Source organism: Mytilus californianus, unplaced genomic scaffold (genome assembly GCF_021869535.1).
Source record: "Mytilus californianus isolate M0D057914Y unplaced genomic scaffold, xbMytCali1.0.p SCAF_18, whole genome shotgun sequence".
NCBI classification, from domain to species: domain Eukaryota; kingdom Metazoa; phylum Mollusca; class Bivalvia; order Mytilida; family Mytilidae; genus Mytilus; species Mytilus californianus.
The window spans coordinates 5,412,491-5,556,669 of record NW_026262666.1 but is presented as its reverse complement, the minus strand read 5'-3'; the positions used below and the strand labels follow the sequence as shown (position 1 = coordinate 5,556,669).

Below are 144,179 nucleotides of genomic sequence, written 5' to 3'. Positions count from 1 at the left end.
AATAAGCTTTCGAATGAGGTAAAAGGTATATCTATAATTAGGGGCTAAAGGGTCGCAGCAGTCCATTCCATTATTCAAAATATCCATTTCATTATTCAAAATTGGCTATTTCTTAATTTTCACGCGTATTTTAGCATTTAGGTCCTCCGTAACCCCTCTAATGGTCATTGCTGAACAATTGACTTGTTATATCTATAATTAGTGGATGAAGAATAGCAAAGGTCCAGTGAAAATAAAAAAAGACCACGTAGAGTATTTTAATTTATAAATATATGTTTTGGTATTCAGGTCGTCCATACATTGAACCAAGGAATTCCTGTTAAAAATAGTTAGGAAAACCCACTAGTTTATCCTCCGAAACTAGGAACCAGATAAATAAATCAAATTAGAATTTAAAGAGTGTTTTTATTTATTTTTTCTGATATCAATTTGAATATTTGTTAGATAACACCAAAAAGACTAATTTAGAAATACGGGATATAGCTAAAATGTCACAGTCAATTTTTTTATTTTTATTTCACTATTCACCGTTTTAACTTGAATAATGAAACATAAACTATTTCATTATTCATTATTCATCACTTGATATTGAATAGTGAATAGTGAACTATTTCATTATTCATTATTGAATTTTGAATAATGAAAAATGAATAATGGACGTACTTCAGCGTGGTTAATAGGGTGGACAAAAGACGGAGCAATCATGGGGTGTTAAATGTTTTCGATTATGATCAATAAAGGAGAACGATTTTCATCCAATAAGAATTTAAAGAAATGTTCAGCTATCAATAAATCGGACAAAATATTTCTTACTTTGGCACTGACCGTTCATCTTATTATATCCCACAAATGATAACACTTTGACAATGATAATGAGTATTTACCTCCCAAATCTTTAAAGAAAACTAAGACGATATTGTATTGTTATATAAAATGCTTTTTTTCTTTTGATGTTTTAATGAAATAATTTGCTTTAAAAGTGTGTTGATGGAAAACTATGGTCTATTATCTTCAACTTGATGTTACCATACTTTGATAACTAAACACGAACCCAACTAGAATGTGTTAAAGGAAAGAGACGGAGCTTAGCTATGGTACAACATCTTCATTTTGATGTTATTCTATGGCTGAAGCTCCATCCCATTTTCTGAAATATATCCGCCTCTCAACTATTTAGGAAACTAAACAAAGATTAACTGAGAGAGACAAATTTTGTTTAATATCAGTGTTGTCTTAAGTGTTTGGTAAATCAGTATTATCGCTTCTCAAAATTTTTTATAAATATGATTTTAAATGAGAACCATTAACAAACCCTAAAAAAATCAAAGTACTGAAGTACTGAACATCGGATGACCGCAAGTTCTTGTGGATGGTCAAAAGCACTTGTCACAGAAAAAAATCACATCTCTATACCTGAAACTGAGGTTAATGTACAGAGATATATTTTTTCTGAGACAAGTTCGTGCGTGGATGATGAATAAATGACATGAAATTCAACCTCACCGTAATAACTATTATATTGTAGTGATAAAAATCAGTATACACTGGTTTGTTGTTATATATTATATTAATATAACAGTTACATGTATATATAATTTTCATCCATTTGTAGATCATCCTATTCTTCTATTCTAATAATAGTGCAGTGCAAGTGCATGGTGGACACTCTTCTGTAAAAATTTGATTTTTCTAAAAGATTGGATATGAATAGGCATTCATATTTTCCCGCAAAAACAATTACAGAGTTACCAGTCCTTGCTGGGATTGTCGCAAAACGTTCTTGAGATATTCTTCCGCATGCTTTAACACAATTTTTCGGTACATGTGCATAGATATTATCAACGATTTTTTACTTGTTTATATATATCTAACGACAAATTATTTTCATATTACTAGTATTAATATATATTCTTAACAAAAATATTTTTATCGGTATTCATTGAAGAGGTGTATTTATAACAAACGACAAGGAATGTTAGTTTGCACTCGTTAATATCCGCGAATTTATCATGTTTATAGATCGGTTACAAACCCAAAACGAAAGTTACGTAATGGAAATCTAGGCGATAGCAATACATCGGAATGCCCTCACGGTCATCTCGATGTAAAAAGGGAAAAAAAAACATATCGATTAACGTTTTTTTTTATATACTACATTAATATAGTTGTAATTTTCATGTTTTTTTTTATAATTTATGCTCACTGAATGGCCTGCTAAATAACGAAGCCGTTTGTACGAAAAGCTAAAAAGTAAAATGAAATGAACAACCTGTAAAATAAAAATATTTGTACAATATTTTGAAAATTATCAATAAAACAAAACTTACCGTCATTAGAATAATTAGATACATATTTGACCTCATATATGGTTAATGCAAAGACTTGTACCATTCCTAATGTGTTTGCCCCCCTCCCCTCCCTTTTTTTCAAAATCTTCGATCCGCATCTGATTGTTGCAAATCTGCATGTGTGTCAGACCACCATCGTTGAGAAGCAAGTCATTAAATGGAACAATAATAAACAAGATAAATTTGTCAAATTTGTTGAAGAAAAAAAGTCTGAAGAAATACGGGACATAGAAAATATTCTTGATAAAATAACCGATCGAAATGATACTGTACAACAAACCGATATTGACACGGCAATGAATAAAATCTGTGACATATTTAACAGCTCTTCAATCTCAGTGTTTGGAACAAAATGTAAAAACCAGAAATATACAAAACACAATGAAAAACCTTGGTATAAAAGAGGATGCAAAGGCAAAAGAAATTTATTTCATCAGGCTAGACAAAGATACGGGAACATAAAGAGTGAAGAAAACAAAAACGCTCTGAAAGAATCAAGTAAATCTTATCAAAAAGAACTACTAAGTAAATCGAAGTTATAATGACTTCCAAATGAATACCGCGAAAGATCTTAGAAAACTGGCTAAATCTGACCAAAAACGGCTTTGGAAAAAACTAAATAGTATAGATACCAACAAATCAAATAAAACTGATGCTGTTAAAATTGAAGATTTATATGAACATTTTAAACGTCTAAGCCAAGATGAAGTGATTGAAGACAACTCAGACATAGATTTAACAAAGGTACCACCAGAGAACATTAACAGAATTTTAAATTCTCCAATCACAGAAGAAGAAATTTTGAATGTCGTCAAAAAACTTAAAAACAATAAGGCTTCCGGATATGATGGTATTGTGAATGAACATATTAAACATACGGTTAAGGAAATGTTGCCTATCTATCACAAGTTATTCAACATTGTTTTAAATACTGGGAAGGTCCCAGATTCATGGACAATGGGAATTATTCAACCTATCTTCAAGAATAAAGGCAATATATATGATCCTAGCTCGTACAGACCAATAACTTTAGTGTCATGTCTTGGGAAAACTTTCACATCGATCTTAAATGAAAGACTTGGGGAACTTTCAATTGAGATCAATTTGATTTCCCAGGCTCAAACAGGATTCAGAAAAGGTTATAGTCCATTGGATAACATATTTGTATTACATTCATTAATATCAATTTATCAAGCTCTTGGAAAAAAACTCTTTTGCACCTTTGTTGATTTTTCTAGAGCCTTTGACACAATCTGTCATACATCTTTATGGATAAAATTACAAAAGGCGAATATTTCCGGGAAATTTTTAAGGTAATATATAATAGCATGTATAGTAATGTTAGGAATGGTAACGAAGTGTCAGCCGTTTTTAACTGTAACATTGGAGTGAGACAGGGAGAAAATTTATCCCCCTTTTTATTTGCTGTTTATCTAAACGATCTTGAGTCTTTCTTTGCTGAAAATGATGTTCAGAACTTGCAAGTTATGGAAAATATTTGCCGCAATTATTTGCATATCTATAAAAAACTTTTCGTTCTTTTGTACGCCGACGACACTATAATTATATCTGAAACGGCCGAATCAATGCAACAAGCCTTAAATGTTTTTGAAAGATACTGTGTCCGATGGAAGTTAAACGTTAATTTATCGAAGACAAAGGTTGTTGTGTTCTGCAAACGGAAATCACGAACATTACCAAAGTTTCAAATATTTAACCAGTCTATTGGAATTCAAGATTTTTATCCATATTTATAGGACTAACTTTTAACTACAATGGTTCATTTGAAACAGCGAAGAAACGTCTTAGCGAACAAGCACAGAAAGCACTTTTTAGTCTTTATACAAAGATACGTAACCTCTCAATACCTGTCGACTTACAATTACAACTGTTTGATGCACTTATACCTTCAATTCTGAGTTATGGGTGTGAAATATGGGGATTCGGAAACAATTACATGCTGGAAAAAATCCACCACAGTTTTGCCGGAATGTGTTGAAAATTAGATCCTCTACACCAAATTTTATGACATATGGAGAACTTGGTCGTACACCAATAGATACCGTAATAAAATGTAGAATGGTGTGTTTTTGGAACAAACTTCTCGTCAATGAAAATAAACTAAGCAGTATACTTTATCAAGTTATGTTCAACGTAAAAGACGATCACATGTTCAAATGGATTGACTATATTAAATCGATTTTAGACAATTCTGGACTTAGCTATGTTTGGACTCAGCAATTACCATTAGATGTAAATCAACTAAAAATCGTTCTGAAAGAAAACTTAAAGATGCATTCATTCAAAATTGGCATAGTAAAATTGACAACTCATCCAGAGGAGAATTTTATGGTCTTTTTAAAACAATGTTTGGCTTGGAAAACTATCTTGTACAATTATCACCAATCAAACGTGAATATATTTCAAAATTAAGATGCTGTAATGTAAAAATTCCAGTAGAGCTGGGTAGATGGTACAATATTCCAAAAGACGAGAGGACACGCAATTTATGTTTAAATGCTATTGGTAATGAATACCATTATTTATTTGAATGCAATTCTGTATTAGTAAAAAGTATCAGAAATCAGCACATTCCAGAATACTATGTTAAATATCCCAGTGCAGCAAAAATAAAAGGACTACTATCATTGGTTAATATTAATGTACTTAAGAGTGTATCTTTATTCGTTTCAAAGTTAACGAAAATATTATAATGTAAAGTAATTATTAATATATTTCATTTCTAAGTTGGTCTATTTATTTCTATGATTGTATGTGATTGTATTTTGTATATATTTACCTCTTGTTTCACATGTCAATGTGACGGAGTGTTTTTAAATAAAGCATATTGTATTGTATTGTAAGTCAAATACAATACTGACTTCCGCGAGCAATCATCTCATTGGATAAAAACGGTAACGTGGTCAGTGTATTGTATTAGTTCAAGCTGTCATTCTTTTTTATTTATATTACAAAATTACAAAATATATATACCACGTGTCTTACTCATTAACATATTTAAACAAACTCAGATTCGTTTTTTTAAATATATATTAACTCACTCGTAGGAACCATGGTATGTATAGTACTTATTGCCTATAAGACAACTATCCACTAGATATTAAAATGACGTAAATGTTAGCAATTATAGTGTGCCGTACGGCCTTCAACAATGAACGAAACCCATACCGCATAACAATCTATAAAAGGCCCCGACATGAAAAATGTGAAACAATTACAACGGAAAACCCAAATTTGATATACAGTTACCAACGACAACCACAGATTTACAAGCTACTGACTTGGGACAGAAACATACGGAATGTTTGCTGGCATCCAACTTTCTCCTTTTCTTGTCATACATAACGTTTGATATAATGTACCACCTTGTCCTTGTAAGCCATTGTTTATCTGTACAAGATATTTTCAGCCTCTTGTTGTAGGTTTAGCTGGCTGAGTGGATTGATCCTAAAATGTGACAGTAGTGTAACAGTCGTGTAACAGTAGTTTATCCTGCAATTGGGTGTCTTACTATACAGATACAGCCCTGCAGATATCGCTATGCTGTATCTGTATACTATACAGATATCGCTTTAAAGCTCCGCCCACTGCCGGACTACGTTTGTGTATTGCTGTTGACGAGTGTTGTATGAACCTGCGTGACCCCATAATGTGTATTGCAGTCGCATTCCAATGACGTATTGTTTGACCTTATGCGAACTAACGATCACTTTTATACGTTCTGTTTGTTTTCAAACATATCTTTAAAGCAATAAGAATTAAACGAATTTTTTGATAACAGACAAACATGAACATTCAACTTCAACAGCAGTATTTTCTACGACGACAATCATCGATTTCAAAACTTGAATGTGTACATGTGTAACAAAATCAACCATGTCAATTTCAGCATGCATGTTAAGGGAATGTCAAGTTCAGTTCAAAATTCTGAAGCGTAGGACAACTCGTACACTTCTGTTTCAAATTGTACAATGTTTTGTTATCTGTTTTTACTGTTGAAATTAGTTTTTATGTTAAAACAGATAATTATTCACTTTGAGCGATGTATTATTGTTGACCATTCGAGATTCTTTTTTTTGCGAACCCGTCTCCAGCTGAATGTGTGATTTTTATATTACTACGCGGGCCTCAAGGGATATTAATTCGAAAATAAATGAAAAAAATGTGAGTTTTTGTGTCTTTCAAAGCACAAACAATATACAGAATTAATTGCAGGATAAAGACAATAACTGTTTAGTGTCTTTAAATATCAGCTGTATTTGTACTCGGCTCGAAACAGGAGTAATAGCTCGCTAAAGCTCGCATTACACCTGTTTCTTAGCCTCGTACAAATACAGCTGATATTTAAAGACACTAAACAGTTATTGTCTATGTAATAGTAGGGTAACAATAGTGTAACAGTAGTGTAACAGTAGTGTTACAGTAGTGTAACAATAGTGTAACAGCAAATCTGTGTAACAACAAAAATATAAAAAAACAACAACAAAAAGACTGGTTGTCGTTGGTTCATGTCTGTCATATTTGTTTTTCGTTAATTGTTTTGTTATTTAAATTAGGCCGTTAGTTTTTTTCAATTGAATTGTTTCATATTTTTCATGTCGAGGCCTTTTATAGCCGACTATACAGTATGGGTTTTTCTCATTGTTGAAGGCCGTCTGGTTGCCTATAATTGCTAACATCCACTTTATTTGAACTTTGGTGAATAGTTGTCTCATTGGCAATCATACCACATCTCCTTATGTTTATATAAAGACACAAAATACTGAGTTGAGTGTACTGCTTGTTGCCTAGATTAATTGCTCATATGATAGATATTTTTCGGAGCAATTTCTGCATTATCTGTTCATTATGACTAATGTGATCCTGGTAATGATTAGAATATAATTTATTCACATTAATTTAACATGAATGGTCTCGAAAATCTGAATTTTTTATTTTAAGTTTTTGTTCAGTCTGAAAATAATAACAAATTTGCATACTTAAAGTCTTGAATTATATATAAGGGTGAAAAAAGGAAAGAAAAAGACATACCGTTTACGTGTATTAACAATGCTTTATAGAAGCTTTATCTATACTACTTAAAATTGGGTATTGCTAGTTCAATATATGTAACGATCTATTTGATTTATTAAACTTCCCTTGATAGTAGCTTTTACGACAGAAAACAAGTGGTACTTTTTGATAATTATATATTAATTAAACTTCAGTCTTTATAAATTCTTTCTTCGTAACCATTTCAAAGTTTTTCATCAATATTTTGAATGTGAATATTAATTTTATGTTTTGACGTCAGAAAAAAGAAAAGACGAACTTTACTGATCTAGTTGATGTCGGAAAACCTTGAGGAATGGCATATCAGATCCCCTTTTAAACCCTTTTTGTTTTTGTAAAATTGGTGTTTTTTTTATTTCCTGTTTAATGTTTTTGTCCATTGACTTTTTGCGGTTTTTTTTTCTTTGGCGATGCATGATGTTGTCCGTTTGTCATTCTCTTTTTTTCACCATTTATTCTGCACTTTTTGCCCATTATTCTCTTTTCTGTCAACCCCATCCAGACCCTTATTCTTAAATGTTTCTGTCATTTGTAGAATGGGTGTCAATGGCAGATCTTTAATTGTTTGCGTTAAATTTATTTACTACTTTTACAAACTTTGGGCTATTTACAACTTGACATATACTATAGACACCTCTTAATTGTTGAATGTAAAAAATATAAGATGTGGTATAATTGCCAATGAGACAACTATCCACCAGAGACCATGACGTAGAAGCTATCATCAATTGGTCAGTGTACGTTTGTTGACTGTATGTTGCCCTCTAGATGTTTTTTTTTAAATTAATTTGTTTTTCGTTTGGTTGCTGTCTCATTGACCTATATATCATATCTCTTTTTATTCACGCAGACCAGAAGTGACTGGGTATTTATACTTACTTCACAGCCAACCAAAAGCCCTTTCTGTGCAAGAATTATTCGAAAAATCTTAGACACGTACATATTAAAATATGATGTAAATTTCCACTAATAGATATTATGAATACTAAAAAAGTCACAGCTTTATTTGTGTTATTTTAGTTTCTGATAAATGATTGTCATGTTTCTGAACATTTAATTAATAATATAAACGGTACCTATTTTACTGCACCAGATACGTATTTCGACAATTAATGTCTCTTCAGTGTGAAAATCCAAAACCTAATACAAACGTTGAAGAGCTGATCAACCAAAAGAACATAAGTATAGCCAAAATCGGACAACGATTCAGAGCTTTGAAACTGACAATTGACACTTTCAAAAGATCAAATCTAAAATTGTTCTTGTTTCGGATATTTTCGCCATATTGCTAAAGCAAGTTTGGAACGGGATAACCTAATACGAACAACAAGCAAAAATGCAAGTAAAAAAGAAAACCATAACTGTATTGAAAGTGAAACTATGTATTGCCCTTTCAAATACAAATTAATTAACACAAACTTAATTCATAATAATTCTTGATATCCTTCAATGTAAAGTTTGTCATAAAAAAGTTATTTTACAGAGAGATTGTCGGGCTATTTGTGACAGCATTTGTAGATTTTTTTGCCACATATATAAATTGATAACTTGTTGATATTACCCTGAAGCTTTCTTCAAAGCACAGATGTAGGATGCATTGATTTCTAGCCAATGGTTTCCGTTAACACCGGTGCTATGGGCTGTCTTGAACTTGCAGTGAGTGAGAGTGTTTGTTGTAGTTGAAGGCCTCACCGTGTCTTTTAGGTGAAGAACAGCAGTAGAAGTTCAGTTTCTTTGCACTTGCTTTTTTCTCTCGTTGCGCGTAGTGATTTAGTGTCAAGAATTGATACAGCATGATATACATTTGTATTCCAATATATTTTCAATTTTAAATAACAAATTTCATTTAACGACAACGTTTGCCCTGTAACAATAATCTGATATTATGGACATTGAATAAGATTATGCTTATATAAATTAGAAGATGTGGTATGAGTGCCAATGAGACTACTATCCATCCAAGTCATAATGTGTAAAAAGTCAACAATTATAGGTCAAAGTACGGCCTTCAACACGGAGCCTTGGCTCACACCGAACAGCAAGCTATAAAGGGCACCAAAAAGACTAGTTTAAAACAATTCAAACAGGAAAACCAACGTTCTAATCTATATAAAAAACGAGAAACGTAATCGGTTTCATTTTAACCAGTACCTATAGTAGCTGCCTATTTTCATGAAATTTATTTTCGTTTTCTGAAAATTCTTATGTTTTCGTATCCGTTTACAACCTTCATGCTCCCTCAGTTATTTGAAACTCTTTAATGGTATTCGTATTTTTCTGGCTGTGACGCATGTTTTGCAACAATTTCATAGAATAAGAAAAACAAAATTGTTGACATTTTAACATTTGCACGTAAAACTTATTCCATCCTAATTGTTAATATCTAATTAACAATTGTAACCTTGCCGTAATTGGGAAATAGACGGTTATGCAATAATATTTACTTTTATTTTGCTTCCAATCAATTCACCAATCGCCGCTCGTTTTGTTTGCAGTGTGAAGGTTTATATGATCTCAATTTATATGTGACGTCAATTTATTTCTTTTAATCAAATAAAAGGTTTTCTTTAATTAAATAAAAGTTCATCTTCAAACATTTTCAAGAGTTTTTCTATCATATCAAAACAAAGTTACAAGCACCTCGTCCTAACTGTATATTTGAAAACTAACAACTCTTAACAGACTAATAATGTGTAAAAGAACCGGGCCATACAATGAAATAAAGGGGGATTGAAGAATTGTTTAATAATCGTAAAGGGGGAGCATTGTATTATTTTTCAAAAAAAGCTTTGAGGGGTTTGTTAAATATCCAGTTTTATTTAAGGATCTCTATTTATTCATTTATTTGATAAATCATATCAGACTGGTGCCTAGACATAATTGTCGACGTACTTGTAAATGTATAGTATTTATACTCATGATTTATGACAGTCGGAAGAGAGCGCTTTGATATTTCACAAGAGCAAAAGCGCGAAAATGTATACTCGTGAAGACGCGAAATTACAAGACGCTTTTCCAGTTTTCTTTACACCTTTTCCTTTTCCGTTAAATCAAATTTCAATGACTAATACGCGAAATAGCCGCACTTATAACCATTTATATCAGACATTGGTTTCGGGGTTTGCAAAGTTTTCTTGTGAATATTCAAGATTTCTAAGTGGAATGTGACTTTCGGCCATACAAGTTATGATCGCTTGCAAATTTTCCTTTTTGAAGAATGTGTGTTGTCTGTATAAGGAATTCAATCGGTTGAACGTTTTAATTTCAAAAAATTTTATGAATAGGCATCAATGTAAGTTATTGTAATTTTTATTATCGCTTCTTTTATGTTTTACCAGTGAGGTTGTGAAAATAAATTACAAGTTAATATCTGAGTTTTATATAATAGACGTTATTTCACACTTCTAGTTCATGCCTACGCAAAGGTCGAAAGCATAATTTGTACATAGAATATCAACTCGAACTTATTTAGAAAATCGTCAAACCTATACACGGATATGAAATTTGGATAATATAAAATGCAATTCTGTTATCGAAAGGGTTCACACAAAATTCTGTAAAATTTTGTAAAATGTAAAGAAAGCAACACATGATTTTATGATATATGGATAATCTTTAAAACATGTCGATTTTTCGGTGCACATATGCCAAAACTTTTATTTTTTTATGGAAAAGTGCCGTTGAAAGTGTTGACATGAAAGTTTGTAGGGTTTACGAGTCTTTAAATCAATAAAAAATAAGTTTTATATCCGTTTTTGAAATATGAAAATTTATGAAATGTAGATTTTTGCGTTATTTATACAGTATACAATATTAGGGTACACAATTTGATATGATTGTTTTACTAATTTCTGATTGCCTTGAAATTACAAAATGTACTACAGTTTCTTTATTTATCCATGTAACTTTTTTTTCTACAAACTTTATTTAATCGGCGTACATGAAATAAAAGTCTATCCTATAACCGACACTAGACCAACCTATAAATTATTTTTTCTTATGAATATGGAACTATTCTGTTACAGTAATAAATGTTTAAAAAGACAAATCATCCTTTAAATTGTACATGTACACGGCACGTTCCTGGCATAGCACGTGTCACGAGATGGGATAAAATTCAAGAAATTTAGTAAAGAAAACTTAGTGTGTATACGTCTATCATGTTTATGCTGTTACCAAAAATGCATGTATTAATGAAAAAAAATATTAAACTTGTAAAAAGTGAGATTACGTTTTGAAAACCAGGATTCAACGAAGGAAAACACTATCACTGCAAAACAGGGAGTAGTTATTTCACAACAAGATTCATAATGTAGAAATTTGTCCACCCTATTAGGGGACGACCATTTGATTTTTTTAAGGGGGGGGGGGGGGGGGGGAACAGGAGGAGTTTTTGTGGATTGGATATTTATTTTGATCAGTCGCTACGCATGCTTATTTATTTTCACACAATCATTTCCTGCATTTGGTATTGTAGAATATTCCTTTTCATCCAGTCTTGGGCAATTGAGATAATTTATTTTCAACCGTACCCAGACCAGGATATCCTTTTTCAAAATCCTTTTGCCCTGTCCCCTTTTTCTTAATGGCCGAAAAATGAAAGGGAGGGGATACGCACTCCGCGCATCTCGAATCCGCCTTAGACTGACGAGTGCTGTCATACCAACGGTCTATATCGATCAGATTCTAGACTCATTTATACGTCTAGCGCCTCCGATATGTTTTAATACGCCCGTTTACGTGACTTATTATGGTATACCGTTGTCCGTCTGTCGGTCTGTCCGTCTGTCCGTCCGTCGTCAACATGTCGGACAATAACTCAAAAACGCGTTAACCAATTTGCATGAAACTTTAGTGAATTATTTATATCTGTTGACGTGAGCTGCCTTTTGATTTTTATAAATTTTAGATTTTACGGTCCCAAGTTATAGGGTTTTATTCATTAAAAAAGGGTTTTTTCAAGTTTTCGGACAATAACTCAAAAATGCTTTGAGTAGTTTTCATGAAACCTTGGTGAATTGTTTACATCTATTGACGTGAGCTCCCTTTCGATTTTTATTCATTAAAAAGGGGGGGATTTTCCAGTTTTCGGACAATACATGTAACTCAAAAGTTCTTTGAGCAGTTTTCATGAAACTTTCGTGACTGGTTTATATCTATTAAAATAACCTCCCTTTATATTTTATAAATTTCTGATATGACATTGAGGAGTTATGGAACTTTATTCTTTGAAAAAGCGACGGGCGTATCATGCGCTCATGGCGCAGCTCTTTATTCGGATAGTACAGATAATTATTGAAGAGGTTACTAGGAGACTGGACTTTTAGATTATGATGGAAAGTAGATTTTATGTACTTTTTTGTAATTTTGAACAATCCTTTATATATACATGTCATTAGAAACTGCAAAAACCAAATTTATCAATTTTGAATTGAGTAGAATAATTGAACTCTGATTACTGCGTTCATTTTGAAATGTGTAAGTGAATCATGTCTTCAAAGAGTCTGAACATGACGTCACGTTAGGAATATACAACCACAATATTTTGTCATAATTTAAAAAAAATAAAAACAAAACTATTGAAGTGAAAACGTTTTTTATACGTAATTCATATTAACAAAGAATTGTCTAATTATTAAAACACTCAACGGTTCCACAAGACTGTTTGAACAGGAGGCAAACAAGGTACTTAAAGAAGTAAGATGAAACCACGAACCACAAAGAACCTTTTGTTCTATGACCATGTACCAATAATTTATCCAAGGTTAATATTGAAAGTATTCGCCTTTGTCAATATTATACCGGGTAATTCTTAAGTTAGTACGTAAATTTAAAGTTTACATCGAAATAACAGATAACTTATTTAAATACCCGGAGTTCATAACAATTTTCAGTATTAATTGACTTGGTATTGGAAATATTATTTATTATAAGAAAGTAACTTAAAGCATCACGCAAAATTAATTGTAGACGGATTTTTCATACATAAAGTTAAACTAGTTAATTGATCTTCAATCTATTCCGATTACAAAAATGCAAGATAACGATGTCGAACGATATTTGAAGGAGAGTTCTAAAAGTTATAAAGAAGCAAAAGTAAAGAATTATGCAAGGAGGAGCTCGCTACAGAAACGAACACTTGGTATTGAGACTGAGAAAAGGATTGCAGCAGCCAGTTTTAACAGGGAAGAAAAACAACTGAGAGAACAATTGAAACAGATGAAGATCGAGAAAAAGAAGTATTCAATCATAAACGACTTAAGAGGTATTTATCATCTTATTAACAAATTCTGTTCTTTCTTTCTATTTTTCTTTCTTTCTTTCTTTCTTTCTTTCTTTCTTTCTTTCTTTCTTATTGAATGTTTTAATATCAAAGGAAAGAGTTTGTCAATGTTTCTAAAAACAATAAGGGACAAGTTCACAACATCAAAAGTTTGACTGATGTAGGATAAAAACTTAATTCAAATAGTTAGGGGCTGGCTGGTTTAACTGGCTGCAAGTTTGATGTAGGATAAAATCTTAATTCAAATAGTTAGGGGCTGGCTGGTTTAACTGGCTGCAAGTTTGATGTAGGATAAAATCTTAATTCAAATAGTTAGGGGCTGGCTGGTTTAACTGGCTGCAAGTTTGATGTAGGATAAAATCTTAATTCAAATAGTTAGGGGCTGGCTGGTTTAACTGGCTGCAAGTTTGATGTAGGATAAAAACTTAATTCAAATAGTTAGGGGCTGGCTGGTTTAACTGGCTTCAATTTTATTATTAAGTATGAAAGTTCAGTCCTAAATGTGTTTGTACTTTTTATACAAGTTAAAGGTAAAAAAGTAGTACAGCATAGTAATTTGCAGGTGTGGGGGAGGAATTATAATTTGGTATGCCAAATGCGCGTTTTGAAAATCTTGAAAAGTGAAGTGCATCATGGTATCTACATCAATGGAACTGTTAAATAGCAATTCTAAATCTCAGTGAAATATACAGATCAACACACATTTGTCTAAAGAGGAAGGATTGCAATTAAAAAAACCCTAGTTTTTACGAGACTACGATGACTGTCATACATGTAACACAAGAACTTCACTAGCATTTGTTTATTTTTTTTGTCAAATATATATTAATGTTTTGTTGATATTTGAAATCTTGTTCTTAATGGCAGATCTTCGATAGTCTCTGCTTTCTTTGTTGTGACTTGTTAAGACTCAATTAGGAGCTTGACATATTACATATATATTGACACCTGTATGTATTGTAGATAGAATAATGACCTATAATGACCTAAAGATGTCTTTTGGTTATTTGTGTAGTTGATCAGGAGTTCAGCATCACAAAAGGTCACCTATATACTTCTCTTAAGAGCTGTTGTTATGGAAACCTAGTTTTTCCTTTGATATTTATTATGTATGGGTTGCTGTCTCATTGATTATACCACTTATGTCATTTAAAAAACAACAACATTTTGTTGAAGAAAGGTTCACCGAGTGGTGGAGTGAATGTTTTCTTTTCGGGACACATCTGTGTTTTGTCGAAGCGCTTATTAGTTCCTACAATATTTAATTGTTGCACCCTTTCGTGTTATTGGAGCTTTAATCCTGTGTTTTGCTATATTTTATTACAAGTCACAAAATAGGATAGCAAAACAGGATTGTTAATACTTTAACGACAATTTCTAAAATATGCGTTGCAATATGTGTAAATAGTCAAGTTCTAATTTGCATATTGCTTTGATCGTGAAGACATCAAGGATTTATTAGTTAATTTGTCATGTATTTAATATCGATTTGAATTCTGTTTTTCATTTATATCTAAATGGTACCTGTAAATTTTACCCAAATGTGTAAACAAAAGGCGATAACTACACCGACGTTTGCAAATAAAACATGGTATAAATCTCAAGATATAAACTTTCACAAATACTTATTAAGTAAATCTATTTTCAGTACAATCCTACAGGTGAATGACAATTGTACTTTATTTTCTTATTTTGTACAAACTCTCTGAAACTGTCATAAATCATTCAGCGCATATATTCATTGAGCAACTCTTCTTATATTTTTGTTAAGGAGTGTATTTTTGATTTTTAGTTGGGGACGGGGTCTGGCATTAGTATTTCTTAGTAAACAGATTAAGAAGAATTTAAATCTCAATGTTATAACTTCTATTTACTTGAAGATTGATATAAGTGGTCTATATACTGAACAATATCTTGTCTTATTGAAAAGAAGAAACAAATCATAGTTTTGGTGAAGATAATACATGCTGCTCAAATGTTCAGCTTCAATACAGTATGTTTTGGCTTTTCGTTAAGTTTCTTTTGAACTGTCATTTTTTTTATCCCTTGCGTTTTTTTTTATCCCCCTACCCCCAAAAAAAATTAAGGTTGCTTATTCCTAGGGTAAATATCTCCTTTATGATGTTTGGTATTCTTTTTGACTCCCTATAGGAGTTGATATAAAAATGAGAAGATGTGGTATGATTGACAATGAGACCATTATCCACAAGAGACCAAATGACACAGAAATTAACAACTATAGGTCACCTTCAACAATGGGTAAAACCCATACCACATAGTCAGCTATAAACTTTTTTGTTTATATATCTTTTGAATTTGGCTCTCAGTTTTTCTGGTATTTGAATGGTTAGTTACTGAAAAGCTCAAGAATACATATACTCCACTTTGTCGTTCGACAACAGTCATTACTGAAACATTTTGCACGTTACTCTGCTATTTGTATTTCATATTTTCGGTGTTGTGTAAAGAACTACTAATTACATGTCTTATAAGTTGTATATACACGTATAATTTATTTTGCAACTGACAGATTCGTGTTAACTACTTTACTACTTTTCCGTGTAGGCTACTTAAAATAATGTCAATGTTTAAGAACATTTTTATGTAATGATTTCAACTAGTGACATATATGCAACGGCGGCTAAGAAACGCTAGTCCATGTAAACTATTTGCTTCTGTCGTCACTCTTGACAGTTTTAAACCAAAGTTTTTCAATCCCCGTTTCATGTAAAAGTTCTAGTTTAGTACGTATATTGCCACTTCTGTTACCTATTCTGACATCGGACTCGGACTTCTTTTTAACTGAGTTTTACTGTGCGTATTGCTCTGTGTTTGTTTATTCTACATTGGCTGGAGGTATAGGGCAGGGTTGAGATCTTACAAAACATGTTTAACCCCGCCGCAAGTCAGGAACCTCTGGCCTTTGTTAGTCTTGTATGTTTTTTTTTAATTTTAGTTGATTTATAGGTTTCGGAGTTTAGTGTGACGTCCATTTTCACTGAACTAGTACACATTTTTGTTTAGGGCCAGCTGAAGCCCGCTTCCGGGTGCCGGATTTTCTCGCTATGTTGAAGACCCATTGGTGGCATTGGGCTGTTTTCGGCTCTATGGTCAGGTTGTTGTCTCTTTGACACATTCCCCATTTCCATTCTCAATTTCACTTTAAGTTTTTCTTCTTTCAAGCCTGGTATCTTTGATTATCTTAATAAACCCATCTAGTATAGGAGGTTGGTGTTTTAATACATCCCTTTATGCGGTAGGTATTGGATGTCCAAATCAGGCAAAAACTATCATGGTTTCTGTCAAATTTATCCAGTATGACTGTGGCGATCAAACTATTGTGTGAATGTTTTCGGTTGCATAACGTTCAATCGATGCAGGCAGTCAAGAAACTCGTGACCATCGTGCTAAAATATTTGAATCAGTTTATGAATTGAAAAGTCAATGTAAGCTTCCAATAAAGTTTGCTTACAAATATTTTACGTTTGATAACATTGAATAAAACTGTAAATTTTATTCACTTTTATTTTATTTTAACTAAGTTGTTTCCTTTTCCCACGTTTTAATGTGAACAATAAATAAATGGTAAATGAACAAAGCCTATGCGTGTTGGACTAGTGACCTGCTAATTGCATTTAAAAACCGGAGATCTACACAGAAACAATAATTTAAAATGTAATAAACGGTTATTTCCTTCCTTTCAGAAACTATTGGATACACAATTAATCATAAATCCGTTCGAATTTTTTGTTGTTACACAAACATTAGGCGCTACTGTTCTGTCATCCGCATCCACACTTATGGCTTATAAAAAAGACTTGTCATTTTCTGACAGTGTCCGGACTAACACACACACAAACAAAATGAATGCTTTAACATCTTTTTATTTCATTTGAATTATTTCAACATTAACATTTTGTATAGAATCAACAAATAAGCAGAAGTGCATAGTATACATGCATCGAATGTAAATATGAAAGTCTTTGAAAAATTTACATTTTTTTCCATACCTTGCACCTGTGTTTTGGACGATCAATAACATTTACTATCTAAAGTTGAAAAAATATGTCTTTTATATCTCCAAATATGGACAACCTCGGGGGAGAGGGGGTGATTTAGATTGGATTCTTTTAATTTCCCATGAGCAGGTACTTATTGAAGTCGAAGCTACAAAGAGATGTTTTTGCGCTTATAAGCTTGGCTTTCTTCTAATATTGGTGACTGTTTCTTTTTTTCTCTGTGTTTTATTATGTAGTTGGGTTAGTAATTTATTCATTTTCTTCATTCTTCTTTCCCTCTCCGTCACCTTTTCATTTGTTCTTGTTACATGTTATAGTTCTTTTTAGATTGAAATAAACAATTAATTTCCCCATAGGTGACAATGATAGCCTTTTTCGAGATACAGACTTCAGAAAGTTGATTTTTTTAACGAAACCTTGCTAGAATTAAAGAAAAGTTATTAGGACAGTATTTTTTGGTCCAAAAAATATAGGTTCGCGTTGCTTTTCTTAGCGTAATTTGTACTTATCTCCCATGCCTATCAATTTTGCACTTAAAAATACGTGTCTCATCTTAGCGTTTAAAAGACATCTCAGTTCCGTTAGGGCTAAGGAAAATAATTTATTTGGCCTTTGGTATAATGCAGAATGCACGAAGTCTCTAATAACAAAAAATAACGGGCGCACATATCAACCAATCAGGATTAGCTATACTCTTAATTCTGAATACCATGTTGCGCCCATAAAATCTAATGGTGTATTGTAACCTTTAATTGACTCTTAAATTTTTTTGTTTAAGTTGGCATTTTATCGCGGTCATGATTTCTGTGGCAATAATCTTTGATGTACACGTAATATTGGCCCTGCGTGCGTCATATTTTGTTGTTTAAGATTAAACAAATTCAGCTGACAAATTCACAACAAAGTTTCCTTGTCCATAGAATCCGTTAGAATTGTTTTTATCAATACAATTGCTTGCAAAGATTTTCACTTAGGTAGAAAGCTCGGGAGATTCTCACTTGACTGAAAAATGTTTCAATTATATCTTTAGATAAATTATCTTATACAACAAAGGACAATCGAATGCATCCAAAACTACACATTTCAGAAATGAAATCAAGTGTTTTATCTCTTGAATACTAATAAATTTTATCAAAATTTGTTGACTAATATGACATGTGTAAATAAAAATAATCTCATAAATTTCTCAATATCAATTTTAATTGGCACTTACACTTTTGAGGGTTGTTTTTCAGTTCCGAAATCAAAAGTATAAATATTACATGATAATTTTCGGTTATAAGTTGAAATCTAATTGGCGGAAGACAAATATTAATTAAAACTGTAAAGTGAAATTGAATAACGTATAGAATGTTGGTAAACTAGAATTGATTTAGTATAGTGTTGCATTATTAAATGAGTCTAGTAAATACAAATAATTATTTCCTTTTTAACTATTGACTATTTAATTGGAATGTCTGCTTTCAAAGAAAGAATTGGGGCAAGGTATTTGACTTGTTATAGTTTTGTAGAAAAGGAATACTCGTATACATTTTCATTGATCTTCGTCGTGAAGTTTTTATAACAAGGTATTTGTATAGAAGCAGACGACAGTAATAGATAAATTGTGCAAAACGAATTGATTCAGTATCCTTTCTGACCCCCTTTTGCCTTTTCAATTATGTTTTATCTTATATCTATCTTTTAATGTGATACGTACTTAAAAAATGACACGGTGTATATTTCTGAGGGTCTGGGTGGAGGTCACAGAATAGAGAATAATGGACCAAAACTACAGAAAAATGGGTAAAAAAATAAATAATAGAGAAAAATTGGCCCGAAAAATAAATATTACGGAATAATGAGGTGATAGAATATAAATAATAGAGAAAAATGGCTTGAAAAATTAAAGAATACAGAATCGAGGGACACACCCTTTCAGACCTTCATTCATGCAGAGTCGTATCATTTTCAAGACGTTTACACATCTTTTAAAGACACAAACGTTCATTTTATCCAAATCTTTTACACGTATAATTGAAACTTCGACCCTTAGTTTACAGAATTTGAGATACAAGTTTTAAACAAGAGATAAATTTCCTCTCAACGCAAACTTTGTCATAAGAGAGTCGTAAAAGGGGGGATATGTGCCCGGAGAATGTGAAATAAAAGAATATAAAAATTTTCACGCTGTTTGAAAATCAAAATAATAGACAAATTTACACGTTGTATTTTTACAAATTTGCACGAAAAACGGCGAATTGTGAGCTTAAAACACGAAAACACGTGAAATAGAAAATTGCAAAGAGTTTGCACGAAAATAAACCTTTATCATTACTGGTGCTTATCAAGAACTCTGGAAAAATGCTAAATGTGGCTTTGATGTTTCATTACATCAGCTGAAAATTATTAATTTCAAAGTGGGGCTAGTTAAATTAACTAAAAGAAGTATAAAGTATCTTTCTGAGGATTTCCGAAATACTTAATCAAAACACATGGACAAAAACGTTACTACAGGATATATATTTCTTAGGGACTTCAATATTTTATGACTAATTGATTGATTGATTGATTGTCGATGTCTAACGCCACTTCAACACTATTAGCTTTATTTTTCATTTAAGGCAACTTGGCCTTAAACTACTGACAAAAAGGTCATATGTTCCATTTTAGTTTTTCTCTTTTTACCCTTGATGATAAATCAAATTTAGATGTAATTAATGAAAACCCTTAATGAGGTTCCATACTTTTAGCAGGCGAATATTCGAACAACATGATAGAAACACATTTAAATGATTATGTAATGTGAATGTTAATTTTTTAAACGTCCTTTGGCAACTATTTTATACGTAAAAAGTACAGAAATTTTACAATATGTTATTAAATTAAATTCTGAAAACTCAAAGTTGAGGGAAGCCATGCAGTCGGAAATTATTTACCTTCACTGAAAACAATAATGACAAAGGGGGAGATTCATTTGGAGGGACAAGGTTGCCGGCCTCTCTTTACAGTGGACAATTTGTGTTATAATACAAATTTCTGATTGACGACTTAAAATAAAATTGGATTGACCCATCCGCCCCCTTTTTGAAAGTCCTGGATCCATCGCCCTGACATATTAAGAAGGATCAGAAATTTTCCATTCTGACAAAAAACAAATGTGTACACTTTAATTCAATTTACAATTGTTGCATTGTAATAACAGAATGTGAACTTCCCCAATCATTGAAACAGGACAATGACATTTTTATTTGTAAATTTTATAAACTATAGATTTTCCTAAATCGATTTAAACGTTCCCTAATAAAGTAACATAAAGATTAACAAGGTAATATTCATTGACCATGGATTTTAGAAAGCTGATAATGATTAGTATTTATCAACTAAAAGGGGTTCAATATCATCCATTCAGATTTTAAGTATTTCTTCCTTATTTGGGGGGGAAAATGAATGTTATTAGAGAATTGATAATTATAAATAGTGTGATTATTTACGTTTTGATTTGACTGTATATATAGATAACATCTCATAAACGGCACTAGAAATAACTTGGGTATCCCCTTGCTGTACATTCACCAGTATATTTATATAGTACTATCACAATTGAATGACTACTTCTTATTCCGCTGTTTTCTTTCATTTTTGGAAGTTTTAGTCACAAGTTGGTGTTTCGGTTTCACTGAAATCACATGTATTATTCCTAAAGCGCCTGATTTAGTTATTCCTATTCGTATGGTGTTTTAGTGTTCTATTTATTAGAGTTTTTCATAGAAAGTACAGTAATAATTTCTACATTTGATTTTTGTGAATGTCGTTATGATCAAAGACATCAAAAGAATATCTTGTCTGACCGCTCTGTTATCATTTCAAATGTTGACAACTCTACTTTCTTGGGGAAAAAGTAGAAGGATAACTAACTATTCCCGCAATACTGTCTCAATCGAATGCCAAATGACAAAACGAAAACAACAACAAAACAGTAAACCACACAACGAACCTTAAAAGACCCAGCACATAAAACAATTGATTTATAACATTTGAAATACCCCATACACTTGAAGATGATGCCAAACTGCGGAAACATTAGTCTTATCAATCTTAAAACGAGTTTAGTTAACTTTGGATTTTCGATGTTGACCTTTTTTTCTTGGTGTACCCGAAAATTCCGCTGTTATACGGTGGCAACTTTAACACAAGTAGCAGAGACACTGGTTGTTTTGAAGAAATTGATACATTTTGCCCAAAATTCTATAGGAACTTGGTTGGTTGATAAGGATTTGTTAAACACACATATCAAGAAAAGATAGTTGGCATTTGATAGTTGGGTCGAGGCCGTGAAATAGGTCGGAAAATATCCCCTTTTAAAATTGAAAGGCCAATGAAATGTATATTAATATACATAGTAAGTAAGTAAGTAAGTAAGTATTACTAAGTAAATTTTATTTAAAGTCGGCATATATGTACACAGTAACAGATAAAATATGAGTCTGCTGAGCTCTTTAACCGACTATCATATAAAAACCATGCAGTTTCATGCAAATACTAATAATTAAAAATAAGAAAAACATGCAAATATAATGAAAGCAAATTTAATTTTGATTTCCGAACCTCCAGGGTCAATGCTCATGCGACAAAAATCTCTATGTGCATTGAATGGGGGAACCAGCAATCACTGAAATATCATAAAATACTAACAAACTAAAAAGCATAAATAAATAAATAAATTAAGCACTGGCATTTATAAATTAATAGCAGCTATATCTACTAATGCATAAAAAATTACATATATCAATGATTGAAATATTACATTAATTATTGTTTACATATTTCGAAAAACTCCAGCTTTCGTTTAACTTCCATGTTTGTTCCCGAAACTCCAAAATTAAACATTTAAAAAAATGTAAACACCAATGATTACATATTTATCTTATGTAATATTTTATATTCACTTTTTAATTGTTTACAAAACTTTCATTTTTGAAATACTAAGGCTTTTCTACCTCAGGATTAGATTACCTTAGCTGTATTTGGCAAAACTTGTAGGAATTTTTGGTCCTCAATGCTCTTCAACTTCGTACTTTATTTTGCCTTTTTAACTTTTTTTGATTCGAGCGTCACTGATGAGTCTTTTGTAGACGAAACGCGCGTCTGGCGCAAATACAAAATTTCAATCCTGGTATCTATGATGAGTTTATCATACATACAGAAATCAACAAATTCAAAAGTTTATACAAGTTTTATTTTCAATGAAAAGAAATTAGATAAAAGAACAATAAAATAAAATAGAAAACATATAACAGTTAACCTATATTGTATATTTGTGTGTAATGTTTTTGAAGAGGACACTCAAAGTTAGTTTCTTCAAACAAAAACCTAACTTTAGGCTTCTCATATTAAAAACAAACAAAGAAGCTTGTGCAAATGCTAAAAAGTCAACAAGTCGAATGGTTTCTGGTTTTGGACGCAATTGAGCAAACTACGTCTGCTTCATTAAAACTTGTGTATGTAAACAGTAGTGTTGTAAGTTTAAATATTAAAAAGTGTTAAAAGCTTAAAAGTAACTTAAGTAAATTTACATGCTACTAAATACATAAAGGATTTACATGTAAGAATTTGATATGATAATATACATGTATGTTAGTTCATAATTCTACAAAGTGTCTTGTTTAGTCGTTAAGTAAAATATGAATGGCGATGCGGTGACATACTTGTATATGCAAGATAAAGAACATTGACAACTTCTGTAGATATTCCGTAGAATTATTGTTTGATGTACATTCACAAAATATCAACCATTTTCAAACCGATGAAAATACAATAAGTTTAAATATACCACTATTATAAAGAACGATCATAATTAATGATTTTTTGTAAAAAAAATCGATCGGCTGCTGCGTTTGATTTCTGCATTCAGATTAAAAATTGATTTGGGTATGGAACCGATAATAAGAATAGTTGAATGGTGCTCATTGATAACTGATTAAACGATTCCTTATATAAATCACACAACCATTCATAGGTTTCCACTTTACGTATATCAATATAATTGTTGTATTAAGGTGGTACATAACACTACAGGGAATTAACTTTGTAAAAATCAGCTGAACGTTTTAATCACGCTCTATTGTTAAGGAAATATTAAGCTTCTCAATGATCAAAATTAGTGTTTGTCAAACTGCTATATATCCAATGAAATTTTTCCGATGTTTGGTACCACCTTAACTATCACGCATTGATTTTTCTTAGACAGGGAACACAGTCACAGTGCTGTACCAGAGGAACCACGTGTCCATGAAATCAGGATACCAACAGAGCCTTATCCAATCACAATTAGACCTTTAGGTAGTCCAAAGGCTGCTAGGAAAAATGGTAGAAGCTTTGAAGAAGAAGGTAATCTTTTTAGAACAACATACATACTGGAGGCTGTTAATGAATTCAGCAAATTGTATGAGTTAACCATTCCTTCACTTTAATTTAAGAAGGATAAAAAAGACCTATACAAGACAGCAAAAACCTTGTAAGGAAGTAACAATTTTGTTTTAAAGAACAGTTACAAAATTTATTGACTTGCAATTTACGTTCAAAGGCACATTGTATTATTTAGAATGATCTTAGTATAGCTTCTTTCATAAAATCACGGATTGCTTCTTATACTTTTGTCAACACGATTTGTATCATATTTACCAAATAGAACGAAAATTGAAGATATGGTTTTTAAAGCTGCAAGTAATGTATAATAATTGAAAAAAAGGAGTGTCAAAAAGAGAGGCAAAAGATATCAAAGGAATATTCATGATAATTCGAAAACAAAATGACAATGCTATGGCAAAAAACGAAAAACGAGCAGTACACAAAACACAACATAGAAAACTAAGGGAGCTACCATTTGATTTTTATGGGGGGGCTAGGATGAAATTTGAAAAAAAGGCGGGACAGGAGTTTTGAGTAAAAAAAAAAGGCATGATGAGCAACTTGACAAGAAAAAAGGCAGGATGACAATTTATGTGAAAAAGTCAGGATAAACTAATAAAAAAAAGGCAGGAACGAATAGAGTGAAAAATAAAAATGCAGGACAGAGATTACAACTAAAAAAAAATGCAGGACAACATTTTTCATCCTACCCCCCCCCCCCCCCCCCCCCCCCCATAAAAGTAGCTCCCTAAAGACTGTCAAACAATGAACTTCAGCTATAGCACAAAAAACTTAATTAAACTGAAAGGAGAATAAAAAAAAAGACTTCGCTCCAAATCAACAAGAATATAAAATACCTTTAGGCTTAGTACATCCAGCTTTTGAACGTTAAATATATTGCTTTCGTTCTACAGGTATGAGATATGCCCGAAACAGAGGAAGAAGAGTTTCGAAAGAATTTGAAGACTTACATATAAATACAAAGACTGGTCAGTTAAATAACAAACCAATGAATATGGCTAAGAAGGTTATGAAAGATAAACTCTCTGGTGGCATGACTCGCAGTTTAACTACATTACCTCCTACCTCACCAAGTACTCCAAGAAAAAGAAGCTTATCCAGAAAACATAGCCAAAATAGTGACGGTTCTTCTCCATCGCATAGTGTGTCTTCCATTGACAATATTCATTGGGTAGGAGAACTAGAAGCAACAAAATCAATACGCCGGAACCGGAAGACAGTTGAAGAACAGGAACTCATTACAGAATACAATCGATTATCAAAGCATTCTCCATCTTGATTAAAAAAGCTGTTGACTATAACACAATAAAGAAAAAAGATAAAGATGGGTGCATATATAACTATAAAACGGATGGTAAAAGGCTTTAAACTGTGATGGTATTAAATGTTACAAATGATTATGAGAACTATTCGCATAAAAATAGTGACCACTTGCAGAAGAATTTAATGAAAGTTTCAGCCATATTTTTAAGTATATATGAATTTAAAAAGTAAAATTTGGGCAGCTTGGATTCATATTCAGCGTAAGTCAACTGAACTATAGTTCAAAAGCAGAGTTGAATGTAAAGGGGTATTTTCTCTAGTATGCAACTGAACGAAAAATCAAAAAGCTTATAGTTTGTATATCCAAAGTAGTAAAAAAAAGCATAGAACTCAAAGCATGGCACAATTGACTCAACTCGTTTGGTATCTAACCTAAAATCATGTATCCATCCCCTTATTTTTGGGATAATATACTGAATATATGAAAGATTGCTAAATATTCTAATGCTCGATCAAACATGAATATCGTATTTTCTGCGCTTTTCATTGCCCTTTTTATTTAAGTGTGATTCATTTTTGCCAAAACAGTTTAAATGCAAAGCTTTGAGAATTATACGATTGTGCTATTCAAAAAAGTCATATATTAAAAGAGTTGTACATGTATATCGGTGGTAGAGATAGTAGTGAAAGTATAATAGTTTAAATAATTTTAATGTTTCCCGGTGCTAAAACACTTGTACAATAATAATGTATGTATAGTTGACAATTTGATGACAAATTACAAAGTACATTAACCCTTACAGATTGAAATCTTTATTAAAGAAATTGTAATTCATAAAACTGTCAAAATATACATATGTATGCATTAACAACATACTCAACGTGGATTGCTTTGTTATTGAAGTACCATTGATAATATTACTTCAAGAGTTTACTTAAACTATGATTTATTTGTTTTGTACTTATTAAATAAATGACACATTCTTTGAACACAATACTTTCTCTATATCATCCTTTATCAACCCATTCTGTTTTGCAATCATTTTATAAAAATATTCGAAACCGTATATAAGGTACTTTCTCGGTCATTATAGTCTGAATCACTTTGCATTTTTATCCCTCATATCAGATGAAAGACTCTAATTGAAAGTCATGTTACCTATTTTGTCTAGCAATATAACAAAATGGAAATGGTGCGATTTTTTTAGGATGGCAACAGAAAAAAACTCATTTCAAAATTTGGGTGAAAATATCAAAGAGATAATATAAAAAAAGTGAAAGCAAAAACAAACAATACCATGGCAAAAACAGACAATACCATGACAAAAACAGACAATACCATGGCAAAGCAAAAACAGACAATACCATGGCAAAAACAGACAATACAATGGCAAAAACAAACAATACCATGGCAAAAACAGACAATACCATGGCAAAAACAAAAACGGCGAAAGGACAAACAACAGTAAAGGAGACTACACAGCGAGCTAAAGATAGAACAACACGAACTCCTGCTTAGCTTATGACACCCTTCGTGTTACTTCAGTTAAAAGAACTAAAACAAAATATAATAGATTAATATACATTTTTTACCAAAGTTCGTGCACCAATCTTATCACGTTTGTTGTAATATATAGAGTATTGTCGTCCAATGTCTATTTATGATGAACAAACAAGGTTATGATGAGCTTTAGATTTTGCTTTGGATTAATGTATACTAGTACCCTTTCATAAATGATACTTAAGTATATTCCAAAGAACCAGATATCAGAATTAACAACTGATTTCTATTTTGACAACAGTGAAGGTTGAACTCCATTAAATTTTACGACAACAATAATGATTTATGGTTTTCAACATTGTAATATCAGGTGATCCAAAATGTAAGTATATTTAAAAAACAATAAATCTTTCATGTCATGAGCTCTGCCCTTTTTGTTATGGGAAGGCTGACACTATACGTGTCAATACCTCAGTCATAGCGAGCGTTAACGAAGGACACACTATTGACAAATGTAATGTCTACACATGGTTAGAGAGCATAACAATGATATAATTGATGGATTGTTGGCGTTGACGCCACTTTCAGTACGCTTGGTCCTATCGAAGCGGCCAGCTTTATTGTAAGAGAAAGCCGTATTGCCTAGAGAGAACGACCGACCTTCGACAGAAAAACTGACAATCTTAGTCATCTTATGATATCGGAGTCGAACGCACATGCAATGTGCAGGGTTCAAACTTACAACATCAGTGTTGACACGCTAGTGATACTGTAGATCGACAGTTAGTACCCGGCCACTGAGGCCCCGAACATGACATGAATTAGTAAATTTGATTCTAATATGAAAATTGTACTCTTTTTTCTTTTCACGATTAAACAGTAAACAGACAAATTAAAAACTATTTTTTTTAAAAGATTTCATTGAATTCCCGAGTAGCATCCTCTGAAATATCTCCATTGTATTTGAAAACTGACGATGCAAGCTTAATTGTAATGTCGCGCACGTGCACCGCCTGTTTTCCTGATTTAGAACATGGCTTACAAGAAGAACGTCCTATTAAAATCCGTTACACGTGCGACTCAACTTAAAATGAGATGTGAAGTAAACACTATGAGTCAGGAACTCAATTTCACAAACAAAAACCCAAAAGACATCCAGATGTCATGCCAATTCATTAAAAAGAATATTTTTCGCGTAAAATTCCTCTTTGTTTTCATGATCTGGTTTTATTTTAAGGTATTTATGTTGGATATACATGCATGATCACGAGATGACTAGATTAGAAAAAAAACGTAGATAAAAAAAATCACGCGAGAACATAATTGTGAGAGAGTGCCGGGTTATACCAGCATGGACAATAAAGGTAGTATGTAACACACAAATAAAAATTGATGTTCTAAGAACACTGTTTTATTGTCGAGTACGAACTTATTAGTCTGGTTATCTCCCTTCCAACATACGGGTATCTGACTCATCTTAATTATGAGAACCAAACAGATAAACGACAGGAAACCTGTCTATAGATTAATTTGAAGTTGCAGGATTTTCTGATTTGGTCCAAGGAATTTTAATTTTAAAAACGATAAGCACCCAAACCTGCATTGTTTGAAAGTTCATTTAAAAAAAATCAATACTATGTATGTGGTAAGATCAAAAGTGTTTAAATATGCATCATGTTGGCAGAACTATAGTATATCAATTTTAGAAAGAACCCCAGATTTTCAAGGGAAAGCTAATCTGAATCCGAGTCGACAGGGAAGGAAATAAAACACATCCGTCTTTAATTTTCCAGTACAGTTTTAAACAATACTGTAGATTAGGTTTTTCAATGAAATATAAAAATGAGGAGATGTGGTATGATTGCCAATGAGACCCTCTATCCACCAAAGTTTAAATGAAGTGGATGTAAGCAATTATAGGCAACCGTACGGCCTTCAACAATGAGAAAAACTCATACCGTATGGTCAGCTATAAAAGGCCCCGACATGAAAAATATGAAACAATCCTATTGAAAAAACTAACAGCCCAATTTATAACAAAACAATTTACGAAAAACAAAAATGACAGACATGAACCAACGGCAACTACTGAACTACAGGCTCCTGACTTGGGACAGGCACATAAAGAATGTGGCGGCCCCGGGGTTAAATATGTTTGTGAGCGCTCAATCCTACCCCTAACAAGTCATGTCGGAAACGATTGATGTAGATGCGTTTATAACACTGGAAAGTTTATTTATCTAAAATCCAGAGTTGATTTATACCTGTACTAGTTATCTCTCTTTGAATTATAAATTAAAGTAAGTAAAACCTATATTACACGTTTCATTATGTATTATCTCAAATATTAGGACCTTTCAGTTTTCAGAGAGCAACCATTGGATTAGTATATGGGAGGGAAGAATGAATCTCTTATCCTGCATTTATTTCACTACACATTTGAGTCTTTTTCTTGTTTAAACTGGTCCTTGGTTTGTTTAACATGTTGTGACATCGCAGACAGGCAACCCAAATTGGCTGAGTTGATAAGTCTGTGTTGGACCATTGGTAAGCTGTTATACAAGATTTATTATAACAAGTTCCAATCTGTTTTATTTCAAATTAACAAGAACCACGAAATACGTATCCCCTAGTTAAGTGAAGGGAACAAATAAGGGAAGCTTATAAAGGGCAATACACATTCAATCAAATGTTCAGTAGTTGTTGTTGGTTCCTGTCTGTCGTACTTGTTTTTGTAAATTCTTTTGTTATAATTTAGACCGTTATTTTTCTCGTTTGAATTGTTCCACATTTTTCATGTCGGAGACTTTTATAGTCAACTATACATTATGGGTTTTTCTCATAGTTGAAGGCCATACAATTGCCTATAGTTGTCTCAATGGCAACACCTCCTTATTTTTACACTGAAAAATCTTTTTAGTCTGTTCCCTTTCCTTATTATCATATTTGATTTTATTTGATTCCCGATTTCATCCTCACTTGACATCGAGGTAACAATGATTTCATGGTTCAGCTAACTGTGTAGGTAATCGAGTCTAGTACTGATTGGTGCACGGTTTACGTATTTTGATTCAGCTGCAAAATATGAGGAATACACAATTTTTTTTTATCCGTTGATGTATTAATATCTACCTTTGACTATGATTTCTGGAAACTAATCTTACCCATATGTTTTACTATTAATACAACAACACTGCCAATAAATAAATTTCTACACTAAAGACGATATGGGCCGAAAAGAACTTTTTTTTTAATATTGTCAGATCAGACCTGGAAATGAGGTGCTCAACATGACACTGACAATAAATATGACAAGAAAAAATAAGAATGGGGGTAGATGGGGTTTTCCGAATAGAGAATTTTGGGCCTGAACTGTAGAAAAATGAACCAAAAATAAAATAGGCCACAAAAGTAAAGAACAGAGAATAATGGGTGCTAAAACATAAAGAATAGAGAATAATGGGCATAGTTTTTTCTTATGTTGTGCCGTTACACCACTGTCACAGTTTTGGGGAGGGTTTGGCGCCAACAAACTAGTTCAACTACGCCACATTCTGTATGTGCCTTTCCCAAGTCAGGAGCCTGTAATTCAGTGGTTGTCCTTTGTTGCAGTATATCATATTTACTTTTCGTTCGTTATGTTGTATATACATAAATCAGGCCGTTAGTTTTCTCGTTTTAATTGTTCTACATTTGTCATTTCGGGACCTTTTATAGCTGACTATGCGGTGTAGGTTTTACTCATTGTTGAAGGCCGTACGGTGACCTATAATTGTTAATTTTTGTGTCATTTGGTCTCTTGTGGAGAGTTGTCTCATTGGCAATCACACTACATCTTCTTATTTTTATAAACATAGAAACAACAGAAAAAAATGACCTAAAAAAAATACAGAATACAGATAAAGGACCCCATCCAAAACCTCATTAAAACTAAAATAAAAAAATCGTGAAGAAAAACGAGATCAATGAAAGCATGAGATGAACTAACATGGTCCAGCAGAGTAAGCAGTGACTGCCTCTAATTAGACACTTATTTAGGTTTAACTATAAATAAACATCAAGCTTGGGAAAAGTATATTCATCAGGAAGAGTAAAAAAACCTACTGATTACATTATTTTGGAGCTGAATTTCATGTTAGAATTGAAAAAGTCACGATGAAGACCATTGAACTTCTGAAGAAATGAACCCATAGGCAACCTTGGAACAAACTTATTTGTTCGGTGGCTGCAATTAATATAATAATTGCACTAGTTATTCCAAAAGCATGTGTCATGTGCACATAAATTATCATTAGTATATAAGACGTTGTTAAACCTGTATGCAGTTCTTGGGGGGAAATCATAGTTACATAGACAATACATTGTAACTGTTTAGTGTCTGTATTTGTACGAGGCCGAGAAACATGTGTAATGCGAGCTTCAGCAATTGTTAGAAATAAAACTCCACCATGACACTAACCGGCTTCCGTAGGAATCTCGTCAGTTCTTAATATGTTATACCTTAATAATTACATTACATGTATGTTTCATTATAATACGTTATTAGATTGGCTAACAGCAATCTCGCGTCATTCTGAAATTAACCTTCATTTCAAAATGAAATGTAACATTCATGATGACACGAGCTTCCACAATAAAGTGCACAGGCAAAAAAAGAAAAACTTGATAGAAATCGGGTTTGCATGATCCTATAGCAAAAAAAAATGTAATTATAAGTATTGAATGCTTCTTTTAGTAACTTCATAGGGTTGTAAAAGCGTTGACCGTGCGCACATTATTAGAATGCATACAAAATGTACTTCGGTCAACGCTTTTATATCCCAATAAATTTACAAAAAGAAGCATTTAATTCTTAAATGTTCATTTTTTATTTGGAGAACTTGCTGTTCATGGTAGATACATTTAAGTTGTGTCGAAATGAAAGAAGTTAATCAAGCAACACATCATAACTTTTTGTTCTCTTCTTTAAGCAAACTGAATAAACAATAAAAATATTTTAAATCCGGACGAGCAGGTCGAGTGAAAATTTAATTGGATATCAATCAAAGATATCAAAGAAATAACTTTTAACTGATGATAATCATGCAATATTTTCAAATCTATTAGGTTTTCAATGTCTCGTATTTTCGTACATCGTATATTATTTTGGCTTGCACCCAATGGACCATCTACATTGATCGGTTGGTGAGTGCGAACGTCCAGAACCAAAATGTTACAATCATGCATAGGATGACAATTCGTAAATTTTATATGAATATACATGTAACACGATGTGTACTTAACCGGAATCTTATTTCGAATTTTTAACGTGCCAACTTTAATCTACAGGAAGACTTGTCATCTTATACTCTTGGATTTTATGTCTTTAATGATCTTCTACTTTATTGGTCTTATTGAGTTTTTTTATTCGAGCATCACTCATGAGCCTTTTGTAGACGAAACGCGCGTATTTTAATCCAGGTATCTATAATGAGTTTATCTACTACCACTAAGTTGTCCAAGGAAAATATATATACATTTATTTACACTTAAAGAATAAGATATAGCAATGAGCCCAAAATGCACGATTTTCATATGCAAAACAATCACATAAATGTTCATCATTTTGATTTATACAGTCTGTCATCGTATGACGGAGTTTTTGTCAATGACCCGATGTTGCTGTTACTGGCATTGATACTTGTTTTGCGACTGGGTTCCTGTATCGCTTTTTAGCTTCAGGTGGTGACTTCGACGAGCCTGAATCTGATCTTTGACGGAAACCTTCTGATTCTGAGACAGTTTGTTTCCGAACGGATTTTGCTGAGGCTGCTCTTGGTCGATCCGACTCCACTACGAGGCTTTTTTTAAAGTCTTTTTTCGATCCTGAGTCTGTTCGATTCCTGAATTTGTCTGAACTCGATCCTACGCGAGGTCTGAATCCACTTGGAGAATCCGATTTTGGAACTTGCAACGATGTTGCAAGTTTTGATTTAATGATCTTTTCTTCAGCCTTACACATATTAGTTTTTGAACTAGTTCTGTTGATGATCATATTCATTCTCTGTTCATTTGCCGACTTAAGCGGCCTCCGCACTGAAAGAGTCTCGTCACTTCCTGTGCAATCTGCTTCCGGTATTATCATTATCTTTCTTTTATTCATGTGTAATGGCTCATGTGTTTTTAGTCGTAGTCCATGTCTTGTCATATCTAAATCCTCGAATTCAATAGACCTCCTCCTTTCTCCTACAGCCCCTGGTACTAAGGTATTGGACTTTTTCTTTGCTAAAATAAATGATACCACAATTACCACATATTACAACAAAGACGTATTTTGTGTAGACTGGTACCCTGTCCTTTATCTGTTTGGCTCTGACCATCAAGGGAGAGAACCAGCATAGGATTTTGTGATGATAATGTATACATTTCCTAGTTTTACATTTAAATTTGTTGTAAAAATGTTACTCTTCTAACTGCATTTCTGTTTTTATATTTTTTTTTCTGTAGCAGATCATTTGAAAAATAAGTTCTGGATTTAAATTGCGCTCTCCTTTCTGTTATGACCGATCCGAATGAAAATACATGTAGTAAGATTTCAACTTTTTATAACACAACTGATTTATTTTGAGAATAAACAGGTTTTATTTAGATAATAAGTAGATTATCTAATTGTGTTTTGTCTGACCGTGGAGGAGTTACTGTTACCATTATCTTCCAAAATAATAAAATGAACACAACATGAGCCTGTAACTCTGTGGTTGTCGTTTGTTGCTGTTTATCATATTTGTTTTTCGTATTTTACCAATTTATCTTATCACAGCTAATTTTGCATGTGTACTCTTGTAGTACTAAAAATGTAGTACTAAAATCATACCATATTAATGTAGTACATTTTCAGTACTTCAAAATTATTGTACTATTTCAGTATCATTATTTCACAGTACAGGATTTGAATACGAAGTATAAAGTAACAGTTTTTAAAATATGCTTGTAATTTTGAAGTACATTTTTAGGACAAAAACTTTTTGTACCATTACATTACTTTAAACATATTAAACAATTTCAGAACATTTTCCTATCTAATCGCAGTAAAAAAGAAGTTGCTGTACTACATATCTATTGTACATTTATAGTACTATACAAGGAAGGTACAAAACTAGTACTTCAAATTTGTACTACAAAAATGTACTATAACATTACTATACTAAAATAGGGCAGTAATTTTGAAGTACTGAAGAATTAGTACACCGTACATTAATATAGTAAGTATTCAGTACTTCAAATGTTTAGTACTACAAAAGTTCACATGCAAAAGTAGGTGTGTACTTCTCCCATCACAACGACTTTGAAAATTTGTCCTGACTCTCGAATGTTGAATAAACCGATTGGCCTTACATGTATTGCATTTTCATTCAACATAGCAAAATGAAACTTATACACAGCTACTTTTGCATAGGTACTATTTATGTACCAAAAATCTGTAGTACTGGAAATCTACTTTTGATATCCAGTACTATTTTGTTACTTTAAAATTATTGTAATATTTAGGTACCTGTATTTTACAGTACTTGCTTTGTACTTGAAATTTAAGTACTACAGATTTTTGGTAAACCGTTACATTTTCAGCATTTTGAAAGTTTGTCTATTTCAAATCTTTTAAAGTTATGAATCTCAAACATGGAATATTGTGATCACTGTTGGTAATTTATCTGTACCAAAATTTATAGTACAAATCAAGTACTGTAAAATACAGGTACCTAAATATTACAATAATTTTAAAGTAAAGAAATAGTACTAAATATTAAAAGTAAATTTATAGTACTACAGAGTTTTAGTACAGAAATAGTACCTATGCCAAAGTAGCAGTGTACCAGATTATACTGTTATCAGTATTATATCAGACCAACCATAAACATTGCTTACCTCTTCTCTCTTTTCTCTGTTGCATAAACCGTTTAGCAATGTCTGTATTGTTCTTTTTCCAGAATATAATTAAGTCTTTTAACATTTCATCGGAAAGCTCTTCATCTGAAAAACGAAGTGATGAAAAAATTAAAGACTACAAATAATCCCAAAATGTAATATAGCTGGAATTGATTTATTACCGTTTGCAACCATAGCACAATTTGTCTATCCACCTTTATCTGGAAAGACAAAGATGAAATAGGAAAAGACTTGGGGAAAAATAATCAAAAAAGACTTGAGCAATATAAACATAAATATCTAAGGCTCAAATCGTTTTTATTAAATGGTAACCTTTTTATAAACGAAGAAGGCAATTGATTTTATGAATTGGATAACACAACGGATTTAATAAAAAGAAGACATCTATTTAAATTGAGCATGTCTGTAGTCCGGTACATAGCCAAATTTTGCTCACGTGAATTTCACTAAATTCACGTTAAATTTTTCACGTGAATTTAACGTATAAGCTCGATTAACGTGAAATTCACGTGAATATTTGAACGTGAAATACGCGTTAATTTCACGTGAAATTCACGTGAAAAAAAATTTGCCTGTGTATAGTTGTCGATGTCTGCCATACTTGTTTTTCGTTTAATGTTATTTGCATAAATCAGACCATTAGTTTTATCGTTTGAATTGTTCCACATTTTGTTTATCAAGGACCATTAATGGCTTACTGTACCTTATGGATTATGTGCATTGTTGAAGGGCGTAAGATGACGTGTACATAGTTGTTTACACCATTGTCATTTGGTCTTCGGTGAAAAGTTGTCTTATCCTACCTTTAATATGTTTTGGTACCATTAAAACGTTTAAACCCGCTGCAATTGTTTGCACCTGTCCTAAGTCAGGAATCTGATGTTCAGTAGTTGTCGTTTGTTGATGTGGTTCATAAGTGTTTCTCGTTTCTTCGTTTTTTATATAGATTAGACCGTTGGTTTTCCCGTTTGAATGGTTTTACACTAGTAATTTTTGGGGCCCTTTATAGCTTGCTGTTCGGTGTGAGCCAAGGCTCCGTGTTGAAGACCGTACTTTGACCTATAATGGTTTACTTTTATAAATTTTGACTTGGATGGAGAGTTGTCTCATTGGCACTCATACCACATCTTCTTATATCTATTGTGACTTGGATGGAGAGTTGTCTCATTGGCACTCATTCCACATCTTCTTATATCCAATTAAAGGTTTGTTTCTACTGTGAAATTCATAATTTGGGGTAATTTATGTAAAGAATAAATTCCCATCTTTTGCAGGCAATAAGTTTTCGGTTCATTTTAGGGATATACTTTTTTAAAGCTAAGGTTCCAATTCATTAAAGGAACTTTGACCATTTTTAACAGGCTAAGTAACTATGCTGTTATTCAATTATCCATGAACCCGATTATTATATACTTAGTAGCAAATACAGATAAATTGTATGGGTAATACAGTCAACGACAATCGTGCTGTATCAGCTATCCGTGATGATATCGATATCAGTCACTGTTGAAAAGGCGTTATCACACCTGTAATCTGTATGACGTCACGTCATCGATATCATTCACTGTTGCAAAGGCTTTATCAAACCCCTAATCTGTATGACGTCATGTTACATAAAGAAACATCTACGTGAGGTATATAATAAAGTGTCAACCCTCAACCAATATCATCCCTCGAGCAGAGCTCTTGGGATTATATTGGTGTCTCGGGTTGATACGGATGTGATATTGAAAAAGCCATATCATATTCTCTGTATATATATCATACATGCCTATTGACATTTTTGTCATGTGAGAAGTTTTTAAAGTTTTATATTCTTATGAAGCAAATTTTTACATTTTCTTTTGTTTACCAAACTGACCGCGATTATTACCCAAAGATCACTTAAGGTCAGACAGATTAGAATGGACATGCCAATATTGTGATTTCAACTTTATTGAAGTTGTATTATGTTTCGTATCAATTATTGAAAATTGTGTCAATATTGTAGATATTGAAAAGATTATTTTGTATACATGTGTCATTTAAATTGACTGTAAATAATACTTATTAAAAAAGCTAAATCTCACTTAACGACGTCAAACTTATTCCTAATTTCAGTTATATCGGGTATTGGACTAGAAACAAACAATTAGCTGAACAACACAACTATTAGAAATATGTACAGTATTTCCAGTTATAATGTAATGCAAAAAACTCATCAAAGGTTCCAGGCTTTTAATTTTATACACCAGACGCGCATAAGACTCATCAGTGACGCTCGAATAAAAACAAAATTGAAAAGCCAAATAAAGTACGAAGTTGAAGAGCATTAGGAACCCAAAATTCCACAATGGACCGCGAAAAATGAGGAAGATGCACATGTTTTTGCTATTCAAAAAGTTTTGCTATATCAAAGATGAGTGTTGACTTGTTTGTGTGCTTGTCCAAATTCAGGAAATCGGTGACTGCTTTTGTCATAAAGCAAATATGGTCGGGTGTTGATTGCAGACACGTGATAAGTCTGTTGAATATCTGCACATCTCTTCTCTACGCGGTGCGATCAACTAGACAAACTTTAATGAATAGAATCCCTCGCAGAAATAGTAAAACGAATTCCTCTGCCAAACAACCAAACTAAATAGATTGCGCGCGAAAAGTACAACCACAAGTGATTAATCTTACATATAATAAACTGTTAATGCTGTTATTTAATGGTGAGGTTTGGAAAATTAGAAAAACAAATCTGTTCAGATCTACATAATCCATGATCATTTACGTACGAATATAACTATACTATTTATCTTGATTAATATATTTAGAGGAAAATAAAATTTAAATGATATCCTAAACTTGAGTAATGATCAGTAATAGGTATATGTATTATTAGGAAAAGGAATGATCAAAGGGAAGATGTGTAATAGTCCGTTTGAGGTCTTTAAACTTTCAAATGAAGTATTTAAAAACTTTTTTTTTATTTATAATGTTGTTTATTACCGAGTTTATTTTTGTCTAGATAATAAGTGGTTTTTTTTCTCAAGTGATTTTAAGAAAATTACATTTAATTTAGGTTTAATATTGAAAAATATTTTTAAAAATAATTTTTTATTCATAATGTTTTTCATTACAGAGTTCATTTCTCTCTAGATAATGACAGTTTTTTTTCTCTCAAGTGATTTAAGAAAAGTACATTAGATCAAATATTAAAATATTATTTAAAAAGTGAAAAAAATGACACTACTCTTAGTTTTTCGTTTGGTTTCATTTTGTAATCATGTAAAGAGTGTACCTAACTATATGCATTATAGTCTGATTGAGGTCTGTACACATTCTAAAGTAACGTTTATTTTGAATTTGTAATGTTGTTTATTTCAAGGCTAATTTTTCATAAAAAATAACTGATGTTTTTCTGAATTGATTTTTAAAATAAGTGCATGAGGTCAAATATGAAATTAATTTAAAAAGTGAAAAAAGGCACTCCTTGCATTGGGTTTTCATTAGATTACATTTTGTAATCTCGCAAAGGGTGCACTAGAGGACGATATGCATTACATAAAACATATACTTGTATGTATAAAAGACAAAAAGACTATTTGTGTTGTTGAGTATCACCTACTTGTTACATGACAAAACATTTTGACGGCTTTGTATGAAATTCAATGTTGAAAATATTCGATTTAATTTCTTTTATTTTGCTGTTGAATATGTTACTTTCGATAAATAAATGGATTTGATCAAGATAAGCGATACAAATATTTTGCAGGAGTTGAGCAGTATACAAAATGAAAGAAATAACAATGTACATTTTAAGCTGATCATGTTTTTCTTTGTCAGCTTTTTACGTTCGAATTATATATTTGATAAACATTTAAAAACTTATCCTCACACAAAGATGAAAAAATTATATGCACGTAATGATTAGATTTTTAACTAATAAAGACAGAACAAAAAAGAAAGTTTTCTGTCTAGTCGTTCTTTCTTTTATATGAAATTACCACGAAGACTATTTTGAGTTGAATTTTTGCGCCTTATTTTCTTTTTGCGTACTGACTTCTTGCTTTATGTTCACAAACAAACTCCGTCATATTGGGAGTGTACCATGCTCTGTGCTTGTGCACGAACCTTACTATGTCCCTTCAAAGGGTTCGTAGGTGCCAATGTTCGTAGGTGGCCTATTAAAATGAAAGTTTCAACCCACACCCAACACACCCTTTTTCAGGGAGTTTTTTTTTTCTCGTTCTTCATCCTGGTCGGCCAACTTAATCGAGCCTATCTAATTGATTTGTATGGTTTGTTCTTCAGGAAATGCTTAACAAATTTGCCAAAAAAAAACCAGGAAGTTAAACAAACTACAGTCAATCAATTCGTCTCATTTCAAATTTAAGTTTAGAGATAAGACCAGCATATTCAACATAACGCAAACACTGCCACCACGGAAAATGCAATTTTGCATTGATTATCATTTTGCAGTAATAACTTCATCGATTAGCTGATAACAATACTTTATTTCTTTGTCAAGCTTGATTTTTTGTGTATGCTAGTTCAAAGATACGAAAAATACTTTAGGAATGTGGACATGGAAGAGAGGCGGAAAATACCAAAGGGAAAGTCAATCTCATAAGTCGAAAATGAACTGACAATGTCATGGCAAAAAACGAAAAACGATCAAAAGACAAACAACAATCTACAAAGCACAACATGAAAGACTTAGCAACACGAACCTAACCTAAAACCGGGGGTGATTTCGTAAGCTCCGAGAGGGTAAGCAGATCCTGTTCCACATATATAGCTGTGTATAGAATTTCAAATAAAAAACTGAATTGCATCGTCGACTGTAGTCATCTGAACAATCTAAAAAGGTATTTCGCCGTCGACTCTAGTCATTTGGGAACATGCTAAAATGTGTATTTTCCGGACTCTATTCAAACTGTTGCTGCCATTTGTAAATACAATGAATTGAGTGAGGACGATTAAAAGGAACACAGATAATATGCTTATATTTAAGAATTCGAGATGCGCGTCTAAAAACAACAATGAAATAACAAGACTTATCAAAATAAACATTCAATGGTCATTACCCGATCTTCAACAATACGCTTGAGCGCCAACAATACGCTTTGTGCAAAGTCTATTAGGGTAATGCCTTGTCTCCCCTGTCAAAACGTTAATATACGTAGATAATACTAGATATTGTATCGTTCGGAACACATCACTATTCATTTTTAAGATACGTCATGTGCCCATATTGTATAGGAGAGATGAAGGAATCAGCGACAGCAACTGACACGGGCGTCTTGAAACACGCCTCTAGTTTGATTAAGAATAATATGCGTTTTCTCGCACAATCACATTAATTTCCATATTCAGTGATCTGCAAAATCTGGGTCAAAATTCTAGTTTGGCATATATATCTTAAAAGATTCACATCATAATCATGTCAGTCTTTAGTTTTCTATGTTGTGTTTATTAAGTTGTGTTTTGTGTACTGTTGTTTGTCCTTTCGTTGTTTTTCGTTTTTTGCCATGGCATTGTCAGTTTGTTTTCGACTTATGAGTTTGAATATCCCTCTGGTATCTCGCCTTTCTTCTATAATAAACATGTGTACAAAATTTCAAGTTGTAACATATCTTTACCCTAGCAAAAAAACTTCTTTAACCTGGGCTATCGGACAGACAGCCAGACGGACGCACATACCGGAAAACACAATGCACCCTAACTATCGTAGGTGGGCATAGAAAAAGATATGTGTGTTATATTTGTGCAATATTACGGCATCAAATATATGAATAACTTACCGTCGTCTTCATCATCAGCAGGTTTATGAGTTGTTACCCTTAGACGACTCATCCGACGTCGGAGTGCAATGTAGTCTGCATCTGTTTTCACATCTAGCAAGTCTGGAGCCGCCATTTTGCAACAAAATTTCAGTGGATATTTAATTGCTCTTTTCTTCTTTTCTCGTAAAAAAGATGGTTTTCTTCTTCTTTATTTCAATTAATATTTTTTTTCAATTTTTCTGTTTTCTGTTTTCGTTTATCAATTTCTGAAAGCTTCAATTCCTCTTGTCGTCATACATGTAAAGTCTTTAAAGTTATCTTAAATGATACAAATCGTTGCGCTCAGTAAAGTTCCATAACCTACAAACACACAAATCCAATCTAATTTAATTCCGCGGATAATAGTTCAGTTCAGAGAGACGTTGATAATTATAAATGAAAATAAGACGTTATCTCGAACCAATAATGAGAGATTTGCAATTTCATAGGTCGTTGCTTTACAGGTGTAATAACACAGTTCTATTACTTATGTACATATACATATAAATGAACTTTTTAATATTTCTATCTGCTTATATACGCGTGTACCTATGTTTTTTTGATTATTCACATGAGAAAGTGCTTTGTTTGAGACCATTCTTCTCTCTTTCATTTTGTTTTTTGAAGCGTAGTGAAACGGACAAGGACTTTTTTCATATAACTGCATTGTAACAATACACGTCGAAAACATTTTGCTTTGCGTCAAACCACGCGATAGGAGATTCCTGTTTACTGGTATATGTTTCAAATTCTACTATTGTTTATTCGTGCTAAATTTCTTTCTCGTAATGGTAAAACCTATAGTATTCGTAGAATCTTCAACTCAATGCATTTTCTTTATTGAATAATAATGCAAAAATGCAACGCTTTATTAAGATTCTCCGAACAGGGTCTGACAGTATTTCACATAATGTTTTATTGTGATTATATTTATATTATGTCATTACAATGAGAATAATAAAAAGGTATACAGCATAAAATTCTTAGAAAAAAGTTAGACAATATTTTTAGAATTTTTTAAAGGAAAATACTATATTATCATTGTCTTTATTCCGGATTTAAAGGCAAAAAACAAATAGGGGGATGATAATCCCAGACTACAATTACTTGTAACTAAAAATTCACTAAAGAACAAACAAGGTACATGTATATTGTGTGGCTTTTTTTGGCCCTGTAAATTGACCGAAAATATAATAAATGCTGACTGTGCGATATGGGTTTTGCTCACTGTTGAAAGCCGTACGGTGACCTATAGTTGTTAACTTCTATGTCATTTGGTCTCTGATGGAGAGTTGTCTCATTGGCAATTTTACATTTTCTAACTTTTATGTAATGTCATTTTTAGGTAAAAAAAATTACTAACTAAATTTAGACCTTCATGAAAATAAAAATATTCTATTATTGTTTAGCAATTTGAATGTGATGTCATTGAAGTGAAAGCATAGATATGGTCAATTTACCGAATTTTGCGAACAAAAGGGGGGAGGGGCTTATTTCAGCATCTTCAGGAACATTTCGGCGAAATAAGTTTAGACCACAAGCGTTGCCCATAATATTTTTGTCACAAAAATACACTTCTTTAAATAATCACATTTTTTGAAAACTAGCCAGTTCACAGTTTTTTTCATAACCGTATAACTCATGAAGGCCAAATTTTTTTAAGTACATACATTCAACATTTAGTTCTGCAAATTTAAGAATATTTCATTGCTGCGTATCACGATGCGAATTAAGCTATTATTTTCAGACGATATACACACCATCTTGAAATTATAACTTAGCAAAAGTTAATTCTGATTGGTTGCCTATTGATGTGGCTAAGATTCTATTGGCTTGAGGTACAAGTCTTGTATGCCAACTCTAGTTTTCGGTGTCAAAACATGGAGTGAAATAAAATAGTCCATTTTTTTCTGAATTTTTTCTGAACTCATTTTTTTCTGTTTGATTGAAAGTTTATTCTGAATTGAAACATACATTTAGATTTGAAAAAAATATTGCATCTTTTTTGAAATATCAAACCAGGAAAATGGAAGGATATCATGTTTACTTGAAGTGGTGCGGCCTAGTAAAACAGAAAACAGAAAGTAGAAAAAAAAAGTTTTGACTTCAAGGTTTTCTTCGTGGCATGACCCAATTTTTTCCGATTAGATCACAATTTTACATTACGACATACATGTACATGAAAAGAATTTCTACTTAGCATTTTATTTTAAAAAAAATTAAAGATCAACTGTTTTGCATGTAAGCCTATGGAGCAGTCAATTACAAGACTGCAACCTTGAATGAGTTATGAATTTGGAACACGTGATGTAGAGGAGATGAAATTGAATACGGAAGATCAGAATCCGGATCAGTTTGGGTATTCCAGACCCGGTCAATGAATAGTTTGCTAAATGATTGCGTCCCATACACACTGTTGGATAAGTCAAAACTGGCGAAAATTAATATATCAAAAAAGTATATAATTATCTTGTTTGACTTTGAAACACATATTTAAGATTTACATTGTACATAAAGTTTTTATCATAAAATGTTCCTTGTTTAATGAATGAGAAACACTTTCTTTTTCAAATTTTGAAACGACCAAGTTTGTTCAAAGCTGTTGATTGATGAAAATATATCATTTTCTAAATTTTCTAGCATAAAACCGACAAAATTTCATTTTATGGAATAACGCCCCTTTGAAAATTCCTGGATCCGACCCAAAAGTGAGTGTACATTTGAACTGTGCCATATATCTGAGGTAGTTAATGCACGCCTAAGCTACATGCTTTATCCAGATTATAGCACAGTAAGAAAAAATAGATTTTGCCTATGTCATGTGTTAAGATAAATGTGAATTCAAGCATCAATCTCGCTGTGTACAGTTACTGTTTATTTAACAATAAAACATCGAGGATATCAATGGAATTCTACATGAAACAATTTATTCACTAGTGAGACCGACCGTGCAAGACAAGGTCGTTAAAACCCCCCTCGTCGTCGACTAGAGAGAGTAGAGATATTTCAGAACTTACAGTCTAATCAAGGAGATCCGAATAGAAACTTTTTTAATATTATTTTGTTCTTAACCATACTTAATATATATGTTAAATTTTCCTTCCACCGTCCCTCTTTCGTTACTCTCGGGACGAATGGAGCTCATTTTTATCAGGAGCCTGTTCCCCGTTAAACAGCCCTTTGTGTCATTTAAAAATAAAACTGAAACCCAAATCAAAGTATCCGAAAATGAAGAAAAAAACAACAAACTAAAAGCATTTATGAAATAAAAATTAAAACTTTTTCCTTAAAAAATCAAGCTAGCACAAAAAAAAAAAAATCATCGTCAATTCCAGCTTCCGACTTCCGGAAATTACGTTCATCATTATGCAATATTGTTGAATGTTTACATTTATATAATTTAGAAACACTATGATATACCAGTTACAATAGGCAAATCAATATGATATCATGACGAAGCAAAAATGTAACAAAAAAAATAAAATCTGTAAAACAGTCGATTGAAATGAAGTATTTATTTTAGATACAGATTGCATACTTATAATTATCGACATACTTGATAAAAATAATGTTAAAAAATTTCAAGCCTTAATGACATTTGAATCCATTGAATCGACTCGTACTATGAAATCAGACTAGATCGATATTTTACTTTTATCATTTCAAACAATACATGTACAAAATGTATTAAATTTCATTGTGTGTTCAATAATTAACCCCGTGCGTCAAACTTCATTATGCAGATTGTGTTTACTTTCTACTTCTTGTTTACAAAATAAATGAGTTTATCTTACTAGGCCATTACAGCGGTTTTATTTTAATAAATAAATGAAGTTCACTTGTATTGTTTATTAATGTATAATAAATTAAGGATAAATTGCGCAAGTGGGGTTTTTCAAATGCAACCTACAGCCTAACTAAATGTGAATTTGAATAAAATAACTTTGTAACCGAAGACATAAAAATATGTAAGAATATAATATCAATTGGCAGAACTAAGATTTTTTTTTTTTAGGCTGCAATATATCTCTTATTTGTTTTTATTCATTAAATTTAAATCATAAGGTATAAGTGTCTATGCAAACAATCTCCAGAAATGACCGGCATCGTCAAGATTGGTTTAAGGATGTTCTCTACTGTTTCAAAACAACAAGCTTTTTAAAAGACTGTAATAAATTGATAGTATATAAATAACAGAACAAAAAAAAGCAGAAAAAATAAAGGTTCGTATCCTTGTTTTTGAGATATAAGTAATTGAAAATTTGGCGGGAAATGCATCTCTCTAGACTTTTTAAACATTTAACAATGGTACCTTTTTCCTTTTCAAAAACTATGAAAAAATAACAAGGATTTTATAAGATTTAGAAAAATAGCTTTTAAAACTATATGTATTAAAGTTATGAAAAGAAAAAAGGGGTTAGCAGGCAAAATTGTTCATGGCTCTACATGGATAAAACCAGATGAATTCCGAATATTTGACAAAAAGTAAAAAACAAGAGCAGTGAACATCCTGAAAAATCAACTGCATAATAAAGAAGCAGTAGATACCAAGATACATGCGAAAATCATATGTCGAATAAAAACAGACAACGGTCTGATTGATGGGTCCTAAGTAAAAACGATGAAAAGACAAACAAGTTACAACACTTACAAACCTTAACATAAAACACTAGACTGAACACCACAAACCCAAACAAAACCTGGGGCTAAATCAGGTGCTCCTGAATAGTAGGCATTTCCTTATTAAACCATGATGTATGACGCCTATGCACTAAACCATGATTTATGGTGACGCAATTTGTAAAAACGTTGTATGTACAGTTAAAATGTTCATGCAGTTTATACTGAAAAGATAATTACTTGACATTTTCTTTTTACACATTACACGCGGTCAAAATATACCGCTGAAAGGTCACCACTGAACTAAAATTAACAATGGAATCTAATACTTTTTTGCTTACTTTATTGTATGGAATGGACCCCACCTTTTTCTAAATATTTATTTGTGTGTTTTAAATTTTTACTTAGTAAATATTCTTAAATATTTTGACACAATCGTCATTTTCACTTATTCAAATTGTTCTTGCTCTTATCCAGGCGATATAACAATATAACAGTGGTTTAAATCGATGTACCTCTATTTTTATTTTCCACTAAAACTACAGTTATTATAATATCGTATGGATAAGAGCAAGAACACATTAAATAATTGAACAAAGGTTAAAACACAAAATAAAAAAATATTTAGAAAAAAGGTAGAGGGGTTCATTCCTCAAGCGCCTGTGGTAGTTTTATGTATATATCATTATAATAAAAGCCTGAGGCTTGTGAGTAGAGGTCCGAAAACACAAACATAAAATTCTTTCTTATGGAAATAATACGAACCACTATCCGCCTTCACCATTTGACTTTTTAAATTAAAATTTACACTCGTTTCTTAGTTATAGGGCTCAATGCTAACCCGACCCTTGACTAATAATTACCTATTGTTACTTAATCGATTCCATACAATTTCAGTAATACTTCACAAACTATAAAGTTATCTTCCCTTGTGTATTTCTCTACTTATTTGGTAAGCTATTCTTTACAATTGATTGTCTTGTTTGGTATACTTATGCTATCTTAATATTACCCTTTTATTATCCTTATGACAATGGCAACAACTTCACACCTCTTTAAAATCCTTTGTAGATGACAAAGAACAATCAAAATTATTCAGTTTGGAGCGGAAGAACACAAATTTAAACCTCATTAGAACCATTGAAAGTGCCAGGTTTTACAATGGTGGCAGTTACTTACACATGTCATTAGAAAATCTGAAAAAATGATATAATAATTCTTTAGAAGATGATGCTGAAGCTAAATGTAACGAGCAGTTAGAAACTAAAATATAGAATTATCTATTTACTCTTCATTTGTTGTAAGAATCGTCTATGGTTTGAAACTACCGTATAGAAATAGAGACTTTGTTAAAGTAGGGAAATGTAAAATGAATGCAACAAACGCTTCCCGGACCTTATTGCAATTCGATATTCTAATTGGACCATCTAAAGGACTCATAGTGCAATATGCGGCCTGAACTAAATAGCTCAACACCTACAAAGGCGTTGTCAATGTTTCACAGATATTTGTATATGTAAATGAATTCATAAACATGTGTTTCCTTCTTTATATTTCTTTGTCCTGATATTTATTTTTTATAAAATACTCCTAATTAAACAGCGGAGTGTGCATAGAAATTAAAAATCAAATCTTAAATGTAGTTTTCTACTTTAAAGTTTAATCTTATATTATTATTGCGCCCATCTACATTTGTACATGAATCCCAAAGCTGACTTGTGTATAGCAATGTTTCGAGTTCCGAGCGAGAGTAAAACCCTTACCTAAGTGGTGTGTTCGTTTGGTTGTGCAGGATGTATAAATACGCAGCCACGTCCGGTTAGAAGGCTTTAATCAAATGCGTCGTGTTGTCGATTCAAAAGCTCTTCAGTTCTTATCTTATGTTATTTGCAAATTATGCACATCGGCTTTAGATAACACTTTTGACTTGGACTTTGAGTAGTACCACGCTCTCTGCACGTTAAAGCACCCTTGCGACAACTCTTTGAGGGGTCTATTATAATAGGTGGTCGTTTGCAAGGTAAAATTTCTACCCCTATCCAACTTTCATTGTTTTCCTGTAGCAGTCCAAATTTTTGACCCTTCATCCAATTGCTGAATTGTTCTCGTCTTTTATATGCATGAAATATTTGCCACTGGATTTTAAGCAAACGATAATTAGTCATTTCCTCCATCTTAATGTTAATGAGTTATGTCATATTCTGTAAGTAATAATTAGATTAGTATACTATTTACGATAATTTTGTGGTAGGTTAAGTGTTATATATATAATATACTTAATTATTAGTCGAGTTAGCAGAAATTTTAGCAGACTAGTAATAAGAATTATCGCACGTTCAATTAAACGGATGTAAATAAAAAAAGAAAAACAAATTTCCCTTGTTTTTTGCATCTAATTTATCTTAATTAAGACAGGAAGTGTTTTTGCGCATAAAATACAAAATGTCAGATTGCCTACCTTTATTCGAAGACGTTTTCACCTATAATGCCGTCAGTCACACCTGTATTTTTGATTTTAATCAAATTTTTCATTTAATCTCTGTTGATTTGACTGGCATTCATACAAAACCAATCTAACTGCACGTCAATTCGTTTCGTAAATATAGATGTATTGTGTAACGGAATACCCGATAATCCAATACACACAATGACATCAAAAGAATTCCACGCCAAAAGTCAGGTCCAGTCCGGGGTGACTTGAAATTTATGTCGACCGGTAAAATGTTTTTGTATGAACTAACGTCACACCATCACACGCCTGTTGTAAATGAAACAGGGATATATAAATTGGAGGATAGATTGTTAAATTGTGATGTATTTGTATGAAATATCGTACATTAAACGCAGTTTCATAACTATTAAGTTGTATTTAAATTATTTGTCCTAAAACTACTTTACCGAAATTGTTGTGAAAGTGTTGATATCATTCACTTATAAATGTTTATGCCTCTAATACTGTTGTTTCCATTTTTATGATGTTTTGTTTGATTGTCAATTCAGAAAATTATACAGTTCAGACTTGCATCTAAGAACTCAGAATCTTAAACCCGATTATAGTTGATTTCACTGGGGTACGCAATCAACCAAAAAATCTTATCGTCTACCAAAAGTGCGAACCACTACTGTTTTATAATATTTTGTCTCCATTTGTTCCCTGATTGTAGAAAATTAGAAGTAAATTACGGTGATCACTCTGAAGTCATGAATCAGAAAAAATATTGGAGATCATGGTTCCATTTACCTTAGACTGATCGTGTGATGTCGTCCTGCTCACGATAAATCATCAACAGTTTCTTTACCTTGTGAAATCTTGTTAAGATGTACGTCAGTCCTTTCAGTCGTGAAATTTCATTTAGTATTCAGAGTACACAATTAGTGCTCAAAACATCAAATCCAGTATTTGGATTGGTTGATTTCTGAGTCTGAGTACGATAATGGTATTCGAAATATTTGTGAATGCAAGATAAAAATAACGGGTTTTTATTCTATTGACTTAACGGTATCATATTTAGAGGGAAAAACATTAATATGGTGTTTATTCTAAAGAACTTGTTACCGTCATAATCTATTTATGCTGAAAACATCTGAATGGTTTAAGACTGTTTTAAACGAATAAAAAAAATAGAATGAAACAATTAACATTGTTGTGAAACCTTATGTTTATTTTGGATCAATCTTGCATCATTTCAGGTACGTCGATGTACGTTGTTGTTTAGATATGTTTTAATTCTGGTCATATCTTAACAGAACACATGTAAACATGGACACGGAAACTTGTTTTAACAAAATTCTGACGAGAAGGACACTCGGAGCTCATTTTCTTTTCCAAACTAATCACCTGTCAAGACAATCTGAACTAAATAATTAAAGTCATGACAACAAACTGACATTTGTATGGTTGCTTCAGGACACAGTGTTATGCTGATTATTTTAATCTGGTAGTTGTTAGAAGCAACTCACAATAACAGATCATAACAGGTCTCGTTTGGTATGATAATTGACATGTCAACCTCTAGATATTGACCGATCATTGTAACTGCTGGAACCGTAACGGTATCACATGTACTTTTAGGTACTGAATAATTAATTGAATTCAGAACTAAGAAAGCATATTAGAAATACTGTATTAAAGAAATCTTCGATTAGAATATAATATGAAACACTAATATACTACATTCGACGGAACATGATAGGAGAAGTACGTTACTTTTACGACAATACACTTATATTTTTTACTAACTTTGAGCATCCTTCGATACGGTACAAATGTTGGTTAGAATTAAGTGCATTTCCTGCATTCATTTATATTGTATGCATCTGAATATTCTATTATCGGCTTCCCTCCCTTTGCTGTATTGTTTTGATTCATTTGTGGCTGACGTTTAAGTTAGGGATAGTTTTAGCTAGGGTAAATTTTTGTTAAGGGAAGTTTTTTAAGTTAGGGTTAGCATAGAAATTGTGTATGGTTGAGGGTTATGATAAGTTTATTGTAGTTCCATATAGGCTGGGAAGGCTCTTTTATGTATACACCTTTTGTAAGCGGCTGGTCGAGATTAGAACGAATAGTGCTGAGCCATCAAGGACAAAGACGAACTCTGTCATATGCACGCGCTTGTCAGTCATAAACCTTATCAGTGGATGTCTTTTGGTACAACTTTATGTGTGTATTATTTTGTTATTTAGAAAACCAAGGATTAATGACAAATCGATATTTTCTGTTTTTTTATTCACATTTTTTTAAAATCTTGAGACGACATAGATCTTGGCACATTGTATAGGCATCTGCCTATGTTGCCATCCTCTAGAAATTTAAATTTGATAATTCGTGGATCGCTGTTAGGACATATCACCCACTCTATCTATATCCAAGTTTGCTAGTACATGTAAACGGTTGTCTTTACTGTAATATTTTGTTATAGTAATATGTTAACTTATTTTGAAAAATACCAAACATTAGTGAACATGCCTTAGTTCGCTAAAAATAACTATTTTGTTGCATGCTTATTTTAATCCCATGATATATGATGTCATTTTCATTTCTAAATCCTAAGTTAGGTTTAAAAAAAAGAGTCTTAGATGCCTACCCCCTAATTTTTAAAAGTCTGTAAAAAATTCCCTACGGCAATACTTTTTTACGCACTAGGTTCAAATGATAGGTAAAGGTCTAAGGTCCAATGGGCAAAAAGGCCCAGGTGGAAAAACTCATGGTTTGTCTTCACCAGAGGACCAAACTTAGGTCTAAAGAGTCTTAAAGGCCTACCCCTCACTCCATCCCCATCTTTCAAAGGTTGTCAAAATTCCCTACGGCAATAATAAGTACTATTTCTAACCCTTACAATATGCACCACAATTGGACGATTCATTTATCCCGTAGTTATCATTATACTTCGATGAGGCACATGCATACCTTTGTTTTCACTTTGTTTTCACTTTTGAAAAGGGAATTAACATATAATTCTCTATTTAACATCGTCTTCTTCTTAATTTTACAATTGCAAAGTTTGATATATTTTAAAACCAATTCTGTTGAGTTTGAATCTTATGCATCTTTTTGGGTTTGTAGATTCGCCTTAAAAGTGGCTGCTAGCGTAGTGGCTGCTAGCGAGTGGCTGCTAGCTATCAGCTTTAGTCGAGCACTAGGTCATGTAATTTCAAAAGAAAAAAGGACTTGGAGGTCTGCTTTTTGAAGTTTTACAAAGCTGTACGACTCTATGGTGTGGGCAACTATCAGTTACAGTGCGGCAGTATAGGGAAATAAATCTTTCTCGTGTATTAATGCAGTTCAAAACAAAGCAGTCCGTTTTTTTTTCATGGATGTCGGTCGTTATACGCCTAACGTTGCAGTTAATTGGACACTGCTGTTTGTGACAACAGTGACGGGTTATTGTAAATTATTGGAATCGGTCACGATATATGGATCATGGAGAATAAACTTAACAAGAAAATCACCCAATGGGCAGAGCAGAATTTCAGACGATATCGATTGTGCAAAAGGTCTTATTTTAGAATCTTTAGACAGTTTGAAATATGTGGGATATACCGAACTGGTTCGCTGGCATTGATATTTATAAGCTGCGAGTTGCCAATGAGATACATGTAAAACTTATGTCCAACTTCAAACAGAAATAGAACGAAGAGAGGCATGGAGACACTATACTAGGAAAGTTTAAATTAGCATAAAAAGAATACATTCAGAAAGTTATAAGTAGTAAGATTTTCACGAGATTTGACGGTACTTTGTTACATAGCATTGGGCTATTGCTCACACACTGTTGTCAATATATGGGAATTATATGCGACTGTCATACAAGTGAGAGGTTTAGCTAGCTATAAAACCATTTTCTACATAAGGAAATGTTTGTACCAAGTCATGAATATGACAATTGTTTTCTATTCATTTGATGTGTTTGAGCGTTTGATTTTGCAATTTGATGAGGGACTTTCCATTTTGAATTTCCTAATTCACCTATACTCTTTTAGAAATGACTCATTGCTATCCTTCATTAAATACAGTACTTCATTTGCCCTTATATCTTAAACATTAAAAAAGTTTTATATCTATTCTAATACAGCTAAACAAAAAAATTTCCTGAACAAGATTGTTGTGCTACCTTAATCCCCACATTTGTTTAATTGTTAAAAGAACGACAAAGAGCGACAACTCTGTATATTATAATGTATTACATGTACAGTTTATTCAGAGGTATACTTAAAACAAACATTTAAGTACGTTTTGTCCATTTCTTAACACATACAGTATTGCATTGTGATTTTTGTCTCGTCTGCAATTGTTGACGCCGTCATCGTCGTCGTCGTCGTCGGTAAGCAATCCTTGTGTCTCGATTGGTCTAGCGACTTTGAATTAATAAACAATGTTGCTGTCCATCAGATTGTGTTTTTCTAAATTTTGTGCCGACAGGCTAGACATATCTCTATGTCAACAGTTTATTTAATTCAATGACCATCACATTCCATTATGGTTTCAGCCGTAAGACATGAATGAAGATCACAATGGATAGTCGTCATCGGATAACATTGGGTACCACAAATTATGCATACTCCGTCTGAAATTTAACCCAACATCTGCGATCTGCGATAGCAACTTTGCAGATTTAAGATTGTTTGGCTAAATTTCCATATTAGATATTAAACAATAATTTATAATATCGGTATCTATACGGTATGGGTTATGTTCAGATGGAGAATATGTAATTTTTGGTGCTGTATAAAAAAGAAGTTGTGGTATAATTGCCAATAATACAAGAGACCGAATGACGTAAAAGTTAGCAACTATAGGTCACAGTATGACCTTCAACAATGCATACCCAACACCGCTATCCCCGTATTACAGAATGTTATCAGATGGAGAATGTATGTCGAAAAGTTGTCACATACCTAAATGTATAAATATATCCATATTTGTCGACCCGAAATATTTTACTGGTAATCTCCATTCTAAGGATTTGTCAATTTCAGCAAATTCAGAAAATTTTGCGCACATATAATATAGCAATTTCAGGAAATAAAATTGAGAATTGAAATGGGGAATGTGTCAAAGAGACAACAACCCGACCAAAGAGCAGAAAACAGCTAAAGGTCACCAATGGGTCTTCAACACAGCGTGAAAATCCTGCACCCGGAGGCGGGCTTCATCTGGCTGTATACAAAAGCAAGTTCTTATTTTTGCAAAACCGATTCGTCCCACTTTTTCGCACTATTAAACAAACATCACATGCGTATTTTGAATATATTTTCTTCAGTGACAATCAAGACCAAATATTGTATTGCTACCAAACAACCTCTTAACTCAGCATACTACCTACTGTAACAGCAACTGAAGGATAACTTTATATTTAAACAAATTTTTCTTTACATTTCTATATTTGAAAATGTCACAGATATCAACATCCCATTACATCGTGGCGGCACTGGCTATTGAGCTTTTGATTCTCTTAGGGAATCGGGATACAACAAATGTTGCACAGACCTAGTTGCGCATATCAGTAAAAAATTATCATATATACTGTATGTTGGAAGATGAAAATATAACACACAGTAATAAAAAAGTCCAACATACATCTTAACGGAATCAACATCTATCTTTTGAAATGCGTACGGGGTTCGAACTCACAACCGCGGCGTTAACAGGCTTATTTGAATAACTAATACAGTTTTTACATGTGTTGTACTGTTACACCACTGTTCCACGTCAGGTGAGGGTTGAGTGCACTAAGACATGTTTAACCCCGACACGTTCTTGTTGGTTACCGTCTGACATATTTATTTTTTGTTCACAAATCAGTCCGTTGGTTTTCCTGTTTGAATTGGTAAATGTTTTGTCATTACGCGGCTTTATAAAGCTTACTTTACGGTATGGGTTATGTTCATTGTTGAAGGCCCGACGTTGAACTATTTAGTTGTCCTTTGTTGGATGGTTGTATCATTGGTAATTATAACACATCAAATGGTTATATCCATATCCGTTTTCGTTCCCTAGCAGTGGAAGTATATTATTTCCACAAAATATATTCTGCAAATCAAAATTAACGAATCGTGCGTAATGACAAGTTATTTTGAGTAGACATTACTATAAACACCACTCCCTCAATATAACTGTAAATAATGCAATAGTAAAAGTGTGGTGGTTTTAAATATAATCATAAAAAGATGAGGTATGATTGACACTTTCCACCAGATACAAAATGACGAAAAACTATATTTCGCCATACGGCCTTCAATAATTAACAAAACCCATATTGCGTAGTAAGCCATAAATGATCTTGACATGAAGAATGTAAGAAGAACAAGTAAAAAACGGCTAGATTAATGTAGATAACAATAAACAAAAAACAAATGATATACAGAAACAAACCACAATCACTGAATTGCAGGCTCTGGACTGAAGACAGATACCTTGAGAATGCGCCAGGGTCTAATCATGTTTACTGGCCCCAACCCTTCCTGTAACATAGGACAGCTAGTGGTGTTACAAAACAAAATCAGAACAAACTATGAAAATCAGTTGAAAAATGCTTGACTAGTCAGATCGACACAAAGCAAAAAAAAAAAACCAAACTTACAAAACAACGAAAGACACAACGTACCAATCTGAGAGCATTTGCAGTTACTGAAAGCTAGTTCAAAGTCAATAAAAAAAAAATTTAATTTTCTATTTTAATTTCTGAAAATTAAACAGATTCAGGAAATTGTCTCTTTTTGGGTTTGTTTTGATGGAACACATTTCAATTTGGTGCTTTTGTACTGACTACATTATTGACAACCATAGCATTTTGTACTGGTTTAGTTGTTGTCTTCTTTAGTAGTAAAGAAGGATATACATGATTTGTTTTGAAGCAATTTGAAAGTGACATGTTTTTAATGTAGATAAAAAAAAAGAACAATGAAAGGGTGAAATATATGACTCATTATATATTTTTTTTTAGTCTGAAACCATCCATGACAGAGGCCATACGAATAGATAAAGGTCCTTCGAATTTTTAATTTCCTGCATGAAGATAATGTTTGTTTCACAGATGGAAATATCATGTAGACAGGTAATATTTTATTGTTTTAAAACTGCTCTAACCAGTTTTGAACATATACATTGTATAACCATATTAAACACAGGAGAAATCCCTAAATCCCAACGAAAAGATATTTTAAATATTCCCTCTATTTAATATGTTTTTACTTCAGTTAATAGTTAAGACAACCTTAAACATTTCAATAGATCAGTATCATCCACTTCAGGAGCATTGTCCGGGGTGATATTTACCACTCAAAATTGCAAGTAGAGTCGTATACTATTAATGATCAATAAAAATAAAAGCTTTGTACATTGTCAACTGACTTAAAAAAAAATAAAACACTTTGGAAGGCAATATAAATTTATTTGAATCACTACTATTTTGGGGTGCATGTTCGATCGTTCCAAAGCAGTGGGAAATCTAGTGACAAAATATTACCTCCCTTGTTAATACTGAAAACTAGATCTTCTCAATGTTTGTCCCATTTTAGCAAGGACGCTATCAATTATTGATACACGGAAAAACGTTCTGGTAAATAGTAGAAATAAAAATCAGTTGAAATAAAAACATAACTTCCACTCAATGTTATGATTTTCCTCCTTAAGTAGCAAACGACGAGTACATTAGGCTACAGAAGCTTGTTGTAAAATTGATTTTAAATGTTCCTATGCCAATAAATTCCTGGAGTAACAACTTCAATTTATTTTTAAACTGTCTGTATACCTCTCTGGAACATGCTAATTATTCGTATATAAATACAGCTAGATCAGAGAAAGTCAGAAAAAAAATTCCAAAAGAATCGATTGGCACTTTTGAAATTAAGTTACTAAGCAAATTCAAACAGATCTCATCTCGATGTAAACATTGAATGTGAATAGATCTAGAAGACCGCAAATACTTGTACAAAACTCGAGACGACCTTTTTTTATATAGTATACAAAATATTTAAAAGATACATGCTTTATTAAAATAGTATTTTTTTACTTTTTTTAACCTGCACAGACAGACTTTAAAATTTTTGTATTCACGAAAAGACAATATTTTTCTATTGAATGTACATCTGACAAGAGCAGACCGGTGTGCTCGATAACTTAGGTGTGTAAAGATAAGCATACTTTGGGAAATTGTAACATGCTAAGGACGTTTTGAACACTATGAAAATTGGTGACCCGAAAGATCTTTAGATTTTGTATGTACATGATTTTTTCCAATTTTTTTAATCAATATGCAGCAAAGATTATCATTTTTTAAATTTCAGTTTCACAAGCTTCTGAAGCAATTATCTCGATAAATACTGAACATGAAACATCGTGTATTTAGCTATTTGCATGAATATTTCTGATAACACAGTTTAACAAAAAAAATCTTTAAAATTTACAATTATTATTTAGAAATAACTGTTGATCAGTATCGTCACTGGCATTGTTTTATTATTGACTTTCTCGACTCTATCATAAAAAGAGTGTGAATTTTCTTTTGGTCTCGTTGACTGGATATCCCTCTGAAGGTAATCTGATATATCAATTAATATAAGTATTTATCATTCATTTTTACATAGACCCCACAATTTCTTTTACATCTTTTCACCTACTAAAGATAACTTTGAAAATTCATTATGCAATGTCAAATATGAGGAGGACCCCAGAAGCGAATACAATATACAGTTTGTTAATATGAAAATAAATTCCGTATGATTCCTTAATTCTATCTTCTGCAGTTGGTAATGTTCTGCTATTTTTACCATCTTCCGATATCATCACGACCGATTGGTTTCTTTTCGAAATCACGTATACCATGCCGTTTTGATTAACAGCTATTCCAGTTGCACCACTTAAAATTGATTCGTTCTTGTATTCCCAAAGTTTGTCTCCCTTTACGCTGTAGCATTTGACCGTTGATCTATTATCAGTAAAGTAAATTTTCTCTCCCGATGTTGTTATATAACTCCAATAATGCGTTATGGTGTTATCTTCCACTATAGTAATTACTTTATTGTTTGACAGTTGTATCCCTATGATCCCTTTTCCTACTTCACAGTATATTAGCTGTCCTTGTCTGTACGTTATACCGCGACATTTGCCTGTTTTGATTGTATTGGTAATTTGTTTGTTTTCTGTGTCTACAATCAGTATTTTGCTGTCATAAAACGTTGTAACAGCTACCGTTTTGTCATCGATGCATGTAACATCAAACGGTTGTAGAGGTGAAACAGATATTTTAGTGTCTAAAGTTCCATCACTATGTACGATAATTAATCCTCCGTCATTTTGCCAGTTCGAAAATATTATCCTTCCGTCAGAGAATACAGATAGGCCTTTTATACACAAGTTGCTTTTTCTTGTTGAAACCTCGAATTCCCCTATCAATGAAGCAGTGATATCATCAATCGATTTACTACGGGGTGATACAGCCGTGAAAATCTGAGCCTGCTTTTCATGACCGACGCCAATGACGATTGACGACTGTCTTTTTTCAATTGTTATTGATCCAAATGCAATAATTTTGGATAATATGTCTGTGACCTTATCGTCTATCTGGCATTTCAAACCCAATTGGCTAAATCCATCATCTTTCGATATGTTTTGTACGTATTTTAACTCCTCAGTGACGTCCTTTTCTAACATTTTACTGCCAATGAAAGCCTGCAGATCGGATCCGTGTTGTTTGACGGACATAAGATTTGTCTTCAAAAGCTCAATGTTTTTCATTTTTGTGGATAACTTATTAAGAAGGGTTTCAATTTTGAGTTTTAGTTGTGTTTCAGTTGAATTCAAATCGTCTATTATGTCTTTCTCTAATTCATCTAAGCGGGAATTTAATTTTTGTCTTGTGTCTTTTATATCATTTAAACTTTTAAAATGCTGTTGTTTTATTTCAACAAGATTAGCTTTCCGGTCCTTTACTACTCTTTCAATGTTTTCCTGAATATCTTTTAGAGATTTCTCCAAGCTGCCAAACAAAGTGGAGGATCTTGATGTCTTAATGGCTTCGTCAATTAGAAACATTCCAGAGCATTCTTTGTGTTTTTCGGATATGCAAATTATACAACAAAGTTTGTCATGACATGGACAAAACATTTGGAATTTCTTTTCGTGCTCTGTACAGTTCTGTTCAATTTTACATATCTCAGCAGGAAGTTTCTTGTAGTCGTCGATAGAAATAATTCCATGTTGCCTCGAGGCTTTTGACACGCCATGATAATTTTTACAGGGCGAACACAAACCTTCATCACATTCAGGGCACCAGTAATCAGCAACATGTGTAACATGCTGAGTATCACAGATCCCACACAGTATAACATCTACATCTGAGGCAGCCATCTGAAATACAGGCGATAAATTCTTTAAAAAAAAATCAAAGAAATTTATGCGAATGACTGTTGAATAAAATCACAATTTTACAATAGTTCAAATCATGGGTCAATAATGTCTAATATTTTTATCTTTAAGGACAAATTGTGATACATTAATATCAATATCGCTTTCATACAAGGTAGAGGTTAAGCTAGCTATAAAACCAGGTTTCATCCACCATTGTCTTCAGGAAATGTCTGTACCAAGTACACAACATGACAGTTTTTTCCAGTCGTTCCGTTGGTTTGTATAGTTACGTGTTTTTGGTTTTGTTAGTTTTTATCGACTTTCTTCCTTAACGTAGAACATGTGTATACAGACATTGTCGGTTGAACAAGTCAAAGAAATAACTAATTAAAATCATTTTCCTTGATTTCAGTAATAAAATTGAGAATGGAAACGGAGAATGTGCCAAAGAAACAACAACCCGACCAAAGAGCAGAAAATAGCCTTTTTATCAATGAGGACATTACTGATATTGAGGTTCATCTCATATATTTGACAAAAATGGCTCCATACCCCACATAACTGACTCTGCGTATGTGTACAGACCATTCCGTGTGAGATAAGTTTTTAACCCTAGCAACACTTAGATATACTAAAGGCAAATACATTTTGTGTTATAGAACGTTGAACTCTTTACTGGATTTTTCGTTCCTGCAGAAGTTATCAAAAATAACCTTTGAGATTTCCCCTCGGTATCAGTTGTATTGTATTTTATTGATTGCTCAAACAATAGAAGAACAATAGATATATATGCAACAGTTGATAATTTAACAGTGTTACTGAATGTGAAAACGAACCGCCTTTAACTTTTATATATTTAGCCGCTGCTAGGCCTTACAATTTTAACAGGTGAACGGGTTTGTCTGTTCTCAGAGTAATTTTAAAAGTGAAAACACATTCATTTGTTTTCCATTGTTATGACGAGGCTTAATACAGACTTCATTCCCTGACTAACGGACACTGCCAGGAAGGGACAAGTTCAAACAGTAAACACAACTTTTACAAAATTATATAAATTACCTGTACGACTGTAGAGACAGGAAGTATTAAGTCCAAAGTTCATTTGTCAACTGATATAAATAGATAAATTGATCAAAATCGGGGACCATTTCAAAATGCTTTTAATCCGTTTGGGTTTATTGTTAAAAAGCTGATCGTTGAAAATGACAACTAATCAGGAAAAATAGGAGTGCACATTAATTGTACAAAAAAAGTATAATAGAAATTCAACTGCAGCCTACAATATTCGTGGCAAGTTTGAAGATTTTTGTTATGCTGCAGCGTATGTTCAAATCGACTTCATATTTTGCAGAATAAAGTAGCTGGTTGGAAGATGCACTGCCTGATATATCAAATGGTGTGTTTATTTAGTGGTAAAAGTGAAAGTTAGTTTAGATTAAAATATGCTTATATCTCAACGTTAAGCAATACGCCAATCATATAAGCATTTAAAATTTTTTATGTGCAATTCTTCATATAATAAATTGGACTGTTTTTATTGACATAATACACAGTTTTAAGCTTAGATGTGTTCACTTATTTTTCGACTTTATATGATCTGACGATAATGAATCAGCAAACATTGTAACTAGCATTTGACGACGGGTTATAAAAAGGCAAATTTTAGAGTAGAGAACCCTGTTCTTTGTTGCTTACATTTGTAGTCTGGTCAGTAGGAAGAAGGACATAGATAGAAGAAATGGCAATAAACGTGTTTCTGTATAAAATAAAGTTCCCTAGTTTAATGTACTTGTTATGAGGCTAAATTGTTGTTTTCACGTGAACGATAACTTTTAGAATTGTTGTTTTTTTGGCTCTTGGTCATTAGCTAGAGATACACATTAAAATAACGTGTTAATGCTTACGGAACTAGAAGCACATTTACAATTATTGCCTCTTAAGTGACCATAAGACCAAATATTTGAAAATCTAAAACCTAATATATACATTGAAGACCTGATATATCTTGTCACGATCAAGCTTAAAGGTAACCGAAGAAGTAATTTCAATTTTAACATTGGCAACTAAAGACAAATTTTTTTTTGGAAATCTGAATTTGATCTAAGACCTTTTACATTAAATGAAAATAACACTTTCAAATTTGTTTACAGCCAAAGAGCTTTTCTGGATTAACCTTCATGAGGAACGCTTCAAACAAAATATCTGAAACCCAATACTTGAATAACGTGAAGAGCTAAATGATCAAAAGGGACTTAAAAAGAACAGCCAAGTCCATGTGTGAAGTCAAATTTGCCTACGGGAGTTGGAACTTTAGTTTCTAAATTTATCAACCGTAAATTTAACATGTTTAAGAAAGGTTTGTTATAAACAATGTCAGTACCGAAACACGGATAACTGAGGTCGTGATACCAACAAATATCAACTAAAAGATATATTACACATATAGAGGTTTTATTTGTACGGTTCAGAGATTATTTCAACTTCCAAACTTCTATTTCTATGTAGCAATATTCAAGAGGCACATGTATATGCAGTATATATATAACAGTTGATACGATATTCCTTAGCTTCTGGTACTAGTTTTCTGTAAGATTCTAGTGAAACTGCTTTCTTTTGCTTTCATAGTCGACTTTAACAAATTTTAAATCTAAACTGTATGCAAAATCGAATTGTCGATTATTTTTTCATTATTTTATCCATGAACGAATAAAACTTCCATCCAGTAAGAAAAGTTGTTTCTTAAAATCTCACGCAATGTTGAACTGATGAACGGTTCCATTTTAAGATACACCATTACTTTTGCGGTACGAATATTAGTTCCATAGGTCTCATTGATTTCATGCTGTTTGGAAGTAGTTTAATGCCTGTTTTCCCTATGATAATGTAAACACGTCTGTTAATACTTGAAATAATACTGGAAAGCAGGTAACCTAAGCTGTCTTGAATTGAGAGCGAACCGTTCAGACTTTATTCTTCTATGTATTCTAATTTTTTTTAAATCTTTTATATATACACGTAAAAGAAGTTTTCATTGTGTGACGTTCCATCAATGTGAATGATAAATAATCTATAATTAATAGTGCAGTCCGTAAAAATAAGTCTCCTATTTGAGTACACAGATGATCCAGTTATACGGGTTTTGAAACCGTCAAATGTCTCATTTAATGAAGTAGCATATCATCAATGAATGTGTTGGTACTTCCATGAAACTTTGAGTCTGTATTCTATGATCGAGGTCAATAAACATTGACGGTGGCCTATTTGCAGTTGTTTAGAAGTTACCTTGGGTAATATGTCTTTGATATATCTAGCATTGTAAACAAAACTGTCTGAATCCTTCCTCTAGTTTATGACATTATTTAACTCATCATTTAAAACATACTAAAAGGAGGAGAAGATACCGCGGGAACAATAAAAGAGTCATGAATTAATGCTCTTCGTGTTTTACTGTCACTTGATCATCTTTGGCTGAAAAGCGGATGGGTGACATGTCTATTCAGTGATGTTTAAGAAGACTTTTTTTAAAAATGCAAAACCTAATAAAAACGTGAAAGAGCTGATATAACCATGAACTTTGTTTTGAGATACATGTAGATCTAAAGGTTTTTTTTTGTGTTCAATTATGCATTTGGTGTTGACGGGAGATCTTTTGTATTCGATGTTTAAGGACGACACAACAACACCAATTTTATCAGGTGTCCCCAGGATCATCTTAAATTATGTAATGAAAATGACATATGTGCAATCTTCTTATTCCTCGTTGTGCTATAAAAATTCAGACAAGTTTGTTTATATTCGGCCCTCTACTGTTCAACTTTCAGATATTTTAGATTTCAATGACAACCACCAATATTGCAAATGTAACCGTAAAAATTGTTAAACCTGTGATATACAAATATCTGATACCCACTTTCAAAGTAATTTGACCACCAAAAGTTTCAATACACACAGTCATGAGGATTTGAATTGCATTGCTTCCAATATTGTGTACGGTATTGAATATACTCTTTGTGGATTGATCTACGTCGAAGAAACTCGACAAAGACTCAATTTTAGAATGAATGATCATCGGTCTAATGTTAATGACCCTAATAACAACAAATTTCTCTATAAACATTTCAATCAGCCTGACCATTCTATTGTTTCAATGAAAGTCCGGATTATAGAGAAAATATATCATTCAACAAATGACCCCATATTGAGTACACCATATCGTTTACAAAGAGAAGTCTTTTGGATAAGAGAGTTGGGAACAGCCATTCCTTATGGATGCGATGACAAAATTGATGGTATAGGTATTTTGTCTAGTCCCAGGTGTAGTACCGTCAATACATTACATTTATTTAATACTTCTGCTCGACGAAATAGAAGTCATGGTCACAGAAAATATATACCACCTGCTGTGCACACCGTGACAATTGATAGTCTGTTAACGTCTGTTCAAAAACCTTTAGAAATTCACCATATCAGAACTAAATCATACTCCATTCCATTGTCTAAACTTTTTTTAATATTTCAAGAGGCCCAAAATACTTCCGTTATTGATTCTGGTTCTGTTTTGTATAGATTAGTTGCAATAGTCATGGACATTGCTAACCATAGACTATTCCAACCCGTATCGACTACATCCAAAAATGAGGAAAAACGTAATTTTTTTAAGGTAGAATTCGCCAATAAAGATTTTGATGCTATTAATATTAGCAATATTTTCCACCAGAAATCTGTACAAAAAACTATACCTGATTACTTCAAAAATAAAGCTACACCTGTAATTTCTTATACTTAAGTCTATTGCATCCAAGATTTTCAACCACAAGAGGGTTTTAGAGGCCTTTAACCTCAAAGATGTGAAATCCAAGCCTCCGGATTGCTCATGTGCATCGTCGCAATACAGTTATAGTCCAGCTGGTCATGTTATTACTGGCGACCTTGACATCGTTACCAATGACCAACTAAGAGAGTTGTTATCCAAGGGACCAAAATATAGAATTCCCTAGCCCATCAACTGGAAAAAAATTTCAGGTTACTGATGGATGCAGTTGAAGACTATGCAAGAAAATGGGTGAAGCGCGAACCAGACGAACCAGAACTGGACACTTTGTCTGAAGGGATCAAAGCTATTCGATCATGCATTCAGAAGCGCATTCAGAAACTACGATGTACTATGAGCACAAGGGTTGCTAACCCTTTCAAGAATCCGGAGGTTGTGGATGCTTTATCCTCTTTGCATGACAAATATGTCGTTGTTCCAGCAGATAAAGCCTCAAATAATAGCGTCTTCGTATGTAAAAACCATTATTTGCAATGTCTCACAACAGAGCTTGGAATAAATAGAACAACTGGTAATCCTTCATATTCTTTAACATCATTTACCAAGGATGAAATTTTACAAAATCACAAATTTGTCCTTCTTTCTTTTTGTATCAACATCAAAGAAAACGAAGAAAATATACCGTCATTATACTGGATACCAAAACTTCACAAAACTCCATATAAAGAACGATACATAGCTGGATCATCAAAATGTTCGACTAAACATCTTTCGAAAGTACTGACTACTATACTTTCTACAGTTAAAGATGGCCTTCAAAAATATTGTGATGAGATATATTCTACCAGTGGTGTTAACCAGATGTGGATTCTCAAAAATTCGAAAGATCTACTGCTTAATCTTCGATCACAATCTTTGCAATTTTGCAGCAACATAAAGACTTTTGATTTTTCTACGCTTTACACTACTATTCCCCATGCTCAGTTGAAAGATCGACTTCACCATCTCATTAAACAGAGCTTATTCTATAAAAATCGGAATCGTAGATACAAATTTCTTGTTTTGGGTTATAATAATTCTTATTTTGTGAAAAATCACACTGAATCTACCAGAAAATATACTGAAGATGATATTATCAAAATGCTGGACTTTTTGATCGACAATATATTTGTTGAGTTTGGAGGATTGATATTTCAACAGACAGTCGGTATTCCAATGGGTACTAATTGTGCACCCCTACTGGCCGATTTGTTTTTGTACTCGTATGAAGCAGAATTTATTCAGAACCTTCTAAAAGACAAAAAGAAAAAACACCTTTCGAAATTCTTTAATTTTACTTTCAGATATATTGATGATGTCCTATCATTGAATAACCCATATTTTAGCCAATACTTACATCTCATATATCCCAGTGAACTTGACATTAAGGATACTACTGATACTAGAAGGACTGCTTTATACCTTGATCTTTTCCTCAATATTGACACAGATGGACGACTTCACACTAAAATCTATAACAAACGGGACGATTTTAACTTCCCAATTATCAATTTCCCATTTCTCAGCAGTAACATACCCTCTGCCCCTTCGTATGGTGTTTACATATCTCAGTTGATACGTTATGCTCGTGCATGTTCACACTATACGGACTTCATATACAGGAGTGTGCTCCTTACGGAGAAACTGCTCCAACAAAGTTATGAGGAGGAAAGATTAAAAATGACACTCCGTAAATTTTATGGACACCATCACGAATTGGTTGATCCATACGATGTGTCTTTGTCCAAACTAACTTAGGACATTTTTACCACGTCTTAGATTGTGGTTTGCCATTACGTCGTCTGATCTTTTAAGTACCGAACGTGACCTATTCCCGATTGTGACTGTTTTGCTTTGTGTGAATTCGCATTGCTATAAGACGTGTCACGGTATTTTTCTATCCAAATTTCTTATATTTAGATTTGATGTTATATTTGTTATTGTCAAATGTCTTATCGTTTGTAGTTTTAATTCTTACTTTTTTCTGTTCTATTCGTGTGTGAGTGTAAAGATAATTTATCACCCAGTTCATTTATAAGATTTTAGTTTGGGTCAACTAAACTTACACTATGTATTTGGTTTTTAGTTTGATTTAGAAGAAATACCGACATAGCTAGATAATACAATTATTTATCTAATTACCAACACAATTTTATATTAATACGTATTGTAATTTTCATTGTTACTAAATACATGTAATATCAGTATTACAAACTTAATCTTGAACTCTAGCCTATTTTTTTGAAATTTTTTGAAATTTACCTGTGACCTCGCTTTTGTGCGTCGATCTATTCGGCTGACATATAATGCGTTGTTCGGCTGTGCTGTGTTTATGTGCTGATCTTGGTTGTTTTACGTATTCGTTTTTATTCTGTAGTTAGTCACCACTTCGGTGTTAAGATGTATATCAATTATATGTCATTTTTATATTTTATAAATTTACTGTTTGCAAAAATATGAATTATTCTAAATACTAAATATTTTCTTATCCCAGGCAGATAACCTACCGTATTTGGCACAACTTTTTGGAATTTTTGGTCATCAATGCTCTTCATCTTTAGGCCTGGCTCCTCTGATAACTATTAGCTTGTCGTAATGTTCTATTGTATTGTTTATTTGTGTGTTTCTCTGTCCTGTATGTTCTTCCATTTATTTGTATTGTAGTCCTGTCATGTAATGTTGTCATTTTAGTGTTATATTTAACATTGCAATTAAAGCGGGAGGTTTGGCTAGCCACAAAACCAGGTTCAACCCACCATTTTGTCTTAAAATGTCCTTTACCAAGTCAGGAAAATGGCTATTGTTATCTTATAGTTCGTTTCTGTGTGTTGCATTTTAGTGTTTCTGTTGTGTCTTTGTTCTCCTCTTATATTTGATGTGTTTCCCTCAGTTTTAGTTTGTAACCCGGATTTGTTTTTTCTCAATCGATTTATGAATTTGGAACAGCGGTATACTACTGTTGCCTTTATTTACTATATTTCAACTTGTATACATTCGAGGGCTCTAGACCTTAAAAAAATTGTGCTTACGCTTGTCTATTGTAGAAAGTCGTGTTTTGACATGTGGATATCTTTTGTTTCTTCCTTTGGTTGCTGTCTGATTGGCGCATACCAAGTAACCTTTATTTATATGAAGGATTCTTTTTCTGAAACAAGATTTACGTAGGAGTTTTGTTTTGGATGTCAGTTGCCATTTGAGTTGTGCAGTTCCTTACACCAATAGATTTAACACCGTACTGTCTGTAGAAGATTGTTTTGTAAGAGACATATTTTTACATCGGTTTCTGTTTCATAGGTGCCAAATCCGTATTTTTACGTATGAAAGAATTTTTAAATTGATTTATTCATGTCTAAGTTGAAACCATAAAATACAAATTAAGGGTATGTTCATCAACCACATAAACTACAATTCACTAATATTTATATTTTAAGACATATTATTTAATGTTAAATTGAAGAACGTTTCCTTTATATGAAACAACATTTAGTTTGTTTGAACGCACATTAATTCCATAAGAATTCGTAATTCCATTTTGTCGGTGAGTAATTCTCTTCCGTGTTTGCCATCTGAAGATATCAACACGACAGAGTTTTTAGTAGTAGTATATGAAATCACGTAAACGATACCGTTTTGATCAACAGCTATTCCAGTTAGACCACTCTACTCAGAATTGATTCCTGCTTGTATTCCCAACGTTTCTTTCCCTTTACACTGTAGCATTTGACTGTAGAACCATTACCTGTATAGTAAATGTTCTCTCCCGAAGTTGTAATATAACTACATGTGTTCTTTATGGTGTCATCCTCAACTATAGTAATTACTTTATTGTTTGGCAGTTCTATCGCTTTGAACCCCTTTTCCCAATTCACTGTATATTATCTGTCATTGTCTGTATGTTATACCGCAACATTTGCCCGTTTTGATTGTATTTGTAACTTGTTTGGTCTCTGTGTCTACAATCAATATTTTGTCAGAAAACGTTGTAACAGCTACTGTTTTGTCATCAGTGCACTCAATATCATGCGGTAGTAGAGGTGAAACAGATATTTCAGTGTCCAAAGTTCCATCACTATGTACGACAACTAATCTCTTATTAAGATAACAGTCCGCAAATATGATCCTTCCGTAAGGGAAGACAGATGATCCTGTTATACATGTTTTGGTTTCTCCTGCTGGTACACTGAATTACCTTATCAATGATTCAGTAATATCATCAATTGATCTAGGACGGGGTGGTACTACCGAAAAAATCTGAGCCTGCTTTTCCTGATCTACGGTAAAGATGATAGACGATTGGCTACTTTCAATTGTTACGGATCCAAATGTAGTAACTTTCGATAATATGTTTGTGATTGTATCGTCTATCTTGCATTTCAAACCTAACTGACTGAATCCTTCATCTTCTGTTATGTTTCGTACGTTCGTATGTTAGTGACGTCTTTTTCTAACATTTTACTGCCAATGAAAGCCTGCAGATCCGATCCGTGTTGTTTGACAACCATGAGATTTGTTCTCAAAAGCTCAATCATTTTCTTTTTTTCGGATAGCTTATTAATGAGGGTTCCAATCTTGAGTTTAAGTTGTGTTTCCGTTGAATTCAAACTGTCTAATATGTGTTTCTCCGTTTCATCTAGGCGGGAGTTTATTTTTCTTCTTTTATCTTTTATATTATTCAAGCTTTTTAAATGTTGTTGTTTTATTTCATCAAGATTTGCTTCCCTGTTCTTAATAACTCTTTCAATGTTTTCCTTAATGTCTTTCAGGGACTTCTCCAAACTGTCAAACAAAGTGGAAGATCTTGATGACTTAATGGCTACGTCAATAGGAAACATTCTAGTGCATTCTTTGTGGTTTTCGGATATGCAAATTAGACAACAAAGTTGGTCATGACGTCGGCAAAACATTTGAAATTTCCTATTATGCTCTGTACAGTTCTGGTCTATTTTACAAATCTCAGCTGGAAGTTTCTTGTAGTCGTCGATAGAAATGATCCCATGTTGTCGGGAAGCTTTTGATACGCTGTGGTAATTTTTAAATGTCGAACACAGACCTTCGTCACATTCAGGGCACCAGTAATTGGCAATGTTTGAAACGTGTTGAGCATCACAAATCCCACAGAGAATAACATTTGAGACAGCCATCTGAAAAAGAGGTGATTATGTTTAACAGATATCGAAACATGTAATCAGCATAATGGTTGTTATGTGTCTTTATGTTTTAGTCATTGCACTAAAAATAAACGAAAGTTTCGAAACGGCGCCATTAAAAGTAGTTCAGAAGGTGTTCTCGAAATTCCTGACCACTAAAAACAAGGTAGGTCCCCGAAATTTAAATGCAGTGCTGGTGCTGATGTTCAACATAAGGTTTGTGGTGCTTTGAACTTTTTAGGCTGTCTGATATTTAGTGTAGCTCCAGATATTCATTTCGTCACCAGTGTCTGAGCAGAAAGTTGATGAGCCAAGGTTATGTGAAAGAATGTCTCGTCCTTTTTCTAAAAAAAGTTCATTGGAAGATACCAATACCTTGTTCATAAATATTCCATATCAACTTCACAAATAATACATGATGGTCTTGAAGTATAGGTTCTAGGTACTGGCGTTGTTTATCATCTTTATTACGTGTTAAAGTTCCCCTTTTGTGTTCTTTATATTTTTAACCTTTACCATTATTGATTATATACTTATACATATATGACGTGGATCGGTTCTTATACATTCCGCCATTGTGTTATTATGCTATGGTCAATTCTGATTTCTTGTCTTTCATTTTAGCTTATGTTCTTTGTCTATATGCCATTTTGTGTTTCTTCGTTGAATCAGTTATTTGTTTTATAGTGATTAAGACTATATTACAATGTTGACTGCTGTACCCCAATTTTTGACATTTTTACCTATTATGTCTGTTTGTTTTGCTCACACATTGTTGTCAAGATAATGGAATTCAATGCGACTGTCATACAGGACAGAGGCTTCGCTATCTATAAAACCAGGTCCAATCCACCATTTTCGACATAAGGAAATACCTATACCAATTCAGGAATATGACAGTTGTTTCTATGGAACGCCGTAACTGTCTTATAGTATAAATATTTAATGTGTTTTGTCGCTTTGTCTTTACGTCCTGTCATTTATTCTTTATGTTATGTGTAAGTGTCTTTGTTTCCTGACACTGTATCTCTGTGTTATGTCAAATTAATGAAGTGTTTTGTCAAACAATTGTATGATATGTCATTGCTATTCTTTGTTGTGTGCAATATGCATTACATTATGTTGTAACCACTGTATATTCTGTGAATACCTCAAAACTTTATGATCAACCAGCTTTACGTTCTTTCACATTTCCTCTATGTTGTGTCTATTCTTCCTTTAAGTAAGTCATTTAATAATTGCGTCCTGTCTCAAATGTGATTGTTATGTTGAATGTTGTAAACGTTTTGTTTTGATACATCTTTGTTCCATGGAAACCTTATGATATTATATTTAATGGCTTTATCTTGTGTTTATTCATATGTATTTTCTGTGCAAAATATAGAACATCATGGTATAGGTTACATGCGTTTTGCCAAACAATTGATACTTTCTGTTAACATTCAAGATGGCATGTGAATCTACTGGTACGTTATGTGCAAACACGTATTACATTATGTGGAAACACCTATAACGTTATGTGCAAATGCCTATAACTTTATGTGCAAACACCTATTACGTTATGTGCAAATACCTATAACATTATGTGCAAATACCTATTACGTTATGTGCAAACACATTTCACGTTATGAGCAAACACCTATGACATTATGTGCAAACACCTATTACGTTAATGGCAAACGCCCTTTACGTTATGTGCAAACACCTATTACGTTATGGTAAACGCTTTTTTAACACAGATTAAAACAAAACGCATCAATGATATATACATTTACAGTAATCGAATATTAAGGAAATCAAAAAATTGTAATATGTTAGAAACAAAATCCAACCGCATTTCTTTACGGAGAATGTGAACGGAGAATAAATTGATGCTTACTTTCACGTCTGCCAACCGGGTCATTATATAGGTCACTATAGTTTGCATATATACTAAATACATATGGTTTTGGAAGTCGGCTTCCTTATATATATAAAAATATATAGAATAACTGCGCCTTAAATTCATAAAACATGTATATTGCATATTATGTGTGTTTGAGTCTCAGTTTGCTGTTCGTTAAATAGGTGCACTTTTTAAAAGAATTTTGCCAAAATATTTCGTCGATTTCAAGGCGATCCAGATTTCATCAATTTGAGAGGGATTCCGCCTTTTTAGGTTATTTTGAATTGAATCATCTGAACAACATGCCTCGCTAGCTATTAATATATTTTTTCAAACTTTAACGGCAGCCGAGAAAAGGGGGACTGATATTTCTAAAGTGGGCTATATTTAACGGAAACTGTCAAAACAATGAACATTTTAGAATGATTATATGTAGATCCAATAGAATATATTTGTATGAAAATTTATATTCTTTAAAATCAGATATATCAGATGTGCAACAAATCCCTTATATGAAAATTTGCCTAAAATGTGTATTTAGCTAAATTTATCAAACCATTCGGGTTCATAAGTTAACGCATTGAAGCTAACGGTTAGTACCGTATCCAGCAATAATATTCATGAAATTTATGACTCTTCGTTCGGAAAAATACATAGATGTTTCAAATTTAAACAACGATATTCGTTGAAATGATGAATAAAAAGATAAATTGATATCAACAACGGTGGAATAAAGTCTTGAATATATATAAGCGATTTATTCAACTGTTGGAAAAATGAAATGGGGTCAACAAAAATATATACTAGCTGACTATGCGGTATGGGTTGTACTCATTATTGAAGGCCGTACGGTGACCTATAGTTGTATTTTCTGTGTCATTTGGTCTCTTGTGGAGAACTCTCTCATTGGCATTCATACCATATCTTCACATTCTTATAGTCAACAAAAGAAAGGATACAACACTTTTATCAAAAAAAATTATATTTACCGTTCGGTAGAAAACATTAACAATTAGATGAATATGTATTGTTTATCGTTCTTCATGACACGTCTCGGACAGTTACTGGACCAAATACAGATGGATCAAAGTCATTGTCCGGAATTTCAGTTTGCGGGATTTAATAGCGAGTATGACCAGTGAAGGTGATACAAGGCTGATAAGGCACATATTGTTTAGAGGAAATATGATGACAGATTTTTTTTCCTCGTAAGGGACGGAGGAATCACTAAATACCAGTATGTCTTCTGAGTGTTATACAGAAAAATATACACGACTGTCATGGGAAATGAACGACAATAAAATCTAAGTTCGTTGAAGGATTCCTTATCTGCAACATAAAGGGTCTCTTCCTATTTGAAGGCATATACATATGTGCCGCTGGAATGGGTCACTTTTTTGATACGTCATATATATATATATATGGGTTGCGATTTCACCAAGGTAATATGTCAACGGGTCAGTAGATTTTATCTTTTGAGTAGATTTTTGTACAAATCGTGATTTATCGTTTAAAATCAAGTTAAAATCTAAAAAAAATTAATATGTGACATCTGAGGAATATATAAATGGGCACTGATTTTGCCATAACATTCTTATGGGTAGTGATTTCACAAGACTTCAACATATGAATTGTTTTTGAAATCCCGACTGCACATCTGTACCCAAAAAAAACTCATGTTGAGACCTCCTCTCCCCGTGAAAATGTTTAACAGTAATACTAAAACCATATAAAGGAATGAAGGTATATAGGCTACACATAATATGCATATACACGTATGTGTACATGTTTTATGAATTTAAGGCGCAGTTATTATATATTTATATATATAATAAGCCGCCTTCCAAAACCATATGTATTTAGTATGTATGCAAACTATAGCGACCTATATTATGACCCGGTTGGCGTACGTGAAAGAGGGCATCAATTTATTCTCCGTTGATATTCTCCGTAAGAAATGCGGTAAGATTTTGTTTTTAACATATGGCATTCTTTTGATTTTCTTGATTTTCGATTACTGTAAATGTATATATCATTGATGCGTTTTGTTTAAATCTGTGTTAACAAGACGTTTACCATAACGTAATAGGTGTTTGCACATAATGTAATATGCATTTGCACATAACGTAATAGGTGTTTGCTCATAACGTAAAAGGTGTTTGCACATAATGTTATAGGTGTTTGCACAGAATGTCATAGGTATTTGCACATAACGTAATAGGTGTTTGCTCATAACGTGAAAGGTGTTTGCACATAACGCTATAGGCGTTTGCACATAATGTTATAGGTATTTGCACATAACGTAATAGGTGTTTGCACATAATGTCATAGGCATTTGCACATAACTTAATAGGTGTTTGCACATAATGTAATACGTGTTTGCACCTAACGTACCAGTAGAGTAACATGACATCTTGAATGTTAACAGAAAGTATCAATTGTTTGGCAAAATACATATAAGCTATACCATGATGTATCATATTTTTTACAGAAGATACATTTGTATAAACACATCATAAAGCCATTAAAATATAATATCATGAGGTTTCCATGGAACAAAGATGTATCAAAACAAAGCGTTTAGAACATTCAACATAACAATCACATTTGAGACAGGACGCAATTATTAAATGACTTACTTAAAAGAATAGACAGAATATAGAGGAAATGTGAAAGAACGTAAAGCTGGTTGATCATAAAGTTTTGAGGTATTCACAGAATATACAGTGGTTACAACATAATGTAATGCATATTGCACACAACAAAGAATAGCAATGACATATCATACAATTGTTTGACAAAACACATAATAAATTGGACATAACACTGAGATGCAGTGTTAGGAAATAAAGGCACTTACACATAACATAAAGAATAAATGACAGGACGTAAAGACAAAGCGACAAAACACATTAAATATTTACACTATAAGATAGTTACTGCGTTCCATAGTTTTCCATTCGTTAGATGTGTTTGAGCTTTTGATTTTGCCAATTTATAAAGGGCTTATCGTTTTTTTTTTGTTATTTTACTTTTCATTAATATTTGATATGATACTGTATATTTGTTTTGTAAATTTGCCTAATCCTATCTGAACTTAACTCTTTGGAGATAATTGATAGCAAGTAATTCAAGTTTCGCAATAATGATGATGATGATGATGATGATGATGATGATGATGATGATGATGATGATGATGATGATGATGATGATGATGATGATGATTGCTGTCCCGAGACCACCGAGATTTATCTCCGGACATTGAGGACCGTCAAATAGTGCCACCGTGTTTGTAGTCTTGGTGGTCCTAAAGACTACCCGGCAAAAACAAATTTCGAAAATTCTTGAGGTTGATTAATTTTCATGGCATTGTGGTTCTTGGTCTTGAAACTTTTAAGAAAATATCTATTTACAAAGCCGCATATCTTTATCAATAAACTGGTATAAGGTTCAACGAGTTCTATAACTACTGAACAAAATTCTGGTCAAACATAAAAAAACAATCAATCGTCAATCTCTTTTATATGGCTTACGATATTTAATATTCATATAAAACACTATCACGCGGCTGCAAATATCGCATTGCGTCGGGAAAGTGTCAACCGATCATTTTGATATCTATTCACATTATCACATAATTTGTTTAAAATCTTATTCAAGATCAATATCAATTTTAAAACAAAATACACAAAATGAACTGGGATGATCTCAATGAACGCCAATGAGACAACTATTTAATTCCAAATGAAGCGGATTATGCAACTATAGGTCACCGTACGGCTATCAACAATGAGCCATACCCATACTGAATAGTCAGCTATAAAATTCCTGACGTGAAAAAAGATGAAACCATTCACACTAAAAATACCAACTGTTGATTTATGAAAAACACAAATATGACAGACAGCAACCAACGACAACTTCTGCAATGTAGGCTCCTGACTTATGACAGACACATACAGAAGATGGCAAGGTTAAACATGTTTGTAATTCCGTTAAATTATTCAGTATTATCTCTCCATTGGTACGTTGGTATGAGAAGGACGTAGTTAAACTCGTCGGTTATTTAATGACGGACAAGAAAAACATTTCTGATTTTTTTTTTACATACTACCATTGAGTTTGTTGATGTTTCAAATTAGGGGTTGGGAAGTTACACCAGCTATCATGTTTGTGCAGATCAAACATACGAAGAAAATTTTCATAACTCGAACAAGATGAGAGTAACTGGTTACTGGAACGAGTTCTTAATCGGTTTGTTTAATAACTACAATCAAATGCAATGACTGCACTCTATCGTTGAAACCGGTTTTTGCTTTAATGCATTAAATTGGCCACGGTTAAAAAATTTCCGATTATTTATTGATATCATAAAATAGTCCTGAAACGATTGAATAAGTATGTACATTTTATGCTCATTATTTCCTCTTTTTATATTAAGATTTCTTGTTAACCAATGTCAAAGATGAAATACAGAAAGAAGGGTTGACACAAGATATGCCACTCTTGGTTGCAAATTGATTGAAGTCTTACTAAAAATTTCGACGTGATTTTAAAGTTTGAATTAAAATCGGTGTAATGGTTTGAAACGGGAAAGTTAAATAAGATCAATGGGTTTCTCTCAATATTATTATGATACTGTTGTCAATGTATGAACGAAGTACAGTGTAGTATAAACATGAAACACCGCAAATAAATCTACGTTTCTACATGGGAAGAATAAAAGCAATACTAGGTACATACAATTTTAGAATATAAGTGCTAGTACAGGTTCAAAAACGTACATAAATATATGAATTACCTTTACGATTGGACACACAGACAGGAAGTAAAAAGTCAAAAGTACAATTTTTTAACGATATAAATATAAATTGATTAATTTCGGGTACAATCTCATGTCACGTTTGGTTTCAATCCGACTGCGATATTCTTATAATTTTTATTTTTAATAGTGAAGAAAAGTGAGGGAACGGGTGATTGAATGTTCCATTTAGTTCCCAAAATTATGACAGAAATTAAACAAAAGCTACTAATAAAATACATGTTTTACATATACCGAGGGCCAATAAAAACGCAACTCTTATATGCATACCCATTTAAATTCATACGATGTTTTACAATTTAACAAAAAAGTTTTACTGTGAAAAAAATGTACATGTACGTAAACCTTCTTTTTTTTATAAAGAAAATGAATTGTTGCATCAGAATCTTCAGAAAAGTACTAGTATTGAATACACCTTATCGCTATTTAGTCCAATCCTGGAAAAACAGTCCCTTAGACAACTTCCTTTGTGGGTTAAGTGTCGCGAAACAAAGGTCATCAGTACCGAGCGCGAGCTGAGGGAGAAAAAAGTTTAAAAAGCAAATATTTTGAAACTATGATAGATTATGATCCACTTTCTTAAAACACAAACAAAAATCATAAAAATGTTTTGTTTAAAGTGTTTACGATGGTGTAAACATGTTTCTTTGAAAGTTGTATGCATAATACATTGTTTTAACAGGGCCGCTTCAACTGGATGAAAAGTCGGTGTAATTTCAGAACTTATCCGAATTTGAATATACATAGCGGTAAGGTGTATTGTTGTGTTTCCGTACATTAATTTGCCGTCATTTGACTTAAAAGAATAACATTAAATCGTATCAGAGATTTATTTTTCTCGGTTAAAACATTAATAAAAATTTAAATTTGTATCCGCCCAAAATTTTTTGCTTTGGATGGCAAACTTCAACCAAAATATGCCCCAATAGCAAAGTTTTTTAAAGAGCAATGCAGATTAACGATTTTCCTTGGCATTTTTTTCGAGTGGGATGGCAATTAGATTACAATTTATTAGTTTTGATTTTGTAAGAGTAACATGTAGCAAAATGTATGAGGAAGCCACTGGGAGAACATTTTTATATTATTATAAAAATGACAAAAAGAGGACCTAGAATATGATTTGTTGCGTTTCTATTGGCACTCAGTATGTATCTAAGTCATTACTGCTTACTATAAATTTACGTTTCTCAAACTTAAATAATTCAGATTTAACTTTTGTCAGAAAAAGTGGGTATCGCAGAAATATTGTTCTTATCAATACTTCTCTGCACTTCTTTATCTTAATGCATGTAATGATGAATTGAACTTCATCTTAAACCTCTGATTTATATAGTACATAAATTATCTACTCTACTGACCTCTTTCGATACCTTAATTGTTGTTGCTTTTACGGCTTTTTCACAAATGTTGTTGTTTGTCAATATATTGTGAACCAATATTTTTTCTGATAAAATTTATTAAAAATTAATATAAGTTCTCTTTTTATTACTTGATGGTCGGGAGATGGTCCGTCAGGCGATTCACGAAACATGATTACAAACTATTAGTTACATAGTGTGATAGTGACCTAATACGATATATATGGGGTCAGTAAATTCCATATGGAGTGAGAGTGAAGCTCGAATCCCCATACGGAATTTACTGACCCCATATATATCGTATTAGATCACTAGCATACTATGTAACGAATTTATCTTACCGAGTATCTTAACATGTGGTATTTACTGGCATATCAAAGTGATCACGTCTTCAATACCGTTAGTATTACGAACCTACTTCCATTGGTCTATACAAAAACAAATACCAACAATAACAACTTGTTAGCTTAAATGTGTTTTATGAATTTATTTCAATCGTTCATCATCAATTTTTTCGTCTGTTGAAACCTTGAAGATTTTTCCTCAACACCGTTTTGTTTTCATAAAGGGACGTAGCACCACTACTAACCGTGTATTGAAATAAGCCCTGCCTACTAACTTTATATGGAGTATACGGGGTCTCTACGCGGTTGCTTTTGTCCAATCATATTCCTAGAAATGTATAGGAGGTAAGATAATAAATAATATCTGTACAAAATATGTTTCGAAAAAATATTACTCTGATTTTGAGCCTTAATGACCATCGATATCCTTTCAAAAACTACATACTTTTAATCATAATTTTGTGAACTCAATTCGAGTGTATCATATCTCGTCATGATTGATCTTTCAGTGAAGCATTGTAAAAAACAGTGTTGAAAGGTTATAATAATGCCAAGTATCAAAGATTAGAGCATTTACTTTTTTATTTTGCTAGCAGTAGGAGGCTATTCGGTAAGAAAGACATGCAGTGCAGATATATTAAATAAACTCTTTTAAATAAAATAATGCCAATAGAATCACGAACAATGTTTCTGTGGTATCTAGCACGTTAGTATGAACTCGAAATGAGGCTAATATTGTAGTTCTATACAAAAACGATAAATAAACAAAAATAATGTGTGAGTATAATCTCATCTACCTTTATAGGAAATATTCAGACAAACGTATATAGAAATGACGTTTCGTTTTGTGTTACATTCATATAGACCAAGTTAAGCAGAAGAGGAAAGACATAACAAAAAGTATAGCTATATATGACTAGGACTGGGGTAATGCAGTCAGGCGATTTTGTTTTGAATCCCGCTGAGTAAACAATATATATTTACAGTACTAACACTGAAACCATATTGGACCGAATTAAGGACGTAATAAAACAACATATGAATGAAAAAAGATGTGCGATATACGAGGGTCTGGGGTCCTTCAATTCTATATTCTTGAATTTTCTAGGCAATTTTTCACTATTCTTTATACTTTTTGCCCATTATTCTCTATTCTTTATATTTTAGCATCTGAGTTTTCTCTTTTCTTTATTTTTTTGGCCATTTTTCTCTATTTATATATTTTTTGCTCATTATTCTCTATTCTGTGTACCCCCATCCACACCCTCATATACGTTAATGAGACAGCAACACAACTACGAAATATACAAAAGATCTGTAAAGGTCACAAACAGTCGGCAACAATAGACAAATCTGTGTAGGTTGCTTCAAATTTCCAGCGGCCTCGCAACATTCATTTCTGCACCCATACCATTTTCACAACGACATACCATATATAAACATGTGATGTCATAATACTCTATAGTTATAAATGTCCTTAATGTATACACTTGCACGGGTTAGTATCTTGTTTTTTTTTATGATATAAGGAATATTTGTTTGATCACTTGGATTACGGGAATGTCATCTTTGTGTATTGACGTATTTTGCAAATATGTCCGAAATTCAATACCGCTAAAACAAACACAAAAAACCACCAACTATTTGTAAACAAGCGAAATTGAGAATATACGTCACATTAATGAAACGTGATAGTCCTTGGTTGCCGAGGTTAAGAAAACTTGTTATAATATCTTTACAAGGCATGAAGTAATATATGTCAAAACTGAGTCAATTGATCCCCAATTCATACAAAAAAATATTGATTAAAAATTAAAATAACAAAAATATCGGTCTCCGAGGAAAATTCAAAACGGAAAGTCCCTAATCAAATGACAAAATCAAAAGCTCAAACACATCAAACGAATAGATAACAATTGTCATATTCCTGACTTGGTATAGGCATTATCTTATGTAGAAAATGGTGGATTAAACATCGCTTATAGCTAACTAAACCTCTCACTTGTGTGATAGTTGCATAAAATTCCATTATATTGACAGCAATGTGTGAACAAAACAAACAGACATAATAGCTAAAAATGTCATAAACTTACTTACCAGGCTGTTTATGTATTCTCAAGTCATTAATTTGACTTTGAGATGAAGAACAGCAATAAAAGCGCTGTTCCCTTGCTTTTCGTGTGTTTTTGCTGTGCATGTACTGATTGTGTGTCATGGATGGATACCCATATCCTTTTGTTTTCTATAAAGATCACTTATTTCAGAATAATATATTTATTGGTCTTTTTCCATAATTATAGAATCATTTGTAAAATAATGAATTATAACTTTTCAATAAACAATAAATTATATATGCGATATTTGAATGTTCAAAATTTGTTTTGGTAGCAAATAATGACGTTCAGACTGGTTGCATTTACCAGTTCAAATATGAAAAAATATCAACTTTGTCGGACTTTGTGAACCGAAACACGATCAATAATTAAAGTTTATTGCAGGGGCACATAGTAATCGAATAACCGTTTTGCAGGTAACATCAATCAACCATTTTCTGTTCGCTAAGTGCCAATAAAAGTTTACTCGGATCATATTTACCGATATTAAAACATCCTTTTAAGAAATGTCTGCATAGTATATGCCCTTCTAAATCAGAAGCCTCGTCAGTAGTTCAATGTTCTGTCTTTATGTTTTTAGTTAATTGGAGAATTCTTAAATAACAATAACCCGTTTTACAACTACTCTAACCAGTTTTGAACATTTATATAGTATAACTATATTACACACATGAGAATTTCCTCAATTCCAACAAAAAGAAATATATTAAATATTCCCTCTATTTACTTGTTTTTACTTCAGTTAATAGTTAAGACAACTTTAAACATTTCAATCGACCAGTATTGACCACTTTGACGTATTTTCCGGGGTGATATTTCCAACCCAATCTTGCAAGTAAAGTCGTATACTATCAGTGAGCATTATTAACTGACATAAAAAATAAGACACTGTGGAAGGCGAGACATAAACATTTGAATCAGTACTATTGGATTTTGGATTCATGCTCGATCGTTCCAAAGGTAACTGATATCAATTAATATACATTGTGAGTAATTACCATTCATTTTTAAATAGATCCCACTAACAATTTTACATATTTTCACCTAACAAAGATAACTTTGAACAACGTTGAATTTTCATTAGGCAATGTCAAATTTGAGGAGGACTCCAGAAGCAGATACAACATACGTTTGTTAATATGAAAATAAATTCCGTTTGATTCCTTAATTCCATCTTCTGCAGTGAGCAATGTTCTGCTGTTTTTACCATCTGCCGATAACAACACGACACATTTGTTTCTATTGGAAATCACGTATACGATGCCATGTTGATCAACAGCTATTCCTGTTGCACCACTCAGAATCGATTTGTTCTTGTATTCCCAACGTTTGTCTCCTTTTATACTGTAGCAGTTAACCGTAGAACCATAATCTGTATAGTAAAGGTTCTTTCCTGAGGTTGTCATGTAACTTAACTTGTTCTTTATGGTGTCATCTTTCACTATAGTAAATACTTTGTAGTTTGACAGCTGTATCACTACGATCCCTTTCCCTGTTTCACAGCATATAATCTGTCCTTGTCTGAACGTTATACAGCAACATTTGCCTGCTTTGATTGTCTTTGTAACTTGTTTGTTTTCCGTGTCTACAATTAGTATTTTATTGTCACAAAACGTTGTAACAGCTACCTTTTTGTCATCGATGCATGTAACTTCAAACCGTTCTAGAGGTAAAATAGGTATTTCAGTAGCTAAAATTCCATCACAATGTACGATAACTAATCTTTTATTATATAAGTAGTCCGCAAATATTATTCTTCCATCAGGAAAGACAGATGATCCTGTTATACATGTGTGACTTGTTCCATCTGGTTCACCGAATTTCCCTATCATCAAAGCAGTAATATCATCAATTGATCTGCTACGGGGTGGCACTACTAAAATCTGAGCCTGCTTTTCTTGATCTACACTAAAATTGATTGACGATGGGCTACTGTCAGTTGTGACTGATCTAGGTGTACTACATTTGGATATTATGTCTGTTATCTTATCGTCTATGTGACATCTTAAACCTAAGTGGCTAAATCCATCCTCTTCTGAAATTTTTCGTATGTAATTTAATTCCTTAGCGACGTATTTTTCTAACATTTTACTGCCAATGAAAGCCTGCAGATCAGATCCGTGTTGTTTGACAACTAACAGATTTGTCATCAAAAGCTCAATCATTTTTCTTTTTTCGGATAGCTTATTCAGGAGGGTTTTAATCTTGAGTTTCAGGAGGGTTTCAGTTGAATTCAAATTGTCTGTTATGTGTTGCTCTAATTCATCTAAGCGGAAATTTAATTTTCGTCTTGTGTCTTTTATATCGTTTAAACTTTTAAAATGCTGTTGTTTTATTTCAACAAGATTGGCTTCCCGGTTCTTTACTATTGTTTCAATATTTACCTGAATGTCTGTCAGTGACTTCTCCAAACTGTCAAACAAAGTGAAGATCTCGAAGACTTACTGGCTTCGTCATTACGAAACATTCCAGTGCATTCTCTGTGTTTTTCGGATATGCAAATTAGACAACAAAGTTGATCATGACGTGGGCAAAACATTTGAAATGTTCTATCATGCTCTCTACAATTCTGTTCAATTTTACAAATCTCTGTCGGAAGTTATTTGTAGTCGTCGATAGAAATGATCCCATGTTGTCTGGAAGCCTTTGATACGCTGTGGTAATTCTTACAAGGCGAACACAGACCTTCGTCACATTCAGGGCACCAGTAATTGGCAACGTTTGAAATGTGTTGGGCATCACAAATTTTAGAGTATAACATTGGAGACAGCCATCTGAAATAGAAGTGATTATTTGTAACAGTTATTGAAACGTGTAATCTGGACAATGCTGGTAACGTTTTTTTTTCTGTTTGTGTCTTTGCGTTAAGAATAATAAAAGAACAGAGTTCAAATGTCCCACGTGTTGCACATATTTTATCTATTCAAGATACAAGGGCAATAACTAAAAAATATACTTGTTTTTTTTTGTTTTTTAAATTGTTCATAAATGTTATAGAAATGAATGCTTCAGAGCAAATTCAATGTGATTTCCGATCTTATTAATATTTCCAATCGATATAATTAATATTTCTAAGGGCATAACTCGTTAAAAATATTTGATCAGCACTTTTTTCGAAAGTGTCAAAGACAGCGCTAATATAAACCTATGATATAAGTTTCATTAAGTTCTGGCAAGAGCTGTACACAGGAGAGCGCTAATGATGCATTTTCCATATAATTTATTTTTCCAAGGGGCTTACTTTTTAAAGCAATAATTGATCGGCACAGACTTTCGAACTCATCCAAGACATTGATATAAACCTATAATATATGTTTCCTAAAATCTGACAAGAATTGTACACATGAGAGCGCTAACCCTGCAAATTTGCACATAATTAATGATTCCAAGGGATTTAACTCTTTTAATAAAAAATTGATCGGAACTGATTTTCGAACTCGTCTGAGACATTGCTGATATAAACATATGATATAAGTTTTATAAAAAAAACTGGTAAGAATTGTACACATTAGAGCGCTAACAATGCAATTTTGCACATTATTAATGTGGCCAAGGGGCATAACTCTTTTAAAAATAATTGATCGGCACTGATTTCCAAAATCAATCATGAACTGTTATAGTCCTAAGTCAGGAACCTGTAATAATTTTATTAAAAAAAAAAATAATTTCACTGTGTCAGACAATTGGACGGACATTGTATCAGTATATGTCAGACATTTTAAATTTTCATCGTCTAATGATCTGGACTGAGTATGTCCCAGGTCGTACTGTATCGTGAGAGAAAAAGGGATAAAAAGACACACACTGAAACTAATTATTTTAAAGGGGCATTTATTTCAGGGACTGATTATAGACTCTTAATCCCTAAAGGGAATTGCTGTTCCCTAGTACTGATGAAATTCCGCTTCTATAAATAAAATGCATATGCTCTGTACTAGAAAGTATAAATTGTAAAGTCTGCAAGCCCCCTTTTTGCCACGAGAATTTTGGAAAACTATTTGTAACTGATTGAAAACGTCTAGTGAAACTCTTGGAATTTCAAATCGTGTGTGATCGTTTGCCGTATTTGCATGGAACACTACGTTTTCCATCATCAAGTAAAAGTTGAAAAAGGCTTGTGAATGATTCTAGAACAGATCACGAGTGATAAAATAAGTCAGAATTACAAAAAAGCAATTGGGAAAGTTGTGTCTGACATTAAGCGGAAGTACGAATACGTGTAAATCGAAAAAAAAAAAAAAAAAAATACGGTGCGAGTATACGAAAAATCCGTACTTAATAGATATTACTAGAATATTACTTTGAAAATAAAACAGTTCCGTTCTTTAACAGATTTAACAAAATACTAATAAATATATCCATCACATTAATGTTTGAATGATCTTACTTAAAACAAAACACATTTTTCAGGATGAAACACCAAAACGGAACGAATAATCGATTACCTTTTTAGCTCATCTGGCCCAAAGGGCCAAGTGAGCTTTTCTCGTCACTTGGCGTCCGTCGTCCGTCGTCGTCGTCCGTCGTTAACTTTTACAAAAATCTTCTCCTCTGAAACTACTGGGCCAAATTTAACCAAACTTGGCCACAATCATCATTGGGGTATCTAGTTTACAAATTTGTCCGATGACCTCGCCTGCCAACCAACATGGCCGACATGGCTAAAAATAGAACATAGGGGTAAAAGTAGAGTTTTTGGCTTATATCTCTGACGAGATAAAAATGTTCATCAGGTTAAGATCTATCTGCCCTGAAATTTTGAGACGAATCAGACAACCCGTTGTTGGGTTGCTGCCCCTAAATTGGTATTTTTAAGGAAATTTTGCAGTTTTTGGTTATTATCTTGAATATTATTATAGATAGAGATCAACTGTAAACAGCAATAATGCTAAGCAAAGTAAGATCTAAAAATAAGTCAACATGACCAAAATTGTCAATTGACCCCTTTATTGCCCTTTATATTCAATTTTTAACAATTTTTCGTAAATTTTTGTAATCTTTTACAAAAATCTTCTCCACTTAAACTACTAGGCCAAATTTAACCAAACTTAGCCACCATCATAATTGGGGTATCTAATTTTAAAAATGTGTCCGATGACCCCGCTTGCCAACCAACAGTGCCGACATAGATAAAAATAGAACATAGGGGGTAATATGTAGTTTTTGGCTTACATCTCTGAAACGAAAGCATTTAGAGCAAATCTGACATTAATAAAAATGTTCATCAGTTTTAGATCTATCTGCCCTGAAACTTTCAGACGAATCAAACAACCCGTTGTTGGGTTGCTGCCCCTGAATTGGTAATTTTAAGTAAATTTTGCAGTTTTTGATTATTATCTTGAATATTATTATAGATAAACTGTAAACAGCAATAATGTTCAGCAAAGTAAGATCTATAAATATGTCAACATGACCAAAATTACCAATTGACCCCTTAAGGAGTTATTGACATTTATTGTCAATCTTTAACAATTTTTAACAATTTTTGTTATCTTTTACAAAAATCTTCTCCTTTGAAACTACTTTGCCAAATTTAATCACACTTGGCCACAATCATCATTGGGGTATCTAGTTATTAAAAAAATGTGTCTGATTACCCCACCTGACAACCGACATGGCCTACATGGTTAAAAATAGAACATAGGGGGAAAATGCAAGTTTTGTCTATTATTTTGAAAACCATTACAAAGAGAGAAAATCTGACAAGAGCAAAAATATTCAGAATGTTGAGCTCTACCAATTTTCCGTACATGTCAAAACTGTCAGATGACTTCTAAAAGGAGTTATTGCCCTTAATGACAAATTTTACCATTTTTTTTCATTTTCATCTACTATCTTGAAAACTATAATAGATACAGAGAAACTTTAAAATGATCAGCAAGACAGGTTCAACAAGTAGATCAACATGATCGAAATGGTCAATCGACTCCTTATTAGAGTTATTGCCCTTTGATGATGATTTTGACAAATTTTTTGCGTTTTTGCCTTATATCTTAAAATTATAATAGACAGATAGAAACTTAGCAAAAATGATCAGCAAAACAAAATCTACAATGAAGACAATATGGAGGAAATGGTCAGACGACTCCTTATTGGAGATATTGCCCTTTAAAGCCGATTTTCACTTTCTTTTTTTGCATTTTGCCATATATGATAGAAAATTATAATAGATAAATATACACTTCAAATCACAAACATGATCAGCAAGTCAAGATCTACTAACAAGTCAAATTTTGCCGATATAGTTTAGTAGACTGTCAATATTTATAGGAGTGATTGCCCTTAAATGAGGATTTTTTTTTCCTCTTTTGTGTAGAGAAAAACTACATAGGCTAAATTATCAGCCATAAAGGATCAACAAAACAGATTTTTTTCATGAATTCTATTCCTGTCTACAATGTTGGAGAGTGTCCTTTGTTGAATATGCAGATAGACCAAGGTGAGCGACACAGGCTCTTTAGAGCCTCTAGTTTTAGTTTACACATCGTTTTGCAAAAGCTGGTTCCCGGTTGACATATACATTTGTTTCATTCCGTTAGCGAATCCCAGTTTCTGTTGTGCAATGCTATAAAAAGAACTTGACGAAAAATTTGTAATTCAGCATTTGATTTTAATATCATTTATCAATTAATATTTCATTTTGAATTGAAATTGCATATAAATATGGACTAGTTAAATAAGTAGTTTTGAAAATAATATGGGCGACATTTCTGCATTTAATGTCCAGATTACAATGATAAATTCTTGCTTATCGTACTCTATAATCCGCGTCCCTACCTACCAGTTTTAGTTTTGTAGTAAAAAACCGCTGACTCTAAAGCCCGAATTCGGGTAAAGGTACATTTGTTTTCCATGTCTTTGTTTCATAAAATGATGCAGACGCTATTTTACAAACTTGTTTCCGATCATGTCAAAAAATACATAACTGGAACATGGTGACTGTAACTGGTTAAAAGAACGTCTTCTTAACTCGCGTGTCCAATAACTACTTAAAACTCCATGCAATGAATGCGTATTATCATTGAAACGAGTTTCCGCTTATTTTTATCTGGCAAAAAGGTATGAATATAAATCATCATAGATACCAGGGTTACAATTTTGTAAGCCAGACGCGCGTTTCGTCAACAAAAGACTCATCAACGCCGCTCGAATCAATAAAGTTGTAAAAGCTAATTAAAGTACAAAGTTGAGGAGCATTGAGGATGCAAAATTCCGAAAGAAATCGCCAAATACAGATAAGGTAATATATTTCTGAGGTAATACATCTTTGTAATTTGAATGATCCCAAACAGAATACAAAATTCAAATTCAAATTCTTTATTTCCTAAACCCAGAGCCCTTTCGGGCATTACAGTTTTTGACACGTTTATTCGAGTGGGTTTTATGTCTTATTCGCTCCGCTTACTGTAATTAACTCAGCCGTGGTATCAGTGATGATAATTGTTCTGTTCAATGTATTGTTGTTTTTATAATTTCGTTCCATTTTATAAACACATGTATATGTTCATTTTGTAATTGTTGTATTTGATGATAGTCCAATATCTGGACTTTATTTCAATAAAAATTACTTACTTACTTACTTACTTACTCTAATTATGTAAATTTGGTACAACACCATATAAAATACACATACAAGTCGTCATGTATACATATATGATAGAACGGAAATGTAAAAAGTTAATGTGTTTTTTTTTCCAAAGTTAGATTTAAGGCTGGTTGCATCTCTACTGGTTCCAATATGAAAATTGATAAACTTGATCGGACCCCCTTAAAATAATGAATTCAAGTAGTTTATTGTACAAGGTTCTATTTATTTATTACCTTTATTTTTTTGTGGTTTATGGGGGGAAAGGGAAAGGGCTTAAGACAATATGTCTATTAAATGCCATGCTCCCTCTCCCCTCCCTCCATGTACATTTTGTCACATTTGTCATAATTTAATATTGTAATCTGGACATTTAATGCAGAAATGTCACTCGTGATATCAGTATGATGTCACAGTTTAACTGTATTAACATCATTGTATAAGACATCTTGCGGCATTATATATTTCTGAGTAAACCTTGGATATATTATTAGTAATTAAATCGTCGAAATTGAAATAAAAACAACACTTTATTAATTGCATGCGTCCGAAGCGCTTTTTCTGGATTTTATATCTTCATCAGGAACGCTCAACGCCGAATATTTGAAAACTAATGATAAGAACTGAAACAGTTGAAGAGCTGTATGAACAAAATGGACAACTAAAGAAATAATTGCCAAAATCAACTAAGGTCAAAGTAAGGCTACTTTTTGCCATGAAGAAAGACCGAGTTGTGTTTTTATTTGACAAACTAATGTCTAATGGACATTTGAAAAAGTCGTTTGATAGATTTTCAAAAAGGTGTTCTCCTTTTTACATCATATAGTATGTATATAACGGTATTTTTATGCATATCCAATACCCATATGTATTTCTAACCTGTTTTGAAATAAAAAAAATTCGAGTTTCTAATATCACCAAACAGGGAAATGTTTTCTTGGTGCATGCAAAAAGTTAAATAACAAAAAAATATATATATCGAACTCCTAGGGAAATTCAAAACAGAAAGTCCTTTATAAAATGGCATATTCTTGACTTGGTACAGGCATTTCCTTGTTTTATAGCTAGCTAAACCTCTCACTTGTATGACGGTCGCATAGAATCCCATTATATTGACAACAATGTGTGAGCAAAAAAAACAGACATACTAGGTAAAAATGTCAAAAATGGGGATACAGCAGTCAACATTTCAAACAAGTAAAGTGGTTGAATGAAGTTTTTTTTTGTGAACGATCAATATTTGAAGTTTATTGCAGGAGCACAAAGGTAATCGAATCATCGTTTTGCACAAAACACCAGTTAATCATTTGTTTTGTTTCTGTTCACAAAATGTCGATCAACCATTTATCGGGTCTCATTTTCCGTTATTGAAACCTCATTTATTAAGAAATGTCTACATATTCATGTGCCTGTCTAACATCAGGAACCTAGTCAGTAGTTCTTCTAGGTCCTATCTTAATGTTTTTTTAGAAGATTGGAGAATTGGTTGTTAACTGCATATCTTTGAATATTTCTGTTTAATTTATTCACTGCAATTTAGAGGTTGGCATATTATATAGACACCAGTCCTCTCTATTATTGAAGACTGTACAGGGGCGGATTCAGGCGGGCCGTGGCGGGCGTGCCCTCCCCCCTAAAATTTCCAAAGCATGGGTTGTCCTCAGCTTTATAAAGAATATTTCGATAATTTTATCTCAAAAAAAATTTAAGTTTGCGCCCTCCTAACCTAAAATCCTAGATCCGCCCCTGTCATATACTAGAAACTGAAATTGGTATATGAAGATGTCGATTTCAAAATAAATAGTTCGTCATAATATTGTAATCATTATTGTAGGACATATAAAAATAAGAAGACATGTATGATCGTGTATAATAATTTATTGTTATATATTTATATCAATTATCCATATTTACAAAATATGTTATCAACTATTTTTTTATCCCGAAATTAATAACATTTGCGATTGTTTAAAAAAGCATAATCGTTTGCACGAAGTACACAAACATTGTGAAAAAAGTAGTGTTGATTAATTAGGTAGGCGGGACAAAAAAATGGTCATAAATCTATGAGTGCATTACATTTGCGCGTAAAAATCATTACGTTTGCGCGCATTTATTATACAGGTAAACTCAGGTAAGTACAGGTAAAAGCAGGTAGATTATTCTTTTTTATTCATTTATTTATCTATCATTTACTATTTAACGATTCCGTTAGTCTAAGTACCCTGATTACCAACGAGGAGGTGGAAGAGGGATGTCGAGCAGGATAAGTTCGTTTTATTATGCACACTAAATCCTAGAAATATATACAGATAAAAATATAGCAATATCTTGACTTTGGTAAAATTGGGTATTTCTTACGCCTTTTGCGATACATGGCCATTGTCTAAACTCTTCAGGCCTTCTCAATTTGCGTTTCTTCTTCTATATTCATCAATTCACAGCGAACTAATTGCATAGACCATAGAAGTAATACCCGTAATGGGTATTACATCTATTCAGAGACCAAGCAGTTATGTTGGCTGTCGCTTTTCTTTTTACACAAGCACAGAAAATCTGCTTCTCAAGTTTTCTAGAATCGGACTCGTGTGATACAGATACCATTCAGAATGGCTGTCGAGTATTGATCGTACACTAATGACCCACCCATCCCCACCTTTTTTACCTGATTTTTTTTTACAAACGAAACTGCATCTTTGTGCCTTGACGCAACTTTACAAACTTACTTAAATCATTTCCTAAAGCCATCATTGGTAAAATTAGGACATTTTTTCACACTAAAATATTCGCAATTAAGTTAGATAAATGTGTCCCGCCATGAAATTTCCAGGCTTATGGCGGTAAACGTCATAATGGGAAAACGTCGATTCGGTATTCATGGGTAATAAAAATGGCTGGAACAGACGAAATTCTTGAACGAAATCCACCTCAATCGATGGGATACTAGTGTGATTGAACTTAATCATTGTGGTTCTTTGATAGCTGGAAGTACGATAAATTATATGACAGGATATTTTTTGGACAAGCCAATGTGAATATTGTTTATTTCAACAGTATACCAGCGAGGAATCCTACGAAACATGGCAATGGCGGGAAAGTGTTTTCGGACATGTGTACGTTCATCAAGGACAAGTTTAACGATATGAAGGACGATAACATGACAGCCAATGAGACAATGGAGTCTCTCAATGAACGCTCCATTAACGAAAGTGATAAACTTCAGGATACGGAGAAAACCGCGTTGAATGTAATGACACTTTTGATGCCCGTTTTGGATGCTTTCTCGGCCCGTCGGGACGAAACCTTGTTGATTCACGACACGAAAATCAACCGGCTGCAGGTAGGAGTTCGTAACATCGAATACGCGAATGACGCGCTAGATCAGCAGTCGAGGAGGGACCACATCAGAGTGACCGGCTTACCGCAAGTGAAAGGCGATGAAGACATAATAGATACTCTAATGACTTTAGCTCGTGCTATGAAGGTTGTTTTGACTGGAAAGATCAGTTACGCCTACCGAACTGGTTAAAAAAAACCTGGGGGAAAACAGGCAGGTGATCGTAAAGTTTGAAAACCGCACTGATCGTTTTAAATTCCTGGCAAGTAGGAAAGAACTTAAACAAACTGATTTTAAAGACGTATATGTTAACTAAGATTTGACGCCGTTGCGTTTAAAGCTCTTTTAATTGGTACGAAAAAATGAGGACGTGAAAAATGCGCATACACGTGATGGTAAAATTCATTGTTTTATTAAGAATGGTGGTGATAGAGTGGTGATTGCATCCCCGGACGACCTTTTCAAACTAGGAATCGTGGACGTTGTTTATAAAAAGTTGGGGCTTACTGAGCTGTAGGAGCGCGCGGGAGGGAAATGTCCGGTCCCCGAGTCAGTATCTGATGTCAGTGTTGATAATTCAGTGATTAAAGAGGAAGTGCTTGAAAATGAAAATGTCTTGCAATTTAAAAATTGTATCCCTTAATGTGTGTGGTCTTGTCTCTAAATTGAAAAATCCTGTTTATATTGAATTTATGTCTTTTGTTTGATATAATATGTCTTACTGAAACTAAAATTGATCGATATGATGATGATGAGGTTAATGGGTTTAAGCTTCTACCCTCTGTTATAAGGCAAAATTGTACATCTAAATCGGGTGGTATTTGTGTTTATGTAAAAGAATATATATACAATTATGTCCATGTGAGGGACCCATTTACTTGTTCTAGTCATTGTGTATTATGGTCCACCATTGATGATAAGTTATTGTTTCAAAAAACTTTATTTGGGGTTGTTTATATCCCGCCTGATGGTAGTTTATATTGTAGTGTTGACATGTTTAATGAAACTGAAAATGTTATAAATGAATCAGATTGTGTTTACTTGGTGATTTCAATGCACATTGTAGTAACTGTAATGAATATGTTGACATTGATAATAATATTCTTGACGTTATTATACCAGACTCATGGTCAAAGGTTTTATCTGCCCTATTTTTAAAAAGAAAGGTGATCCTGCAAATTCTGACAACTATAGAAGTATTACAATATTGAATTGTTATGGAAAATTGTTTACATGTATTTTAAATAAAAGATTGTTCAATTATTTGGAAAGTTTAGGATTAGTATGTGAAGAACAGGAAGGGTTCAGAAAGGGGTATTGAACTGTTGATCATATCTTTAACTTGAAATGTCTCATTGATTTGTATTTATTTAGAAGGAAAAAATTGTATTGCGCCTTTGTTGATTTTCGTAAGGCTTTTGACTCTGTAAACAGAATATTATTATGGCAAAAATAGTTACGCAATAGTATAGATGGTTAATTACTGATTGTATTACAAAACTTGTATAAAAATGCAAAATCTTGTGTAAGAGATGGATCCAATTGTTCAGATTTTTTTGCATCTAATATTGGTGTGAGGCAAGGTGAAAACCTGTCGCCCCTATTATTTTCTATTTTTCTTAATGATTTGACTGAGTTTATGTCACATGCTTATAGTGGTCTGAATGATGTTTGTAATATGTCTCATTTACTGTTTGACAATGATATTGAAGTGTATTACAAATTGTATCTGTTGTTATATGCGGACGACACAGTCATTTTTGCAAAATCCGCAGCTGAGTTACAATCAGCATTGATTGCAATGTATTTACATTGTGAAACATGAAATCTTAATACTGCAAAAACCAATTTTGTTATATTTTCTAAAAGTCGACAGGCTGAAAATGTTCATTTTATATATAATAATGACCGTTTATCTGTTATTGATGAATTTCAATATTTAGGTATAGTATTTTCTAGAAAAGGTACTTTTCATGTTAATAAATCTAGACTGGTTCAACAAGCCAGAAAAGCAATGTTTTATGTATTACGTAAGGCAAGAAAATTGTATTTAACCATTGATGTATTGTTACAACTTTTTGATGATATGGATGGCCCTATATTGTTGTACGGTGCAGAGGTTTGGAGGTATGAGAAAAATGATGTTATTGAATCATTGCATTTAGAATTTTGTAAATATATAATGAAAGTTAAAAAATGTACACCTAATTGCATTGTATATGGTGAACATGGTAGAGTACCAATGTCTGTTAATATTAAGGCAAGAATGGTTGGTTTTTGGAAACGTATTGTTACAACCAAAAAAAGAGAAAATTTCTCGTACATTGTATGAAATGTTAAATAAACTTGATTCTGGTGATATATATCGCTCTAAGTGGTTGAATTTTGTAAAAGATATATTATCTGAATGTTGTTTTATTAATGCCTGGAATAAGCAATATATAGATACAAACTGTCAGTTGTCTAAACATGTGAAACAGTATTACCACAATTTGTCTGTAAATAAATGGAAGGCTCAGATATTTAATACATCAAAATGTTTAAATTATAGAATGTACAAGTCTGAGTTTGGTTTTGAAGATTATTTAACTACATTTCCTTTTGATTTAAGAATTAATTTGTGTAAATATAGGTGCAGTAGTCATTGGCTACCTATTGAATGTGGTAGACTTTATAGCATTGATAGATCAGAAAGAATGTGTGATTTATGTAACAGAAATGTGCTAGGAGATGAATTTCATTATAATATGATTGTACTTTCTTCAATGCTGAACGGCTGAATTTTTTACCAGCAGATATTTGTAAAGTGAAGAATGCTATGAGTTTCTCTGGTTTAATGAACAGAAAAGATCAATTTGTTCTTGTTGGCTTAGCTAAGTTCTGTAAAATTGTAATGTCAGTTTACAAATGATATTTACCTTCCCATTTATTCATGCATTTGTAAATATGTTTGTTCATGCATTATTTCTTATTTGTTATATTGTTGTACTATCATGCCTCATGTAAGGCCTTTAGTGAAATAAAATGTTTCAATGTTTCAACATGTACAGTTTATGCAGAGGTATACTTATAACAAACATATAAGTACATTTGGTCCATTTCTAAACACATTTGTAGTATTGAATGGTGATTTTTGTCTCGCCTGCAATTGTTGACGCTCTGGTCGTCGTCATAGTCGTCGGAAAAGCAGTCCCTATGTCTCGCTTGGTCCAGCGACTTTTAATTAATAAACAATGTTGCTGTCCATCAGATTGTCTTTTTCTGAATTTTATGCCGACAGGCGAGACATATCTCTGTGTCAACTGTTTCATTTACTTTAATGACCATCACGTTATAGTATGGTTTCATCCGTAAGACATGAATGCAGATTACAATAAATAGTCGTCACCGAATAACATTGGGTACCACAAATAATGCATACTCCGTCTGAAATTTAGCCCAACAATGTTAGATCTCTGATAGCAAATTTGCAGATTTAAGATTGTTTGGCTAAATTTCAGATGAAGTATAATTATTGATTTCTGGTGCTATAATAAAATAAGAGGTTGTGGTATAATTGCCAATGGGACAACTTTCCACCATAGACCAAATGAATTCAAAGCTAGCAACTATAGCTATAGGTCACCGTATGGCCCTCAACAATGAGCATACCCCATACCGCTATCCCTGTATTACATAATGCTGTATTAACGACTGTTGTCAGAAGGAGAATGTATGTCGTAAAATTGTCACATACTTGGATGTATAAATATATCAATATTTGTCGACCCGAAATATTTTTCTGGTCATCTCCATTCTAAGGATTTGTCAATTTCTGCAAATTCTGAAAATTTTGCGCACATATGTTATCGCAATTTCAGAAAAGGCCGTTCACAAAAGCGAGTTCTTTTTTTTGCCAAACCTATCCGTTGCAATTTTTTGCAATATTAACCAAACATCACATGCGTATTTTGAACATATTTTCGTAAGTGGCAATCAAGACCAAATATTGTATTGCTAACAAAAAGACCTCTTAACTCGGATTACTTACTTCTGTAACAGCATCTGAATGATAACTTTATATTTATTCAGGATCCAACAAATGTTCAACAGTCCTTACAAGCGCTTACCAATGTTATCACTTCATTGCTGAGTTCGACCTTCTCTGGATTTCACAATTGTTATCGATGCTCATAAACATCACGAAAAATAAGTGATTACTGTCGAAATTCTCAAGCCTTATGGTCAGTAGATACAATAGGAATGCATGTTTTGCTCTACGATTAGAAAACGTAACATTTGATGTTATTCAGGTAATATGCAATAAGTATGATGAAAAAATATCGCACAGTAATAAAAAAGTCCAACATATATCTTTATGGAAATAGAATATAACTTTTGGAATGCCCCAGCTAAACAAAATTACAAAATCGTTTGATTGATTGATTGGTTGTTGCTGTTAAATGCCACTTTCAGCACTGTAAATACAAAATTTAATCCTGGTATCTATGATGAGTTTATTTACAACCACTGGGTCGATGCCACTGCTGGTGGAGTTTTAATTCCCCGAGGGTATCACCAGCCCAGTAGTCAGCACTTCTGTGCTGACATGAATTATCATTGAAATGGTCATATTTATAAATTAACTGTTTACAAAACTTTTGAATTTTTGAAATACTAAGGCTTTTCTAATTCAGGAATAGATTACCTTAGCTGTATTTGGTAAAACTTTTAGGAATTTTGGTCCTCAATGCTTTTCAACTTCGTACTTTATTTGGCCTTTTTAACTTTTTTGGATTCGAGCGTCACTGATGAGTCTTTTGTAGACGAAACGCGCGTCTGGCGTAAATACAAAATTTAATCCTGGTATCTATGATGAGTTTATTTAGCTATATCGTTGCAGTCAGTTTGTATTGGAGGAGGAAGCCGGAGTGCCAAAAAGAAAACCTCCGACCTTAGCCAGGGAAACTGACAATCATATTCAATAAAGATTGGAGTCGAACGCACACCTGCCACGTGCGGGGTTCGAACTCACAACTTCAGTGTTGCCGGCTTATTTGAATCTCTTGTACAGTTTTCACTTATGTTGTACTGTAACACCACTGTCCAAGGCCAGGGGAGGGTTGATCGACCAAAAACATGTTTAACCCATACACGTTATTGTTGGTTACCGTCTGTCATATTATTTTTCGTTCTCACATCAGTCCGTTGGTTTTTTTATTTGAATTTGTAAACATTTTGTCATGTCTGGGTTTTATAAAGCTTATTATCGGTGTTTCCACTGCCTGTATCACTCTGCTCAGATCTTCATAAAATTGCGTATCACGGCTTTGTGACGTCAAGTACGTTGACCTGGCTTTATTAACTTCGACTCGGACAAATCTCCGACGTCATAGAAAGAACCGACGTTGATATTAAGTTGACCCGAACTTATCGCGTCATCTTCCGGTTTGATGGTGAAATAAAGACAAAAAAAACCCACTTGTTTTCATCATTCAAATACACAAAAACAACCCGCTAAATCGATTATCTGGATGTCTGCATATAGATATTGTAATATCAGCTGCTCGACACAATATGAATCCTTTTTGAACTCGTTCGATACGCTCACTCGACAAAAAACTTCATATTGTGACTCGCAGCAGATATCATACAATATCAATATGCAGACAACCTGATAATCGGTACCTATACGGTATGGGTTATGTTCATTGTTGAAAGCCCGATGTTGACCTATTTTGATGTCCTTTAGTCTCTGGTTGATGGTTGTCTCATTCGTCATTATAACTGAGGGGATGGATGTATTCTTTAATTTTTTTGCTCATTATTCTTCATTTTTACAATTAATGGGTATTCTGCAATTACTTGATAACTGTATTCTGGACATTGTTCTTTTCTGTAGTCGGTATCTTTATACCCAATTCTTATTTTTGCAGCTATTCTCTTGGTTTTCCTGTTTGAATTGTTTTACACTAGTCATTTTGGGTCCCTTTATAGCTTGCTGTTCAGTGTGAGCCATGGCTCCGTGTTGAAGGCCGTACTTTGACCTTTTATACATTGTGACTTGGATGGAGAGTTGTCTCATTGGCACTCATACCACATCTTCTTATTTATATTCATATTTTAGCACCCATTATTCTCTATTCTTTTTTTTTTGCCCATTTTTCTCTATTCTTTCTTTGTTTGCCCATTATTCTCTTTTTTGTAAACCCCATCCACACCCTCATAACACATCTCCTAATTGTTATATCAATATACGTTTTCGTTCCCAAGCGATGCAAGTATACATTCCCAAAAGTATTTTCTGCAAACCAAAATTAACGAATCATATGTAATGACAAGTAAACTCGGTTGGCAAAAAAGCAGTGAATACTAGTATCGCCCATGCTAGCAGTAAATACCGATAAATACTGGAAAATACTGGTATTGCCCATGCTAGCGGTAAATATCGGGAAATACTAGTATTGCCAGTGGTGAGTGCTAGAGGTAAATACCGGTAAATGCTGGAAAATACTGGTCGATTGACATTTTAAATAGACTTTACTATACTACTCCCTCCCTACCTGATCAATAATTGTTAGTAATGAATTCGAAATAATAAAGTGTGAAAGTTTGTGACTTGGATGGACAGTTGTCTCATTGGCACTCATACCACATCTTCTTATTTATATTAAACTCGTTACGATCCATTTTCATAAATTTGAAAATAAACGGCAAACTGTACTTGTATAGTTACTCTGCGCATCTTTGATGAACTGAAAGCTCAACAGTTTTTTTATAGTATGACAGAACCCCAACTTTTAAACCACCAAAAGATTTCATGTGCATATATTACCCATATATGTAAATGTAAAATAACTGCTCTAACCAGTTTTGAACATATATACAGTAAAGCTATATTAAACACAGGGGAAATTCCTTAATTCCAACGAAAAGAAATATATTAAATATTCCCTCTATTTACTGTTTTTCTACTTCAGTTAATACATAGGACCACCCCAAACATTTCAATCGACCGGTATCGACCACTTCAGGAGTATTGTCCGGGTGATATTTACCACTCAATATTGCAAGTACAGTCGTATACTATTAATGATCAATGAAAAGAAAAGCTTTGAACATTGTAAACTGACTTATGAAATACAACACTTTGGAAGGCGAGATATATTCTAAATAACTTGTTTTTGGTCTTTGGATGCATGTTCGATCGTTCCAAAGGTAACTCATATCAATTAATATAAGTATTAACCAATTATTTTTACATAGACCCCACAAACAATTTTACATATTTTCTCCTACCAAAGATAACTTATAATATTCATTAGGCAATGTCAAATTTGAGGAGGACTCCAGAGCTCGATACAACATACAGTTTGTTAATATGAAAAAAAATTCCATATGATTTCTGAATTCCATTTTTCTCAGTGAGTAAGGTTCTGCTACTTTGACCATCTGCCGATATCAACACAACACAATTGTGTCTATTCGAAATCATGTATACGATGCCGTGTGGATCGACAGCTATTCCTGTTGCACCCCACATAATTGATTTGTTCTTGTATTCCCAACGTTTGTCTCCCTTTACACTGTAGCATTTGACTGTTAAACTATAATCTGTATAGTAAAGGTTCTCTCCCGAGGTTGTAATGTAATTCCAATCATTTTTTATGGTGTCATCTTCCACTATAGTTATTACTTTATTGTTTGACAGTTGTATCGCTACGATTCCTTTTCCTAATTCACAGTATATAATCTGTCCTTGTCTGTATGTTATACCTCGACATTTCCCTGTTTTGATTGTATTTGTAACTTGTTTGGTCTTTGTGTCTACAACAATAATTATATTGTCGTTACACGTTGTAACTGCTACTGTTTTGTCATCAATGCATGTAACATCAAACGGATTTAGAGGCGAGAGAGGTATTTCAGTATCTAGAGTTCCATTGCTTCGTACAATAACTAATCTCTTATTATAATTATAATAGGCCGCAAATATCATCCTTCCATCAGAAAAGACAGATGACCCTGTTATAAATAAACTGTTTTGTCCTGCTTGAACCTTGACATTTCTTATCAATGAAGCAGTAATATCGTCAATCGATCTACTACGGGTTGGTACAGCCGTGAAAATCTGAGCCTGCTTTTCATGACCGACGCCAATGACGATTGGAGACTGACTTTTTTCAATTGTTATTGATCCAAATGCAATAATTTTGGATAATATGTCAGTGATCTTATCGTCTATCTGGCATTTCAAAACTAATTGGCTAAATCCATCATCTTCCGATATGTTTTGTACGTATTTTAACTCTTCAGTGACGTCCTTTTCTAACATTTTACTGCCAATAAAAGCCTGCAGATCGGATCCGTGTTGTTTGACGGACATAAGATTTGTCTTCAAAAGCTCAATTGTTTTCATTTTTGTGGATAACTTATTAAGGAGGGTTTCAATTTTGAGTTTGATTTGTGTTTCAGTTGAATTCAAATCGTCTATTATGATTTTCTCTAATTCATCTAAGCGGGAATTTAATTTTTGTCTTGTTTCTTTTATATCATTTAAGCTTTTAAAATGCTGTTGTTTTATTTCAACAATATTGGCTTTCCTGTCCTTTACTACTCTTTCAATGTTTTCCTGAATATCTTTTAGAGACTTTTCCAAGCTGCCAAACAAAGTGGAAGATCTTGATGACTTAATGGCTTCGTCAATTAGAAACATTCCAGTGCATTCTTTGTGTTTTTCGGATATGCAAATTATACAACAAAGTTTGTCATGACATGGACAAAACATTTGGAATTTCTTGTCGTGCTCTGTACAGTTCTGTTCAATTTTACATATCTCAGCCGGAAGTTTCTTGTAGTTGTCGATAGAAATAATTCCATGTTGCCTCGAGGCTTTTGACACCTCATGATAATTTTTACAGGGCGAACACAGACCTTCATCACATTCAGGGCACCAGTAATCAGCAACGTGTGAAACATGCTGAGCATCACAGATCCCACACAGTATAAGATCTGAGGCAGCCATCTGAAATACAGGCGATAAACTCCTAAAATAAAATCAAAGAATTTTCACAGGAACTAATTGATGCAAATGACTGTTGAATAAAATCACATCTTTGACAATGAAAATAGTTCAACTCATGGGTCAAGAATGTCTTATATTTTTATCTTTAAGGACAAATTGGGGTAAATTAATATCAATATCGCTGTTATACAAGATAGAGGTTAAGCTAGCTATAAAACCAGGTTTCATCCACCATTGTCTTTAGGAAATGTCTGTACCAAGTACACAACATTACAGTTTTTTCAAGTCGTTCCGATGGTTTGTATAGCGAGTGTTTTTGGTTTTGTTAGTTTTTATGGACTTTCTTCCTTAACGTAGAACATGTGTATACAGACTTTGTCGGTCGAACTCGTCCAAGAGATACCTTAGTAAAACCATTTTCATGTTTAAACAGATAATACATAATGTGATAACTAGATAATTGATAAATGACGAGTGAAAGCAACTGGTTACGAACGTCGAAATTAATAGGTCGTCAAATAACTGTATATAGATTCAAATCCGGCGTATACTGGTCCATTTACTGTCTAAAAATCTCTGTCCAGCTTGAGCTAGGGTAAATAAAAGATTTCACACTAAAAAACATTATAGAACTGCAATGCATAGATTAACCCACATTTTAAAACAAAAATATCTCTATGAATATTATTCGTGGTTTCAAGGTAGAAATTCATTTAGGGATCACATAACAAATTCCTGAAATTGTGATTGCTCAAATCAAAATCGATCTTTAGCGACATATCTTTTTAATAGGCCATTTCCATATTGCTGACGTTACATTTTGATTTTAATCATTTGTGTAACAATTACTTCTAATATAAGGTTGGAAATTTTAGAGATAACTGTACTGTATTTGAAGCTTTGCGGACGTCCATCGGTAGTTTTACTGTCGGAAATTTAGTTTACCTGGAGACGCGTTATCTCTATTCTAATGCAAAATAAACAACAACAAAAAATCATTCAATTTAATCATTATTATAGTGTAAATTTTCATTAAACGAAAATCCCGCAAAATGATGTTATCTTCTTTTGCGCCTAAACTAGGTGACGTCATAAATATGCTTCCGGCATCAAACGTAAACAGATGGAAAGCAGGTCACGGTTTGACCCCAAGTCTATCAACAACAATAGAGTCACGTGACCGTGAAAATTCAGTAAAACTACGGATGAGACAAACCTCACTTTTACTCACTAAAATACCACTGTCATAGTAAAAACTTATTGATCAAAATAATCTTGAATATACATAGTTTTAACTCGTCAAAACTTACATATCAACTCAAAGTCCTTTATTCTTTATTTTATCTTCAAACTTGAATTTTGTGTGAAAATTGTCAAGGGTCCTGATCGAAAAATCTAAATATTTTCGAGGAAACTAAAAATGATGGGCTGAATTTAAATTTAATAAAGCATCTCATTAAGACAAACACTCGATATGAATATCTAGGCAATACAGTTTTGGATACGCAAACGTCAAGTTATGTAGCTGAATTGATATAAATTAGCCCTGGCTGATGAAATTTACTTTCAGTTTGTAATTTTTATAATGGGATATGGGATCACTCCTAATGTAACTACTTCTAACAATGTTTAATTCAATAAAACATAATGTATACAATTTAAATAATCTTTCTGAAAAAAATAGTACTGACCATTTATATTTTATATTTTAATAAAGTGAGACCAAGAGTCACAATTTAGTTTCTTCAAAGTAAAAAAAAGCCTTTTAACTCAAGCCTATGTTTCTTAGTTGAACAGTACAGTACTGCCTAGAAAATATCATACAGAAAAAGGATAAGTTTACCAAAAAAATGACAAAAATTCTGTAAAAAAACTAATGCTTAAAATTATAAATGAAAGTGACATAATTTTGAATTTTAAAATAATTATTATGTAAAATTTAACTATTAGATTAGCAGCTAATAGCTAGCACAGTAGCCCTTGTCCAATTTCTCAGGGTATTTTATAGTCCAAATAATTATGACGTCTTGGAAGGCTATTTTAAACTTTTGCATTTTATAGATTATGAAAGTAAACATTTTGAAAAAAAATTGCGGCTTCTTCTCTTCAGGTTGCTGTATCTGCTGCTTTACATATTTATAAACAAAGTATTGTATATTTTACCTGAATAATTGGATATTAATCTCAGAAATGAAAGTTGGTATGACAAATCTTGTGCATTTTACTTTAATAATGATCAATGATGATTAAATTTGACAAGATTTTGCCATTTGAATAAATTCAATTTTGTAAGCACACATCTCTATGAATTAATTTCTTGTTTGACTTGAAAAGCTAGTGTTTGCTCTTATTAATGTAGCTTACTTAGTAAAGAGATAATTGATAAGCAAGGTTTTTAACTTATAAAATATAAATATACTAGGCTATTAACTGACCTTCATTTCCTTTTTTCATATGTTTTTTCCTCCGGAAATTGTCTTTGCAATGAATTTTCTATTGCTATTTTTGTTCTTTTGTTTATCCATAGGCCATCATTAATTTGTCATATTTGCTTCCAGTATAAATGAAATGTTCTTAGACCTAGCCTATAGTTTCAAACGCCATAAAGAATAACTTTGTTTGTTGTTTCACTTGTCCAATGTGTAAATTTTCACTATGCACATGACCCTGACACATATTTTGTAAACGTTATATATGACGTATGTTGAAAAAGAAAACAATGTCACCGTCAATTTGTGTAGGGGATCAAAAAGGGGTTTAATTACCTTAAAATGGAGATATCGTATGGAATTGTGAAAAACAACAATTTTTAATCACAATTTCATTCATATCTATAATAAAATCAGTATTTTAGAGTACTTCGGAAACAGGTACAATGAAAAGAAGTTGAACTTTACTGTTTTGAAGTAGAAACGCAGCCAAAAACAGGTACAAATTGACATGACTGGTGGTCACCAAAATTGATGTATAATAGTAAAAAATGATGGCTTCATAAATGTGTAGAAATTTGAAATAGGTTACCCGGTTTCATTTAAGATTTTTAACGTTCTATTCCATATTTGGATACGCAAACGTCAAGTTATATAAATTCGATGTTTTTGGCGAACAAAAAAGATGGCTGATCATTTTTAGAACGGACAGGATAAAGTAATAGCAAATAAAAGTTATTTTCGACAATGTTTCAATGTCGTATTGAAACTATATTGTTCACAAAATCTACAAACTTTAAAAATCAGTTATAATAAAAGCATGACAAGTTGAAAAAAATAGTTTAAACGTCGATTTTTTAGCTGATTTATTTCGCGGACTTTTTGACGTCACCGACGACTGTAGCGACACCTAATTAATCCCCCCTGCTATTGTTGCTGATAGAACTTGACGACAACGGACGTTTCCAAGGACTTGCTTTCCAACTGTAAACACTGGGCGTTTTCTGGCTTCTTGTTCGCTTCAGAATGTAATAAAATTTGATAAAAAGAAGATTTCTAGGTGCAAAATGTGAGTTTTTTTTGCATATTATTGGAGAAATTACATGTCAATACATTCCGGAATTCAAAATGTAGGCTTCCTTAGTTACAGACAGGGAGATAGAGAATTTTACGCTTATTGTCATCCACTCAGAACCATTGATACAAAATAATTGCATTAGAATTAATATTTTGTTCGGATGTATATATTATAATATACACTTGACCTGCTTCTTTTGTTGAGTTTCTGTCTTAATAAATGAAATAAGTGAAATCATCTAACTAAGATGGTCTCTTATCACATTGACAAAACTGAAACGGCGGTTATAAGTGTGATGTTTGAAGGTGATTTTATTCCAATACGCTTCAAATTCAAACCTTATAAACCCTTTCTATACACGAAAAAACCATCGGGAAACAATTCATTTTCCCATAACTGTTTTAAGCTTAATTTTACTTCTGTCAGTTGCTCTTATTTGACCGAGTATCCGAATGTTATACCACAGAGTAGGTAAACTGTCGTAAAATGATATACTCCAGAGTCAAAAATCGGTAATATGAAAAGCGTCTATTGAAACTGCTGTTTTGAATCTAATGTCTTGCGCTGTGAATAATGACTATAAGAAGTATTAAATTCAAATTTTATAAATCAAAGATAGATAAATAACAAAAATAATTCCGACACTTTGGTCATTTTTCATTCAATATTCCACAAGTAAAAATGTCATATTCTTAACGTGGAATTCCGATAACCTGACGATATAAGGAATCTCCAAAGCGAACAAAAATGTTATCTAGTAAAAATTAAAGGGCATATATAGTATCAAAGCATGTCCAATTGACATAGTTTTTTTGTTTATTGCTACTAAAAAATGACCTAAAAGAGTTTGAACATATATATTCACATTCTGACTTTTTAAATGCCCATTTAATTAGGTGTGTGAATTTTTTCTTAATGAGAATGTGAGGCAATGCGGTATATAGGGTAGAAAAATCAAAACTTTGAACAGATTCAAAATCACCAATATATGCATGTAATTTATTAAGTGCTTCCAACGAGTTCTTGACACTCCAAAAGTAATTAATTCCACTATTTTCGAAGGCCTTATTTGAACAATTTATTATCAGGTTTTTGATTGTACCAAGTGTACTGGTAACAAGAATAGACAATTTAGTAGTGGAACAATGGCTTGAAGACAAAATGAATCTATATTTGTAAGGTGTTTTGTGTAGCTTCGGAAGCCAATACATAGATGGGACTTTCATTGTATTTGGTTCTGCTTGTAAAGCGGTAGCTAAAAGTTTATGTTTGTTACAGATGTCGTTTTCTGAAAATGAAGTCAGTTGGAATGTTGGTGAATTGGTGATTTCTTTTTTCAGAACCTCAATGTAAAATTTACGTCAAACAATAATAATATTATTAGCAGCTTTATCGGCCGGGACAAAAACAAATTCCTTGGCTAGTTCTTTTAGTTTATGTTTGATACGAGAAATAGGTTTATTGTGGTTATTGTTAAGAGTGAAATGTTCTTTAAAATGTTGAATACGTATATCAACTATGTTCATTACTGAATTAAAAAAAGAGTCCAAAGATTTTTTGTCAGCTTTTTCCCGTTTTATCCATTTCAAACAGTAAGTATGGAGTGAGTCGTGGATGATATTACGACACTCATTCCAATTAATAATTGACGGGGGACGATATTTAGGTCCTCAACTGAGAAATGATTTTAACTCTCGGTCTTGAACGATGTTAAGATCTCCTGTTATAACATGGGAAATGGGTCCATAAATGTATTCGGAATTACTGCAATTACATGAAGTAGGTGTATTTTCACTGATATTAACATTTTTACACAATTGGCTATAATTTAACACAAATTTCCGGGTAGGTTTCTTGTAAATATAACAAATAAGAGGGAGCTCAGTATTATCAAAATATCCCGTAATTTGTTCTTTAACAGAATGGTCGTTAAAAATACCGACAATATTTACAAAATCAAAACCTTTATTGACATACTTTATTTTAATAAACTGTTTTTTATGATCTTCAGGGCGATCAATTTTGGGAAACAGTTTAGGATAACAATATGCAATTATAATTTGAACGATTTCATACTTAGGACTGCTGTATGAAATTGTGTTGCAATCCTCTAAAATTTTATTTAACTTATTAACCGGTAATGAACAGAGCTTTGTTAACAGATAATGTCGTTGTTTTTTGAAATAGAAATTAGGTCCGAAATATTGGTATGATTGGTCCGAAATTTTCTTTGATTGCGATTTTTTCTACGACCATGAGAACGGTTTTTACGAACTGTTTTAGAAACTATATCCAAAATGTTAACAGAATCGGTTCTTGATATATTACCAATTCCCATGATATTATCATTAAGACCGAGAGGGTAGACTGTCTGTAATTTTTTAATCCAATTTAATTCAATTATTTTCCGTGATCGTACAAACTTTGAATGAGATTCACCAGGCTGCTTATTTACTACTTCTAAGGGTTGAACTGCTAAATATTTAATAGGATGATTGTGCTTCTTAAGGTGTTGATAAATGATACTTTTGAATTTATTGGGTCTTTTAAAACGATACAGATGTTCTTGAGTGCGTTTAGATAAATATCGTCCAGTTTCACCTACGTACTGAATACCGCATCCCGGTTTGTTTCATGTGAGTAAATAAATAATACTGTTTGTTTTTCAAGTTATATCAGTTTCAAAATTTAAAGAAAATGTGCGACCATTAAACGTGGACCTTACCGTATTGTTGGTGGAAAGACGGGGACATGTTAGTCATTTTTTGGCATGACACTTATCGATAGAACGGTAACCACGATTTTTATTGTTAAAAATGTTAGCGATGGTAGTATTTTTAGATAAGCGATTTTGAAGATTGAGACGTGTAGATACCCTTTGAACGAGTTTAGTATTTAATATTTTTCCATTTCTAAGCTTCATATTTGTTTTTTGTTTGTGAATTATATTAGAAAGGAGCAAAGACTGGCGTCCAGAATATGAACCAACATACAATGAATTAAATTATGTAAAAATGATAAATCTGTTTGGCTAAAGATGTCAGGGTAGCGACTGACGTCTGACTAAATAGTAGAATGGGGCTGAATATTGAAATACTACTTTTTGATAAATATTCCTAAAGTATTGAACTAGAGAAGTTCTCGCTCGGACACGCACTCCATAATCTAGTATATTATAAGAGCATAAACCTGAAGCACGGGGAGGCACTCTACTGTCTCCACACGGCACTAAAGACAAACTCTGTAAAAAATAAAATTGAGAATGGAAGTGGGGAATGTGTCAAAGAGACAACAACCCGACCATAGAACAGACAACAGCAGAAGGTCACCAACAGGTCTTCAATGCAGCGAGAAATTCCCGCACCCGGAGGCGTCCTTCAGCTGGCCCCTAAACAAATATATATACTAGTTCAGTGATAATGAACCAAAACTCCAAATTGTACACAAGAAACTAAAATTAAAAATAATACAAGACTAACAAAGGCTAGAGGCTCCTGACTTGGGACAGGCGCAAAAATGCGGCGGGGTTAAACATGTTTATGAGATCTCAACCCTCCCCCTATACCTCTAGCCAATGTAGAAAAGTAAACGCATAACAATACGCACATTAAAATTCAGTTCAAGAGAAGTCCGAGTCTGATGTCAGAAGATGTAACCAAAGAAAATAAACAAAATGACAATAATACATAAATAACAACAGACTACTAGCAGTTAACTGACATGCCAGCTCCAGACTTCAATTAAACTGATTGAAAGATTATGTCTTCATCATATGAATATCAGGCACAATCCTTCCCGTTAGGGGTTTAGTATCATACCATCATAACATATATGAGAAGAACATAACCCGTGTCATGCCAACAACTGGTTTTTAAATAAATGTGTTTAGTGCCGATGCAAAGACCCTATAAGTGAATCAATATTAACGCCAAAATATACAATCTTTAATGACCTGACAACAGTATCGTAACTATATCCCTTCTTAATAAGTCTATTTAAAGGTTTTGTTAGCTTCAGAGGTGAATACTGACATTTTTGTGCTTTATAAAGAATATTTCCATAAACAATTGGATGTGAAATACCTGAACGTATAAGAAGTCTGCATGTTGAGCTATATTTACGAATGATGTCCTTATACCGATGATAAAATTTAGTAAATGTTTTGACTAGTTTGTGATATCGAAAACCCTGGTGTAATAATTTTTCAGTAATACATAAATTTCTCTCGTTAAAATCTAAAACATTGTTACATACACGAGCGAATCGTACAAGTTGAGATATATAAACACCGTAAGATGGTGACAAGGGAACGTCACCATCTAAAAATGGATAATTAACGATAGGAAATGAAAAATCATCTCTTTCATATATTTTAGTATTAAGCTTTCCATTAATGATATAGATATCAAGATCGAGGAAAGGGCAGTGGTCATTGTTAGTATTAGCTTTATTTAAAGTAAGTTCAACAGGATAAATTTCTTTAGTATACATACTGAAGTCGTCATTATTGAGAGCCAAAATATCATCCAAATATCTAAAAGTATTATTAAATGTGTGTATCAGATGTTGTTTCGATGGGTCTTTGCTGATTTTTGTCATAAATTGTAACTCATAGCAATACAAAAAAGGACCGCAATAAGTGTTGCACAGTTAGTCCCCATTGGAATTCCGATAACCTGACGATATACGGAATCTCCAAAGCGAACAAAAATGTTATCTAGTAAAAATTCAAGGGCATATATGGTATCAAAGCATGTCCAATTGACATAGTTTTTTTTGTTTATTGCTACTAAAAAATGACCTAAAAGAGTTTGAACATATATATTCACATTCTGACTTTTTAAATGCCCATTTGATTGGGTGTGTGAATTTTTTCTTAATGAGAATGTGAGGCAATGTGGTATATAGGGTAGAAATCAAAACTTTGAACAGATTCAAAATCACCAATATATGCATGTAATTTATCAAGTACTTCCAACGAGTTCTTGATTACCTTGATTTCAGTAATAAAATTGAGAATGGTAACGGAGAATGTGTCAAAAAGACAACAACCTGACCAAAGAGCAGACAACAGCCCATTTATCAGTCAGAACATTACTGATATTGAGATTTATCTCATATATTTGACAAAAATGACTCCTATCCCCCCTCCCCCCTAACTGGCTCTGTGTATGTGTACAGGCCAACCCGTGCAAGCTAAGTTTTTAAATTAACCCTAGCAACATTTAGATAAATTAAAGGTAAATGCATTTTCTGATTTAGAACTGGATTGATCGTTTCTGCAGAAGTTATCAAATTAACCTTTGAGATTTCCCCTCGGGTATCAGTCGTATTGTATTTTATTGATTGCTCCAAAAATAGAAGAACAATAGATATGCATGCAACAATTGATAATTTTTACAGTGTTATTGAATGTAAAAAAACGAACCGCCTTTAACTTTTATATATTTAGCCGCTGCTAGGCATTACATTTTTTAACAGGTGAACGGATTTGTCTGTACTCAAGATTAATTGTTAAAGTGAATACACATTCTTTTTTTTTTCCATTGTTATGACGAAGCTTCAGGTAGACTTCATTCCTTGACTTATGGACACTTCCACATGTTCCAGCAAGGGACAGGTTCAAACAGTAAATACAGCTTTTACAAAATTATATAAATTACCTGCACGACCGTAGAGACAGGAAGTATTAAGTCCAAAGTTCATTTGTCAACTGATATAAATAGATAATTTGATCAAAATCGGGGATCATTTCAAAATGTCTTCGTTTGCTTTTTATCCGTTTTTGGGTTATTGCGAAAAAGCAGATCGTTGAAAATGGCAACTAATCAGGATAAATAGGAGTGCACTTTAATTGTACAAAAAAAACCGTATAATAGAAATACAAATGGAACCTACAATATTCGTTACATAAATGGTAAGTTTGAAAAAAAATAATATTTAAATCTCTTATCTCTTCAACGTTTAGCAATACGCCAATCAAAGAAAGCATTTCAAAATTTCTATATACAATTTTTCATATAATAATTTTAGAGAAAAGAACCTTTATGTATATGTTTCGTTGTTGCGTACAGTAGCAGGGTGGTCGGTAGGAAAAAGGACAAAGATAGAAGAGATGACAATAAACATGTTTCTGTAGAAATAAAATTCCCTAGTTTAATGCACTCGTTATGAGGCTAAATTGTTGTTTTCACGGTAAAGATAACTTAAAAAAGAGTTGTTTTTGGCTCTTGGTTATCAACTGGAGATTACAATCACATTACAAAAGCGTGTTAATGTTTACTGCACTAGATGCACTTTTACAATTATTGCCTCTTAATTGGTTAAAGGGCCAAACTATTTTAAAACCTAATAATTACATTGCAGACATGATATATCTTGCAACGGTCAAACTTTAAGATAACATGAGAAGTAATTTAAATTTAATCATTGCAATAATTTGTCCCTAGATCTTTTACATTAAATGAAAAAAAAAAAAAACACTTTCAAATTTTGGTGCAACCAAAGAGTTTTTCTGGATTAACCTTCATGAGGAACGCTTCAAACAAAATATTTAAAACCCAAGGACATGTAATACTTGAGTTAGTGAGGAGCTAAATGATCAAAAGGGACTTAAAAAGTATAGCCATGTCAACTTTGTCTACGGGAGTTTGAATTTTAGTTCTTCGGTTTCTTAATATATCAACAGTAAATTTAACACAAACGTCATGAATCGATTGAGAGAAAACAAATCCGGGTTACAAACTAAAACCGAGGGAAACGCATCAACTATGAGAGGAAAACAACGGAACTACAGAAACACCGAACTGCAACAAAAAAAAATCAAAAAAAAAACCGCCAACATATATAGAAACAGACTTTTTGATAACAACTGCCATATTCCTGACTTTTTAAGAAAGGTTTGTTAGAAACAATGTCAGTACCAAAACATGGATAACTGAGGTTCGTGATACCAGCAAATATCAACTAAAAAATATATATTACTCATATAGAGGTTATATTTGTATGATTAATAGATTATTTCAAGTTCCAAACTGTGAACTTTCCATTTCTATGTAGCAATATTCCAGAGGCCAATACCTATGGAGTATATATATCACAGTTGATACGATATTCCTTAGCGGCGGGTACTAGTTTTCTGTAAGATTCTAGTGAAACTGCTTTCTTTGGCTTTCATAGTTGATTTTAACTCTAAACTGTATGCAAAATCAAATTATCGGTTATTTTTTTCATTATTTTATTCATGAACGAATCAAACTTTCATTCAGTGAGAAAAGTTGTTTCTTAACATCTCATGCAATGTTGAACTGAAGAACGGTTCCATTTTAAGACACACCATTACTTTTACGGTACGAACATTAATTCCATAGGTCTCATCGATTTCATGTTGTTTGGAAGTAGTTTAATGCCTGTTTTCCCTATGATGATGTAAACACGTCTGTTAATACTTTAAATAATACTGGAAAACAGGTAACCTATGCTGTCTTGAATTAATAGCGTATTTTATTATGTTTTCTCCATTTTAAAAAAATTATTTTATGTATAAACGTGAAAGAATTTTTCATTTTATGACATTCCATCAGTGTGAATGATGAATTATCTATAATTAATATTACAGTCCGTAAAAAATAAGTCTCCCGTCTGAATAGACAGATGATCCAGATATACGGGTTTTGAAACCCGCACATGTCTCATTTAATGAAGTAGCATATCACCAATGAATCTGTTTGGTACTTCCATGAAACTTTGAGCCTGTATTCTATGATCGACGTCAATAAACATTGACGGTGGCCTATTAGCAGTTATTTAGAAGTAACCTTGGATAATATGTCTTTGATCTATCTAGCATTATAAACCGAACTGTCTGAATCAATCCTCCTCTTTTTTATGACGTTTTTAACTCATCATTTAAAACATACTAAAAGGAGGAGAAGATACCACGGGAACAATAAAAAGTCATGAATTAATACTCTTTTTTTTTACTATCACTTGATCATATTTGGCTTTAAAATATTTGCTTTCGAACGTTCCCGATGAAGGTAAAGCAGAAAAGCGCTTCGGGTGGATGACCTGACTATTTAGTGATGTTAAGGACCAATTTTGTTTGAAAATACAAAACCTAATAAAAACGCCAATGAGCTGATATAACCATGCGATACATGTAGATCTTAAGGTTTTTTTAGGCGCCAAATCCGTATTTTTTACGTATGAAAGAATTTTTAAATTGATTTATTCATGTCTAAGTTGAAAACATGAATACGCACGCAAGTTTTCATTATAAGAAACAACATTTAGTTTGTTCGAACGCACATTAATTCCATAACAATTCTTAATTCCATTTTGTTCGGTTAGTAATGCCCTTCCGTGTTTGCCATCTGAAGATATCAACACGACAGATCTTTTAGTACTAGTATTTAAAATCAAGTAAACGATACCGTGTTGATCAACAGCTATTGGTAACTTGTTTGGTCTTTGTGTCCAAAACTATGATTTCATTGTCATAAGCTGTAATAGCTACCGTTTTGTCATCAATACATGTCACACCAAACGGTTGTACAGGGGAAAGAGATAATTCAGTGTCTAAAGTTCCATCAGTATGTACGATAACTAATCTTCTTTTATGATAGCAGATCGAAAATATCATCCTTCCGTCATGGAAAACAGATGATCTTGTTACAAATTTACTGTATTTTCCTGCCCTAACCTAGAATTTCAATGACGCAATTATATCATCAATCGATTTGGGACAGGGTGAAAATATGAGTCTGGTTTCCTTAATCTAAAGTAAAAATGATTGACGATGGGCTACTTTCTATTGTTATGGATCCAAATAAAAGTGCATTTAGATAATACGTCTGTGATCTTATGGTCTTTCTTGTATTTTAAACGTAAGTGGCTAAATCCTTCATCTTCTGATATGTGTCGGACGTAATCTAACGCCTTAGTGACGTCTTTTTCTATCAGTTAACTTCCAATGAAAGCCTGCACATCGGATCCATGTTGTTTGACGATCATGAGGTTTGTCTTCAGAAGCTCAAACGTTTTCAATTTTCCGGATAACTTATTAAGGATAGTTTCAATTTTGAGTTTCAATTGTGTTTCAGCTGAATTCAAATTGTCTATCATGTGGTTCTCTAATTCATCTAAGCGAGAGTTTATTTTTCGTCTTGTATCTTTTATATCGTTTAAGCTCTTTAGATGCTGTTGTTTTGTTTCAACAAGATTTGCTTCCCTGTCCTTTACTACTGTCTCAATATTTTCCTGAATGTCTTTTAGAGACTTCTCCAAACTGTCAAACAAGGTAGAAGATTTTGATGACTTAGTGGCTTCTTCTATAGGAAACTTACTAGTGCATTCTTTGTGGTTTTCGGATATGCAAATTAGACAACAAAGTTGATCATGGCGTGGACAAAATATTTGGAATTTCCTCTCTACAGCTCTGTTCAATTTTACAAATCTCAGTTGGAAGTTTCTTGTAGTCGTCTATGGAAATAATTCCATGTTTTCTTGACGCTTTTGATACGCTATGGTAATTTTTACAGGGAGAACACATACCTTCATCACATTCAGGACACCAGTAATCGGCAACGTGTGAAACATGCTGAGCATCACAGATCCCACACAGTATTACATCTGAGGCAGCCATCTAAAATAGATGCAATTAATCCATTATCAATATATCAAAGGCATTATATAAGAATTAATTGACTGCGATCCTTTTTTTCCAGTGCTAATGACTGTTTAATAGGTTATCACATCTGTGACATCTGAAAATGTTCAAACTTGGGTTAAGAATGTATTATGGTGAATTAATCATGTAAATATCAATTTCATAAAAATCGAAGTTGAGATAGCTATAAAACCAGGTCTAAACCACAATTGTCTTTGGACAATGCCTGTACCAAACCAGACATATAACAGTTGGTTTAAGGTTGGTATAGTCAAGCGTTTTGTTTTTTCAGTCTTATGGACTTTGTATCGATCTGATGAGTTAAGCCCTTTTCAACTTGTTCTTATGTTGTACTGTTACACCACTGTACCAGGTTAGAAGAGGGTTGGCGCCTTCAAACTAGTTTAACCCCGCCATATTCTGTACGTGCCTGTCCCAAGTCAGGAGCCTGTAATTCAGTGGTTGTCGTATGTTGCTATATATCATATTTGGTTTTCGTTCATTATTGTGTACATAAATCAGTTTTCTCGTTTTAATTGTTTTACATTTGTCATTTCGAGGCTGACTATGCGGTATTGGTTTTGCTCATTGTTGAAGACCGTACTGTGACCTATAGTTGTTAATTTCTATGTCATTTGGTCTCTTGTGGAGAGTTGTCTCGTTGGCAATCATACCACATCTTCTTATTTCTATATTCCCCTTGCATTTACCTTGGAGTTTGGTACATTTATTGCTACATTTTCTTTAAAACATTTATTTCGTAACTTTTTAGTAGGACAACACAGGAAGGAAACATATTCTATTGATCTTCGTTACAACTCTTACACACTTTTTTGGTGTGTTTATCTATTACTCAGGATCACTATACATTTAAGTAGAACATCTTTATACAGACATTGTCCGTCGTAAATGAAAGATGGACAAGATTGATTAGTTCCTATCATGAAGTAGCGTCTTTGTAATATATTGAATTAAGAGATAATTGGTTAAAAGTATTATCAGGGTATCATTTATTATGAATAATGTAAACACTACATAAAAACTACATAACTTATACATGGTGAGAACAACACGTTATAAATTCCATGCGTCCGAAGGGCTTTTTACAAACGTCGGCTTTACCGATACATTTTCCAGTAACTGCCTGTAGATTCAACCCGGTTTATATTTTCTCATTTACTTGCAAAAAGAATTCCCTGTCCAGATTTAGCATGTGGAGCATGAGGAGATAATTAAGAACTGCAATGCATACATTTATTTTACCTTTTTTTAATATACCTAAGAATATTATTGAAAAGTTCAATGATGAACATTTATTATTTCATTTGCTATTAGTTGAGCCATTACTGTAGTCCACTCAGGGAAAAGTAAAAATTCCTATAATTGTAATCGCCCAAATCAAAAATCGGTCATCAGCGATAGATCTAATTTATAGGCAATTTTCATATTTTGACTTTGATTTTGGATATTTGTGAAAGTTATTTCCTCTAAGGTTTTACATCGTTGTCCTTATGCTGTTTTTTCGGACGTAAATCTTGTAATTACACTTGACCTCCTTTTTTCGTTGAGTTATATTGAATAAGAGAAATCAACAAAGTAGGAAGGTCTCTAGTTACATTGAAAAGGCTTACATTGAAATGGCAAGCCTGATATTTGAAAGTAATTTTATTCATGTATGGTTCAAGTTCAAACCTTTTTTTAACATTTTATACACGACAAAATCATCGGAAAACAGGTGATTTTCCCCCAAAGTTGCCCTCATTTAAAGCTTGGTTTTAATTCTTTCTGTTGTTCTTACTGACCGAATATCAGAATATCCTACCACAGAGTAGGTAACCTGTAGAAAAAATATATACTCCAGAGTCAAAAGTCGATAATATGAAAATCGTCTATTGAAACGGCTGTTCTCCTTTGAATGTAATGTCTTGCGCTGTGAATAATGACAATAAAGAAGAAATTACGTCAAATTATATAAATCAGAGATATATAAATACCAAAACATAATTCCGAAACTCCGAAACTTTGATTATTCTTTTCATTCAATCGTCCACGAGTAAAGATGTCCTGTTTTTAAACGTGAAAATACCTTGATTTAGGAAGGCACATTTATCAATCACCACATTGCAGATATTGAGGTTCATCTCATATATTTGACAAAAATGGCCCTATACCCCACATAACTTGACTCAGTGTACAGACAAAACCCTGCTAATTTTTAAGCCTAGTAACACCTAGGTATATTAAAGGTAAATACATTTTGTGTTTTAGAAATTTAACACTTTACTGGATTGTTCGTTCCTGCAGAAGTGATCAAAATAACCTTTGAGATTTCTCCTGGGGTATCAGCTGTATTGCATTTTATTGATTGCTTAAACAATAGAAGAACACTAGATTTATATGCAGCAATTGATAATTTTAAAAGTGTTACTGAATCTAAACGCAAACCGCATTTAACTTTTATATATTAAACCGCTGTTAGGCCTTACAATTTTAACAGGTGAATGGGTTTGTCTGTACTCAGAGTAATTTTCAAGATGAAAAGACATTCATTTGTTTTCCATTGCTATGACGCGGCTTTACAGACTGTATCCCTGACTCATGGACAATACCAGGAAGGGATAGGTTCAAACAGTGAACAAAATAATTATAAAAATATATAAATTACCCTCACGACTGTTGAAACAGGAAGTATCAAGTCCAAAATTCATTTGTCAACCGATATTAATAGCTAAATTGATCAAAATAGGGGAACATTTCAAAAATTCAACTTTCAATCTATCTGCGATAATTATGAAAAAAGCAAATACGTTGATATTGACAACTTATTAGGAGAAATAAGTGTACATTTGTACAAAAAAGTGTGATAGAAATTAACTATAGCTTTCAGTGTTCTTTGCATTTTATGACAAGATAACAGATTTTTTTTAAAAGAATTTATTCTTGTCATTATGTCTATACTAAAGCAATATGTAGTCATCAAATGGTTGAAGTTCATACAAAAAAGCCAGATTTAGGCAAAAGCAAAAATTGATGCAAAATTTGTGCAACAGTGCAATTTCCGATCAAAATTTGTTATGCTGCAGTGTATGTTCAAATCGACTACACAATTTGCAGAATAAGTAGCTGGTTGGAAAATGCACTATCTGATATATTAAATGTGCTAAAAGTGAACCGATGTGGTACGTTAAAGATAATTTAGATTAAAATATGATTTAACTATACATTTATATCTAGTTAGCTACTTAAACGTTTAGCAATAAGTCAATCAATGAAGCATTTGCTATATAAAATTCTTTACATGTAACATTGGACTGCATTTGTGACTAAACTACCTTCCACCTTACACTTCATAAAACGTTTTAGGTTCATTTACTTATACTTATTTTCAACTTTATAAGATCTGACGTTAATAAATCAGCAAACAGTTTAAATACTTTTTGACGACGGTTATAAAAAAAGCAAGCTTAAAGGTGACCGAAGACGTATTTTTGTGTTCACGCCTATATATTAGTGAGTTTTGGTATCTTCTATGGACCATTCGGATATCTCCGGAAACAAGATTCTCGGAACCTCTCTAATATTTTCGATAGTTTATACAGGTTGTTATCTATGTCTTTGGTACGGCCCTCTAGGCTACCACATGACATTGTATATTTCAATAATCAAAGTTCATTTGTTGATCGGATACTTAAAAAAAATAAAGACTAAGTTCATTTAAAAATCATTTATATGAAAGAAAACATATGTGTTTTAAAAAATGCGAATGTTTATTAAATATCAAGTATAATGATAACGCAATTACATAATTCATGCTTCCAGACGGTCCCTGTATGCGTTGTGTGTGTAGTATTTAATACAGCGTGCTGTTGTGCACTGTGACAATAAACCTGGGAAAAGTTTATTAATATATAATGTCCCAGAATAAACTGATTATTTCTGAACGTTTATCACGTAATATTTTGTATTTCAATCATAGCCTGGGAAAATGTCGGAAAGCATGAAGAAAATTAACAAAACGATATTTCTGTTACAAATATTTATCTTAGGTGGAAAACACAGTGGTCGGAAAGTACAAAGATAACTAATCAAAAGGATTTTTCTGTTAAAACAATTAAATTTCATTAATAGATTCTACCAGACCAAGATAATATTCATTAAAATTATTAAGTTCAAACTGAGACTAAATTTATCCTTTATAGAATATAATTAAAAATGTTATATATACGTGTATTATGTCCCACAGGTTTGAACAGTGAATACATTTATGAAAATTATATGCAACATATGACCACCAATGAGCAGGGATGCGTACACATAATTTAGTATCTAAATTTTTAAACGATAGTGAATGAAAAAATACTTGCATGGTTTCAATTCACAATTTAAATCCTTACATCTCACAAAAATGTAATTAATATTTTACAATAATAATAATTAAAAATTCAACTACTATGTTAATCATTTTATACTGATTTATAAGTCTCTGCATATATTTTATATAGCAATATATTCATATAGTGGAAAGTTAGACTTTAAGAAGAGATTAATTTGATTTATAAAATGTCCATCAGTAAATACTTGACGTTTGTGTTTATTGATATTATATTCTAATTTTTCGGAAAACATGAATGTTTGTTAATTATTAGATTTTAATTCTTTTTTTTTGTTTTTTGTTTTGGTTTTAATAGTTCAATTTTATAGCATCTAAATCTTTGCAATATGGTACGATTTTGATGATACTCTGGTGACCGGCTACCCTACACGTCCTGGTTTATTAACATTATATATCACCCTGTTCACACGACACACTATAGGTTTGCGCTCACACAAATATCGGATTAAAGGACAATTAATCCGGAGTCAAAACACTTGAGGTAGGTACTTTGACATCCGAATTCAACTATTAAATATTAGATTTGAGCCTGATTAATGTATGTGATGACACAAATGCGTATTCTTATCCAGAGTATCAGTGCGTATGCTTTCTATTTACTATTTCCTGCGCCATAAAACCACGTGCATGCATAAATATTAACTTCACTCGCGAATGTGAATTTTCGCTTTTCTTATCTAAATTCAGGACACGGCAGTAAGAGCTTGACATGTGACTTTCAAGCATGATCATCATAACTTAAGGTAATATAACCTCTAGCTGTTTCTCTTTTCTTTTTCTTTTTGAGTAACCGTCCTAGTATCAACTTTGACATTTCCGAAATGCTAATGATTTTCTATCCCAGGAATAGATTACCTTAGATATTTTCGACAAAACCTTTGTTTCTAAATTTTGGGTCCTCAATTCCTTTCAACTTCGTACTTAATTTTGCCTTTTTAACTTTTTTTATTCGAGCATCATTGATGAGTCTTTTGTAGACTGAACTTGCGTCTTGCGCACAACATTTTAATACTGGTATCTTTTTATATCTACATATCTTTTTATATAAATTGGTTCTTTTGAGAGTATATTCAGGTATTCATAAATTAGATATTCTTCAAAACCAAGTTTTCCTGTAGAATATTCGACTGATTTAAGTACATGTAACTTCATGAAATCCTTAAAATTTGAGATGTTTTATGCGACAATAATAATTGTCAGTATAAAAGAGGTCTCAATGAAGCTGCTGTGTTACTCTCAAGAAAAAAAAGACACCTTCTTATAAGTTGCATGACACTGGGTTTCACTTCACATGGAAATTGGACTTTAAATTAATCTATAAAACATCCACCATGAGGACAGACAGCTTCAATAACGAGTATAAGAATAGTTGAAGGCATCCAGGAAACAAATATGAAGATATAATAGATAATATAAATGCATCCAGATTATAAAGCAAACTTAGTGCTTAAATTTATATTGCGATTGGTTTGTGCAATTTGCATTAAACGTCAGGTTTGCAGAAATTGGGATTTGCAGTAGGAATATGAAACAATCATGTACACTCCCAAGTTATAAATAAAATAGTCAAGCCTAAAAATGTAAATTCAAATAGTTGCTTTTAATTGCCTTGTGCAAGAATCTACACACAACTACATATTTTCAATAAAGGTTTTTTTTAACATCATCATTATCTTATTCTTTTCACAGTCAATTATTTCAAATCAAAAGCAAACAAAAAATTAGCAACAATTAGTCAGCGGTCTCGGGTTCACGTATTGCTTTTTTTTTTAAAGAAAGCAACTTGTTTAACTTTAACATGAACTAAGGACTATATCTTTTGGGAAATCTAAGTTTGACCCAATATCTTTGAAAATTATATGAAATGAAAATAAAGAGCTTTTCTGGATTAACCTTCATCAGGAACGCTCAAACCAAAAGATTTGAAACCCAAGGACGTATAATACTTGAATACTAATTGATAAAAAAGGATTTAAATAGAATAGTCATAACCATCGAAGGTCAACTTTGCCGAAGGGATTTGAAACCGTAATTTCTTAATTTACGAATTTATCAACAGTGAATTTAAGAAAGGTTTTCTTATGAATCATGTCAGTACCGAAGCATGGATAACTGAGGTTGTGATATCCACAGATATCAACTGAAAGATACATGCATATATACTGAACTTAGATGCCAGTAGAACATTTCATTTCAATTCAGTTTTTGATTGATCTCACACCGAAAACATCAACCCCCTTCTAAAAGAGGCGTTTGTATTATCAAAATCTCTTGACAACAACTGTATATATTCTTGGTATACATATGTCAAACATATTGTACCTGTAGTGATATCTTACATAAAATAAAATATTGTAAAAATATAAAGATGGTAAACCACATCAGAATCTTAGTAAGAGATAAATAGAAGGCAAATATAACATTTTGATTGAAAATAGATTAAACAGTTATGATAAAAAAGTAAGTTACTTTAATGCAAACATATAAAACTTGGTCAGGGTACAGAATTTTACTTAACGTACCACGATTTTATTATAAGAAAGTGTTTCACTAAACTCCGTATAAGTGACCACAATCTTGAAATTGAAAAGGGTACATATTATTAAATCCCTCGAAAAGATCGACTTTGCAAATTGTGCCATGTTGTTGAGAACATTTCCTCTTGTAGTGTAATATGAATAATAAATTAAGATTGCATATCATCAAACAGATCAAATTGGAAGATGATTCTATGTAACTCCCAAAGGAGCAAAATATACGTTATTAAATGATTAATAAAATTGAGAATGGAAATGGGGAATGTGTCAAAGAGGCAACAACCCGACCATAGAACAGCAGAAGGTCACCAACAGGCCTTCAAAGCAGCGAGAAATTCCCGCATCGGGGGCGTCCTTCAGCTGGCCCCTAAACAAATATATATACTAGTTCAGTGATAATGAACGCCATACTAAACTCCAAATTGTACACAAGAAACTAAAATTAAAAATAATACAAGACTAACAAAGGCTAGAGGCTCCTGACTTGGGACAGGCGCAAAAATGAGGCGGGGTTAAACATGTTTATGAGATCTCAACCCTCCCCCTATACCTCTAGCCAATGTAGAAAAGTAAACGCATAACAATACGCACATTAAAATTCAGTTCAAGAGAAGTCCGAGTCTGATGTCAGAAGATGTAACCAAAGAAAATAAACAAAATGACAATAATACATAAATAACAACAGACTACTAGCAGTTAACTGACATGCCGGCTCCAGACTTCAATTAAACTGATTGAAAGATTATGTCTTCATCATATGAATATCAGGCACAATCCTTCCCGTTAGGGGTTTAGTATCATACCATCATAACATATATGAGAAGAACATAACCCGTGTCATGCCAACAACTGGTTTTTAAATAAATGTGTTTAGTGCCGATGCAAAGACCCTATAAGTGAATCAATATTAACGCCAAAATATGCAATCTTTAATGACCTGACAACAGTATCGTAACTATATCCCTTCTTAATAAGTTTATTTAAAGGTTTTGTTAGCTTCAGAGGTGAATACTGACATTTTTGTGCTTTATAAAGAATATTTCCATAAAAAATTGGATGTGAAATACCTGAACGTATAAGAAGTCTGCATGTTGAGCTATATTTACGGATGATGTCCTTATACCGATGATAAAATTTAGTAAATGTTTTGACTAGTTTGTGATATCGAAAACCCTGGTGTAATAATTTTTCAGTAATACATAAATTTCTCTCGTTAAAATCTAAAACATTGTTACATACACGAGCGAATCGTACAAGTTGAGATATATAAACACCGTAAGATGGTGACAAGGGAACGTCACCATCTAAAAATGGATAATTAACGATAGGAAATGAAAAATCATCTCTTTTATCATATATTTTAGAATTAAGCTTTCCGTTAATGATATAGATATCAAGATCGAGGAAAGGGCAGTGGTCATTGTTAGTATTAGCTTTATTTAAAGTAAGTTCAACAGGATAAATTTCTTTAGTATACATACTGAAGTCGTCATTATTGAGAGCCAAAATATCATCCAAATATCTAAAAGTATTATTAAATTTGTGTATCAGATGTTGTTTCGATGGGTCTTTGCTGATTTTTGTCATAAATTGTAACTCATAGCAATACAAAAAAAGGTTCGCAATTAGTGGTGCACAGTTAGTCCCCATTGGGATTCCGATAACCTGACGATATACGGAATCTCCAAAGCGAACAAAAATGTTATCTAGTAAAAATTCAAGGGCATATATAGTATCAAAGCATGTCCAATTGACATAGTTTTTTGGTTTATTGCTACTAAAAAATGACCTAAAAGAGTTTGAACATATATATTCACATTCTGACTTTTTAAATGCCCATTTGATTAGGTGTGTGAATTTTTTCTTAATGAGAATGTGAGGCAATGTGGTATATAGGGTAGAAAAATCAAAACTTTGAACAGATTCAAAATCACCAATATATGCATGCAATTTATCAAGTACTTCCAACGAGTTCTTGACACTCCAAAAGTAATTAATTCCACTATTTTCGAAAGCCTTATTTGAACAATTTATTATCAGGGTTTTGATTGTACCAAGTGTACTGGTAAGAAGAATAGACAATTTAGTAGTGGAACAATGGCTTGAGGACGAAATGAATCTATATTTGTAAGGTGTTTTGTGTAGCTTCGGAAGCCAATACATAGTTGGGACCTTCATTGTATTTGGTTTATTCTTTATCAACAGAACACTTGAAACTAATCGGCAATTTTTTTGAAACAGTCATTTATCCATCTGATAAGTTAAGCCTCTTTCAACTGATTTTTATAGTTCGTTCTTATGTTGTACTGTTACACCCCTGTCCCAGGTTAGGGGGAGGGTTTGGATCCCGCTAACATGTTTAACCCCGCCATATTCTACATTGTCATTTCGGGGCCTTTTATAGCTGACTGTGCGGTATGGGCTTTGCTCATTGTTGAAGGCCGTATGGTGACCTATAGTTTGCAAATTTCTGTGTCATTTGGTCTCTTGTGGAATGTTGTCTCATTGGCAATCATATCACATCTTCTTTTTTATATTAGAACTAAGGACAGTAACAGCTTAATGTTTTTATGTTTTTATAAATATTTTTTTTTGACTGCATTAATGATTCATGTTCACTTTATATAACATATACATATATATTTTTGTAACAATCCTTTTTAATTTGTTTATATAAATAAAGGCAACATTAGTATACCGCTGATCAAAATTCATAAATCGATTGAGAAAAAAACAAATCCGGGTTACAAACCAAAACCGAGGGAAACACATCAAATATAAGAGAAGAACTACGACACAACAGAAACACAACATTAAAATGTGCACACATAAACGAACTATAATATAACAATGGTCATTTTCCTGACTTGGCACAGGACATTTTATGAAAAAAATGGTGGGTTGAACCTGGTATTGTGGCTAGCCAAACCTCCCGCTTTTATGGCAATGTTAAATATAACATAAAAATGACAACATTACATGACAGGACTACAATACAAATAAATGGGAGAACATATAGGACAGAGAAACATACGAATAATAGCTAACAAAAGGTACCAGGTTTAAAATTTAATACGCAAGACGCGCGTTTCGTCCACACAAGACTAAAGTGACGCTCAGATAAAAAAAGTTCGAAAGCCAAAACAAGTACAAGTACAAAGTACAAAGTGAAGAGCATTGAGGACCAAAAGTTCCAAAAAGTTGTGCCAAATACGGCTAAGGTTTTCTGTCTGGGATACGAACATCCTTAGTATTTAGAATAATTCATACTTTTGCAAACAGTAAATTTATAAAAACGACTATATAATAGATATACATGATAACACCGAAGTGGTGACTAACTACAGAATAAAAACGGAAACATAAAACAACATAAACCAGCACATAAAAATTCACAGCCGAGCAAGCCAAATAGATCAACGCACAAAGTGACGTCACATTTGAATTTCTAAAAATTTTCCCCAAAATAGGATAGAATTCAAGATTAGGTTTGTAATACTCAAATAACATTTATTAATAACAATGAAAATTACAATACTAATTAATATAAAATTGTGGTAGTAATTAGATAATTAATTGAATTATCTAGCTATGTCGGTGTTTCTTCTAAATCAAACTGTAAACCAAATATATCGTATAAATTTAGTTGACCCAAACTAAAATCTAATAAATGAACTGGGTGATTAATTATCTTTACCATAACACACGAATACAACAGAAAAAATAAGATTTACAACTACAAACGATTAGACATTTGACAAAATCCGATGAGAATTACAAATATAACATCAAAACTAAATACATGAATTTTGGATAGAAAAGTACCGTGACACGTCTTATAGCAATGCGAATTCACACTCAGCAAAACAGTCACAATCGGGAATAAGTCGCGTTCGGTAATTAAAAGATCAGACGACGTAATGTCAAACCACAATCTAACACGTGGTAAAAATGTCCTTAGTAAGTTTGGACAAAGACACATCGTATGAATCAACCAATTCGTGATGGTGTCCGTAAAATTTACGGAGTGTCATTTTTAATCTATCCTTTGTATAACAATAAAGATCGTATACAGGTTCAGAGATGATTTCAACTTCTCAACTGTGAACTTTCAATTTCTATGTAGCAATATTCCAGTAAGGAGCACCTACAAATGGAGTATATATCTCCCAATTGATACGATATTTCATAGCTTCAATTTCCAATCATGATTTCCTTGAAAGAGGGTTGCTGCATACAAGGAAGCTTTTAAACCAAGAGTTCCAAGATATGAAGTTGAAATCATCACATCGAAAATTTTACGGACGCCATCGGTTGGCCATTATGGAGTTTCTCTTTGACAGCTGACGAAAGATATGATCCAATTGTCGTAAAAACAATCCTGTCTTCTTTTACTATAATGTGACTTACCGATTTAGACTTATCACCGGTTTTGTACTTACATAAGCATCAGGACGGGTGTGATATGTGGAGCAGACTCTGCTAACCCTTTCGGAGCACCTGAGATCGCTCCCGTATTTTGGTGAAGTTCGTGTTGCTCAGTCTTAAGTGTTTTGTATGTTGCGTTTTGTTAACTGTTGTTTGTCTTTTGTCTTTTTTTTAAGCGTCGTTGTAAGTTTATTTTCGACTTATGAGTTTGAATGTCTCTTTGGTATCTCCCGCCTCTCTTTTATACTTCTAGGAAATGCGAAATTGACGAATGGGATAATAAAATCAGCACGTTTGTCATAGGTGTTTGTTTTATGTCGTCCATCTGTGTCAATATCAAAGAAAAGATCGAGATATGAAACAGACCGTTCAGTTTCGGAAGAATCCCAAGTTCACTGAGATATATGTGTTGCAAGCAACACATTGTATATTTTTTTGTTATCAATGCTCTACAACTGAGTAATTGATTTGACATTCTAAATGTTTGTCACTGCTCAATAGTTTGTAATCAAAATCGCGTTTGGCAAACTAAAATATATATGCTGGTATATAGCGAAGTTTTATTATATCATGCCCATCGGTATATCATTATTATAACTTTATTAAGTAAAACGTATAACTACAACAAAGTGTTTAGCTTTAAACACAAGAAAACAAACAGTTTTGCAGCTGATGTTAATAAAACTCTATCAATACAAGATAACATGAATGATGGGTAGTGATACATGTTGCATATAAGAGTAAATGATATTTACACAAACGAGATACAAAATTTGTTGAAAACACTGTATTTAATGAAGATATAAAGTGCCAAAACCATACAACAGATCATGATTGTTTAAAGTTGTTTTTTTTTATTGCTTCACTAGTGCTGGATTGTAAAGCGTAAAAAAAAAGAAATGTCGTGTATGTCTGATATACGTAAATTTGTTCTTGTAAATGCCAATTCAATTTGCAGCTTAAAACATTTGCTTTCGATTCCATATGTGTGAAGCAAAACCAAAATAAAAATAAAGAAAAAATTACGTATACTGTACAATGCTAGGCAGAATCATAAAATTACTCGTTCATGTTTGCCAAGTATCTTAATAGCTGGAAAGAGGTTGAATTCGCTGTAAAGTAGACAGAGTGGGTGTTTATTTTTTCTTGAATATCTCATGTCTTCTGGCTTTATTTTAGATTATGAATTTATAGTTTCGACCTGCCAATCTGATTTATGTTAACTTATTTCCAGATATTTTTAATATAGACTTCTGATTCACAGTTATTGCTGTGCATTTCAGATGAAAATGATAAAAAGATATTTACCCCACCTCCAATAAATATTATATTTCTTAATGCTTGTATCCCAGACAAAAACACGTGGACACCTTTCTTAATATTTGCATACGATACGTTGAATTTACAATTTACCGCGAAAAACTAACAATCTATCAGTATCTACCCAGAACCACTGAAAGAAATATAAAGGTAGTATACCTGTTACAACTCGCTTTCCTAAACAACCTTAATCAAGAACCAAACCTTTGAAAAGCCAAATATTAAAATAACCATAGGACAAACCGTTGAAAAGAAAATAAATAAACCATTTGACAAACTGTCCGAAAGCCAAATTAAAAACAAGCAACATAGATTGCCCAAATCCTGACACCCCCGGTGTCTTATACCACAAGAAAAACCTTAAAATCTGCATTATCGACAACTTGATTCAATATTTCCAAATCTCTTCCAAATATACTTTGAAATCGTGCACTGGCAAGTTTATATTGTTCAGGAAAGTAAGACAAAACACAAATTTGACAAACTAAAGATTTTTTAGTTGATATGAAATCAGATGTGGATATACGTCAATAAGACAACACCACCGAGCAATACGAAATCAAAAGATACATAGAGAACAATATACGGTTTAAACCAATAAGACAAGTTTCTACACAATATTTTAATCTGTAAATTAATGTAAGCAAAGATAAATTGGGAATGAGTAAAATGACACCATGTTAGATCTGGTATCACGCCAAAGTCCTCACGACATTCTGATATAATAATAGAAATGCCTTCAGAGTGTCTTGATTTTGAACAGACACATCGACATGCAGCAATGTAAGATTACCACTCTGAGCACTCCCCCACTCCATTTTAAATAGTAAAATGTAAAACATAACAGATACAAAAAATATAAACTGTTGAGTAAAAGTGCTTAACCCTATAATACCAGTAAACGTAGCCAGCAAAACTGCAGAAACAAGTAAACATAACAATTTGTTTTTCTTTAAATGAGAGCTTAAAGTCACTGATTCAAACTACCGAAATGTACTTTTAACGATCATTGGTATAAGTTATCTTTAAGTGGTTATTCAGGTAGGGTGAAGGTTGGTGCCTATTGAAACATTTAAACCCGCTGCATTTGTTTCCATCTGTCCTAAGTCAGGAACCTGATGTTCAGTGGTTGTCGTTTGTTGATGTGGTTCATAAGTGTTTCTCTTTTCTCGTTTTTTATATAGATTAGACCGTTGGTTTTCCTGTTTGAATGGTTTTACACTAGTCATTTTGGGGCCCTTTATAGCTTGCTGTTCGGTGTGAGCCAAGGCTCCGTGTTGAAGGCCGTACTTTGACCTATAATGGTTTACTTTTACAAATTGCGACTGGGATGGATGTTGTCTCATTGGCACTCATACCACATCTTCTTATATCTATGATAAGTTGCTCCCCTGTTGTTAGTACAATATGTTTTTGAAATCATTGTAAGATTTCGTTAAAGGTAAATTCATTTGACCTTGACCTTATTTTCGTGGTTCATTCATCAATGCTTTAGTTAAGTAATTAATAAAGTTTCTAACTTACTTTTAAGTATAATTGCAACTTCCTTTTTTTTACTACAAATCATTGTAAATTTGACACGTCTATCGGACAGGATACAGTTGGCATTGACCTTATTTCTTTATTCAATTGTACTATCAAGTGTAAATGGTACATGAAATATGACCTTTGACATTATTATGCAATTATAATAACATAAGCTTTTCATACATGAATCCGACAGTCACGAACTGATAGAAATTGAATGCACCAGAACTCAGATCAATTCCTGTTGAAAACATGGAAATTAGTCATATATTGGTTGAAATGATTCAAGAGGATAGAGAACAGGGGTTAAGATCGAGAAAACACCGATCATATCCTGGGGCATCAGTGGCAAATATATATCTCTTAACGGTCATGAGGATTCCACGTAGAACCATTAATCTAACTCTTTTACCAATAACCCTACTTGAAAACACAAGCTTGAAATAAGTAATCACCTTAGATATACTTTATATAAATATTCTTCAAATGTTGCTGATGACATGAAGCTTACATTTTAAAGTGTCGTGTTTATTCTGTCTGCGACCTGAGCGATAACTTCCTATATGAAGATTAAGACCTGCAGCAACTGTCGTTACACATTGTATCTTCCTAGTTCAACGGTCAGCAAACCTTGAAGAATTCATCGAAACAGGAATATATATATGTATAATGATGACACAAAACGAAAGGACTGGCTTCTATATTTTAAATTGTCGAAATGTATATACTCTATTATCAAATTTATGATAGTTGTACAGACGAGATATATTTTCAATTTTCAATTTTCCGCACTCTTGAGCCATAAAAAAAGTACTTTTCTACATCACAGGCTCCTTCCCAATTTTTATGTTTCCATAACGCCGTAGTAAATTTAGATTTTCGTTACTTTAGATTTGTGTAATGCATTTATGACCGTCATAATTTGTTGGACGAATTGGTACGTATACATGTAACATGATCATTCTTTGGTTATCAGCATTGTTGAACATTCTTTCAGAGTTAAGACTCGATAAACTGACTGATATGATGACTTTCAGATATTGACACGGCTACATAATTACGACTTAATTTCCTCTGTCTAATATATTGGTTTGAATTTAGAACATAAGTTATATTTATCTGATTTCCTCTCCAAGAAATTGTTCTGTTAAACTGTTGAATAAACGAATTGTGTTTTACTAATGCCGTATGGAACAAAATGGTTGTCAGGACGTCACACGTTTTGGAAATTCAGCAGTCTTTTTCGGCGGGACTTTAAATTATTTATTTATTTCGATATACCAAATTAAAGCTTGTAATATCTGTTAGTTTAATCTTTTTGTTGATGAAGGAAGTGAAATGTTGAAAAAAATCAATGTGTTTCTTTCTTTCTGTGCACTTTTCATTAGGTAAGATTTGGCCCATTAAAAAATATTCAAAATTATAATCGATGTTTTCTTAATCTACGAAATTATAAACTGAACTACAAATTTCATATTAATTGGTAAAATGTCTAGTTTGAAATCATGACATACTTAGTAACAACTTTTTCATGAACGACATAAGCTCCCATTCATAAACAATTTGATTTTATATTATTCAATGTGAAAATGAAGTATGTTCCCTTTATAATGTACTACAGTTAACTTGTTGGTACGCATATTAACTACTAATGATTCTACAATTACATCTTGTCGAGCAAGTAATTTCTTGCCATGTTTGCCGTCTGAAGACAACAACACAACACATCTATAAGTATCTGAAGTCACGTAAACCATGCCGCATTGATCAACAGATCTTCCACCTGGGCGAATTAGAATTGATTGGTGTTTGTATTCCCACAGCTTTTCTCCCCCTAAGTTGTAAAAGAGGGACGAAAGATACCAGAGGGACAGTCAAAATCATAGATCGAAAACAAACTGACAACGCCATGGCCAAAAATAAAAAGACAAACAGATGACACAACATAGAAAACTAAAGACTAAGCAACACGAACCCGCACCGAAAACTGGGGTTGATCTCAAGTGCTCCGGAAGGGTAAGCAGATCCTGCTCCACATGTGTAACATTTGACTGCATCTTGACCCGTATAATAAATATTTTTGTCCGCGGTAGTAATGTCACTGTATTCATTAAGTATGCTGTCATCGCAAACTAAAGTAGATGCTCTCTTGTTTGACAGCTTTATCGCTTTGATCCCTTCTCCTGTTTCACAGTATAATATCTGTCCATCTATGTGTGTAATGCCGCATTATCTGCCTGTTTTGATTGTATTGGTAATTTGTTTGTTCTCTGTGTCTACAATCAGTATTTTGGTGTCAGAAAACGTTGTAACAGCTACCGTTTTGTCATCGATGCATGTAACATCAAACGGTGGTAGAGGTGAAAGAAGTATTTCTGTAACAAAAGTTCCATCAATCCACGAAAATTAATCTGTGATTATAATAGCAATCTGAAAAGATAAACCTCTTGTCAGGGAAAAACAGATGATCCTGTTAAAATTATTCCATGCGCCTAATGTTGTTGACCTTTTGCTTATAGTATCTAAGAAAAAAGTAAAATCACAAAAATACTGAACTCCGAGGAAAATTTAAAAAAAAAATCCCTTATCAAATGGCAAAATAAAAAGCTCAAACACATCAAACGAATGGATAACAACTGTCATATTCCTGACTTGGTACAGGCATTTTCTTATGTAGAAAATGGTGGATTTAACCAGGAAAACTATACATTGACCAATGAATCATTAAAATGATGTCAATATCAGGTGAACCCTGCCCGACATTCATGTATACGTTACAATCATTCCATAAACCAAATATAGTTCAACTATTTACTGATAGTATCTAAGAAGAGGACCAAACTACAGAACTTAACATTGACCAATAAACCATGAAAATGCGGTCAAGGTCAGATGATATATATCAGAAAGACATGTACACTTATAATTCATTCCATTCACTAAATATAGTTGACCTGTTTCTTTTAGTATTTGAGGAAAACAAAACCAAAAAACATTACATTGACAAATGAATAATGAAAATGAGGGCAAGGTCAGATGAGCCCTTCCAGACTGACATTTACACCTTGCAATCATTCCATACACCACATATAGTTGACATACTGCTTATAGTATCTGAAAAACGGACCTCATCATGTTATTTTAACTTTGACCACTAATCAACGAAATGAGGTCAAGGTCAGGTAAAACTTTTCAAGAGGACATATTTTCAAAGTACACATAATAAATGAAAAATTCAAATGATAATTAAATTATACATTTTAATCAGTCGTTGAACCATGATATTGTGGTCAAGGACAATGGACATATGACAAAAGGAAACTTTGTAACACAAGGCATCTTTATACAAAGTATGAATCCTAGTTGCGGATCAAGGATTTTTCAAAGTTTAGAGTGATACTTGTAAAGAGTCTATACATTTATTATATATGAAGTTCCATAAGGGGCCGGCCCTCCTGTTTCCCCCTCCTTCCTAATCCTCTTTTGAATCATCCAGGTCTTCTATCCTCTGAAATAAAAAGCTTTATGCAAATAATCTATGTAATGCATTCTCGACAGGTCACTAGCATGGATATAACTACATTTTTACATAACTGGAACATGGTAAGAGTAACTGGTGGCCGGAAAGACTTTTTAATTAGCTTAATTGTCCAATAACTGCCTACAATTCAATGCACAATATCTTTGAACCGGGTTACATCCAATGTCTGTCAATGTCATCTCAAAATAGAATGCATAGGTACTGGGTACGATTACGTTGTAACTTTACAACAATTAAAAAGGTATTGGTATGTTATACACTAATAGCCGGAATGCTTGGTTTGGTTACGAACCGATTAATTACGAACGTACCAATAATATGTGTGTCAACACAAAAACCCGAACGTTAATTAGCAGACACAATATTCGATCAACAATCGCCGAATCAAATATTTTCTTGTCGATTACCGTTATGGACTCAAAATAATTTATAAAAAAACATGCATAGAAGACAGAATTTAGTATATATTCATGCATTATTTCAATAACTTCCTTGACGTTATGATCTCCAGAAACTCGTTATGATAACATAAGTAAAATGACAGATCTTCTTTGGAATTTGACCATCCGCAGTCTTTGAAGACACCTAGATAACCCAACAGAACGATTTTCAGAGGTTTTGTTTTGTACGATTTCAAAGTTTACAAATTCAACATTTTTATCCCAAAAAATCAAATTTAAGCTTTGGTTGGCAAACTGTAACCGCTATAGCAAAGGTAGAGCAATGCAGATACACAATTTTTGTATGCATTGTTTTTAGGGGATGGCAATTGGACTAAATTTATGAGTTTTGAATTTGATCCCCACGGAACTAGTCGCAAGTTTCGATGCATGACCAGGATGTAAAAGTAACATGTAGCAAAATGTTTGAGAATACCATATTGTAATTAAAAAGGACACAAGAAGAACAGGAATATGACGTGTTGAGTTTTTATTGGTACTCAGTATCTATCTACGTCATTACTGCTTACTATAATTTTCATTTTCTCAATTTAAATGAACCAAAAAAAGAGAATACTACAGAAATACTATTTTAGCAATATCTTTTCCTGTACTTCTTTAGCGTAATACGTGTAATGATAAATTGAAATTCATCTTCAACCCCTGGATTTCGTAATAAACAAATACTCTACTCTACCGACCTCTTTCGATAACTAAAGCAACACAACGGGTGAATTATTAAGGGAAGGATCACCCATTTTTTTTTAGATTTGGTGGGGTTGAAGGTGCTAGGTCTCCAGTTTTGTGTTGTGTTTTGTGAATTGTTGGTTGTCTATTTGTCGTTTTTTGTTTGATCGTTTATTGTTCAAATTTCTATTCATTATTAATCGTTGTATGTTTGTTTGCTTGTATCTTTGTTTTTTTTTTGTATGTTTGTTTGTTTTTTTGTTGTTTGTTGTTTGTTTGTTGGTTTATTTTTTTAAATTGATAGCTGAAAGACAACTATATATGCCATGTATGCACTCTTACCACATCTATTACTTTTACACGTCATTGTATATGTTAAGTATTAAACGTAAATCTCTTTTTGCTGACTGGTGAATACAGATTATGAAGCAACCATATTACATATATGAATGGAAGCCCAAAAAATATTGATGCTAAATCAATACTTCCTTAACTTCGACTCATCACATGCAATCTCATTATATAATTCATGCTTATGCTACACATACGTTTTTCATTTTAATATGATAAAAACAATAACAATCCTTATTAGAATTTTGAAATTGACAATTGCTTTAAAGTTGTTGTTATTACATTTGAATATCATTTTGAATTGAAGAATGTATCTCTAGTCTGCATAGCTTGTCCGGGTTTTGCATTACTTTCGGTCTTATTCAGTTTTGTCAGTCAGCTCTTCAATGTTTCTATAAGGTTTCGAGAAAGCAATATCATACACATATCAAACAATATAAAATTGACCCATTAATCAATTCCTCAATATCACTAAATCTATGAACTAAACATTTTTCATGAACAATGAAAACTAACTTCCTACTTAGAATTCTTTGACAATACATTATGCAATATCAAATTGGAGGACACGTCCACTATGACTTATAACATTCAATTTGTTTTTATGTAAAAAATTAATTCCGTATGATGGACCTATTCCATCTCTTGCAGCTAGTAATGTTCTGCCATTTTTGCCATCTGGTGATATCAAAACGGCACTTGTATTATCATTTGAAATAACGTAAATGATGCCGCATTGATCAACAGCTATACCACAAGGACTTAACAGAAATGACTCGTTTTTGTATTCCCAAAGTTTTTCTCCCTTTATACTGTAACATTTGACTGTATTGGCATTACCTGTATAATAAATGTTCTTTTCAACGGTTTTAATATAACTCAAATCATTTTCCATGGTGCAATCTTCCACTAGTGTACATACTTTATAGTTTGACAGTTGTATCGCTACGATCCCTTTCCCTTTTTCACAGTATATAATCTGCCCGTGTCTGTACGTTATACCTCGACAAGCTCCTGTTTTGATTGTTTTGGTAACTTGTTTGTTCTTTGTGTCCACAACTATAATTTCATCGTTGTCATACGTTGTAACTGCTACAGTATTGTCGTCGATGCATGTCACATCAAACGGAGTTAGAGGTGAAAGAGATATTTCAGTACCTAAAATTACATTACTATGTACGATAACTAATCTGTTATGAGTAAAGCAGTCCGAAAATATCATCCTTCCATCAGGAAAGACAGATGAACCTGTTACGAATTGATTTCTTTTTTCTACTGGAACCTTGAAATCGGCTATCAAAGAAGCAGTAATATCATCAACCGATCTAATACGAGGTGGCACAACTGTGAAAATCTGAGCCTGCTTTTCTTTGTCTACGCTAATAATAGTTGACGATGGGCTTTTTTCAATTGTTATGGATCCGAACGCAATAACCTTGGATAAAATTTCTGTGATCTCAACGCCTAGCCGGCACTTTAAACCAAGTTGGCTAAATCCATCCTCTTCTGATATGTTTTGTACGTAATTTAACTCCTTAGTGACGTCTTTTTCTAACATTTTGCTGCCAATGAAAGCCTGCAGATCGGATCCTAGTTGTTTGACGGACATAAGATTTGTCTTCAAAAGCTCAATTGTTTTTAGTTTTGTGGATAACTTATTAAGGAGGGTTTCAATTTTGAGTTTAAGTTGTGTTTCAGTTGAATTCAAATCGTCTTTTATGTTTTTCTCTAATTCATCTAAGCGGGAATTTAATTTTTGTCTTGTTTCTTTTATATCCTTTAAACTTTTAAAATGCTGTTGTTTTACTTCCACAAGATTGGCTTTCCTGTCTTTTAATACTCTTTCAATGTTTTCTTGAATATCTTTCAGAGACATCTCCAAGCTGCCAAAAAAAGTGGAAGATCTTGATGACTTAATGGCTTCGTCAATTAGAAACATTCCAGTGCATTCTTTGTGTTTTTCGGATATGCAAATTATACAACAAAGTTTATCATGACCTGGACAAAACATTTTGAATTTCTTGTCGTGCTCTGTACAGTTCTGTTCAATTTTACATATCTCAGCCGGAAGTTTCTTGTAGTCGTCGGTAGAAATAATTCCATGTTGCCTCGATGCTTTTGAAACGCCATGATAATTTTTACAGGGCGAACACAGACCTTCATCACATTCAGGGCACCAGTAATCAGCACCGTTAGAAACATGCTGGGCATCACAGATCCCACACAGTATAACATCTGAGACAGCCATCTAAAATACAGACGATAAATTCTTTTAAAAAAAATCAAAGAAATTTCACAGAAATTATTTGATGCGAATGACTGTAAATCATGGGTCAATAATGTCTTATATTTTTATCTTTCAGGACAAGTTGTGGTAAATTAATAAAATATTACCACTTTCATACAAGATAGAAATTAAGCTAGCTATAAAACCAGGTTTCATTCACCATTGTCTTCTGGAAATGTCTGTACTAGGTACAAAACATGACAGTTTATCCAGTCGTTCCGTTTGTTTGTAGAGTCGAGTGGTTTTGGTTTTGTTAGTTTTCATGGACTTTCTTCCTTACCGTAGACCATATGTATACAGACTTTGTAACATACATACATAACTGTAAATGGAGTCAAATCCGGATTAAAATGGTCCTTTCACTTGAAAAAAATCCCTGTCCAGCTTGAGCTAGGGGGATTAAAAGATTTCACACTAAGATAATATAGAGCTGCAATGCATAGATTAACTCACATTTTAAAACAAAAATATCTCTATGAATATTATTCAAAGTTTCAATGTTTAAATTGAAAAATTGCGCTGAATTGAGCAATTAAAAGTGTATTCAGGGACACACACACAGTATATATTCCTAAATTGTAATAGCTCAAATCAAAAGCGATCATCAATGATAGGTCTATTAAATAAGTAATTTTCATATTATTGACTTTGAATTTTGATTTTATAATTTGTGTAACAATTATTTCCCCTTAGGTTGGACATAAGTGTCCTTATGCTATAGTTCTGACTTTGGATTTTAATAATTTGTGTAACAATTATTTCCCCTAAGGTTTGACATTTTATATGTTGTTCGAAACGACACTTGTACGCCTGATGTTTGAAGTGATTTTATTCACATATGCTTCAAGTTCAAACCTTATATACCTTATATACCATTTCTATACACGACAAAAGCATCGGAACACAATTCATTTTCCCATAATTATTTTACTTCTGAGATTTGTTCTTACTTTGTCGAGTATCAGAATGTTATACCACAGAGTAGGTAACCTGTCATAAAATTATATACTCCAGTGTCAAAAATTGGTAATATTAAAATCGTCTATTGAAACGGGTGTTCGCTTTTAAATCTTATGTCTTGCGCTGTAAATAATGACACTAAGAAAAATTTGATTTAAATTATATAAAACAGAGATAGATAAATAACAAAAATAATTCCGTAACTTTGATCATTTCTCATTCAATCGTCCTCAAGTAAAAATGACCTGTTCTTAAACGTGAAATTACATTGATTTCAGTTATAAAATTGAGAATGGAAACGGAGAATGTGTCAAAGAGACAACAACCCGACCAAAGAGCAGAAAACAGCCCATTTATCAGTCAACACATTACTGATATTGAGGTTCATCTCATCTCATATATTTGACAAATAAAGTTCCATATCCCACATAACTAACTCTGTGTATGTGTACAGACCAACCCGTGCAAGCTAAGTTTTTAACCCTAGCAACAATAAAATATATTAAAGGCAAATACATTTTGTGTTTCAAAAAGTTCCTGCAGAAGTTATCAACATAACCTTTGAGATTTTCCCTCGTGTATCAGTTGCGTTGTATTTTATTGATTGATATAAACAAAAGAAGAACAATAGATTTTTAACCCTAGCAACACTAAGATATATTAAAGGCAAATACATTTGTGTTTTAGAAAGTTGAACACTTTACTGGATTTTTCGTTCCTGCAGAAGTTATCAAAATAACCTTTGAGATTTCCCCTCGGGTATCAGTTGATTTGTGTTTTATTGATTGCGCAAACAATAGAAGAACAATATTTATATATGCAACAATTGATAATTTTAACAGTGTTACTGAATGTGAAAACGAGCCGCCTTTGATTTTTATATATTTAGCCGCTGCTAGGCCTTACAATTTCAACAGGTGAACGGGTTTCTACTCAAAGTAATTTGAAAAGCGAAAACACATTCATTTGTTTTCCATTGTTATGTCGAGGCTTCATATAGACTTCATTCCCTGACTAATGGACGATGCCAGGAAGATACAGGTTCATAAAGTGAAGAAAATAGTTATAAAACTATATAAATTACCTTTACGACTGTAGAGACTGGAAGTATAAAGTCCAAAGTTCATTTGTCAACCGATATAATAGAAATTGATTAAATTTGGGGACCATGTAAAAATGTGAACGCTTGCTTTTAATCCGTCTGCAACACTTGTCTGGAGAAAAGGGGGTGCATTTTGTACAAAAAAAGGTATGATGGCCTCCAGTATTCGTTGCATTCAATAAAAAGATAAAAGATATTTTCAAAAATATTTTTTTTTGTAGTTTTGTCTTGACTAAAGAAAAATTTATTCATAAAAAGTTTATAGGTCATGGAAAATAGGAAGATTTAGACAAAATGCCAAAAATGTGTTAAAAAATTAGAACAAATTGCAATTTTCAACCACAATGTCTTACAAATGTATGCTGCGGTGCACGTTCAATTCGACTACAGTGTTGGCAGAAATATATTGCTTGTTAAGTTATGATCTGTCTTAACAATTAAATATTGATATCATATCTTTAAAGTTTATTTAGTGTTAAAAGGAAACTGATGTGGTATGTGATTAATTTATATTGAAATATACTTAAACTATACATTTATACCTCGTTAACTCTTCAAGGTCAAACAATCAGTCAATCAACCAATCAAGTATTATTTCTTCATCAAATTCTTTACTTAATAAATTTGACTGCTTTTGTGACTGAATGACCCTCAAGCTTAGACATCATAAAAAATTTTATGCTTAGATACCTTCACTTATTTTGTGACTTTTTAAGATCTGACTATATAAAATCAGCAACCTACGTACCATTTGGCGACGGGTTAAAAAAATCAAGTTTTAAAGATGAAGGCATGTATATAATTTTTTGTTTGTTGATTAGAGTCAACTTTCCCAAATGGAGTTGCAACCTTAGTTTCTTAATTTCATAATTTATCAACAGTCTCTGCTTACCCTTCCGGAGCACCTGGGATCACCCCCGGTTTTTGGTGAAATTCGTGTTGCTCAGTCTAAAGAAAAATGAAATCAACACGTTTGTCATAGGTGCTTATTTTATGTCGTCCATCTGTGTCAATATCAAATAAAAGACCGAGATATGAAACAGATCATCTTGTTTCGGAAGAATCCCAAGTTTACTGGGGTATATGAGTTGCCAGCAACCCATTGTATATATCTTTGTTATCAATGCTCTAAAACTGCGTCATTGAAATGACCTTCTAAATGTTTGTTACGAGCAATACTGCTCAACAGCTTGTGATAAAAAAACGCGTTTGGCATACTTAAAAAATATTCTAGTATATAGCGAAGTTTTATTATATCATGCCCATCAGTATAATATTATTATGATTTTATTAAGTAAAACGTATAACTACGTTACATCAAAGTGCTAAGCTTTAAACACAGGAAAACAAAAAGTTTTGAAGCTGATGTTAATACGACATTGGGTACAGACGATTGTAGAATATAGAAAGGGAACTAAATCATTACAATTATTACAAATCATAAATATAGACAAAATTACCTTTCAGACTGTAAGGACAGGCATCTAAAAGTCCAGATGTTCAATAATCAGCTGATACCAATAAAACTTTATCAATACAATATAACATGTATGATGGGTAGTGTAACATGTTTCATATATGATAACATAAATATTTACACAAACGAGATACAAAACTTGTTCAAAAGGATTTGCATAATTTAATGAAGATATAAAGTGCCAAAACAATACAACAGATCATAATTGTTTAAAGTTGATTTTTTTTCTGTTTCACTAATGCTTGATCGTAAAGCGTAAAATAAATGTCGTGTAAATAGAAATAAGAAAATGTGGTATGAGTGCCAATGAGACAACTCTCCATCCTAGTCACAATATGTAAAAAGTAAACAATTATAGGTCAAAGTACGGCCTTCAACACGAAGCCGTGCCTCACACCGACCAGCAAGCTATAAAGAGTCCTAAAATGACTAGTGTAAAACAATTCAAACAGGAAAACCAACGGTCTTATCTATATAAGAAACGAGAAACACCTATGAACCAATAAAAAAATAAGTAAATTCGTTCATGTAAATGCCACTTCAATTTACAACTTAAGACATCTTGCTTTCGATTCTATATGTTTAAAGTAAACCCAAAATGAAAATAAAGAAAAAATTACGTATACTGCACAATGCTAGGCAGACTCATAACATTTCTCTTTCAAGTTTGCCTAGTATCTCAATCGCTGGAAAGAGGTTTAATTCGCAGTTAAGTAGACATAATGGACGTTTATATTTTCTTGAATATTTCATGTCTTCTGGCATTTTTTTTAGATTGAATTAATAATTTCGGTCAGAAACTCTGATTTATGTTAAATTATATAAAGTTATGTTTAGTATAGACTTCTGATTCACAGTAATTGCTTTGTATTTCAGATGAAAATTATTAATCGATATTTCCCCCACTTCCAATAGATATCATATAAAACACGCCGACACCTTTCTTTATATTTGAATACGATACGTTTGATTTATAATTTACCGCGGAACATATTAATCTATCAGAATCTACAAAGAACAGCTGTTAGAAATAAAAAGGTAGTATACCTGCTACAACCCGTTTTCTTAAACAACCCTAATCAAGAATCAAACCTTTTAAAAGACATATATCAAAATAACCATAGGACAAACCGTTGAAAAAAAATAAATAAACCATTTGACGAACTGTCCGAAAGCCAAACTAAAAACAAGCTTTACGAGATTAGACAACTCTTATTTGGTACGTCACATTTTACGACATTAAAGTGTGTTTATTTTAGTGGAAAATGATAAAATATACGGAGAGAATTATCAACAACAGCACGAAAAAAATCGCTCTCCTCTATTAATTCAATTTTTCAATATACTTTGAAATCGGGGAATTGAAAGTTTGTGTTATTCAGGAAAGTAAGACAAACACAAATGAGACAAACTAAAGACTTTTTTTCAGTTGATTTGGAATCAGATGTGGGTATACGTCATTAAGAAAACACCACCGAGCAAAAGAAATCAAAAGATACGTGGAGAACAATATACGGTTTAAACCAACAAGACAAGTTATACACAGCGATTTAATCTTTAAATTCATGTTAGCAAAGATCAATTGTGATGCAGTTAAAATAATCTATGTAAGATCTGTTATCAACGCCAAATTCCTTGAGACATGATTCTATAATAATAGAAATGCGTTGAAAATGATCTTGATTTTCAACAGACATCGACATGCGGCAATGTTAAATTAACACTATGAGCACTCCCCCACTCTTCTTTTAACTCGACAATTGCAATTACAAAATGTAAACAATAGCAGGTACAAAAAATGAACAGTTCAGAAAACGTATTTAACACTATTTATACTATCGGTAAGCGTAATCAGCAATACCACCGAAACAAATAAGACAAAACCTTTTTTTTTCAATGAGTGTCTAAATTCACTGAAGCAAGTTAGCTAAATATACTTTGTGTTTTATGATGATTTTGCAAGTGCATATGTACTAACTGTATTCACATGAACATGAACATTAAAAAAATAGCACATTACATAATACATAATACATAACAACAATAACAAACAAGACATGAATTTATATATGTTCATATCATGCAGTTGTTGAATCCGCTCAATATACGTAGATATTGTATTGTTCGGAACACATCAATATTCATTTTAAATGAATACGTCATGTGCCCATGTATAGGAAGGGATGAAAAGAATCAGCAACAGCAACTGACATCGACGTCTTGAAACACGCTTCTAGTTTGATTAAGAATAATATGTGTCTTCTCGTACAATCACATTAATTTCCATGTTCAGTGATCTGTAAAATCTGGGTCAAAACCCTAGTTTGACATATATTTTTAAAAAGATTCACATAAAAAAGTCGGTTATAGTTTTCTATGATGTGTTTTGTGTACTGTTGTTTGTACTTTCGTTGTTTTTCGTTTCTTGCCATGGTACTGTCAGTTTGTTTTCAACTTATGAGTTTGAATATCCCTTTGGTATCTTTCGCCTTTTTTCTAAAATAAACATGTGTAAAAAACTTTTAACCTGGGCTACCGGACAGACAGCCAGACGGACGCACATACCGGAAAACATAATGCATCCTTACTATCGTAGGTGGGGCATTAAACAAGGTTATTTTGAGTTATATTTGCGTAATAATATGGCACTAAATATGTGAATAACTTACCGTCGTCTTCGTCATCAACAGGTTTATGAGTTGTTACCCTTAGACGACCCATCCGACGTCGGAGTGCAATGTAGTCTGCAACAGTTTTCACTTCACTCCCGTAAGTCTGGAGCCGCCATTTTGCAGCAAAGTTCTCAATGGACATGACATTAGTCTTTTCTTTCCTCGTACAAAGAAAAAGTTTTGTCCTTTTCTTAATGTCAACTTGTTTTGTTACACGTGTTTTGTTAAATTTTTCTGTTGTTTTTTTCTTCTTTCGTCTAGTAATTTTCGAAAGCTTCAATCCCTCTAGTCTTCATACATGTATATTCTTTCAAGTTATCTTAAATGATACAAATTGTCACACTTAATAAAGTTCCATAACCTACAAACACACAAATCCAATCTAATTTAATCCCGCGGATAATAGTTCAGTTCAGAGAGACGTTGATAATTATAAATGAAAATACGACGTTATCTCGAACCAATAATTGAGAGATTTGCAATTTCATCGGTCGTCGCTTTACATGTGTAATAACAAAGTTGTATTACTTATGTACATATACATATAAATGAACTTTTTAATATTTCTATCTGCTTATATACGCGTGTACCTATGTTTTTGATTATTCACATGAGAGAGTGCTTTGTTTGAGATCATTCTTCTCTCTTTCATTTTGTTTTTAAAGCGTAGTCAAACGGACAAGGACTTGCACATATTGTATTGTAACAATACACGTCGAAAAACATTGTCCTTTGCGTCAAACCACGCGATAGGAGATTCCTGTTTATCGGTATATATTTCAAATTATGTTTATTGCTTATTCTTGCTAAATTTCTTTTATCATAATGGCAAAACCTACCGTATTCGTAGAATCTTCAACTCAATGCATTTTCTTTATTGAATAATAATGCAAATAAGTAACGCTAAAGATTCTCCGAACAATATTTCATGTATGTAGCGTAAGATTCCTCAAAAATAAAGTTAGAAAATATTTTCAGAATTGTTTAAAGGAAAATCCTATTCTACCATTGTTTGTATTCTGGATTAAAAGGGGGAAATAAATAGGGGGTGACAATCCCAGACTATAACTACTTTAGGAAATGAAAATTCATTAAAAAACAAGATACATGTATATTTTGTGGCTTCTTTGGTCCTGTAAATTGACTGAAAATATAATAAATACTGACTTTGCGGTATGGATTTTGCTCATTGTCGAAGGTCGTACGGTGACCTATAGTTGTTAACTTCTGTGTCATTGGGTCTCTGGTAGAGAGTTGTCTCACTGCCAATTTTACCACATCTTCTTATTTTTATATCTTGTAATTTTAAGGGTAAACAAAAAGTATTTAAACTAACTAAATTAGGCCTTTATGTAAATACAAATATTCGATTATTGTTTAGCATGCAATTTGAATTCGATGTCATTGAAGTGACATTATAGATATTGTCGATTTATCAAATTTTGATATAAAAAGGAGGATGCTTATTTCAGCATGTTCAGGAACATTTCGGCGAAGTAAGTTTAGAGCACAAGAGTTACCCATAATTTTCCGGAAAATGCCGAATGACGTCGATATATCAGAAAGGCATGCGATAATAATCGGAAGCAGTTGATAACAAAAGTCATATCACACGGCTTCACATTTAACGAATAAACATATGTACAAATTAGTTTTATCATGGGGTACAATTATACCGTTATTTTCTATAAGTATATGATAATTTTTCCAGTCTTATTTTATCAGCTTTTGCAAACCAAAAATACAATACGAGATTTTCGTCTTCAGATAATTTTAAAATTCCAAAACCAAATACAGAGTTGTTCTCGGACAGTGGACCAAAAGTATGGAATGCTCTTCCTTATACAATTAAAAATTCAAACACAGTTTTAAAATTTAAACATAACTACAAATCTATGTACTTTTAACATTACCATGATATTTGTACTGTAATGCCATATAATAATTGTTTATTGTATTTGAATTGTATATATTGCATCTTTATTTATCATTATTATTGAATTTGTATTGTTTATTTTTTAATGTAAATATTATTGTATTAAGAGAGCCTTACTGAAAATTGGTGTAATCCAAATAAGTTACTATCTCTAAATAAGGATATTATTATTATTATTATTATTATTATTATTATTATTATTATTATTATATCAAATTGATAACTTGTTATATCATATTAATAATTTGTTATATCAAATTGATAATCTGTTGTATCAAATTGACAATCTGTTATATCAAATTGATAATTTGCTATATCAAATTGATAATTTGCTATATCAAATTGGAAAAAGTAAATAGCATGGCCCTAAAAGGCTTCCGTAAATTCCAACATCCGACTTCCGGAAATTACGTTCATCATTACGCAATGTGTTGATTTTTTTTAACATTTACATAATTTGAGAAACACTATGATATACTAGTTACAATAGACAAATCAATATGATATTATGACGAAGCAAAAGTATAATAAAAACCAAATCTGTTAAACTTCTATTAAAATGGAGTATTCATTTTAGATACATATTACATACTTATATCGACATACTTAATAAAACAAAAGTTCAAAAATTTCAAGCCTTAATGACATTTTAATTCATTGAATCGGCCCGTACTATGGAATCAAACTCGATCGATATTTGATCATATTTGACTTTATTTCAAACAATACATGTATCAAATTTCATTGTGTGTTCAATAATTAACCCCGTTTATGCAGATTGTATTTACATTCCATTTCTTGTTTACCTAATAAATGAGTTTATCTTACTAGTCGATTACAGCGGTTTTATTTTGATAAATAAATGAAGTTCACTTGTACTGTTTATTTATTTTACGAATTAACAATTAAATTGCGCCATTTGAAGTATTTCAAATATAACCTTACAGCCTATACATTATAACTAAATGTGAATTTGAATAAAATAACTTTGTAACCGAAGACATAAAGAATATAATATCAATTGGCATAAATCAGACTTTTGTGGGTTTTCTTTAGGCTGCAATATACCTCTTTTTTGTTTTTATTCATTAAATTCAAAATATAAGGTATAAGTCACTATGTAAACAATCGACAAAAAAGACCGGCATCGTCGAAATTGGTTGTAAATTTAAAATTTCAAAGCTGAAGAGCGGTTCGTATTATTTTTGTAGATTTTATGTTTTAAAAAAATTCTTACAACTTTCAAAAAAGAAACAGATATAACAATGGTCATGGGCCGAATAAAACAGACAACGCATGATGCGTCATAAAAAAACGACGAAAATACAAATATAATTACAAAACTTTACATAAATAACTAAAGATTTAAAACCACGAACCCAATCAATAACTGGGGGTTAACTCAAGTGGTCCGGAAGGGTAATAAGTTTCATGTTAATTTATGGCGCCAAGCCCCCCTTTTTTATGCACATGACGCAATTTGTAAAACACCGTCTTAACTGTATTAAAATGTTCATGCAGTTTAAACTGGAAGTAAAAATAAGTGCTTGACATTTTCTTTTAACAAATTCCACGAGGTAAAAAATACCGTTGCAATATCAAATTCACAGGGAATAAGTATAACAATGATACGACTGGATGTGTCAACGATACGATTGAATGTGTCAACGATAAGATGGGAAGTGTTTCTATTGTAGTTACGTACCTGATTGACAATGTGTTCATATACACTCGACAGAACAATCTAAACTCGCAACAAAAAGTTCAATATAGTTCTCATAGGCCTTTTTTCAAAAAAATTGTTATGGTTTTAATTTCTATCTTGTTAACTTTCTTTAGTATTTTAACCTTTTTCACTTAGTACGTAAATTGTTCTTGCTTTTATCCATGCGACATCACAATGTACAATAACCGTTTTTTATACATGATGTACCTCTATTTTTATTTTCCACTAAAAAAACTCTGTTATTGTAATATCGTATGAATAAGGAAAGTACACATATAATAAAAAAAAGATAGGTTAAAACATATAAACAATTATTTAAAATAAAAGGGGTGGGGTCCATTCTCGAAGCGCCTGTGGCATTTATATAACATATTATAAAATTACAACCTAAAGCATGACGATAAAGATCCGAAAACTTAAAACATAAAATCTACGAAAATAATACAAACCGCTCTTCAGGTTTGCAATTTTAAATTTACTCTCGTTTCATTGTTTTGCAGTGACAAGTCTGACTAATATCCTAATATATTCAGTGTCAACCCGAAAACTTGACTATAATAATCAGCTATTGCTACTTAATCGATTCCTTATTGTTTCAGGAAGTAACACTTCACAAACCACGGTAATCTGCTCTTGTGCATTTCTCTAATTATTTGGTAATCTATTCTTTACAATTTCATCAAGAATCAAAAAGATACCAATAGATTATTTTGTTTGGTATACTTATCTTAATATTACCTCTTGATTATCCTTATGAAAATGGCAATAATCTCACATATAGTTAAAATCCTGTGTAAGTAACAAAGAATAATCACAATTATTCAGTTTTAAGTGGAAGTACATAAATTTAAACCTTATTAGAAGTATTGAACGAATCAGGTTTTACAATGGTGGCAGTGACTTACACATGTCATTGGAAAATCTGAAAAAATATATAATAATCCTTCAGAAGATGATCCTGAAGCTAAATGTTACGATCATTTAGAAACTGAAATATAGAATTATCTTTTTACTACTAACTCATTTTTGTTAAGAATCGTCTGTGGTTTGAAACTACTGTATAGAAATAGACTTTGTCAAAGTACGGAAATGTAAATTGATTCCAACAAATGCTTCCCGTACCTTTGGC

General features: G+C 32.6%; 3 protein-coding genes across 6 annotated transcripts; 1 reads left to right on the top strand and 2 right to left on the bottom strand.

Annotated features, from left to right (window-relative positions):
- Nucleotides 1-13,329: 13,329 nt before the first annotated feature.
- On the top strand, nucleotides 13,330-26,392 carry LOC127726608 (uncharacterized). The gene is made up of 3 exons (XM_052234029.1): nucleotides 13,330-13,686; nucleotides 23,949-24,092; nucleotides 25,028-26,392. The coding sequence occupies exons 1-3, from the start codon at nucleotides 13,455-13,457 to the stop codon at nucleotides 25,411-25,413; spliced, it is 762 nt and encodes a 253-aa protein (XP_052089989.1). The 5' UTR covers nucleotides 13,330-13,454; the 3' UTR covers nucleotides 25,414-26,392.
- A 6,008-nt stretch (nucleotides 26,393-32,400) lies between these two features.
- LOC127726599 (uncharacterized) lies at nucleotides 32,401-139,901 on the bottom strand. 3 transcript variants are annotated; one of them, XM_052234015.1, is made up of 3 exons: nucleotides 139,386-139,512; nucleotides 34,801-34,905; nucleotides 32,401-33,162 (listed from the first exon to the last, which is right to left on the bottom strand). In XM_052234015.1, the coding sequence occupies exons 1-3, from the start codon at nucleotides 139,435-139,437 to the stop codon at nucleotides 32,543-32,545; spliced, it is 777 nt and encodes a 258-aa protein (XP_052089975.1). In that variant the 5' UTR covers nucleotides 139,438-139,512; the 3' UTR covers nucleotides 32,401-32,542. The 3 variants fall into 3 exon arrangements, with proteins under 3 accessions (XP_052089975.1, XP_052089976.1, XP_052089974.1); XM_052234016.1 differs by lacking the exon at nucleotides 139,386-139,512 and adding an exon at nucleotides 40,596-41,117; XM_052234014.1 differs by lacking the exons at nucleotides 32,401-33,162; nucleotides 34,801-34,905 and adding an exon at nucleotides 131,095-133,138 and having other exon boundaries at nucleotides 139,386-139,901.
- Nucleotides 56,085-98,506, bottom strand: LOC127726601 (uncharacterized). Of its 2 annotated transcripts, none has more exons than XM_052234018.1 (2): nucleotides 98,399-98,506; nucleotides 56,085-57,986 (listed from the first exon to the last, which is right to left on the bottom strand). In XM_052234018.1, the coding sequence occupies exons 1-2, from the start codon at nucleotides 98,487-98,489 to the stop codon at nucleotides 56,377-56,379; spliced, it is 1,701 nt and encodes a 566-aa protein (XP_052089978.1). In that variant the 5' UTR covers nucleotides 98,490-98,506; the 3' UTR covers nucleotides 56,085-56,376. The 2 variants fall into 2 exon arrangements, with proteins under 2 accessions (XP_052089978.1, XP_052089977.1); XM_052234017.1 differs by lacking the exon at nucleotides 98,399-98,506 and adding an exon at nucleotides 59,143-59,202 and having other exon boundaries at nucleotides 56,085-58,083.
- Nucleotides 139,902-144,179: the final 4,278 nt, after the last annotated feature.

What these genes read in the sequence shown, in the direction of transcription:
- LOC127726608 (XM_052234029.1), top strand. Translation starts at nt 13,455, where the DNA reads ATGCAAGATAACGATGTCGAACGATATTTGAAGGAGAGTTCTAAAAGT. An exon ending in AATCATAAACGACTTAAGAG is followed by an intron (nt 13,687 to 23,948) that starts GTATTTATCATC and finishes GATTTTTCTTAG; the next exon opens with ACAGGGAACACAGTCACAGT. An exon ending in TAGAAGCTTTGAAGAAGAAG is followed by an intron (nt 24,093 to 25,027) that starts GTAATCTTTTTA and finishes TTCGTTCTACAG; the next exon opens with GTATGAGATATGCCCGAAAC.
- LOC127726601 (XM_052234017.1), bottom strand. Translation starts at nt 58,083, where the DNA reads ATGGCTGCCTCAGATGTAGATGTTATACTGTGTGGGATCTGTGATACT.